Raw genomic sequence first — 144,179 nt, 5'->3', positions numbered from 1 at the left:
ATATACAGGAATACCTTAAGTTTCGTAAATCATTGCAATGGACCATACATTACTTACATGTCACAAATTTTCATAGCACTCAGCGAGTTTTGAAACGAATATGTGAGATAAAGATCTACTGCATTTGGACAAATAAAAAATATGTTAAACATCTAACTATTTTATTTTTAACAGATTCATAAGTTTTGATTTTTTAAGCCGTGCATTAATATTTTATTATTTTTATTTAAATTCCTTATATTTTACGTGTATTGATCATTCATTTGTTTAAATTGTGAAGTATATTACTTTAATAAGAATACACGCATTTATATATATAATTTTAAGTCGATAAAGTTTGAAACAAATAAACGCAAGATACATCGATGTTGTTTTGCTTGAGTGATTTACCTGTTAAAAGCTCGGGTCGCAACACGGTTTAAAACGAATTGATACCAGTTTGAAATAGTTTAACGGGGGTGTGGCCTATTTGTTTGACGTAACTTACCGCCAACTTGAATTAAATTGAACGACTGCAAGCGAAGCTATTTGACTGGCATTAAAATGATTTGATATGCATTGAAATAAATTAAAAATGATTTTTAATTTTTGTCAATCTTTATCAAATGACGATTAATCTCATTTAAACAGCGTTAATGCGTTTTTGTCCGATCAAGTTAAATTCGGGTTACTAGTGTTTATTCGTATGACATGTGAACAAATGGTTTATCGAATTTCATGTCTCGTAATCATAATTGGATATTCTATCTAAATATTCCTTTAACTGAAATAAAAGTATTGACAGAAGTTAAATTAGTATAATTTGACGTACTCTTTATGCATATTAATAATTGAAATAAACCAAGCAAAAATAAAATATCCGACAAATTCTTCAGTCAAAATAGTAAAATTCTTTACGATTTGTATGTGTGCACATCGAAACTTGACGGACGCGTTAAAGATTGGTTGATTGTGTGTTGCTTTACGTTCAGTGTGAGAAACGACAAAGAAGTAGTTAAGTTAAAAAATAAAAATCATGGCATGGTTACTGGGTTTGGTTTCTTTTTTGCAATGTGACACCTTGTTTAATATAGAAAAGTTGGGGTAAGAAGTATTCACGTGTTATTATTTAAATCGAATGCCTAAATAAAATTACTTCCACATAGAATGTCAGAACTACATCTGAGCACCTTTGTCCTTTCTCTTTTCAGAAAAATTAATAAAACTGCGAGAAAGTTTGATAACAAAATGAAATATCAGCCTAGCCTCGGATTACTTCAAAGTTATCCTAAGTAATAACCCTTATCATAACCGTAAGCGATAATGTCCAGTGGTGATAGCCCTATTGGTCTACTTATGTGTAAAGTAATATGAAAATATAAGTAAAACAAGTATGCATTTGAAACTTTTTTATTTTTTCCCCATTTGTAAATTTATACTAATAAACATTGTAACAATATCATATTCGAGTTAATTAAAATCTTTAACTATCGTGAACTGTTCAAGTATCAAAATAAAAAAAATACTAACCTTTATTTCTTTTAAGGAAGATAATGTCTTTTTTATTATCATGGATCATCTGTCTATACAAAACATTTACGTACAATTTATAATTTCCTATCGAACTGAAATCAAAATTGTATTCATTATACTGTGAAAATATATATGTGTAACATATTGTTTAGTTATTCACACGAAAGTGACAGGTGTAAATAAATTATACATTTTTTAAAAGATGTTACACATACCTATTCTTTAATACATTTTTTAAAAGATGTTACACATACCTATTCTTTAATACATTTTTATTTTTTTTCACTTATCGCTTTTTAAGTTTCAACTAAAACATTCTGAATAAGTCGCAATCCCGATCCATAGAGGACACATTCCTTCACTGGTAGATATTTTCTCGTGACATTGAGAACTACGTGATGAAGAGTTCAAAGAAAAGTGATTGCACAAGATAACGAAACTGTAAGATTCTGTCTCATTCGGGTCGTTTATGATTTCTTTTTTTACAGTATGAAATAAAGACATTACAAATTTTCAGGAATGATATTTTGTAAAGATCTTGCATTGTTGATATTTTTTCCGTTCCAATATTTACGCAATCATATCGTGAAGCAGAGACGTATATGTTAATGCAAGTTTGGGAATAACTGAATGTTGAATACAGAAAAGGGTCATGGCTTCACAAATTTAAAATAAGCTAAATAACTTGAACAATAATGTTTAGGTAAGCGTTCTGTTCTTGCAATTCTGAAATAATACACATATTCTTATTCATATTTGCAATGTTGATGTATTGTTAGATCGATTGAGTTGATATTATAGAAATCAACATGTCAACAAATAACATCCATTGGAATCATGTGTTACATAATATTTTCTAATAAACTAAATCATAGTGAAACCTTATTGTTCAACGCACCTTAAATATTACAGAAACATAGTCTTTTTTGTTACTCGGATTCATGTCCTCCTATATTAGATTAATGATATTTGAACATGCCATAGTTCACTAGGTTATGTTTGTCTCTGACTGTTTATGACGTCTCTACACTATTATATGCATTGGATGTTGAATGAATACTGATCTATAGTTTTGTCTTAGATGCATGCTTTTATATTAGTTTTTACTGGCTTTGAAATAGCCTCAGTAGCTGTGAGTACTCTCAGATCTGTACTTATTGTCTTTTTGTTAGTCTGACGAACAAGTATCTGCCCTCGTCCATTCTGTGGTTTTGTTGGATGTATTTCTATGTGTATCCGTTAGATGAGTTAAGCTCTTTTTAACTGATTTGTATAGTTCGTTCTTATATTGTACTGTTACACCACTGTCCCAAATAAGAGAAATCTCGGGATCCTTCTAACACGTTTAACCCCGCCACATTATGTATGTATGTACCAAATCAAAAGTCTGTAATGGTCTTAGTTGTTTAAGATACATTCAGACTTTCTGTTAAAAGTAATAACAAAAATGTTAATTAAATGAAATCATCCATATAGTGGTTTTTGTTCCCGGCTTAAATTTGGGATAAATTTGAAACGAGGAGTGCAGAAGTACTCTAAAGTATATGCGCTTTTTTTTAAATTTTGGTTTCAAATGTTGCTATGTGAAAAAAAACTGGAGTACCAATTTCAAATTATTGTACTGGCTGTATAGCTTCTCTGGAGCATGTCAATTCTCAGTATACATATATATATACAGATAGATAAAAGCAATTCATGAAAAAAATACTACACAAACCGATAAATGTTCTGCTAAAATGAACACTTTGCAAATTCAAACCGACCTTATCCCGATTTACTGACCACATTGCGTTGCACAAGTTGTCCATGGATCTAACTTTCACCTGGCTTGATACGTCTCTTAAATAAACTTCGATAAATACATTCTGTCAATCTTATATTTTGGCATTAAACAAGACTATGATTTCCTCATAGTGTATATGAAGTCTTTACACTAAATCCATAAAAAGTGCACCTTTTGAAATTTTTGGTGCTGTCTGCCATCTTATATTTTCAAGTTTCATGTCGAATGTTCAGGCCATTGGTTTTCTCTTTTTGAATTATCATATTATATCATAACGGGATCAATAATGGGTAACTATACATATAGGGTTTAATTCATGCTTGAAGGCCTCAATTGGATTACTTTCGCATTTGCAATCATATGTTTTTTTACAACCAATAATAACCCTGACTTTCTACCTTCATAGATAAACCATATTCGCTAGCCAATGGTTACGATCCTCTCCCGCTCTCTTCACCCTTGGCGGATTGAGCCAACATTTGTGATAACAATGTTGCGCCATCTATCGGAACATAAAAATCACGCCCATTCCGAATATATTATTCTTGACCAATGGAAGCACTTGAACTCTTCAATTTGGAGGTAAAAACACGGTAGCGTCTATAGATTCTACACACTTGGTGAAGCCGGAAATGATAATATACGTCAACATTCATGCATTTTTGCATGAAACATACACAGGAACTTCTATTGGTGGATTAAAACATTCAAGTTGTTACTTAATATAGTCGTATGTTTAGGGATGTAAAGACTTGTTGCACAATAAACACGTGGTAATTGTTTACAAATACTTTCTACATTTACACGTGATCATGTTATAGGCGCTTTTTGATGAGGTTTGACTGCAACCAATAAAAATCCTTACCTTGTGTCTCCGAAATTTTATCTCAATCCACCAAGGGTGAAGAGAGCGGAAGTGGATCGTAACCCTTGGCTAGCGAAGATGAGATAAACAAGCACCCAAATATAAATATTGATATTCGAATATCTCATTTAGAAAACAATTCCGAAATTAATAATAGGAACCATGATATACCCATTTCTAGAATAAAAAACAAACTCAAGGTACTCGCAGAGCGGTTTGTGTTCGTACCGGCAGACAAGGCAGCAAATAATGTAGTGGTGGTGTGACGCATATACTACACGAAAGTTCTTCAAAACGAAATAATAAATTCCTCTACATTCAGGTCAGTGCGCACCACAGAGAGTCAAATCGTTAACAAGCATACCACTGCCACTGCCCAGCTTAAAGCATCTTCCGAACATTTGAAAGTCCCTACCATGTACTGGTTACCGAAATTACACAAAAAACCATTTAAATTCCGTTTCATCTCCGCTTCGAGTAAGTGTTCTACTACTAATCTATCAGTGCTTCTAACCACCTCCCTTACTACTATCAAAGAACTGGTTATTAACTTTTGTAATAAAGCTTATGAAAATAATGGTATTAATTATTTTTGGAGTGTTTAAAATTCTTTAGAGGTTTTAGATAAAATACATGCTTTCAATGGTCCTTACAATTCTGTTGACAGTTATGATTTTTCTACTCTGTACACTACACTTCCACACAATCTTATAAAGAAAAAGTTTTTGTATTTGATAAAATGGTCTTTCGAAAAATCTCATTGTAATTTTATTTGCTGTAACTCGTTTAAGGCCTTTTTCTGTAACGAAAAAGGAAAGTATGCTAGATACACTTACTGGAAATGTGAGGATATGATTGAAGCTTTAAACTTTCTGCTTGATAACATTTATGTACGTTTCGGCGATAAAGTGTATCGTCAGGTAGTAGGTATTCCTATGGGCACCAACTGTGCCCCTTTAATAGCAGATTTATTTCTATATTGCTATGAATCTCAGTTTATGACCAAACTCAGTAAAGACCCATCATTGTTACATTTGGTTGATACATTCAAAAATACCTACCGTTATCTGGATGATATTTTTTCGTTGAATAATCCAGAGTTCTCTAAATATACTTCAGAAATTTACCCAAACGAACTTACTTTAACTAAATCTAACATAAACAGCAGCAGTTGTCCTTTTCTAGATTTAGACATTTCAATTTCAAACGGAAAACTTCACACTAAAATGTACGACAAAAGAGACGATTTTTCATTTCCTATTGTTAATTTTCCTTTTTTAGACGGCGATGTGCCTTTGGCTCCATCATACGGTGTTTATATATCGCAACTCGTTCGGTTTGCCCGTGTGTGTTCTGATGTCATAGATTTAAACGAACGTAATCAATGCATCACTGGTAAATTGTTGTGTCAGGGATTTCGATACCATAAATTACTTAAAACTTTTACTAAATTCTTTCATAGATACAAAGATTTGATTAGTAAATTTGGCTATACCTGTAGAAAGCTTATTAAAGATGGTATTTCTCATCCTAAATTTTATGGTAATATTGTACTTAAAGCGAGGAAATCACTATGTGATCCTTGTAAACTCATCGAACCTTTAAACAAACTTATAAGTAAGGGTTATCGTACCAATATTGTAATTAGATCTCTGAATATAGTTCACATTGGCACTAATATTGATTTTGTCATTAGCAAATTAAAACATAACTAAATTTCATTATCTTTTGAGGCGAGATGTATAGGGGACACAGCCACGTTAACTTTTATTTCTATAGAAGTCGCTCTTCACTATACTACTACCTGTCGATACATTTATTTTTGGCATTGCACAAGTCATGTCTTCTTTGACTATAAATGACGTTAAAATACTAAATCCCTGTGATGTGTTTTAGTCGATTTTAGTCTCTGATGCATGATTTTTTACTATTAATTGGTTTTGGCTTTTAACTAGCTGTCAGTAACTGCGAGTACTCTCAAATCATATTTTCTTGTTAATTCGACCTGTTGATACTGTTTATAATGCTTTTTTGTCATTTTTTTATTTATATGGATGTTGGCTGTATACCAGCTTTGATTATTTGTAATATCTTCAATTTTTCACTTATTCTTACAACATTTGTATAAACTTCAAGATTATAAAAAACCGGTTTTTTTCTAAAGTGAACATTGATTGGTTAAATATTTCTCAGTGTGTTTGAATTTGTTTGATAGCCTTTTGGTCATGACTGTTTGTCTCTAATATTTAATTAACTGTGCATTTGTATTCAGATATCGCAGATCAAATTTATTCGGTCTTTGTGTAATCATACGTTTTTTGATTGAGTTAAGTCTGCTAATTGATATTTTATCGTATGTTTTTATATGTTGTGATGTTATGCTATTGTTTCAGAAAAAGGGAGAAGGTTTGGGCCCATTAAAACGTTTAATCCCGCTGCAAATGTTTGCACCTGTCCTAAGTCAGGAATCTGATGTACAGTAGTTGTCGTTTGTTTATGTAATATATACGTGTTTCTCGTTTTGTTTATATAGATTAGACCGTTGGTTTTCCCGTTTGAATGGTTTTACACTAGTAATTTTGGGGCCCTTTATAGCTTGTTGTTCGGTGTGAGCCAAGACTCCGTGTTGAAGGCCGTACTTTAACCTATAATGGTTTAATTTTTAAATTGTTATTTGGATGGAGAGTTGTCTCATTGGCACTCACACCACATCTTCCTATATCTAACAACGAGTCAAGACGATATGGCAAGTGATTAGCTGAGTCAAAAACACAAGCATTATATGTCTCTGGCTACATATATTAAACAGTAGGTTTTTTTTTTTATTCTTTATTTCAACAATAATTTCAAATTGCGAAAAAAAGAGCCGATCACAATCAGTAGACATTCATTTGATTCCAAATGTTGAGAATTACGTCTTCCACATTTTCCACATAAATGGTGTAATATCATAATTTTTACTAGTAGTCGAGTTTGCTCAGAGTAATAAAGAGAAAGCAATAAATAAAACTGTGCGTCTCTTTATAACACAAATAGTGTTGGATTCCCTTTCATAATTTCCTTGATTAACATATGTTAACAATTGAACAAAGAAACTCAAATGGTAAAAGTAAAGCAAACTATTGAAAGTTTTACGCGGAACTCCGAACGCAACTATCATAGTGGTTTACCATTATGGAAAACCTGAGTATAAATGGCCAGGGATAAGTTTCACTTGTCGTTTTACAATCCTGTCATCTTTTCCTTCATTATAACATCACCGAATCTAAATAACATTTAGTACCAAAGATTTTCTAGTTATGACCAACGCGACAGATGTTAAAAGTGGAGGAAGAACTGTTTACACTTTGAAAGTACTTCAGTTAAATCATGAAAATAGATGTAGTTCGTGCTTCTCAATCTAATTTAGTTTACTGCTTTATGTATTTGTTTATGTTAAAAGCCGATTCTAACTTTGACCAAGGTATTGTAAAAGTAAAATCACAAAAATACTCAATGGAAAATACAAAAAGGAAAGTCTCTAATCAAATGACAAAATCAAAAGTCCAAACACATCAAATGACTGAATAACAACGGTTATATTCTTGACTTGGTACGGGCATTTTCTTATGTAGAAAAAAAGTGTATTAAACCTGGTATTAAAGCTAGATAAACCTCTCATTTATATAGTAGGGGGCGAAAGATACCAGAAGAACAGTCAAACTCAAAGATAGAATATAATCTGACAACGACATGGCTAAAAATGAAAGAAGACAAACAGACAAATAAAAGTACACATGACATAAGATAGAAAACTAAACTTAACTATTTGGAACTATTGGTTTAATAGCTTCCTTGAGAGCAGTAACCCTTTTTCAAGAAAAACCATGATACGTGCACGGGAATATCGTATCAATTGGTAGATATATGCTACGTATGCAAGCGCTGCTGGAATGTTGTTACTTAGAAATGTAAAATTCACAATTGGTTTATGACATTCGCATCCGTGAAATTTCATTATATTGGCACGGATGTGTGAACAAATCGAATATATAGACAAGATAGGTAAAACTGTAACAAATAGGGGAACAGTAGCAACACAAACCCCACCAACAACTGGGGTTGATCTCTGTCTGTTTTTATTGACACCTTTAATTTTCTTCGTCCATTTTGATACGTAGATTAGTTACAAGAATATTGATGAAGAATATAAGCACAGGTTGTTATTTGCATGTAACATTATTTACTGGTCAAGTATCTCTTATAACAAGGATTTAAACAAAATGCATGTTTCGTTACCATAGTAAATGTATTAAACAAAAATGAGCGAAAAGTGGTACAGATTCAAACATTTGTTGTTTAGCAAAACACTAGTAATCATTTCCAAAATTATTTTACGACAACGGCTGATCGTTGTTAAGGTACAATTGAAGACCTGTTTAGAAATAGCTCCTACTGCCATAAATAAAGGATTTAAGACTGACAGAGTCATCAATGTATGTACCACTTTTCAAATTGGCCTAAAAACATGCCCACTTATTGAAGTTATGGAATATTTTAGGATGTTCTTGGTAAAAAAAAATCTTTGCATGCAATTTTGTCTCATTTAAAAAAAAAGTCTAATAATTGTTGATAATAGATACCATGTTCACATAATAGGTATCATGTTGTACATTTTTACTGAAAAGGACTTATTTCATATGTCATGAAAAGTTTTTTTACATATAAATTTATAATTTTATATTTTCAAAAATACCTACAAAGGACTGGAAACTGCAATGTTAACTGATTTTGACAAATAATTTCAGTTGAGTGATAACATCTATACGAAATAAAATCATTAATTATGTGGACAGTAAAATATATATTGTTATTTGAATACAAACGTATTCAATTGAATACAAACTTATTCAATTCCGTTAGACACGTCCACCAACACACAGTCTTCAACATATTTTAGTACATTTATTTAAATATGGCAGCCGGTTAAGTGTTAATATTTTATGTAGGTATATCATATAGTCTTAATGATATCAAAACTCAGTTAGTTTAAAAGCTAGTTGATTAATACACTGTGAGTAAAAAAAAGGTATAGTGTAAATTCGTCGATTTAACGTTGTAATAAGCCATAGATGCCGCTACCTATCAAATATGTAAATGTAACAACCACTCTTATCCATCAGGTATAGTTGATTGCTGTATTCGTCAAATTCAATTCCATATACATTTTGTAGTTGGTCATTTTCACAATGTGCTTTTAAAACTAGGCTCCATTTTTGTTGGTCAATATTCACTTTGAAAACTTGATTTTGTGTGTTGGTAATCAATAACGTATGACCTCCAAAACTGGTCATACAATTTGGTACCTCTGAACCTGGTACTTCCATTGTGATCATTCTTGAAGATGATGTATTTAAAAAAATTATCGAACAACACCCCTGTTTTGCTATAGCAATAATTCTAGTATTGACTACACACAGTTCCGGTTATGTTTTCAAATGATTTTGTTACATTGCCTTTGACGTCCATCACTTTAAGTCCTTTACTCTCACAATTCACAAACAGTTTATTTTGTGTAATGTCTATCCCAAAGCAATGGTCACCGACATGTACAGTGTGCATGCAGGTTAACGTTTGTGTATTTACAAATACGATTTCCATACAGGCTGTAACGGCTATTGTGTTGTCGTCAATTATTGCAATTGAACTCGGAGGGTATTGTAGATAAATTTTGCTTTCTTTCTTACTCTCCATGTTATAAAACAACAAATACTTTTCTGACGATGTCCATACTACAAAAGACTTCTTGGAAATACTTTTGATATAATGTGCATAATTGGAATTCGCATTAATTGATGGTAGACAAATGTTTCTCTTATATTTAAACGTATAGTTAGTTGATAATGGAGATATTATAAAATCAGGTAATTTGGTAGCTCTGCCCTTTTTCTGAGATTTATCTAATGGCACTATTTCTTCTGCTTCAACGGTAGAGGAAGCTGTTTCTTCGTGTTCATCCTCCACAGGTAATGACTGCATATCAAAATCACAGTGATCTCTATCAAATTCTATTGTTTTCGTAAACTTTACACTTCCCGACTCTTTATCAATACATGATCCAACCCTACAATTCGAAGATATAATTTGAAAAGAAGAAACACTATTTTCAACGAACAATTCTTTCGAATTTAACTTGTCCTGAATGTATCGTTGTAGCAAAAATATTTCTTTATTTGATTTTATATCCGTTTCTAGCATAGTGTGGATCATTTCCTGTTCTTTGCCAAGTTCAGTTGTTTTCTTCTTGTTTTCTTTATTTTGTTTCCTAAGCTTATTCTTTTCGGCCTTAAAAGATTTATTAACTTCTTGTTGTATATTAGTTTGAATACTATCTAAAGCATGATTAATTTTCACCCGATGAATCTGCATCTGGCGAGATATGTCTTCTTTAGCTTTGTCCAATTCCGCTATATTTACATCTGTTAAACAAGTTAGTTTGCTCAGCTTTTCAGCTACGTGTTCGTACCTGTTTTTCATATGCTTGAGGTCACTCGTTAAATCAGTTTCGCTAACAATTTCTTCTATCTTCTCAACTTTTCGGCAATCTACATGCGTTTCTCGTTTACATATAATACAACAAAAACACTCATGTTCTTTACAGACATACTCCAAATCTTTCTCTGTATGATGAACACATTTGATCTCAACTGATTTTAGAATTGGTAGTATTGATTCATATTGTTTTCTCGAAATTAAGCTGTGGTCTTTTGTTGCTGTAAGAGCTTTATGATAACTACTACATTCTAAGCATAACCGTTCGTGACATGACATACACCACTGAACTGCAGAATTCTTTTTATCCAACCGATTACAAGGTTCACATTCCATTTCACACAAGTTGTCTGAAAGAGGAAAACATTCTAAATCAATAGGTTCACCCCTCTTGTATACTAGTAAATATTGACAAAAAACGCGCATGTTCTAGGACGTTATGTGACATTTTTTTGCATTATGTTTTGTTGTTGTGAATAATGCTTTGAGAAAAATCCGATTTAATTCATATAAAAGTTTCAAAATGCGAGTTTAAACTATTGCGATTATAACCTATTTTTAACCTATATAAACCTGAATTTACTGTAAACGAAAAAATATAATAAACAGTTAGAACAAAAGACTTCATCAGAAGATTATGTTCCGTTTAGAGAAATGACTGTTGCTTTAGGATTTTAGTTATGTATAAAAATTTTTGTATATATACAGGTATTGACAATTTAGAAGAAGTGGACTCGTAAATGTTCGAAGTTGATCACACATTCAAATCAACTACTTAAATTTAAGAGACGCGCAAGATACCATGAGACATTCAAAATACTTAGTTAAAAACGAATTGACAACAACATGAAAACAAACAACGAAACTCTAGCAAATAAGCAACAGTATGCAAAATCAAATAAAAGGCTGCGCTTTAGCGCATGATACGCCCGTTGCTCTTTTAACTTGTCTTTTAATGAATTTATATGATCAACTAGAAATAGTGTGAGCCCTGTCAAATACCCCCCCTAAATAATAAATAAAAATGCCAAAAAAAATTGGCCCTATTAAGGCTACCTAAAATTTAACTAAGTTTGTTGTCTTAATTTTTCATCCATACATGCTATCTTGTTCACAACACACTTTTTGAGTACCAAGTACCTTTTATATTTATAAAATGGAAAGGGAGCTTATGTGAGTTATTGTCTGAAGTGTGGACGACGGACGGACAACGGTATACCATAATATGTCCCGTCTGAAAGACGACGGGCGTATAAAAATAGCAAAAAAGACTACAATGACAATGAGGAGCAGCAAGAAGATAACAGGGAAAGTGAAGATGGTGAAAGTGACTCTACTGAAAGTTATGATCTAAATGAGGAAGTAGGTGATGAAAGTAAGGATTTCATTGATGATGAAGATAAAGATTACATTGATGATGGAGATGAGGATTTCATTGATGATGAGGATAAGGATTTCATTGATGATGAGGAGGCCTCTTCTGAGATTAAAAATGAGGATTTTTCTGATGATGAGGACAGTGATTACAGTGAAGAAGACACTGATGATTAAACCTAGTTCAGCTTTTCAATATTTAGCATAAAAAACAAATATCATTAACATTGGCATATAACATAGAAGTCTTCAATGCAATATAAGGAAAGTGATATTATGGGTTTAGTAATTCTATGGCTGATTTCCAAATTTTATAGTAGTTTGAAAGAAGGTAATTTTCTTGGGGTATATTGATTGAACCTTTTTATTGTTTAGAATATTCACAAGATGAACATTTAAGGAATATTTAGTCACATGTTAGGATTTTTATGTTGTCACTTGTTCACTTATTATGTGCTATTGTAGACTGGTTATGTTTTATAACATTTTTTATTGCGCTCAACCCTTCCACCGAAACCTATAAAAACTCTTTAAAAAAGCTGCGATGCTAAGGTATCATTTGTGATTGCAATTGCAACTAATTTTAACAAGAGTAAAACATCCTATATGCAAAAACAGTATTTGATTTTTATCCATAGCTTAGATAGTAAAAATGTTATCATAAAATGATATATGCCTCAGGGAACAGTTAGTATCTCAGGGACTGCTAATGTGCTTTCATCCTTGCAACCTTTCACTAATAGTACAAACGTATGACATTCATGGAACCTATTTTTTACAAGAAATTTAATGTTTTAACTAAAGATTTTACAAATATTATGTTTTTTTCATCAGATTTTATTCAATATTATTTGTTACATCAATAGATATAAACAATTCACCAAAGTTTCATGGACATTGGTGAAAGCCTTTTTGAGTTATTGTCCGAAGTGTTAAAAATTCCCCTTTTTTGATGAATAAAGCCCCATAAATCCAAAACTTAAAATCTGAAATTTATAAAAATTGAAAGGGAGCTTACATCAATAGATATAAACAATTCACCAAAGTTTCATGAACATTGGTGAATGCCTTTTTGAGTTATTGTCCGAAGTATTAAAAATCACCTTTTTTTATGAATAAAGTCCCATAAATCCAAAACTGAAAATCTGAAATTAAAAAAAAACGAAAGGGAGCTTACATCAATAGATATAGACAATTCACCAAAGTTTCATGGACATTGGTGAAAGCCTTTCTGAGTTTTGTCCGAAGTGTTGAAAACCCCCCTTTGTTTATGAATAAAGCCCCATAAATCCAAAACTTAAAATCTGAAATTAAAAAAAAACGAAAGGGAGCTTACGTCAATAGATATAAACAATTCACTTAAGTTTCGTGGAAATTGGTGAAAGTGTTTTTGAGTTATTGTCCGAAGTGTGGACGACGGACGGACTGACGGACGGACAGACGGACGGACAACGGTATACCATAATACGTCCTGTCCCGGGCGTATAAAAACAATTACAATCAAACATGTTTTAAGAGACCACTCAAGAGAGAGTCAAAAAGTTTTCTCTTACTACAGGTTAAATTTATATGAAATGTACTACAAAGGGATCTAAATTTGGTTGTCTTTAAGGGGGCTCGCGGGTCTAAATCATTTTTTTTAATTTAATATAGGATTTCGCTATATTTTTCTATAAATGAACTTTATCTTATACTTAATAGAAAAATGAAATAAAAAAGTGGGGTCACCGTTCATTTACGCTCACAAACTTCCATCGAAAGAAGCATACATTTTTGTCAATGTCCTTTTTTTCTTTTGAACTAATAGAGATTATAAAAATTTCATATTTTCAATAATCTGGTTTAATTCAATCAAATATTTGTGTGGGTGTGTGGGTGTTGCAGCCTGTAGCTTATTGCCATATTCGGCATGGCCATAGAGGGCGCTCGCAGCTTGAATCAGAATTTTGGAATTCCCGTATCAGCTTGAATTAGAATTTTGGAATTCCCGAATCGGGCACTTGTTAATTTGCTGTCGACTAGAAAGCAGGTGTTACACAAATTAGTTAAACTTTTAAAAGAAAAAGAAAAGATGCCAAACAAGAGAAATGCCGTAGGATCGCCATCAAGGGCCATGGGAAAGAAGAGAAGAACGGCTAACAGGACAGGCGGACAGATAATGCAGAACGAGGAAATAACCCAAAAGAAGGACGGAGCTGGCCGGAGAAGAATTGCAAAGAAAACCCAAGGGGTCGGACACGTGGTGGCAGAAGGACCGGTGGAAACTACTGATTTTTCATCAGGTAATGAGTCGGAGGAGGATGCACGAGCGTTCACCTCTTTAAGGCACGACCCGTTACACAAAAACTTTGAAATTGCAAATAATTCCATTGATTTCACTCCTTCACAATAATCTAGCATTCATGACACAGTGGGGGAACACGTGCCTTTTAAAATTAAGGAAAAAATTTGGGAGGGAAAGTTTATTGAGCTGCATTCTCTTTTGAGAACGCAAAAAGCAATGGAAGAGGTGGACGAGGGCGATTTGAAATTAAAAAGGGGAAAAATTTGCATTGAATAAAGATCGTCGAGTGTTAATTTGTCCATAAATGAATGGACTTCAGCATTCATGGTTTTTATGAGTGTCTACATTGAGAAATACTGCACACGGGCACAGGAATTGTTAAAATATATGCGCGATATAAGACTAGCGGCAACGAGGTCAGAAAACTGGGCCACCTATGACGAGCAATTTAGGCTAAAAATAGAGAAGAATCCAAATTTATCTTGGGGAAATATACACGGTGAATATTGGCTATTACACATCACATCTCCCATAGTACAAAACAGCGTGTCAGTGCAATCACAGGGTTAAAGGACAAATACACAACATCCGCTAATCTGATGATTATAAATTCCTAACTGTCAGTATTAATTATAAGCCGATTCAACTATAAATTAGTGATAACGTATAATGTAAACATAACCAGACAAGGTCGTTAAACTCTTCCATTTGTTTGTTGTTAACATAACAATCCTCCCCCTTTTAATTAAGAAGATCAAGATAAACAAGATTAATCTCTAGTGAATGAAAGCAATTAATTCACTTTGCACTCAATTGAACTAAATAGCTACATGTCAAGTTTTAATGTTCAATTATGAAATCCTAAACCTACAGTTATATCACTGCACTAACTTAACCACAATTAGTTACAGTCATATATGTTTTCAATAAGCCTCTCTCAGTCTGGTGCCTTTCTTACTCTTTATGTGCGGTGCATAACTATAGTATCATTAGCATCTACTTCAATTGTTTTCGGTTATTTTAGTTTGTTCGGATTCATTCTTATTTTCAGATTTTTCGGTATCGCAAGTGAATTACATGTTGGTTAGGTTATTAATTCAGTGTAAATATCAGATATGGTAATTTCAAGTATGTTTGGTATGTTTTTATTTTCCTGCGGTATGAAGTTACGAATCTGAAAAATATGTCACTTCTAGATAAGTTACTGTTACGAGTTTATGAACGATAGCTCCTTGTTTCCACTTGTTATTGTCTCTATAGTCTCTTTAAGATTTGAACTCCCTACTGGATGCAAAAAGAATATTTGTTTTTACCATCTCCCCATTTTATTATTATTCTCTGTGGAGCTATTGATTTGACATATTTAGAATTGACATCAAATGGTTTAATTGAAAATGAAAAAAATGGTCTACCCTACGTAACCAGGCTTTATTTAAAAAGGTTATTATAATATGGCCTTTATTGCTACAGTGCGATACTGGCATGTTGCACCCTTGAATGTGGGTGCAATAATAGAACAGAACAGAAAAAGAGTGATTTAGTGGCCAACAAAATCTTTGTTACGGAAAAGAGGGGTAAAGCTATATTACATGAGAACATTAGGGCAAGTGAAGTGTCTTTATACAAAACAAATGGAACTTATTTGTCACAAACTGGAAATCAGGTTTTTCTTGAATAATATACAAGGGTTTGTGTAGGGGGGAGTCGGTCCTACGCACAACATAATCAACTTTTCCTTAGAGTCAATAAAGAAAATTTTGTGGAGGTGAGAACCCATGTCAGATTTGGAAGCTGACTTGGGCTCTCATGTGGCGGTCCAGGGAGACTGGTAGTGATTGGGGGATTATTTCACTCGGCCCTTGCTCTGGGCCTGACAAGTTATAAAATTTGCAGGTTTGGAAAATGTGGTTAGTGGTAACGGTGTGGTCTACAGATGGGTGACTCTGGGACCTCCTCCACCTCATCTCATAGAGGGGAGGCCTACACCTGCCAACAGGTGGGGCGCTAACTGGAGCATTGGTAATACGAGTGTTTTCCCCGGTCACTCCCCATGGTAGGTGGTGGTGTAACCGTGTTTAACTACCAGGGGTTTTATGACACTATGTCAACATAGGTCAGCTGATAGCCATTGTGTGTAGGTAATCAGTAGTCACCCTGGCGCCTCAACAAAATATCATAGAATACTCTGTAGCCAAAGTATTGCCAAAAAGTAAAAAATGTATATTCTAGTCATGAAAATGTAAATACAAGTTGGTGTAATAAAATGTATGTTTAATTCAAAGGATTGTTTTTGTATAAGTTGTATATGAATTACAGAGGATGGAACCTCTACACAAATGAGTATAATATACAGAAAGTCTTTAGTTAGTATTTGGTATTTGTGAATTATAATTCACAACAGAAAAAGGGAGACAACTCTTGTTTAAGTTTTAATATGTTTAGAAAATACGTCAACAACTCTGGATCGTTGTTTTTCATCTCATTGTTATTCGTTCAGTATTGAAATAGGGTCTTCATATATGAGTATTGCAATTAATAGAGATTATAAAAATTTCATATTTTCAATAATCGGTTACGGTAAATTTCAAAATTCTAAGATAAATCAAATTAACCTCATACGTATTAAAATTCATCTACGCTATAAAAAAAATTAAAAAAAAGACTTAACACGTCACGTCTATATTTAGGTATCTTGGCTGATCTGCACAAAACCGCTTAACTTGAGATTTCAAATCGTAGCACTAATTTATCATGAAAGGACATGTAGAAAAATCCATCCGTTCGGAACAAAGCTTTACTTAAGTTTTTGGATGTTTTAGATAAATTACATGCTTTGGATGTGTTTTTTTTACTCTAGATCTGTTGACAGTTATGACTTTTCAACTCTTTACACTACAATTTCACACAATCGTATCCGCTAAAAGTTTTCGCATTTATTTGAATGGTCGTTCGGTAAATCTGAATGCAAATATATTTGCTGCTTCTCATTTAAAGCATTCTTCTCAAATATGAAAGGTAAATATTCTCGATATACTCACAGGAAGTTTGGTGAAATGATTTAAGCTATTCATTTTCTTTTTGGATTATATCAATGGATGTTTCGGCAACATAACTGACAGGTTGAAGGTTATTTAGTTTAAAACTTATCCAAGGAATAGATAACCTTAGCCGTTTTTGGCACAACTTTTTTGGAATTTTGGGTCCTCAATGTTCTTCAACTGTGTACTTGTTTGGCCTTTTAACAGTTTTGATATGAGCGTCACTGATGAGTCTTATGTAGACGAAACGCGCGTCTGGCGTATTAAATTATAATCCTGGTACCTTCGATAACTATTTTACCATCTTTACTTAATTCTTCCATAGATATAAGATTTGATTCTGGAGTTTGGTTTTACCTATTGAAAACTTGTTTCAAACGGGAGAGCATATCCTCATATTTTTGGAGACGTTGTAACCTTATCTGGAAATTCAGAAACGAACCGTGTCAACTTTTTCTAAAATGTTATCGATTCAAAACTGTAATTAGATCTATTAATATTGTTTAAGCGGTATTGATACTGATTTAGTTATCAGTAAATTAAAAGTTAACTAAATATTATTATTATACATTCATGCACTTTCATAGATCTACAATCTGTCGATACCTGCAACAAAAATATATATGTTGGCATTGCACAAGTCATGTTTTTCTCTGACGGTTTTAGCTATACACTAAATGCATTGCATATTGGATGTGTATAGATTGATGATTTATTCTAAGATGCATGACTTTTTTTATCAGTTGGGTTTTGCTCATTGTTGAAGACCGTACGCTGACCTATATATATAGGTGTTAGTTTCTGTGTCATTTTGTCTCTTGTGAAGAGTTTTCTCATTGGCAATCATACCGCATCTTCTTTTTTTTTAAATTAAGTAGCTGTATGAATAAGGGCCATGACAAATACATATAACTTGAAATTCTATACACATTGAATTTGCTATTGTTAGCTAGGATAGATTGATCAATTAAAGCTGTTGTTCATAATTTATTAACAGTATTGAGGCAATTATAAGCTATTGTACATTACTAGTTTTATCATTCAATAGATAAACTTTGATGGCCTAGAAATAAGTAAATAAGTTTTCATAATACTGACCAACGGCCGGTAGCCGTTATTATATAGGCGTTGGCAATGGACGTTATAATAACATGGATGGATGGATGGATGCATGCCATTTTCAACAATATATTTATATCGTGGTCTTAAGTTTTTAATGGAGAACCATTGACTTCAAGCAGGAAACGTCATTAAAATTGGTTTAACATCACTTACCACGTGCAGGTTTTGAAATCACAACCTCTGTGTTGAGAGGTACAGTAGATACACTAAGTGGACCACTCCACTATACAGGTCGCCGAAAATGATAAAAGGTACGGGGTTAGATTCCTACACCTGGAATGACAAAGTTGTTAATGTTCAGCTAGAGATATAAACTTTTAAATCACATAGAATATAATGTATTTTTATTTTTCACAATTTGTTTGTCTTATAAAGAAGATGTGGTATGATTGTCAATGAGACAACTCTACACAAGAGACTAAAATGACACAGAAATTAACAACTATTATAGGTCACCGTACGGCCTCCAACAATGAGCAAGGCCATACCGCATGGCCAGCTATATAAAGCCCCGAAATGACAATGTAAAATAATTCAAACGAGAAAACTAACGGCCTTATTTATATAAAAAAAATGAATGAAAAACAATTATGTAAATGTTTCACATATACAAACGACAACTATTGAATTACAGGCTTCTGACTTGGGACAGGCACATATATACATACTGTGGCGGAGTTAACTTCTAACATGATGTTTATTCAGACAAAATGATTGATAAAATGTATAATTGTGGATTCAATTATTATTTTTTTATACCATTTTCGCAGAAAATCAAATTCGTGTTATTATGTTTTGTATTACGTATATTTCGTTGAACATACAAGTTAGGGGTTAACCTTAACCCTACATTTTTTACAAAAATAATAATAAATCAACAGAATAGAAGTAAAACGGTTACCATCAGTAATTTATATATGTATGAAGAAGAAAATTGGAAGTCCCGGTACGTTACAAGTGATAGGTGTAATTGGTATATTATATTAATTTTACAGTGTATTTTATACTAGTGAAAAGATCCCCCCAACCAATGTTTAAACCTGACATCCGGAAAAAACCCACTTTTTTCATGATTTTATTTCAGAAATCTTAGCATTGATTCCTTTCGTTTAATACTTTTATAAATATTGATATCTTTTGATATTCGTTCCATATTACATGTTTTGATTGATTGTTGGTTGTCAAACGTCCAGTCGCAAATATTTCATGCATGTTCAGGACGATCTATATAATGATATTCGTTCCATTTTTTGATATGGCTATATAAGGATACTGATTAATTTGCAGTTAAACAAATAGAAGGACGTCAGAAAAATACAGCACTAAAAGTATAAAAGGTTAAATTCGTTCTAGCTTGGAATTTATTTCTTAGAGAACGTATGTGATGGGTTATTGACATACCTTCTATTCAATACTGTTACTTGCATTGCAGTAGGAATTATTTATTCTCTATTGTCTTGTCTAGATTGTGGTCACATTCGTCAATACTCCGTATTTTTACATATATGTTGTTGATTTCAATTTGATAATATATAGTATTAAAAAAACGTAAATTGCTAGAAAATGAAACTGCTCATTTTTACGGGCATAGAACGAATCAAGTCCATTATTTGTTCGCTTTGAATAACATGGAACTACTGCTAAACTTTTAGGTGGAAACAGAATTATCAGTTACATAGTATTCGGTCCGACATTCGACACCACTTAGAGATAAAAATGTGTTTAATCAAATAAACAGTAAATGTTTATGCAGAAATAGCCCTGTAATAAATAGAAAATTTACAGACTGTTTCAATTTCATATTTAACGTTAAAGTTCCAAAAATTCTCAGTATCCAATACATATACCGACTTACGTTTAATGGTGTTCTGGTGCAGACATGACAGTCCTCTTATCGACTTGACACATCACTAACGTACGTACATGGATTGTAACAGTTGGGTTTCCTAATCAATAAGCAGAGAAATGATAGATTGAAATCTTTATCAATAAAATATAACATTTAACAACAAGTAAAACATGGTTATTTTTTTCAGTTTAAAGACGTATAATTTTCCTGTACTTTACTTAAATTAAACCACATTTAAGACGATCACGTGTTTTAGCAGATGACCGGTTTTTTTTATAAAGAAACTGCGAATAAGAAGGAAGGCTCTATTTGTCTTCAAAGCTTACAATGTTAAGGTTTATGTACCCTTCTGTAGCCATTTTTGTACTAATTTTTTAAACCTCAATTGTATCAACACTACAGATATAATGAATAATAGAGATAGGTCATTTAGTACATATTCCAAGGGGAAACTTAATGCAAAGCATTATATTTTACTGTTTCATTGCATTTGATAGAAAAAGAGGACTTTGTGCCAAATAAATCAAGATATTTGTAGAAAATCTACAGCTTTTAATAACGAGATTTTTGTTTTAAAATTTGAAGCATAAATTATTCCCTTGATTTTCTATGATGTGCTAGTGTTTATTTTTCACAAAAAGTTCTAAGCAACCTGTAAATTCCAAAACACCTCGTGCTGATTCACTAAAGTCGAGCGCACCCTAAAAGGTGCACTTGATTTTGACCATATTTATATTTGTTTTAACCAATAACTACATTTATAAACTTGTTTTAAGGAAATCAATGCTAGCACTGCATGCAATAATCCTATATATATCAGTCATCAAATTGCAAAATATGAGAGTACAAGGATAAAGGCTGTGGATTTTCTATAAAAATCTTGATTTATTTGCCACAAAGTCCTCTTTTTCTATTAAATGCAATGAAACAGTACAAAATAATGCTTTGCATCAAGTTTCCCCTTGGAATATGTACAAAATGGTCTATCTCTATTATTCATTATATCTGTAGTTTTGATACAATTGAAGTTTGAAAAGTTCGTACAAAAATGGCTACAGAAAGGTACATAAACCTTAATCAATTTTGAAACTTAATCATTTTCAATATATTGTTAATGTTATGATCTGGAAATAATTTACCACAGCCTTGCAGTATTGATAAATATTAAAAAGCCCTGAAACCTTTATAAATCAATATTAAAACCGAGTACGGGGACTCATTATATTTTCAATCTTATTTATACTACTTTATAGAACTGTTTACATCACGAATAATTCCAAATGAAATCTATGTTGGTACATTTTGAACAGTCAAGATTATTCTTCAAAATTATCTCCCCATTACGCCATCTAATTTTTATAATCGCAAAAATGGATGCCGCCACTTGTAGCGATGACGCGCTGTCAATTTACCTAAACCTGTGTGGGTTGAAAAAAGTAGACTTGCAATGCGCTTCAACTTTTCGCTTGGCCGCCGATCCAAATATAAGTATAAATTACCATGTAATTTATGTAGTAAAGAACAATAACATATACAAAGGAATGATGTGTTTTTAACTTTGTATTTATTTGGCTTTTTAACTATTTTGATCTGAGCGTCACTGATGAGTCTTATGTAGACGAAACGCGCGTCTGGCGTATAAAATTATAATCCTGGTAATTTTGATAACTATTTACACCACTGGGTCGATGCCACTGCTGGTGGACGTTTCGTCCCCGAGGGTATCACCAGCCCAGTAGTCAGCACTTCGGTGTTGACATGAATATCAATTATATGGTCATGTTTTGTAAATTTTCTGTTTACTAAACTTTGAATTTTTCGAAAACTAAGGATTTTCTTACCCCAGGAGTAGATTACCTTAGCCGTATTTGGCACAACTTTTTGGAATTTTGGATCCTCAATGCTCTTCAACTTTGTATTTATTTGGTTTTTTAACTATTTTGATCTGAGCGTCACTGATGAGTCTTATGTTGACGAAACGCGCGTCTGGCGTATAAAATTATAATCCTGGTAATTTTGATAACTATTTATGAAATGTACGTGTTAGTTTAGCATCATCAAACTGGTTTCGTACTTTTTTCAAAGAATATATAGATATAAACTAAATGTTTTTATTTCTAATTTGTTGAAAGTGTATAGAGACCTAAGGCTATAGTTGTTGACTTAGATCTGTGTCATTTTGGTATATGGTGGAGAGCTGTTTAGTTGTAATCATTAGACCATTTACGAATAATGAATTAGACATTTTTTTTAAATTCCTAATAATAATTGTATCTCAATTTTCTAAATAAACAAGTCAAATCTAGATCCCTCAACTAGTCTTTTACAGCACTATTATTTGGTCAAGGAAGTATCCTTCAAAACGTGTTATGTATTAAGTAAGGTTTAAAGAACGACAAATCGTTTTGATATTTATGCATTGAAAGTTTGTAAAGTTTTCAGTCATTTCTCAACATCTGGAGTCTTCCATATTACTATGTATACCGTTGCCGTATCAACTCTGGTCTATGGTTTACAGTCATCGATATTGAAATATAAAATAATTGCACAATTTGAATTTGTTAGTAATTTGAAAATGTTTTTAAAAACTTGAAGCCTTTTTTAGTGCGTAATATTTTGTGCACTAGTATTAAATTAAGCCTCTGGACGAAAAAGAAACTGACTATATTGTACGATTTGCGAAATTTGATATTTTCATTTTAAAACGTGAAAAACTAATATGTAAATGTAAAAACTATTGCTACAAAATGTTACTACAGAATAGAATAAAGAGACAACTGCAAGCTGTTAAAAATGCTAGAATACTGGTAACATACCTAAGTGTATATATCAAGCACTTGTTACCTGGATTATTACCCTCTTCTTCCTTTTCTGTTCTAAAATGTCTTCAATTACCTGTTGTTGTTTTTTTTTTTGGGGGGGGGGGAAAATAAAACTCCTGTAACATTGGGTTGTTTCCAAACTCTTCAATATTTTATCATTATTAGGGGAGCTGGAAACAAATTTTTGACATTTTTGGTTGTTGTGGGAATCAGACTGAGGTTAAATGTCACATTGGATCTCATGTTAACGAAGATCTTCTCTTAAAAGAGTGTTTATGCAAAAATGGTTTGCATGCTAGGTAAGACAGTCGTCAAGGTAATTTTAAATTTAAATATTTAACGATTTATAATCAGGAATTTGCAGTTGCAATTGCGAAGCATTTAATTAATTTAAAGGAATCTGTTAAAATTTGCACATGGAATTGTTTTGAAGCCACGTAATGATTATGAAATTAAGGAGATATAATACCCATACAACAAATATCTACCAGAGCGATAATGACAAGACAAGACAGACAAATACTTTATTAAAGTCTCACCACTTGTTACATATAAAATATACACCTTTTTCTTTTAAACACAAATTAACAACAAGAGCAACTCTATAACGAGTTATGAGAGACTATAAAACATGACGTAGATGTTTCAAACATCTATAAGTTACAGACTTACCTTCCCCAAAAAGCAAAGCAAGTCACCGATTTTCAGCTATAATAGACTCCTACATGATAAAATGTGAAACAGTTCAAACTATATACCAGTTAGAGTATAACATACGACCAGATTTATGAATGATAAGAAAAATAAATGAAAAACAAATATGATAGATGCAATTACCAACGACAACCAATTGCTATGAAAGTATTCTTTTGACTTCAGGCTAAGACTACTATAACACATGTGTTATAGTAGTCTCAGCTTAAGGTAGCTTAAAGTAGACATATTACACCGTTAGTGCATTGTTGCAAGACAATACGTACGAGTTCATAACTATATAGCAATACATATTTAGTAATGCTGTATTAATCAAAACACAGTCAAATTTTATACAGATAAAACAGTATACAGGCATCTTATTTCTGTGTTTAATTGATGAGTTTCTTTTAAATAAAAGTACTAGGAATAATCAAATGATCAATGAGTTGACATGGATCGTATCTAAATTCAATTCAAACGCATTATTTTTCTTGTTGTTATAAACGGGAATATTAAGTGCTTTAAAAATAATTCGTGATCACATCTTATGAATAATTGTCTTAATTCAGATGAGATCAGCCTACAACTTAGTCTATTTTTATTATGTACATATTACCATACCGTTAGGTGATCAAACAAATCAAAACTTCACAAGCCTGCTGTATCTTAATCAGTTAAATTGTCAATGTTAAATATTCAATTAACTAACTCCTTAAGTATTACATGAAGGATTAGGTAAAGTTTATCTGGACTGCATAGAAAATATTTACGACCTCAATGTTTGCAGATCAAATTTTACTAAAGCGTTTTGAGTGTTATCTTATTACCTGTATTTGTCGTATTTAAGATAAAATATATTTATGATCTCTATATACTTTTGATAGTGCTCCCGTTTTGTTTTGGACGTAAAATGGCAGGGAGATATATTTAGATGACATTTAAGCTGTCGGATCATATATTTTGGTATAATGGCAGATAATAGCACAATTAAAGCCTTCAGTTCCGCTGGAGTTACAACGGTGGATTTAGTAGTTATTGTTATATATCTGTTACTGTGTCTTGCTACTGGAATATGGGTAAGATAACAATCATAAGGATATCTATTTAAAATAAAAATAAATTGTTATGTAATATTTTGTGTTAAATTTGAAAACCACTGCAGACAACTTAATTCTGTTTCAAAATTTAACTTTATTTTGCGTCAATCAGATATGATGTATAATAAATATATAAATTATCATATATTTCATATATTGTCTTTTATTAAACACGTGCCTGCTTTAATTTTTGTTAGGCGACATGGCGAACGCAGAGAGGCAGTATAAGTGGATATTTTCTGGCAGGAAGGGATATGATCTGGGTCACAGTAAGTAATATTTTGTTTTGAAATTGATAATTCAAATGTTTAATCCCTCCAATGAATAATTTTTATATTCTCACAATTTCTAGCAAATACCAAAATAAAATAATCATGAGAATCTTAATAAATAGTAAAGTGTATAGGTACTGTTAAATTCATACAAGTACATTTTGTACACAATTTTAATATATATAAGTAGGTAAAATCCAACAACTGAAATCTTTTAAAGCTTAACACACCAAAAACAGTTATTTGTTATAAATTGGAAATGTCAAAAATTGTAGATTGTCCTTACTATGTTTTTCTTTTCCTTTCCCGTTCAATTTTTTCCTGATTTTAACAAGTTTCAGCACATCATAATTTATTTTTCAAAAATACCAAGAACGTTTTACACCGATAACCAAAGAATTATCAAGTAATTTGTGGGCCACTCAAAATCAGTATTATGATCGAATATATATTTTGGTGTATTTTACTAATCAATAATTATGATTACGTCTAATAAATATGCTTAATTCAAGTTACATACAAGATTACAGATAAACGATGCAATCCTTAAAAATTAAAATAAATGTACGTGTTTAATGTGTTTGCTTTGCACAATCGGTGTCTTTTTACACACAATTGTGCGCCAATATAGATCGATGTATTATTTTCAACTATATTTACCTTTAATATTCAAATACAGACATCGGAATCGAACTTCTTTTAAACTGAATATTACTATATATAAATGCGTATTGCTGTTTGTTTCTTTATTCTTCATTGGCTAGATGTAAAGAGAAAGGATTGAGATCTAACTAAACATGTTTAATCCCGTCGAATTTTTGGCCCTGTCACAAATACAAGTAAAGAGCCTGTGACATTCGTTAGTCTTGTATGTTTTTTTTTTTAATTTTAAATTCATTTATATGATTTGAGTTTGTATGGCGTCCATTTTCACTGAACTAGTACACGTTTTAATTAAGGGGCCGGCTGTGGCAAACCTCCGGATGTGGGATTTTCTCGCTGCGTTGAAGAACTATTATAAATCAACTGTAAAAAAAACTTAGAACTTTTGAAACACTAAGGCTTTTCTACTTCAGGAATAGATTACCTTAGTCGTACTTGGCATAACTTTTATGAATTTTGGTCCTCAATGCTCTTCAACTTCGTACTTTATTTGGCCTTTTAATTATTTGTTTGATTCGAGCATCACTGATGAGTCTTTAGTAGACGAAACGCGCGTCTGGCGTAAATACAAAATTGACCTATTGAATAGTAAAAGGTTAGTTCTAACTATAATCATAAATTATTTGATCTTACAAACGTCATTGAAAAGCAGACGCGAAGAAACTTCCAATGAAATTCGTTACTTGATCCTATTTGATAATGTCCCTTTTGAAGGTACCTCCGATGTGATTTTTTATCAGTTTAGCTTAAAGGTCTGAAACATTTTGAAAAGCTAAACATAGGAATTAATAGGAAGAATTCAAAGTGTCTGTTTATTGATAGAACTTCCGTAGGTTAGTGCTGCATTATTACGTTTAAATTAGAACAGCATTTCAACGAATTTACAATCAGATGTTACATGTATCATGCAAACTCTGAAACTTGGCAAATATAAACTTTTGAACTACATTGTACTATGAAAGTTTCTAATCAGTTAAATTTACCAATACGCTTTACGAAATATACTCTATTACAAGATTGGAGCATCTTTATTTGCCAGTAACATAGGCAGTGGCAGCTTTGTTGGTTTAGCAGGAACCGGTGCGGCCAATGGTATTGCAGTGGCAAGTTATGAACTCAATGTAAGTATTTTATTCAGGGTTCTGACGTTTAGAGAAACCCACATGCTCCTTCAAGAGACTACTTAAAGATGCTAAATATATGAAAGTGCAATATCGCAATAAATATGGATTTGAAAAAATCAAACGTTCACTAGACTACTGAATTGAGACCGACAGAGAGACACACACACACACAAACTTGTGACCGGATTATTTTATTGTTTATAATTTTTGTCTAAATGTCATACATGTATATTCTGTGTATTTCAATACTGTCTTCTACAAGTAATGATACTGATCTGTATGTGTTAAAAGCAAATCCCTAAAAAATGTATTTTACTTAAAGGTTGTTTTTTGTAGGGTTTATTTTGTCTACTGTTACTAGGGTGGTTATTTGTTCCTGTTTATATAGCCAGTGGGGTAAGTATTGATAGTAAATATCTTGATTGACTGATAGTAGCATGATAAACGTCTAGTGGTAATTACTTCATATAAAAAAGATGTGGTATGATTGCCAATGAGACAACTATCCACAAAAGACCAAAATGACATAAACATTAACAACTATAGGTCACCATATTAATGAGAACAAATTAACAGTAGGCTTTGTATAGGTTGACAAATAAGATGAAGAGCGGGAAATACGGACTGTCGCTGGAAAAATGGTGCTTTAAAAAGACCAAAAAGTTAGATCATATTCGACGTGTTTAATTTATAATATTATAGATTCTAGCTTTGATATAATGTAAGCATGCCTCATAAATAGTACATACAAACTATCAAATTTGTTGTGATCCGAGCATATAATTAATAATATAAGAACAATATATATGAAACTCACCAGGGTTTATTCAGGTGATACAGCAATTATACATAAAATACAGTAATAATAGAAATAATCAATGCAATCAATAATGTTAATACATGTGGTTAGGTGAAGAGTTCGGGATCGTGTGTTCTGTGTACTACGTCACGGATACATGATAAGGCACATATGAAACATGGACTGGTTCAGTACTGTGTATTGGTGTTCAGCACCACAATCGCCCCATCTCAGTAGAACCAGACCAGGGGTAAACAAAACGACTGGAAATAACGCACTGTCTGTGAAAGTTATCCATACAGTAATTTCGGAATACACGTGGTATCATTTTACACATACAGTTGCACAAAAGTTCATGAATAAATCCACATCATAAAAGTTCCATATTCCCTTAAACATGTTAGATACCAGTTAAGTTTCATAGTTCATAAAACACACAAAATAAACGGACTTAAGAATAAGCTATGTTTTTCCTCTCTGGAAACATAATATAATACTGTATATTATATAGTTCGACAAAGTAACGCAAGATTATAAACGAAATGTCAAGATGACGAGTAAGACGCCGGAAACTATTATACTGTTATACATCCTTAGTTTGGAATCTACAAGATAGGTTATACACTGTCATTAACTGTTAACATTAACACAGAAAACGGAATATCAATAAAACAACTCAAGGTAATGGCAATCACTGGTATGTTCCACGGGTAGTTTACGTGACAGCGTACGAACGGAAATTCTTGAGGTTACAATGGGTACTTCATGAAAGTGTAAAGTTCTCTCTGTAAAATGTAATCCAAGAGAACTTCAAGAATGGAATATTCTAATAGTATTGTGCTCATTTGATGGGGTAAACCCAGCATAAGCTTGCACCAACGAAGTATAATATGGTCTGCGTCAAATACGGAACGTTCTACTCTATGTTCCATTGCATGTTGGTGGGTCAAATGACCTGTCCGAGTTTCATAGCTCCAGCAGGTCGCGTGTAGTTCAAAATACAACGACAAAGTTGTCTTTAAGACGTGGCAACCTATTTTGACCTGTGTTACTAATCCACACACAAAACACGGATGTGGTCGACTTCTAAATGAAGTGATGAATTTAAAGTCAATTGCTGCTGAAATAGATGCAGTAAAAGAGGATTCTGTGGGACCTTGGGCCCCTAAAGATCTCTGTTGGAAGACTTCCTTTCCATGTATTTTACGGTTGTCAGATGTGTGCACCAAGTCCAATACTGCAGTGCACGCTTTCAAAATATCAAGTCTAGTTTCGGTCATATATATCATACACACATCTAAATGCGTAGTGATGTCCTATTGAAATGGTAGTGTTTGTGACAAAGTTGCAACTAACTGGTTGAGGTCGAATTCCCTTAATGAGTACATGTTCACGGTTTACAGGAGTGTTTAAAATACATGATCTACTTAGTAAAGACATAGCAGCAGTGTCAATTATATTCTGGACTGGTATATAATTTACTGCAAATATCAGACCACATATACCTACAGCCTGAACAACGAGCTCTTGTAGGCTCTCTTTCTCGAGGGTCAGAAGTGAGCCTAATGACCTGACCCTGTCTTGTTTAAATATTGATCGTCTGGTGTATGCGAGGACGAGGTCCTCTGGAAAGATGGTGATATGTTGGGCTGCTCTTCATAAGGTCTTCTTTGGGGTGACGGAAAACGTGAATTCTGAGGACTCCGGAAATTTGATTGTGACAATGGTTGGGTTGTAGATATGTTACTTCTTCTATCTTTTAATAACTGACCAATTATAGACACTAAGTCTTCAGTATTAGATTTTAAAGATTCATCTTCTTTATCAAACCTCTGATTGTATTGCAAGGCCGAGGGCCTCTGCGAAGAATGATCAGAATTACCAACATCAGAAAAGGTAACTTGTCGTTGGTTATATAACTGAGAATAAGACTTCCGGGCTCCATAAATGGCTTTCTGATTAGATAATGAAGACTTGATCCATTTCAGTGATTCGTTTATAGTCCTTGGATTCTTCTCTATAACGATCCGGGCTGCCTCCTTCTCCTGACATCCACGCAGGAACGCCTCAGTACCTATTTGATCAATGATGTCATTGTTGCTTCGGTAATACCCATCCATTGTCAAGAAATGAACTCGCTCTGCGTATTCCTCTATTGTCTCTCCGTCCAACTGCCTGATGTACTGTAGCTGTCTCCTTGCTGCAGAAGCTTCCTCCTTCTTACTAAATCGCCTTTTCATATATTTCCGCAAATCGTCATATCTTGATATATGCGATCGTCGGGCATATTCAAGTGCAACTTCAGACAAACAATCTAGAAAACGACACGTTTTCTTTGCGTCATCCCAGTTACGGCGATTTGCAGTTCTTTCAAACTGGTAGACAAAAGCTTCCCAAGATAGATTACCAGAACCAGTAAAGACTGGCATCTTCGGCAGTTGTGGACTTTTGCTTCGTTCTCTAGCATGGGACTCCTTCCAACGGGATGATTTCCTGTCTATCGATTCATCACTTGATGAAGAGGATTCCCTCTGGCAGCGCTTTCTGCCCTTGCCTCTGTGCCTTTCTTGTGTAGCTTCACTTTTGGTCTGATCAGAAGTGTTGTTCACAGACAGTACATGGGAAGGCATAACTACTGGAGTATTCCAATGTACTGGGATTGGAGGAATGTTTGAAGTGTCTTTATTTGATCCTGAGTTGAAAACTGCAGTAGACGGTAAAGTCGATCCATTATGTTGTTGTACTCCCGGTGGTGGAACATTGTAAGACCAAAATGGTGGCTTGTTAGGTATCGCGGAACCTTGTACTGTGATTGGGTTATAAAATGACGATGGGGCCAAAGTCCCCTGTACAGTGTAACCCTGCGATACATTGTTATGTATTTCATGAGTTGAAATATTCGAAGTGGAGACCAAAGGCCCCTGTCCATCTTTAGACTGATTGTCCAATGGTAGTGAATGACTCACCTAAACTAGAAAGTCCACTTGGTTTACCAATTGGTGATACCTTGGAAAAGTCTTGATATGTTGCTGAACTAGCTGGGGTACTAAATGTTTTGGGTTTAGTTCCAAATTTTTCCCCAGCCTGCTGGTTTTTCTGGGCTATCAAAGTCTCAATTGTCGCGCCAAAAGCACCAAATTTCGTCTCTGATTGTTCAACCTGTTTATGATGATCGTCCTGCAACAATGGCAAAGGGTTTTTGAACTGAATGGTTGACCCCATTAATTGAGTTTGCTCCATTTTAGTCATGCGAGCACATAAATCATCAAACTTCTCCGTCATGTTGTCAATTTGGGAGGCTTTCTTTTCTACCTCATGGAGTCCTGATATGACATTAGAGAGTTCCTGCCTATTTTCTGCTATCTCATTGTGCAGTTTCTGGTACAAGAATAACATGCCAGGTTCAATGAAGTATTTCTTTAAAGTTGATTTTGGCAAACCAGTAATGCCGGACACTGCATTAAGGTCTATTAAATGTGAGGCATCTCTAACCTCAAGTATATGTATGGCCATTTCATTGTCTATCCCCTCAACTGATTGAAGTTGATCCAAGGTGGCATCCATTAGTGTAATAAGTTTTGACATTTTAAAAATTTTGTTAAATTGTATGGTCTATGCCTGTATTTGTCATCAACCACGATGCCTGTACTGTATTTTTGCACGAAACGGTGTTTGTTATTAACCACTATACCTGTACTGTAGTTGTGCACGAAAGGGTGTAAGTCGTCAACCACGTTGCCTGTACTGTAGTTGTGCACGAACGGTGTTTGTAGTAAACCACGATGCCTGTACTGTAGTTTTGTCAAAGCATGCGCAGAAATCCAACTTCCGTCCTGCTCAATTTGGACAAGATACAGCTAATGGCTATTCAAAATGGCGATCGACTCACTAAAACGAGAAACTAGCCAAGCATTAAACTTTAACAGTGAATATAATGTGTAGTATTGCCTAAAAAGGTAATAAAACTTTTCAAAATTGATAGAGATTTTATTTTAAAATATAGCGGAGGCTATATAACTTGCAGTACTTGAAAGCAAATGGTGTGAAACGTACCGTGCTGAGCGGTAGTTTCAAAATAAACAGATCGAGCTGTCGACGACGCCAATGTTGTGATCCGAGCATATAATTAATAATATAAGAACAATATATATGAAACTCACCAGGGTTTATTCAGGTGATACAGCAATTATACATAAAATACAGTAATAATAGAAATAATCAATGCAATCAATAATGTTAATACATGTGGTTAGGTGAAGAGTTCGGGATCGTGTGTTCTGTGTACTACGTCACGGATACATGATAAGGCACATATAAAACATGGACTGGTTCAGTACTGTGTATTGGTGTTCAGCACCACAAATTCATCAATTTGTACTGAAAAAAGTAAAATAACAAAATTACCGACCTCTGATGAAATTTAAAAAAGGAGTCCGTAACCAAATAACAAAATCAAAAGCCCAAACACATCAAACGGATGGAACAATTCTTATACTCATGACTCGGTAAATGTATTTTGTGATCTAGGAAATGGTAAATTAAACCTGGTTTAATAGCTAGCTAAACTTCTCGTTTGTATGATAGTCACACAAAATTCGATTATATGGACAACGTAGTGTGGACAAAACAAACAGACATGATAGGTAAAATTCTCGAAAACAGGGATACAGCAGGAAAAATTGGATTATAATGCATATCTTACACTGGAAAACACCAAACAAGCAAATACGTCAACAACGAAAAGTCATATAGACAAAACACATTAGTAACAAGAGTGCACACACTGAAATGTCTCGCCTTCTTTACTTATCATTGATATTATGTTGATAGTCCTGAGTATAAAGCTTTATTACAACTGTCACATAAACGTTACATTAACCAATATAACTAAACAGACCAATGAACCACGAACATGGGGTCAAGGTCAGATGAACCATGCCAGGCTGACATGTACAGCTAACAATGCTTCCATAAAACAAATATAGTTGACCTGATACTTTTAGTTAAATAAAAATAGACACAAACACAAAAACTTTACACTGAACTATGAAAATGAAGTCAAGGTCAAATAAAACCTGTGCGACTAATATATAGATCATAAAATATTTCCATACACTTAATATAAATGACCTATGGCGTATAGTATTTGATAAAGAGACCAAAACTGAAAAAAATAACTTTGACCACTGAACCATGAAAATGAGGTCAAGGTCAATTGACATCTGTCCGCTAGACATGTTCACCTTACAATCATTCCATACAACAAATATAGTAGACCTATTGCTTAAAGAATGAGAAAAACTGACCAAAACATAAAAACTTAACTATAACCACTGAACCATGAAAATGAGGTCAAGGTCAGATGACACCTGCCAGCTGGACATGTACACCTTCCAGTCCTTCCATACACTGAATATACTAGCCCTATTACTTATAGTATCTAAGATATGGACTTGACCAGCAAAACTTAACCTTGTTCACTGAGCCATGAAATAAGGTCGAGGTCAAGTGAAAATTGTCTGACGGGCATGAGGACCTTGCAAGGTACCCACATACCAAATAGAGTTATCCTATTACTTATAATAAGAGAGAATTCAACATTACAAAAAATCTTAACTTTTTTTCAAATGGTCACTGAACCATGAAAATGAGGTCAGGGACATTAGACATGTGACTGACGGAAACTTCGTAGCATGAGGCATCTATATACAAAGTATGAATCATCCAGGTCTTCCACCTTTTAAAATATAAAGCTTTTAAGAAGTGAGCTAACACCGCCGCCGCCGCCGGATCACTATCCCTATGTCGAGCTTTCTGCAAAAAAAGTTGCAGGCTCGACAAAAACGAAAGACATCAATACAAAACTAATAACACAATGACGGAATGTACCGAGCCACGTCAAATGGTTATTACCAAATATAGACTAATTAGCAAAAAGTAACAATATTTTAAGACAAGACAAATACGCAACTATATATTTGTTCCATATAATCTGATTGTATTTGAGACCTTCATTTTACTTATGTTGAGAAAACAGTTTACGATTTTAATTGCGGTTTTATTATATAAAAAGAAGATGTGGTATGATTGCCAATGAGACAACCGTCCACACAAGATCAACAATGAGCAAATCCCATACCGCATAGTCAGCTATAAAAGGCCACGATAAGACAATGTAAAACAATTCAAACGGGAAAATTAACGGTCTTATTTATATTAAAAAAATGAACGAAAAACAAATATGTAACACATAAACAAATGACAACCACTGAATTACTGGCTCCTGACTTGGGACAGGCACATACATAAATAATGTAGCGGGGTTTAACATGTTAGCGGGATCCCAACCCTTCCCTAACCTGGGACAGTGGTTTAACAGTACAACATAAGAACGAACTATACAAATCAGTTGAAAAAGTCTTAATTCATCAGATGGACAAAAATACAAGTGGACGTGGCCGGGTACTTATACTTCCCGACACAAAAAGACACAATGAACAGATGAACAGTACTCGCAGTTATCTGACGGCTAGTTCAAAGCCACTAACAACTAATAAAAAAACATGCATCTAAGACTAAACTATTAATCCGTACACATCCAACATCCAATGGATTTAGTGTATATACTTTTTTTTATGATTTGACACCATTGTTCCAGTATACGATAATTCTTTATGAAGTTGCAAAGATGGGATTGGTGCACGCCCCTGAAAAATCCAACACAAAGGGAAAGAGTTTTTTCCAAAATTTTCAGAACTAATCAGACATTTACACACACCTCGTGTCGATAAAGAAAAGGAACGAGAGACGAAAATTGTCATTTTACCAGGGTTTATTATCATTCATCTTCATTCTACTCCAAATAATAATAGCTTATTATTTGACAAACAAAATGTATCAAGATAGTTAAAATTTATTTTATTAACAGGTGTTTACCTTACCAGAATATTTGAAGAAACGTTTTGGAGGACAAAGACTTCAAGTGTACATGTCTGTGTTGTCTCTTATAATATACGTCTTCACAAAAATATCTGTAAGTAATCATTTCAGACCATAAAGACATTGTTACAAGTGGATTAGCCACCAAGTTTTTCTTGTTATGATCTACTAAAAAAACTGTAAACCAAAGGTTTTACATGTAGATTTTGAAAGGTACTACCAAATTCTACTACATACAATGAATATATCTGCTAAAAACGTATAGAAACTATAACAAAATAAGGACGTTTGTTTTTGAAAATTTTGTGCATCATTTTGAATTATGAAAATTTGAGTATCACATTATATCTTTGAGACCGAACACATTCAATGCAGTATAACTGACTTGTCAGCATTATATATGTTCTCATTACAGGTAGATATGTACGCAGGTTCAATATTCATACAACAAGCAGTAGGATGGGATCTTTATACCGGTGTTATAGTACTGTTGGCTATCTCAGCTATTTATACAATTTCTGGTAAGTAAGGACATATAGGCGTATAAAATTATAATCCTGGTACTTTTGATAACTATTATTATATCTTAGATTTAGTTACTTTTCTTGAGTCATCAGCAAATGAGTCATTGCTGATTGAAGTTGTCTAAACGTTATTGATAAATACAGGTTACTATTACCTTGTTCATCGTTATATGGTGTATAAAGTTATCAAAGGTACCAGGATATAATTTATCCCGTTTCTGACATTTTCTATTCCGAAGTATCCCACAATATGTTTAACTGATCTTGTTTATAAATAAACTAATAAGCATGTTCTATGACTTTTATATGATCATTTTTAGGAGGACTAAAAGCTGTTATTTATACGGATACTCTCCAGACTGTCATCATGGTTGCCGGAGCTATTGTTCTTATGGTGCTGGGTATGTACATTTGTAAAATTACTATTCTTTCTTGTAGCATGACGTTTTTAAAACAGAGTTGTAAAGTAAAAGAAATGTCCTATTGAGGTGTTTAAATGCTAAGTTTTGGTGGAGTTTATATAACTAATTTCTAAGTCTTTATGTTGTTTGATTTTGTATATTGCTGTTTTGTTTCATCGACTAATGAGATTTAATATCACTTATGAATATTCCGCCTCTTTTTTGCTCACAAGGTACAAATTTCGTGATAATTTGTATATTTCACCCAGTGGTGTCTCATTTGAGGATGAGAATAAGGCTGCATCGATTGAAGCATGTCCGTGGCCGTCTGTGACACATTTATTTCGTAACGGTAACGACCAACTCATGATGGGGTTAGATAAACTTTTGAAGGAATGGCGATTTAAAATTTTAATCCTGGTATCTATGATGAGTTTATTTATTCAAATCATTGATTCATTTTTAAACAGCAACTCTCTATCAAGAACATTATTATATGAACGCAAACTCAGAAATATCGTATCACCTTGAAGATTTATACTCCATATGTAGGTACTGTTGGAATGTTTAAACACCTCTTTTATCGTAAAGATTTAATTTTGAAACCAACTTTTATAGTAATTTTCTAGAAGTAAGTACCATATAACCTTTGACACTTTCAAGCCTTGTTTTAATCACTGTTAAACTACTGTTTATGACAGGGAGTGTTTCATCCATTGTGTAATTTTATAAACACATTTAAAAGACCACTTCACTTCTTTCGCAGCATTTATCAAGGTTGGTGGTCTGGAGAAGATCTACGTATTATATCCTGAAGCATTACCAACTCCTCTAATTGATAATTCTACCTGTGGTCATCCAACTGACGAAGCTTTTCATTTACTACGAGATGCTGTAACAGGAGACATTCCGTGGCCAGGAAATGTTTTTGGAATTTCAATACTTAGCTGTTGGTACTTTTGTTCAGACCAGGTAACACATTAAATTGAATGTTTATATGCATGTAAACATGGACAAAATCTGTTATTTCCACAATCAATATGTATAAAGTGCTACAAGTAAACATTTAGATCTTTAGTAAGACAAGTTTTCCAACACCTGGGTTAACCTCTACATCGGTTCCGTTTCATTTGCAATTTTTTTTCTAAACATCTTAGTCATTTATTTCTGTCGATCTTTCATCTTCTTACTTCTGAGTTCGTTTCTGTATTTATCGATGTAATAATTATTTTGCTGTAGTACTTTCTTTTATTATTAGCATTAAAATTTGATTATATACATTTAGGTTCTTGTACAAAGGTCCCTGGCAGCCAAAAACATGCACCATGTAAAAGGAGGTTCAATATTAGCAGCATATTTGAAAATTTTGCCACTGTTTACAACAGTGTTTCCAGGCATGATAAGTAGAATTTTGTACACAGGTATGTCATTTATGTTCTTTTTTTTTCCTTTTTAACGTAGCACTATCTTTATTGCATATTTGCTGTAACAATTTACTAAGTGTACAGCTTTAACTTAGTATCCCTCATGTAAGCTTACCTAATAGTTAAGGGAAGCACTATTTTGCAAGATATTATTTCTTCATAATATAAGTATTCATAACATAAGTCATTTTACAAAATATATTTGATAAAATATTGTGATTACATTTAATGTTATTTTGTACTAACATTTTAACTGATGCAATTGTTATTATGAATTTATTGCACTGTTTTACTTTCATAACGCAAATGTGGTTCGTGAGGAAAACTAAAATCTTCATTGCAACAAAGAAAGGAAATGTAGAATCAAATGCACCGGATGTGTTATAACATGAGCAACACGACGGGTGCCACATGTGGAGCAGGGTCTATAACCCTTCCGAAGCACCTGGCATCACCCCTTGTTTTTGGCGGGGTTGGTGCTGCTTATTCTTTAGTTTTCTATGTTGTGTCATGTGTACTACTGTTTGTCTGTTTGACTATTTTAGTTTTAGCCATGGCGTTGTCAGTTAATTTTGGATTTATGAGTTTGACTGTTCCTCTGGTATATTTCGTCCCTCTTCTTAAATTACATACGAAATTTCATGCGTAGATTCAACTGTATGTAAAACCTGATCATAGAATCATGAGATACATTTTTTGTAGATTTTACTTTTCAGTTAAGATTGCCTTGTACGTAAATGCAGATGTATATGAGATAAGTAAGTTAGATATATTGTAATATTTCAGAAAAGTTGCCTTGTAGTACAAAGATCCAGTGGTATGTTAAATATAATGTTACATTTTAGATCAGATTGCATGCGTTGATCCCGCTGTGTGTAAGATAGTTTGTGACAATGAAGCAGGCTGTACTAACATAGCTTATCCGAAACTTGTTGTTGAGTTGATGCCTGAAGGTAAACTATTTTACATTCTTCATATGATTTACCTTTATATTCCTTTCCATATAAGATATCGTAATCGTTCGAGTAGATTCATTCAAATCCATGACAGAGGGTGTATGCAATCAATAATTGATGAAAAAAAAAGTTGCTTAGTATTTTGAAATAAGTTTATTTTGAAAAGGAAATAATAAATGGGAATTAGAATTTTATTTAGAAATGCCCAATTATTACCGGAAACTTGTCATCAGTCATCAGAAAGGTCATTTACTAAACATTACAAATTAATACTAAAAGTAAAGTTAATGTAGTATAACAATTCAGATCTCATCTCCATTTTCTTATATTAAAGACATGGCATAAATACAATTACAATGACTTTCGCCAGTTATCATTTTACTTATATGGTGGTGCTCCAAGTTTTATCCCCAGGCTGCATTATAGCGGGGGAGATGACTGAAATTCAGAGATATATAGTAAATGCATAAAACAACATAACGTGTCGTATGCAATATTACCATATCTGCGTCCTGTCTTAACTTTTTTTTATTTTTTATTATGTTGAAGGACTTCGCGGACTTATGTTAGCGGCCATGATGGCTGCTTTAATGAGTTCCCTGACATCAGTGTTTAACAGTTCAAGTACCATATTTACCATGGATATATGGAAGCGTATCAGAGCAGGAGCTTCTGATGGGGAATTGCTAGTTGTTGGGAGGTAATGTATACATATCCATGATTTCACGATACATGTGTACGTGAATAGACTTCGTCGATATTTGGGGATCTGCTACACTATACTTCTTTTAAAAGATTATGCTACATTTGAACTATTGACGTCATACAACAATCACTTTTCCTTTGGGGTATCAGACACTTTCTTTTGTGACGGAAACAATTTACTGCAACTTAACTTCATAACGAAATTCTATTATTGCATACAAAGACACCTTTTTTTTTTCTTCCTCCCTATTTAGAAAAGATACTGAAATGAGCAGTACTCAATGTTTTTTTTAAACAAAAATGCCGAAACCCAAATTCCAATTCTAATCGATTATGTAATAAAATGTTTAGTTGTTTATAAAGTTTATTATGGTTTGTATAAACAGTAAATCCTCGATCACTATTATAAAACAATCACCAGTCCTGCTTAATAACCATTCTTTGTAACTGCACGGTTTGAAAGCTATAATTGAAATATAACCATTTTTAAATACCAATCATAATAAAATGAATTAATGAAGCCTATCTAAAAAAAATATAAAGGAACCAACGGTATGTATTTCTATATTTTCAGAATATTCATTATTGCTCTGGTGGTAATTAGCATAATATGGATTCCTGTCTTACAAGCATCTCAAGGGGGACAACTCTTTAATTACATCCAGTCTGTAACAGGTTATCTCGCCCCGCCAGTGTTATCGCTCTTTCTATTGGCCATGCTGTGGAAAAGAACTAACGAAAAGGTTATATTTATGAATGTCTTTGAAAGCTATTTTATATTAGTTTAACAAATTTTTTAATATGATGTTATATAATTGTCTTGTCATGCTCCTAAGGTTTTACAGTTTACAGGTTACATGTTTTGTCTTCCAAATTTCAAACCCTTTTGAGAGTGTTCACGAACAATTGCATGGTTATTCACCACTAATTACATGTTGAATGCGTATTAGAAAATATCATATAGCGATTGTCGAAAATCTTAGTTCAAGTCAGTAACCCTTTTATTGTCGAAATGCGCATCTGATGCAAGAGAATTGGTACCGTTAATTTTATTCTACAAATGCCAAAACACCAAAACAGTCGTTTCTGCCTTCTGGAGTTGAGTGATAATTTTTATATTGCTTTTAACCACTAGAATGTGTATCCTATACAAGGACATAACTCTGTAAAGTGAAAGCATGTTTAAAACAAAGATGCTCAACTTAGCCCACTATGGACATATGGATATTCCATTGGTAATATATATGTATTATATTGTAGGGAGCTTTTTGGGGATCTATATGTGGGTTGATTGTTGGATTAGTGCGCATGGGATTAGACTTTGGATATGGCTCACCAAAATGTGGAGAAGTAGATACCAGACCATCTGTCATATCAAAAGTTCATTTTCTTCATTTCACTATATTTCTGTTTTTCTTCAGTATGATTGTAACTATCGTTGTTTCCCTAGTAACGAAGCCCGTAGACGAAAAACATGTAAGTTTTGTGGAATGTCTATTTCAATAAATGATAAAGCAATTGCATTGGTTATCTTGAATTTACAAATGATATTGTTGTAAATGCTTTGCATATACGTGTATCTACGTTATAGAATAAGTGATGTAATTAAGTTGTAAATTTTGATAATGTATAATTGTGTAATACCAAACTCGATATACCGAGTCTTAATGAAATGATAAAGTCGTTCAACAGTATAAATATCATAATATAACTATCTAAATGAATGTGTTTGCAATGCTATGTCGCTATAAGAAAAAAACAGTTTTAAATGTTAAAAAAATATTTCTCTCGAAAATAATTGTCATTGCATATGTTAACACAAGAAAGGAGAAAGATATCAAAAGGATTATCTTACTCATAATTCAAAAATAAACTGACAACGTCATGCCAAAAAAGGAAAAGATCAAAAAGACAAACAACAGTATATACGAAACACAACATTGAAAACTTTAGACTGAGCATCACAAAACTATGAAAAATCTTTTTATTAGAAAATAAAGAATAAGTCTTTTGCTTGATTCCTTATGATTTTTTGGTATTCCAGCTAATCAGGTTAACTTGGTGGTCTCGTCATAGTACACTTACACGAGAACCATATCCAGAAGAGATATTATGGGAAGAAAAGTCCGAACGACTTAAAGCAAGTCAAGCATCAAAGAAAGGAACAACGGGTAACATTTTATTTGGTTCATGTTGACCTCATCATCATAACAAATACGATTTCTGATAATAACCATTTCAATTTCACAATTTGCATATAGATAGAATAATTTCATATAAGATTCAAAGAAAATTAATTTTATAGTTATCAGTAGCATTTCCATTTATATTAAATTAGTATATAAATATAGTTCAGTAAATGAAGTTATAGATGAACATACATGTATGTCTATAGTTTCAGAATTTCTTGGGCCCAACCTAATGTTTAACAGTGCATCATCACAATTGTTCAAGTACCGTTTTGAAGAATATTTCGTGTCAAATGAGAGGCTTATGTGACACTTCATATTGAGCTCAATCTATTTTTGTTCTTTGAAGTGTATGCATTACGTCTATATATAATATGACTGCTTCTACAAATACTAACTAAAGGTTTTTCTACCTCAGGCATATATTACCTTAGCTGCATTTGGCAAAACTTTTAGGAATTTTGGTCCTTAATGCTCTTCAACTTCGTACTTTATTTGGCCTTTTTTACTTTTTTTGGATTCGGTCGTCGCTGATGAGTCTTTTTTAGACAAAACGCGCGTCTGGCGTATATAGATAATTAAGTCCTGATTTCTACGATGAGTTTGTCTACAATTTTTTTTTTATAGAAATCATATTTTTTTATGTTCTTTAATGACATATGATTGAATTATTTTACATCTACCCTTGCTATCACACAATGTGTCTTGATTAGTTGCAGTAATGCGTGAACAGTAAAAAAAAACATACTCCAAAAGATACAAGACTTTGTTAGTTAGACGTTTTTTTGTCTACATAAGACGCATCAGTTATGCTTGAAGAATAATTCTAGTTACAATGGCATGACATGAGTTTTTTTTTTAAATAAATTGCAGTCAAATAATAGTAATTGTTTCTAAAATTTGTAGAAGAAATACCTACGTGGCGAAAAGTAGTTTACATGATTTGTGGATATGAGAAGCCAAAAGAAATAACAAGGACAGAAGAAGAAAAGTTAGAACAAATTAGACTGTTAACACACATTAAAGAGGACCCTAACTGGAAATTGTTTGTTAATTTAAATGCATTACTGCTCATGTGTATTGGAATATTCATGTGGTCATTTTTTGCGTAAAACAGTGTTACATGTACGAAACTCGATACAAAGGAACATGAAACTTTTATAAAGTCACTTGTCGTTTGTACGTTGCAACAATATTTCAAACCATGTTCGCTAATGACAGTGCCGAGACTGGAAACAAGCTTCGATGGAATCATGTTTGGTGATCTGAAGTGTTTGTGTATTATCCTACGCCTTTGCTATAAATGAAATATGTTACTCATACACCTACAATTGTAATCTTTCTATTACACGTATAAACTTGATTGTAGTAAATAAGTATAATTAGTATTGTCAATTGGGTTACCTTTCTTTTACTTTTTTCCTGTTTTTGTTCAGTATAGGTATATTATTGACAGTTTTCTTCTGTAAATAAAGTATATGTTGATATCGTCATAAGAGATGTAATGAGTGTAACCTTAATATTTTCTGGAATTTTTCAAATAGTATGGCATTTGTACTACTTTGATAACATAATAAAGATAGATAATTACGTACTTTACATGTTTTTTTTCTTAAATGCTAATCCAAAGGTAAATACATAATAATATATTAACGAAATGAATGTTCTATTTTTCGAACAAGCTTCTATGTATCGACATACAATCAGAAACTTGATTATTTTGTATTGAATATTCATACACTTGTATGTTTTAATTATGTGCGTGAATTGTGAATAAATGCTGATGTTATGAAAACTAGTGTATCTCTCAACGAGAAAATAAATCAACTAACCTGAATAACACAAACTGTATCATCTATATACAACAGACGAGTGTCTGTACTACTCGCCACGCTCTTACTCATCACGAATCAATAACTGTGATTAGCTTAGATAACAATAAACAATAAAAAAAAGTATTTAAAATAAAAACTAGAAAACGTGTCTAGTGACCACTTCGTTTTTTTTTATTTTATGAAAACACATTATAAAAATTCTATCTTTTATTTATCCTCCCATCATTCAAAATCAGATTCGCAATACATATTATTTACAAAAACTAATATTTTAACATAATCTAAAGCTTGAAAAAATGCACCTTAAACCATATTTGTCTTTTCATTTTCATCCCTGATCTTCCTCAATGAATATCTTAAGCATTGAAATAAGGGCTATTGATAAATTGATTTTTTATATTCACAGATCTTGATTTGAAGTGTTAGGTTAAATGATATGTGAGGGTTGTCTGCAGTTGTCTGCAGTTTACGTATATCATGTTATGTTTACAGAATGACAGAGAATACTTTATTATAAACCTTTTTCCTGATACATATAGAAGTCAAAGATTAAATGATAAATTTAGCAAAGAAGTTTTAGCTAATTAATTTGATTAATGCAGTAACATAAATTTCAAATCCAATCGACTAAACTTTAAAAACTAATATAAAGATTTCTTATGTCTATGACTTGAACATATCTACGGCTATCATGAGGTTAGAAATTGACTTGTCTTATGACATGACCTAATGACATAAATTGCATTAACAAAAACCACAAATTTAACCGCATCTTAATTTTGTCATATTTACAATGTAAGCGTTGATACGCAACACTCATTTTTCTTAATGTTGGGTAAATTATATAAAGTTATTAGAGCCTGATCCCAAAAATCATCATGCGAGATGAAGTCTGAACATGAAATCAAATTTTAATTTAAAAACAACTCTTTGGTCAATTGCATTGTAAATAACCAGGCACCTACAAAAGCACATCCTTTCCTTGTTGAAACAAGACAATAAAATCACAACATTTTCTTGTTGAAATATTTGTTTTGTTTTTGTGGTTATAAGAGAGAAGACGTTATTAAAGTCAATATATATTTTATTGGCGAAGTAAGATCATGGCTTGTGTCGGTTACCATTAACCCACAAACAAAGGGTCTTTAAGCAACCGTAAATTAGATGCAAATAAAATAGATAGATAAAATTCAAAATTCAAATAAAATCTAAAATGAAATGAAATGACATGCCGTGTAATCGAATTAAGACATGCGCGTTGCATTGACCTGTGCATGAACTCTCTTGCCTTCCTCTGATAACGCGATTTAACGGTCAAGCCCATTAAATCGAACTATTAAGATTATGACAATATTGACTGATGTACTCCTGTTTTTGTCATTTGTACCTATTGTGTCTTTTTGTTGTGTTCTCACGTTGGTTTCAATACAATGGAATTGTATGCGACTGTCATACAAATGAGAGGTATTTTCTGCATAAAACATAACAGTACCAAGTGGCAGTAAGTATCCATAAATTTGGATTGTTCGCTCTTTTTAGTTGTATTTTTCTTGTTCCTGCAATAAAACATGTCAACACATTTCCAAATTCTCTGTTTTTAGAAATCTTTTTTTTGTGTTGAACCACGGAATTTTGAATCTGTAAATCTAAAACGAGGAGGCGGAAGGTATCAAAAAAACATCCAATACTCCAATGCAGATAAGGGAGAGACAACGCAATCACAAAACACAAAAAGACAAACAACAAGCTCCAAGACACTGCATATAAAACAGAAATCAGCAACATGAAAAACCACCAATATATGGGGTATGGTGGATTTCTGTGGACTACAGTACTTAAGAGTATGAGCGCATAACTAATATATATCTGAGAAGATACAAGATTAGTCTGCTAGGCATGATTTGATTAATAAATACTTGTAGACTGAGTTTAAATAATCAGGGAAAAAAAGCATGAGGAGGTGAGATATTCATTGAAAGTAGAGAGATTGTCGCATAGAGATATTTGTATCAGTATGAAGAGATTATATTTATGCTATTGGATGTTAGAGCTATGCTCGTTCCTTTTGTGAAGACGTGTTATGCACATGTGGTTTGAAGATATGTGAATCAGTATGAAAACATTATTTTATGGACATCGAATATTAGAACAATAGTCTCTTGAAGATATGTGAAAATAATTTAAAAAGTTGTGTTTAAAGTTTAAATGACACATTAGAATATTTTATTTATGTAATTATACATTACAGAAGTCACAGTATACCTTTGAAAAAGAGAGCAATACAATAGACACACACATCACGAATGCTCGATTCCACCAAAACAAACTGATATCTAAGAAACAGAAATAAAAGTCAAAAAGCACATGCCCGAGTCACCCTAAGTAGATATTTGACCTATAGAGACTAGTGTATAGCCATTAAATACATATAATGAAAGATTTCGAACAAAGAACAACACCAATACATCAGAACCATTACCTTTTATTTAAAAAAATGTGACCCCGATTGGGAACAGTAGCACTATTTTGCGGGGTGCGGGGTGCGGGTTGCGAGTTTTTGATATATCCGATTGCTTTAAGTACGCACAGGCTGTGAAAGGTTACTTTTCGGGTGTAGTAAAAGCTGGATGGATCTGGTCCATCATACCAGCGAAAACAAATGATTTTGGAGCAAATAATAAAATTAAAATAATTCTACAACCGAGACATCGAGACAATAAATTTATTTTTTTGTTAACGATAAATGATAACGCTTTTCAAATGTTTATGATTTATGAAACATGTCTAAGATGACTAATAACGTCTCCACATTTAGCATATATCATACAACATCCAGATACAGTTTATTTGACGTCTTAAAAATCAAAATGATGATTTAAAATTGAAACATATTAATGATAGTTTGTATCGACACGATCACTGCCTGTCAAAAATAGCTTTATTTTTTGACGAATCTTTTTTCAAATATTTAAAAGAATTTTACTTTGTTTTTGTTTTGTTTTTCTGTTTTATTTCCCCGAATTTTGATATTGCATGACAGACGTGTTGTGTCAGTAAAACTTAATTAAGATGTCAACCACAAAATAGTACAAAAAGGTAATGCGCTTGATTATTTATTATTATCATTTTTAAGAAAAGTGCAGGAAAATGTAAGACACTTTATTCAAACATCCTAGTATGTACACATCGTTGGCTTTCAAATGTTTTGATGAGAGCTTTCCTAATAATGGCAAATCCAGCAAAACGTTTTGGACACATAAGATGAATAGAATATTATAATTGTGTATTTGATATACGCTTCTCATATCTTATATCTAATATAACTTTTAGAAGATTTGAGAAGGTTAGCTCTGATTTACATAGAAGTAACAAATAAAAATATTTTTTTTGTTTTGTTCTAAAAAATAACTTTAGTTTTCAGAGGATAAAAAAATTGTACAAATTTCCATATAAAGTAGCACTTTTAGAAGATAAATCGTTAAATGCGGTCTTGGTTTTTGGAAGAAATCTTATTGCGTCAAATTTTTGTGCCATAAAATTGATATCTTATCCCTAATTTTGTATGGCAATATGAATCACTGTACTGTTTTGTCTTTTATCTGGTTAAATTACCAGAACCTGGACGTTTTGCCGATTAAAGTTAACAGTTCTATGTCAATTGTTTCAGACATGTGATTTTTAATAATAGAATAGAATAGGTAAAATTCTATTTTACAATTAGAGTAAATAATTTAAACATAGAAGAAACCCAATCAACTATCTTATTAGTTATCAAAGGTACCAGGATTATAATTTGATACGCCAGACGTAATCGTCTTCATAAGAGTCATCAGTGACGCTCAGATCAAAATAGTTACAAAGCCAAACAAGTACAAAGTTGAAGAGCATTGAGGACCAAATTTCAAAAAGTTGTGCCAAATACGTCTAAGATAATGTATTCCTGGGATATAAAAATCCTTAGTTTTTCCAAAAAATCAAAGTTTTGTAACAGGAATTTTATAAAATTACCATATAATTCATATTCATGCCAACACCAAAGTGCTGACTACTAGACTGGAGATACTCTCGGGAACGAAACGTCTACCGGCAGCGGAATCGACCCACTAGTGTAAATAGTTATCAAAGGTACCAGGATTATAATTTGAATACGCCACACGCGCGTTTCGTCTACATAGGATTCATCAGTGACTCTCAGATCAAAATAGTTATAAAGCCAAATAAGTACAAAGTTGAAGAGTATTGAGGACCAAATTTACAAAAAATTGTGCCAAATACTTCTAAGATAATCTATTCCTGGGATAAGAAAATCGTTAGTTTTTGAAGAAAAAAATCAAAATGTTGAAACTTTCCAGAAAAAAATAGTAATTCACTGACAATAAAGACTGCATAACCAGTTAATCCTACAATCGACGAACACCCTGTTATATTCTGGAATTTAATTTGTATGACCATTGAAGTGTTTTATATATTGAGAATTGAAATGGGGATTGTGTTTAAGAGACAAGAACCTGACCAACCTGACCAAAGAACAGAAAACAACAGAAGACAACGAATGGGTCTTTGGTATATCGTGAAAATCCCGCGCCAGAAGGCGGGCTTCAGCTGGCCCCTAAACAAAATGTTGACTTGTTCAGTGTAAACATGGACATACCACAAATCTCAAAAACATACATGAATTTGTATTAAAAAAAACATACACCACTAGCAAAGGCCAGAGGCTCTTGACTTGGAACAGACGCAACAAATTCGGTAGGGTTAAACATGCTTTGTGATATTCAACCCTTCCCTATACCTTATGCAAATGTAGAATAAACAAGCATATCAATACGCACAGTATAACTCAATACTGAAGAAGTCCGATTCCGTTAGATATGAAAATAGGTAACAAATGATACTAATCAAAATGACAGTGATACATAAATTAACATAGAAATAGTGGCAATTACTGGTATGCCAGCTCCAGATCTCAATCAAACTGATTAAAGATTATAACTTTATCATATTTTATGTAACAATTTTCCAGTAAAACAAAAATCTTAATTTGTTTCTTTAAAGTCAAACACGCCGTCACACACACACAAGCGAACAAGTTGAGACATATAAACACCAATACATGGCGACAAGGGATGTTCACCATATATACAATATACATAGTATCAACCAAAGGAAACAAAACATCATCTCTTCTATCACTAATGTTAGTATCAAGCCTCTATAGATACAGACATCACGATCCAGGAAAAGGTATTGCCCACTATCAGCACTTTTATTTTAAGCTCATATTATTGTCATGGTCTGACTCAGAGGTTTGATAATAAAGTATTGTTTGATAATAAAGTATTGTCACATGGAAACAACAACTAATCGTTTATCCAATGTCTGAACTATGACACAATGGATATAGTACAGCAACGTACAATTCTTCATTTGCGGTAATGGACAAATAAAAGATTCCTGTACGATTCCCTGAAATGTTTTACCTTACATTAACGTGTCTATATCCTCGAAATAATGAGAAATGACGTTACGGCAATTAAAAGGTCAATCAATATAAGTAATTCTCTGTTCGTTGTGAAATAATGTTATCAAATGAAGAAGTGAAGAAGGATGTAGTTCAACAGTACTTATACTTTCAAATAATACAACAAACATACTATAAACTAAAAAGAAGGTTATTAGATGTTGTACATGATATAATGTAGCTTTCGTAAATCATAGATAAAACATGAACCAGATCAAAAAATAGCACAAACTCAATTATGATAGAAACTTATGACGCCTAGCCACATTCTTTGAGGTTGATATCATTCAAAGAATTAATAATTTTTACATTAAAATAACTAATTAGTTTTTCGTACTATTCAGTAACTGTAAAAATACATAGAAACACTATTTATATATTTTATAAGTTTATTTAAAATTGTCAATCGTTAAAAAACGGAAGTGATACAAGAATCCATGGCCAGAATTATAAGCTATAGTGTATATTATGTCCTTTTACGTTCGGCTGACAAATACAATGTGGTATTATAGTATATTGAGTAATGACTTGTACTTTTTAAGTTTTAAGAAGTCGGTCATTGGTTTAGATACTCAATGTGTGTTGCCGTCTTTCTTTCAGTTTTGTTTTAGGTTTTTATTTTCGTTTTTATGTTATTTTTCCAAAAAAGGGGCGAACGATACCAGAGGGAGAGTCAAACTCATAGATAGAAAATAAACTGACAACGCCATGACTAAAAATGAAAAGACAAACAGACAAATAATAGTACAGACGACAACATAGAAAACTTAAGACTAAGCAACACGAACCCCACAAAAAAACTTGGGGTGATCTCAGTTGATCCGAAAGAGTAAGCAGATCCTGCTCCACATGTGACACCCGTCGTGCTGCTTATGTTATTACAAATCCGGTAAATAGTCCAATTCCGTAAGTCACATTAGTGAAAAGGGAGATGATATTGTAGTTACGACATAAGGAACATATCCGATATCATCTGTGAAACTCGTCCAAGCTGCTCGCTCAAATCTTCCAATGTGTAATATTGTTCAGGTCCTTAAATTGAATAGTAATACTAACTGTTTGATATTGTTTTAAGGTGTTCAAATTTATTCAAAAGTATGTTTAAATTGTACCATTTTTTACTAGGTATCTGATACCTCATAATATGTGTTTATTGTTTCTGAACGTTCTATGCTTTAGTAAATAATACACAAAATTAATCATTAAACGTATCTTCTTTAGAATTCAGCAAAATAAAATAATGCAACTAAATACTTTATAGAAATAAGAAATTTCGCATTATACAAATGTATCCAATAAACTACAACTACGATATACTGTACAAAAAAGAATATCTTTAAAGTTGAAACAGGAACATATATATGTTAGATATACTGTTCCCAGGTTGAAAGTTGACCATGTTGATAAGATACGGATTACTCAGACTGTTTATGACATCTTTACCCTAAATTCGTTAAATGTGCTTTTATTGATACTTCAATCTGAGACTACATAATAAATGTATAATCTAGCTATCAAAACAGGTTTAATCCACCGTTTTCTACGAAAGAAAATGTCTGTACTAAGTCAGGAATAGGACATTTGTTATGCATTCTTTTTGTATGTTTGAGCTTTTGATTTTGACATTTGATAATTGGCTGTCTTTTTTTAAATGTCCTCGGTGTTCAGTAATTTTGTGATTTTAATGTTTAGTTGTTACTGGCTTCTAACTTGCTATAGTAACGTAATTGGAAGTGCCCTAATTATGGTACTTGTCTGTCTATTGGTTTATGTAAGCTGTTATTGTGCATCGAACCTATATATTGAGTTACCACAGTTTGCAACTGATATCAACTGTTTGATCTTTTGTTATGATGTTACATCCCAGCAAGTAAGGAGAGGGATGAGCTCTTACAAACATGGTTAACCCCGTCACATTCTTCATATGGAGTCTGAAGTTCATTGTTTGTCGTCGTTTTATGTTCATCATATGTACTTTTTGTAAATTATTATTTGTATAATCTAGGCCTATGGTTTTCTATACCATACTAAGTCGGTTATAAAAATATTACATGAACAATGAGTATCAATTGGAAAATATCTGTGTATAAAAATAATGAAATGTTGGTATAATTGTCAATGAAACAACAACTCATAGACAACATAAAACAAACAAGAAAGTGCCCCCAAATACACGGATGCCCCACTCGCACTATCATTTTCGATGTTCAGTTGACCGTGAAATTTGGGTAAAACTCTAACTTGGCAGTACAATTAAAAAGATGATATCGTAGGAATGTGTACTTAGTCTCAAGTTGATTGGACTTCAACTTCATCAAAACCTATCTTGACCAAACACTTTAACCTGAAGCGGGACAGACGGACGAACGAACGGACGGACGGACGGACGAACGGATTTACGATCAGACAAACGAACTGACCAACGAATGAACGCACAGACCAGAACACATAAAGCCCCTCTTCTATCGTAGGCGGGGCATAAAAAGACCAATGTGAGGTTATCGTACAGTCTTTATTAAAGTCAAAAGAAACCTCAAATAAAAAAAAATAATGCATATGTTTTGTATTACTCAATGGATAGTTTTCATTATAAAATTTATGTACATATACTTTTTTCTGAAGAAAATTCTTTAATTTATTCATATTTAGAAGAAGTTTATTTATTTGAATTGCTTCCTTCCAGCAAGCAATTCCCCCGACATATTCTCCGTATGCAAGGTGACCTCAGTGTGACCCATCTCGTAAACATCCGGTGACCACAATACGCATGCATGTCCTTAAAATAAACTATTATCTGAATTTACATGTTAAACACGTGCTTAATTTCCATGCTTTTTTTTTCGTCAATTGTTGACAAACAGGTGACAATCTTTAAACTTCGGCTTCAAAACACGAACTTCAATTACCTGCCATATTTTCACAACAACACTGACCGATTGAAAAAAAATGACGATTATACGAAATTTACACGAAAAAAATGATAAATTCGAGCACAGAAGACTAAGTTTATGATGTTTGAATGCATTGGTTCAAGAATATTGGAAGAGCATTATTTTTCATTGGTCACTCGTTTCTTATGACTTTACTGAACGAAACCATTACGCTATAAATTGTGAACCACCAAAAGAGAAAACTAACGGCTTAATGAATAGTACATATGTGTCTTCTATGACTTTGATAGCAGTAGTTCAAAATATCATATATCATAGGTTAGTAGAAATTATACATGATCCTGCTCTTTATGTCGAAATATCTAAAAAAAAAAAAAACAACAAGGAATAAACAAGCAGTGTGTTATCAGTGTTCAAGCATAATAACAAGTTTCATAGATGGATCTGGTAACTTTTACTGGCATTACTACATGTTGCATTTTGTGTGGTAGTTGAATATATTGAACAGATTTTGAATTTTTGAAATCTGAGGCGTTTATATCTTTCTATCTCAGGAATAGGTTACATTAGCTGTACTTTAAGGAATTGTTGGTCCCCAATGCTCTTCAACTTCGAACTCTATTTGGCCTTAAAACATTTTTGTATTCGAGCGTCACCGATGAGTCTTTTGTAGACGAAACGCGCGTCTGGCGTGAATATAAAATTTAATCCTTGTATCTACAATGAGTTTATTTACAACCACTGGGTCGATACCACTGCTGGTGGAGATTTATTTTCCCGAGGGTATCACCAGCCCAGTAGTCAGCACTTATGTGTTGACTTGGGTTATCATTGATATATTCATAATTAAAAAATAACTGCTAACGAATTTAGAATTTTTGAAAAATCTAAGGCTTTTCTACCTCAGGAATAGATTACCTTAGCTATATTTGGCAAAACTAGTTTTTGGTCCTCAACTTCGTACTCTATTTGGCATTTTAAACAGCGTCACTAATGAACCTTTTGTAGATGAAACGCGTGTCTGGTGTAAATATAAACTTTTAATCCTGGTATATATGATGAATTTAACTCTCGGTCTATTGAATTGATTGTCTCGAAAAGACTTCCGGTTGCATATTAGTGATTGAATAGTTATCATACGTTGTTTCCGTACCAAAACAACTTAAATATTTTTATTCAATTCAGAATAGAAAATTCTAATTTTAGAATCAATTGGTTTAGTCACCTCTTATGTCGTTTCCTTGCAACTTTCAGACAATTATATCACATGGTCATTTTCTAAAAATAAAGAAAAACAATAACGTTACTAATTTTACTGCACCATATGCAAATTTTTACCACTTTTAATTATTAATATGTTCAAGGCCAAATATGTGTAGTCATAAAATCCGAACACACCATGATTAATGACACTTTAATTTGTGTAGACTACAAAAGTATCCATTTCAAGGTTCTTTTGCATATAGTCATTTGGTAATAACAAAGAACAGCTGCATTGCATTAACATTGTGTTGTTTATTTATTTTGATTTTAATATACATAGCATGCAGTGTTTTCCATTCAAAGCAACCAAATTTTTGCATAATGAATGTTTAAATGTGTATAAGTTTTAACAAAAAGTTTTATTATTCAAATAAAATCAGTCTGTTCTCTGCATTTTTTCTCTTATAAATTTTTTTTTTTTAATATAAGATCACCTCAATTGGAGCCCAATATGTGTCGAAATATATTTTGTTTTCATCGAATTTTAATTGCATATCGACTAAATGAAAAGTTGAACACCGCAAAATCTTCAACAATCTAAATAAGTTTATATCTAAGTCTGAGTTTCACAAGTCCCAAATTGTATTCGAAACAGATGTCAGTTACTTTGTTTTAGTTATTATACATATGTATATGTAACAAAGTAAGGATATATTAGAATTGACTAATCACACAGGCAAGTTATTGATTAAAAATTATTGATGACTTGCAGAACGGACCATTACCTACATAATACCACATACAAGATAATGATTCATGAGGACAATTAATTTGTAGTGTTAACCATATCTATTCAATTTATGTGTTTGACTGTCCTTTTGGTATCTTTCGTCCCTCTTTTATGCTATTCCACTAGAAAGATATCTATTCAAAAAGACAAAACCCGTCTAATAGGGCTTATCAATACCTATATACTCAAAGACGGCAGTACTTGATGCAAACTGAAAACTAACTTCTAGTAATACCCGTTACCTATATTAAGCACAAAGGCAAGGTGGAGATTCATAATTACAACTAACTTATAGTATTAACCTTTACTTATGTCATCTAACAGGCAAGTTGTGTATTTTGAATGAAAGCTGGCTTGCAGTACTAACGGTTATATGTATTACCAAGCAGGCAAATTATTGAATCAGGACTCACTTTTACCTATATAATATCATAGGCCTGTTATTGATTCAGAATGACAACTGACTTGCATTAATAACCATCATATATATAATCGCACAGGCAAGTTGTTGAATCAGAAAGACAAATATGTTGTAGTGATTATCATCACTATATAATCGCACAAGCAAGTACTTGATTCAAACTAAAAATGACGTGTAGTACATTTGTTATACCCCTTAGCCATATAAATCACACAGGAAAAGTAGGGTTTCAAAATTACAATGACTTGCAGTAGTTAGAAGTTCCAATATAATCCATAGGCAAGATATTGATGCAGGATGACAGCTGACTTGCACTACTTACGGTAACCTATCTATTCAAACGTGCAAGTTATTGTTTTAGAATGACAACTGACCTGCATTATTAACGGTTACCTATATAACCACACAGACCAGTTATTGGTGCAAAATTGCATACTGTAACATTGAAAAAATATAGCAATAGGAACGAGAGGTTTGGAATTGAGATGTATGACAAAATTCTTAGATGTATCATTCGTCTATATGACATTACAGAACGAAAACAAAGGTTGAACTTTTCCTGACCTTGCTTTACATAGTCATGTACTTTTCCCGACTTCCGTCTATGTTTATTTGTCCTTGTCTTTATATACACTGCAGATGCTTTTTTCAATGATTTTTTATCATTTTTTAGATGTTATCTATATATGTTTTGCATCAAATATTGGCTGGCTCCTGATTTATATATTATATACATGGATTGAGGAAGAATTACAGAAAATATCGCCCTTGTTTTGAATGCAAGTAAATGACTTAATTTACAAAATATATGCAAATTAACTCCTCCGCTTCATTGTTTTAATTTCTGATTTTCATTTATTATTGTTATGAGACTTTTACATTGAATGACGATGCATTGTCAGTAAAAAATATAATGTTTGACCTTGGGTTTCATAACAATAAGTCAAGGTGAATGATCCGTGTATAAAGCAACATTGATTGCTTCTGCATGTTGCTAATTTGAATGTGTAATTCTGAATTTGGTCTTTTTAAAAGTTAAATAACAAAAATACCGACATCAAAGGAAAATATTCAAATATGAAAATCCCTTATTAAATGACAAAAGCAAAGGCTGAAACACATTAAATGAATGGAAGACAACTGTCATATTCCCCTTCCGGTCTCAATTACTAAAAGGGGGTTAGGGGTACACTTTTTTATTCACGAATATAAGGTGATCCAGTTGAAAACTAAATGGTATGATAGATCTTCAACAATTGAGTATTTCTATACAATACATCACGATATATACCGTAGAGCGGGGTGGAAATTTTCGTTTATTTTCGCGGAAAGAACAAAATCTCTAAAATAATTTCCGCCAATTTAAAAGTACACATACAAAGATATAGATTTAAGTTTTGAATACGCCAAAAAAAGAACCGCGAAAATATTTCATGTTTTTATTCAATGAAAATCGCGAAATTTTGTACCCTGCGAAATTAACCCGCCATACGGTAGTCTTTAATCTAGATAAGTTCTACCATTAGTTTAAAATTCCAAATATATCATAATACATAATTCTAACAAACAACAACCACTGCCGATACCGCTTTATTGGGACAGATACACTGACATATACAGAATAATGTAAGGAAATCAGATTTGTCTTTTGTATTGGCTTCATATCGTAATGTGTCACCATGGCTAACTGTGAAAACACAACAGTTTATAAGACACCTAACAGAACAATTTTAGCAACAATATCACAAGCAAACGGGATGTCATACGGTGATGAGGAACGGTATTTATGATCAGTTCCTGCTCCACTAGTCATACATGGTGTGTTGCTTAGGTCAGGACAACATCCGGGATAAGCCGCAATCTAGATCTCAACAAAGGCAACAAAGTGTCAATGCACCCTTACAACGCCGCAGATGTATCGTATCAATTTCTTGAAAACATTTTGTAGAGCCAAAAGGGGTTTAGTTGGTAATTTCATAGTTTACTCAATGACAATGTATATGAAGCTTAACGTGTCTGTCCTCGTGACATTTGAAATGTCGATCACAATTTCAAACAAAGTTATTTTTCAGTGTTATAGTATTGTCTGTTTGTATTGTCTGTTTGTTTAGTTCTAATATTTCTTTTTCATCAACTTTGATGCTTTGTTCTGCCTGTGCTTTGTGACAATTTGAAGAGTTGAATTATTTTTAACTGATTTTGATAGTTTGATACTGTAAATTCAAAAAATAGTGCGTGCATGTATTATTGCGATTTTGTCTTTTTATAGACTAAAGTGCGATTGTTATCTCTGCGATCCTGAGTTTAATTCATTAAAAGAATTTCAAAATGTGAGTTTTAATTATTTGCGATTAAAAGCCTGTTGCTTTTTGCGCAATAATAAAAAGATCGCAATATTTTCTAAATTTACAGTATTTTATTGTGTGGTATACCACTCTACCGGGTTTTCATAAAAATAGAGGCAGTTTTTTCTTTTCAATTCTTTTCAATTTGTGATATGTCAGAACCATTTTGAAGCTTGCAATGCGATTTTGTTGTTATTGTTGAAGGCCGTATAGTGACATAAAGTGTACACTATTTGTTTGAGTGTTGCATCATATCAATCATATTACATCTTATTTGAATATGTTCCAGACCATATGAGTATTTGGACTGTACGCGTACGGTCCGGACCTTATAGGTATACTCGTACGGTCCGACCATTCGCGTACGGTTGGACCATATGAGTATACGCGTATGGTCCAGCAGAGCTGACCAAACAAGTTATTAGATCATATGGGTTTAATTTAAACAAACATTTATCACAATCTTTACTTTTAGTTTTATGAGGGTGTGCATTTTTGAAATAGTTAAAATATAAAGTTTTTATTTCAAATACATTGTACCATTGAATTTAAAAAAATAATTTGAGAGTTAAGTTGTGTTGATCTGTTATATGCATTTGTATCTAATACATTTGACCAACTATCTAATATCAGTCAAACCGTACGCGTACGTTCCGACCGTATGAATATTTTGAAAAAGTCCACATACGGTCCAAATGCTCATACGGTCTGGAATATACATATTGTATGAGACTAAATAATTTTCATCAGATATTAACATATCACATACTAGTACATTCTTTAAAGTCTCCAGCATAACTATATATGGTTAAATATAAAGCAATAAATCTCGTAAATGACCTGTGGACATAAATTACATTGAACAGTTTTGATTTATTAAATGATTGACATTAAATTTTAGTGAGGGAGCTGAATTGACGTTCTAATTTAAATCAAATATGTTCATATATATGATTTTATATTTCAAATCTGCTTATATATATACATTTCTGGTGAATATCTTGACCTACATACTACAATAAAATGAATTTTAAGTATGCAAAGTCCATGTCGGAGGACGTAAACAACGGTTCTACTATTAGATACTAGCATGTATTTAAATTGGTAGCTCATTCCCTGAAAAAAATGTATTTTTCTTGCGGATAAAAAATGTGTTTTCTAAATGTGACGAAAAAAAATGTTTTGTTGCAATGTTTTAACTCATAGAGCAAAGCTGCTCGAGAAAGGTTGCTTTTGTTTCGTTCTGTTTAGCATTTATGTACTGAGACTTGACACTTTGAGGTAGTACTACGCTTGCGAACCTGATAAAGGTCAATCAAAAAACCGTCTTGTGAAGGCAGAAATCCGTACCTGCGTGTTTTTGTTTAAATCAATTCATTTAGTATAAAAGAAAAGTAGTCTTTTATGATTTTTAATTTTAGTTTTTTTATATATATTTCGGAGTTTAGTATGAAGTACATTATCACTGAACTTGTTCATATTTTTGTTTAGGGGCCAGCTGAAGCACAACTTCGGTGACGGGATTTTTCTCGCTGATTAAAGACCCATTGGACTTAGTGGCCTTCGGCTGTTTCCTGCTCTTCGGTCGGGTTGATATCTTTTTGACACATTCCCCATTTCCATTCTCAAATTTATAATTATACTTATTTTTTGTTTTCCACAAACATCGAACATATTTTCAAATTTTGAATCGAGGTTATCGTAACTGTGTCGTTATAAAAAGAAAATCAACATGTTTAATATTAACATCTCCACAATTGTAATTCTTAACGCAGAAGTACACGTTGTTGATATATTTTATACAAATAGATTACCTTGACTGTAATATTTTATTTGAAAAAGTAATGACAAGGCAGTCTTTTTCATTTCGTGATATAAAACAAGGCGCCGAATTGTTTTTTGTAAACACTTTATTTGAGGTTTTGCATCTGATGTTATTGTATCCTCCAAATATAATATCATAAACTATCTATAGAAACATATTTGTCATGGCATTTATAATATACTAGATATATGCCTTACAGATTTTGATTTCAGGAAATAAATTTAAAAATAACTTCAACATGACTAGAATATGTATTGGATAAAGCATACATAAAACTTCTATAACTTCATTAAAATGCATATTTACTAATTGATAAGATGAAAAGTACATGATTATGTTACTTTCGTTTATAGAAACATTTCGGTAGTAAGTCTAGTTATCTAGACCTGTACAACTGTTTCATATGTTTTATAACTTTTTCAAATGAATATCTATCATAATTGCACGAATTACGTTAAGGCTGCGATGATATTAATTCACTTAAAAACCTTTCAGTGCTAAAAATGTACCTTGAAGGATCTCAGAAGTCAAGTTTATCGTAGATTCTGTATTATAGATACCATGAATTAGAAAAGCGTAGATTCTTGAAAAAGAAACACGAGTGATATGTATTCGTCAGGCAGCAATACTCGATAATGATCTAATGTTGTATAATGAGTTTTGCCAAAGGCTTTTTCATTGTTCAAACACCATGGGCTCTTGAAAACGAACACACGCTTATTAAATATATAGATGCGGGGAAAACAAACCAATTAAGGGTTATTTGTACTTGATCAAATTGATCACATGCTCCGGAAAACAGTTCCTACTCAACAAATAGAAGTTGTCTTTTTTAGCTTATGGTAAAATTACAATCCTTAGTTATTTGCAATTAGTATGACTTTTTTGTCATTTATACGATTTGTGCCATGCTTCATACATAAGAAAACAGTATAAGAAAACCTATTCAAAATGTATGTTAGAGAAAAAACAAACCATTGTCAATTTTCTTTATTGCATGTTAAAGTTATTAGGACCATAAGTCTTTAATTCGTCATAATTTGTTTTGTAATTGGTTTTTTTAGTTGTGTTTAAAATTTGTTGTGATTTAAATTTTTATTTATGCTTTAGTTTTGGAATTTTTATTTACTCTGGTTTTTTTTGTAAAGCTTAGGTGGTCGAGTGGCCTTGCGCGTTGGGCATAGTGCAGGACATATCTTAGTATCGTGAGTTCAAATCCCGGCGTGGAAATAACAAAAAAGTTGCGAACAATGTTAGTAATATATTAGTTTATCATATACTTATACTAAATAACATATGATTTTTACCGTATGATAAAAGCATTCAATTAAAGTATATTCCATATTTTATCGAATTGGTGCTAAGCGGGCTGATATGAAAAATTTATCACATGCTTCGATTGTTATCACATGTCTCCCCGTAACGTTATCCCATGGCATTCCGGTGATGTTGTCTCGTTAATTGTCTCGGCAAATTTTGGAAAATACACCTCAATGCTACGTTTTCATTGAAAAACATTACTATGTACAAAACAATTATTTGAATGTTGGAAAGTATATTTTGTAAAATAAAAAAAAAATTTTTTTTTTATTAAATTAATGATTTTTTTCTGAAAACTAATTTTGAAAATTACTTTAAAAAAACAATGTTCATTATGTTTATTGTTATATTTTTTTTTATCGATTCATTCATTTTTTTGTCTGTTGAGGTATATGATTTCATATTGAATGTATCAAATTTTGGGTTCGACGTCCGTGAACTTTTTACTTTTTCAACTTCTTTTCGGGAACCACGTAAAAGGATCAATATCTGAATCTGTTATTTTTCTCTACTGTTGAGGCATATGATAAAAAGATCACAACATGTAATTTTTCATATCGTATGTGTTATCAGCCCTCAGTCAATATCAGCCCACGAGCCATGCGGCTCTTAGGTTGATAATGAACCTAGGGCTGATAATACCTGCGCTATTTTATATATGATACCAAATAAGGTTCAGAAGAAATTAACATAGCATATGAATTACATTCTTTAAAGACACCAGCACTACTATATATGGAAAAATATGATGCAATAAATCTTGCAAATGACCTGTGGATATAAATTATTTTGAACAATTTTGATTTATTAATGATTGACTTTTATATGAGTGAGGGAGCTAAATTGACGTTCTAATTCACATGAAATATGTTCATATTTATGATCATATATTTCAAAACTGCTTTAATATATACATTTCTGGTGAATATCTTGCCCTACATGTTAAGATTATATAAATTGTACACAAAGACCATATTGTACGACTGGTTTCAGTTATTAGAATGGTGGCACATGCACTAACAAAAATTGTCTTTTACTAGCGTTTAAAATTTGTGTTCTCTAAATGTGTAAAAGAAAAAAAAAAGAAAGGGAAACAAAACAAAACAAAACGAAACTTGCAATTCCAAGGTTTCAACTCTTAAGACAAAACTGGTCAAAGAAAATGTTGCTGTTTTCTTTCCTTCTTTACTTTAAAAGCATGTATGTACTGAGACTCTATCTTTTGAGGTAGTACTTCTCTTGCGAATCTGATGGAGGTAAATCCAGTGTGTTGTGCAGGCAGAAATCAGAACACTCGTGTTTTTGTTTTGGTCAATAAGATTAATATAATACAATATTGTTGAAAGCTGGTGACCTATAGTTGTTAATCTTTGTGTTATGTTGGTCAATTGTAATGAGTTTTCTCATTGCATGACAATCATACCGCATATACCTATATTTATAATACTTCTAGAATCCTTTCCAAAGTCTTAAACTTATTTCTAAAGTTTTGAAGTGTTGAAGATATTTAGGTTACCACAACTATCGCTATAAAAGAAAATTAAAATCTGCACACTAGTAATTAATACAAAAATGCACGTTGTCGATGTATTTTATATTAACAAATTACCTTGACTGAAACTTTCCGTTTGAAAAAGTAATGACTAAGCATTTTTATTTTAAACAAAAGGTCAGGTTGCATTTTGTCAACACTCTACTAAGTTAAGCATCTGATGTTATTGTTTTCTCTGAACTTATCATAAGAGATGGGCGAAAGAGACCAGAAGGAAATACAAGCTATCATAAACTATCTATAGAAACATATTTGTCATAGCGGCATTTATTTAATAGATATATGCCTCACAGATTTTGATTTAAGGAAACAAATACAAATATAACATAAGCATGACTAGAATATTTATTGGATGAAACATAAACAAAATTGCTATTTGTAGATATTAGAGATGAGTTATTAGTGCCAATTGCAGGAATGAATGAATGAATCTATATTGCATTAGTTACATCATTGCTTTAGCAAAATACAAAGTACATACATGTATCAAAAACATGAAAGAAGACAGAAAACAATTAGATAAATCAAATAATGCAGAGGTAACTTATAATAACACATATATGTGTACATCATATCAACTCTTAATTGCCATGCAACCTTCAAATAGTTACATACTTTCTGAGTTAAGAATTTTGACCCAGCTTGTAACAAAAAAAATCTTTCATGTATATGGCCATGAACAATAATATTTTGGCCAGTACAATTATATGAGTGTTCTATATATAGGACAAATCAAAACAAAATTATATACATCTTTATATTAATCATTTTACAGCATCTACAAATACGATTGTCTCTAGGAATATTGTCATAGCGACTGTTTATAAGTATAATTTCAAACTTTCACAATGTAGTTTGGTCAATATAGTGGTATTACATAAAGGCAACGGTAGTATACCGCTGGTCGATAAATCGATAGAAAAAACAAATCCGGGTTACAAACTAAAACTGAGGGAAACGCATTAAGAATTAGAGGAGAACAACGACATAACATTAAAATGCAACAGACATGTATTGTAAATAATTCTCAATACAAAATATGATATAAAACGTTTATATATAGATAATAATTCTCAATACAAAATATGATATAAAACGTTTATATATAGATAATAATTCTCAATACAAAATATGATATAAAACGTTTATATATAGATAATAATTCTCAATACAAAATATGATATAAAACGTTTATATATAGATAATAAGTATCAATACAAAATATGATATAAAACGTTTATATATAGATAGTTGTTCACAAGCACTTATATTTAGCAAACCAGCTTTGATAATAAATCTAACGAGACAACTTTCCATCCAAGCCATTGTGTTACTTTCGGTTATACAAAACATAAAATTTTGGAAGCAAGGCTAATTATCTAGACTTGTTAAACTATTTCTAATGTTTGATTACTACTTTTGTTTATTTCAGGTATTGTACGGAATACGTGGGAAAAGAAGTGAAATTGATCTACTTATATAAGTATATCAAAAGTTTAAGTGCTATGATATTATTTAGAAAGATCTCAGAAGTTCGGATATTTGATGTTATCCCTTTTTCCCCACCAATATAAATAATTTGTAGAATATTTATTTAGCCTATGATCTATCGATAAATGAGTTAAAATAAACCAATTAGAGACAGGTTATATGTGCTTGATGAAATTGATCAAGCGCTACGGATCGGAGAGGTATTTTAAAGTGCCAAACGTTCTGTTTGGTCATGTCAAGTAAAAATCCTTGATCCTTTGCAAAATGTCATAAATGAGTTTTTTTTTGCTGTCCTCCGTCCTTTTTAAAAAAAAAAGTACAAGAAAGGCCCTTTATAATGTTATGTCGGAGAGTGACAAATCAATGTTTCTTTAATTTTATAGTAGTTTCAGTTACTTGGATCATCATTATTTGATTCGTTGTAAACGAATTTCGTTGTTCGTATAAACGGCGAGAACTGACGAGACATTTTTTGTAATTACATTTGATAACCGAATCACTCATATCGAGTGTGAAACTCATACCACATCTTCCTTTTTATATTCTTTCAAACATTTGATCATACGTATTTTGTATTATCATCACTGTCGCTCATTGTGTCATGTAAAAGAAGTGGGGATCTTTTCCAGTGATATTCAAAGAGAACAGTTTACTCTGTGTTTCGTAATCAATTTTATCAATGGTTTTTTTCACTTGTCAAAACGAAAAAAACTGTTAAATCTATTATATATTTCCCTTTTTAATACTGCTAAATAATCGTTTCCTGATGAGTAACTTATCGAACGATCTGTTTCTTTTTCGAAGATTACGTTAACAAACTAAAAACAATAGTTATGTTCAATTTACGACAAAAAAAAAATTAGTCGGTAAAATGAGACGTGATGAAATTAATGTCAACACCACCTCCTCCAATAGTTCTACTTTCTTATTTACCTTTACTATATAAAATGTCACGGTGGTTATTGACATTGAGTTGAAGGTTATTGTTGTTCCTACTCGTAAACTATAACTTTTTCCTGTCTCGTAAATATAGTTCAAAATTGTTATGTTTTACATTTCAAAGCATATATGAAGGCAAAAATAGACAGAAAAAGAAAAAAGAAAAAAAATTGGGAAAATTGAAATCATTCGTCTATTTTTCATTATAGTTTAAACTTTTTCTGAACATACATCATATCAATATTAAAAAACTCACGTAAATTAACAGAGACATTTACTTAGTAAGTATACTTTAGTACTTAGTTTGACGTTTGTAGGAAATAATGTTAACGTCTACGATGAGTTGGTCTCATTGTGTCTAAACTAGGGGGTCCGAACATTTGAGCGCACACGTACGACTCGGGATTTGACACATCCCCTTTCATATTTAAGCATGAACATTTACCCATTTACATATTTCTTAGGAAAATGACAACTCCTTTATATATATATATATTTCCTAGCTAACATGCCATCTTCACGGTGGGTATGGTTGTCCTGCGAGAGAACGTACTGTGCTGGTGATTCGGTCCTGACGGGTGCTGGTGATAGATGAAAAATGTAAACAAAGACGAAAATGATGTTTTTGACGTTTTCACTCATAAAAAATGGAAGAAAACAGTTGAGATTTTTCAATTTCGTTTCTTATGGGTTCATATATAAACCATTAAAAAAATGACCCTCTAAACTGTTTCAGTAAGCGTAACACAAAAATGCTCATTTTCAGAAAATCTCGAACTGAAAAAATAAAACAAAAATGCTCATAGAGTCCGCTTTCTATACCGCAATCCACACGACAAAACAATTTTGTGAAAAAACATTGCAATTTATTAAAATTTAGCATTTTCTCAATTTATTCATGTCCTGATACTGTGCTGGTGGGTCCTGTCATTGTGCTGGTGGGTCCTGATACGGTGCTGGTGATTTTGAATAAGAAGTTGGTCATATTTAAAACAAATGTTACAAAATCAATAAAACTAGTCAGATAATTGTTGCCAACAGGATCTATGACTCCTATTTTAGCTCATGTGCATCCATTTGGCTGTTTAATATGTGTTTTCAAATGATCTGAACTTGTATTACATAATAACATAAAAGGGCAACATCTTTCGTCCAATATCAGATAACAATATATAGTATCTAAAATAAGTTAAAAATTCCACAATACTATATAATTCATTTTATGTGTCAATTTGTTCGAAAAAAGTCGAAAAGAAGAGACTTTTTTTAATGTCATGATTTATATGTCGCTTTCTAGATCTATGCTTAGCATTTATTTCAGATGACATGGACTCCTCACACTGATGACCCTGTTGCCTTTCATAACTTTATCCGCGTATACATATATTAATAGATAAACAAAAGGCTGCATGCAACACGAATTTTTGTATTTAAAATGATTCGTTGTAACGAGAATATTTGTGGTGAATGGAAACTGTAAGGGTCACAATCTTAAATTGCTTATAAATGTTGCTGGAACCAGTTTCGTTATCTGATCTGAATTTTCTGAAATGTGCAAGATAGATAGACATTTTGATTTTTTTTTTACTCGGTAATGAACCATTGTGTTGATCCCATGCTAAACATAACAAAAATCTCTATACAAAGGTCTGTGAATTTTCTACAAAAATAGTGATATTATTTTCACTAAATTCTCTTTTTCTACAAAATACAATAATGAACTAAAAATAATAATGCTTTGCAAGAAGTTTCCCCTTGATATATGTACAAAATTATATCTCTATTATTCATTGTCTGTGCTGTTTTGATATTATTGCAGTTTGCACATTTCGGAATTGACAGGCTACAGGAGGGGTCATAAACCGTACTCGAAAAGATAAAATATTGATATAAGTACTAAATTTGCATCTTTGAACCCCCACCCCGGCTTGTTTTTTTAGGAGCCTGGAGTGTCTAAAAATGGTCGATTACAGACAGCCGAGTACGCATTTTACTTTCCAGGCGTGTTATTGTTGATTGTTAAAGTCCTGAAAACGGATAGATGGAAACAAAAATGTTTGATATAAATGGCTTTAGATTCAGTTTTTTTTAAATATAAATCAAGGCTACATTTTAATATAATAATTCTATGAATTCACAATATAAAAAAATGCAGAAAAAAAATGAATGAAGTGAAATGTCTTAGTAAGGAGTCATTACTACAGAGATGGTGTGTTTGACACACAAAACTTAAAAGCTTAGTGATACTACCAATATTAAAATAAAAGTGTATTTTAGTTGGGTATTTTTTCCATTTACTCATTTTCAATTATAATCAAGGCACATTTTATTTTTATTCATGAAAAATATTTATATATAGAAAGGAAGGACACATTGTTCACTTCCTCCCCCGTAATTCTTTATCAAAAATATTTATTTTGAAATGAAAAAAAGCTAAGAAATCTTAATTTTATTAGTGTTCTCTAGGTTATCTCGTCTTCATTCTCTGACATATTCTAGCCTGCCCTTTCATAAAATAGTGATTTTTTTTAGTGTTCTATCGAACTTTCGAAAAAAAAATACCTGATAACCGTTTAAACAAAAAAAAATTGTATGAAAAATCTTACAGCAAGTGATTCTTAATAGCTATAAGATACATTTTTCTTTTACAATACAACTTTAAAATCTTACGGGAAACTATTCCAAGCTTTCACTGTAACCTCGCTCTTACTTATCCCCATCCCTCCCCCACCCCACCCCACCCCAAAAAAACCACACCAAACAAACAAACCCGCAATACTATTGTCATTCTTATAGTCAGCACTCAAGTGTTCACAAACAAATGTGTTTAAAGCTGCTAAATACATGATTCAAACGCTCAGAAAGTCCTTTGTTCTATATTTTTGCTCTCTATTTTTATGCAAAACCTTTTACATTTTTATTTTATGGGTTATTGTTGAAGGTCGTACGATGACGTATGGTTGTTAACAGTCACATACTTCCTTTGGTTTCTTATGGAAATTTGTCCATTGACAACAAACATACCACATCATCTACTTTATATAAGTATTGTATAAATTACAACGTATTTTGGTGATCTTGCGAAATGATCGTTATCCCGAAAATCGTAAACATATGTTCTTATCTTAAAAGAGGGCAAGAAGGGTTCCATTAACAGGCCAATAAATAAGATTACAGTTAGTTTAAAAAAAAAAATAAAAAAATAGTTGTATTGTTTCTCTCATAATAACAGTAAACAGATTCACAACAATGTCAATTTCAAGAAAGCAGACAACAGCTAATAAGTCAATAACAGTACAGCATCAATGATCTTGAATATATGCCACTTTTAACTAAAATATAAAAGCACAGAACCAGGACCGTTTTTCTTATCACCAGCACAGCGTCAGGACAATTCCGTTTAACGAACTTGCACGACTTTTGCAATATAATATTGTTGTAATATACTTTGCATGGTACTTATGACACATCAGAGAAAAATTAAGCAACAAAACAGTCGTTTTATTGCCGTTCTGATACAATGTAAACAAACCCACCAGCACAGAATCAGGACCCACCAGCACCCGTCAGGACCAAATCACCAGCACAGTACGTTCTCTCGCAGGACAACCATACCCACCGTGATCTTATTATGACGTTAACCACAGGGGTTCATTTATATTGTTAAATACAAATATCCCAGCACAGTTTTTAAGAACATCTTATCAGAAGGTGAACATGTATGACCCATTGACATATACTTCTACCCCCTGATATGTCACCTCTGAGAAATTGAACCCCATTGATATATTTGACATTCCAAAAAGGTGACCCATACATCATCACTTCTGTGTAACTTTTATATAAGGAAGAGAAACCTATACTGCATAGACAGATATTTTAGGCCCAGAAATTGGAGCGTACAACACCTTCTTTTTTTGGTTTTGAATGGGAAAATTGTTTGAAAGACCAATATCAGAACCAATTGTAAAACCAAGGTAAAAACCTGATGAAAATGCTGCGCTTATAAGATCCAAGAAAATCACATAAAACAACTAACAAAACAATTATAAAAATATAAACAAAATGTACCATTATAAGAATACTCGCCTAGGCATCCAGCATTATACCTACTTTACCAGCTTATTGAGCATACATATCTCAACTCATACTCATTATCGATATTCAAGCCATTAAAACAGCTACGTAGATTTTGTACTTTATGGCATTAGTGTCTGACCACAAACTAATGAGTCAGGGTTAAAGATTTCAATTTCTTCTGAACTTGTAAGGACGCTGGGATATTGATATGCAAAGGTGCATATTTGATATGGAAACCTGTCCATGTTGTTGAAGTACCGTATTTTGATTTATCAAATATAAAAGATAGACCAAAAGTATATATACTGCATGTAATCAAATATAATGTATTTATGATTAAAACATGCACAATAAAGTACATTGGTCGGTAAACTATCTGAAAAAGAAAACGAAATGTTTCAAAAAAATGGACAAGTTGCATAATGTACAAGCCTAGCTTTCAAAAATATAATAAAAACACAACCGATGATTTCACCCACAATATTTGTAATTAACCATTAATGGCTGTCACATTAAAGTCAAATTATGCAAATTTATGTAAAACAAGTGGTAATAAATCGATCAGACAAAGAAATATGTGTAAGAAATAAATTTGTCGTCAAAATATAGAAACTTTAAATCTATTATTAGAAATGTTTTCAATATTTCATAAATACCTTTCATATTACGAAAATACATGACATTTTACTTTCTGTGACTCTGACAAAGCGAAATGTGTCGACTATATAAACAGTGTCACTCTTTGAAATTTCAAATAAAGCCGAAATCTTACTGAGAACAGCAATTGTAGACATTTATTGTTTTGCAGTTAAACTTCAATTAAGGTATGCAATGTCTCTTTAATACTACTTTGTAAGATGCAGATGTAATGTATTGATTTATTAGATCTTCAGCTGTGTTTTCATGTCATTGTTCTTAATCTTTTCTATATCATAGTGGTTTATTTTTACAATTAGATTTTTTATGGATAGCAATCGGATTAATGAATTATATGGTCTTTTTGCGTATTTAAAAAAAAAATTCTTTCTAACTCTGGATCCGATGGATATGCACAATGAAGGTTGTATGGGAAATATTCAGTGTTACATAGTGCACATATATATCAATACATTTGTTGGCCATAAATATATTTCTTTTGATTTCAGACGAAAATATAAAACAGTCAAAGAATGTTCATTTATAACTATGGTGTCCAGAACGCACTGTATTGGATACCTGTATACATTGTAATGACTGTTACAAAGATTACCTGTCACCCTGTCGGTAAGTTTGACATTATCATTATAAAGGCATTCAAAACATGTTTCAGGGGTTGCCGTTTGTTGATGTCGTTCATAAATGTTTTCGTTTCTCGTTTTTATATAGATTAAACCGTTGGTTTTCCTGTTTGAATTAGTTTACACTACTTATTATTTGGGTCTGTTTTAGTTTGCTGTTCTGTGTGAGTAAATGCTCCGTGTTAAAGACCGTACTTTGACCTATAATTGTTTACGTTTACAAATTGTGAATTGGGTGGAGAGTTGTCTCATTGGCACTTATACCACATCTTCTTATGTCGATTCGTTACTTTACACACAGTTGTCACTGAGAAGTATGAACAATGTAAAATTAAAAGATTGCATTGCATTATTGATAATAAAATAAAAAACTGATTGTCTATCTAATATCCACTGAAACCAAAGACAGTGGCATCCCTGATGGTATAACCTGTAGGTTACTGTAAATATTTACTTATAATAGTGTATATTCAGCTTTAAAAACTCCGACACAATAAAATTCGAACAATTCAGAAGTTACTTGGGAAAATAATTATGTTATGGAGAGTTGGTACTCATACCACACACATCTTCTTATATCTACGAAGATGATATAAGTTTAGTTATTTCCATAATGATCTATGAATCTTATTTTTTGTCACTATATCAAATTAATTAATATCATAAAACATTCAGATTATTTTATGTTTTATTTCAGGTCTTAACACACACCAACAGTTCCAAAGTCGGAGTCATCATTATGAACACAGTTTTGAAAGCGTGGCAAACATAGACACAAATACTGTCAGTCCAAAGATTGCCACAATTGCCAAACGTAACCCTGCATTAATGAGAATCCTTAAGCGACAAAAATCTCCAACAAGAGATAGCTATATTTTACTGAGAACTTCCTTTAAACCATCGTCACCTTTCATGTCATTTCAAAAACACTTTTCTGGTATGAATGATATTTTCCGTACATTTAACCTTAAACAGTCGCCTTTTATTCTACCAAAAAACCTTCCGAATCAACAAATCAAAACATTTATCCGCCAAAAAAGCGTGTCTCTAATGAATAAAGGCACGCATCATTTACCAACAGACACAGCTAGTAGTGATCGGTATCAAATTAAGGACGTACATTGGTATGGTCCTAAATTAGAGAAAACCGCTAAAATGTCTCAACAAACACAAAAAGAAACGTTAAACAAATCTAGTCATCCCTTATCGACGAACAGCCAAAGTATTGGTACCAAATACTACTCAGAAGAAAAGAATAGTTCTCCTGTTGACAACCAATATTACTCTGAAGTGAAAAGTTCTCCTGTTAACAAACAATACCACAACAACGCCAATAACTCCCCTCAAGGTTTTGAAAGAAGTTTGACCAATACAAAACAGTTTGCCACACAAGGTCCATCTGTTAACAGTTATGGAAACTTCGGAATGTGGGAAAACCAAGGTACGACAGGATTTGTAGATCGTTTTACCGCCAAGAACAATAACGATGGTTATGGTCCTTCGAGGAAGCAACAACACAACAAAGGCATACACCACGCTAGTAACAACGCCGATATTAAACATAGTGGGAAAATACCAAATTATACACAGAAGAAGGAAGCTAATAACAAAAACAGTTATTCAATGTCTGTGAAGAAGACTGAAGATACTGGATATACAGAACCGACATTCAGCAAAAGTGCAAACATGGCGAATACACAAATACAATCGGATACGAAAATAAACTCATTGGACCATAACAGCAATCTAAACAACCAGTTGCATAAAAATAATAATTATAGAGACGACAGTAGATATTTTCAACACGGAAGAGAGGATGACGTAAGCATTGACCACAGGAGACAGTCAAATCAAAACAGTGACATCACTAAACGCATACAGCATCAGACAATAAGACGAAATGGAATTGAGAATGGCATGGAGAGAAGACAAATTCAACAGACGAAACAAAACATTGGTGGTGCTGAATATGAACAACAATCATTCAGAAGTAATGACCAAGGGAACGATAGAGCAGGCAAAGGTATAGCACAACAAACGATCCAATATGATGGCCAAAGACATAATTTAGCAAGCAGTGGTATACAAGAATTACTACAGGCTGAAAGTAGACTTTTTAACCATCAGTCTAACCAGAATGTGGGACTAAATAATATGGAGAAAAATGCTAACAATGAGTTCTCAAGAGCCTCTGGCAGTCAGACAAATTATATTCAGCAACACGCAAAGTCTGATGGACATTCATATGGTGCAATAAACAAACAACAGTTTAAACAAACTGGTGAACAATCAGATCACGTGCAACAAACGACCAAAACTGGTGATATTCATTATGGTTCTATTGATTTACCACAGAAAACAAATACCGTCGATGGTAGTTCAGGATACATCCATCAAAATCGTGGCAGTAACTATGGTATCACAAATGATGGCGTACAGTTATCGAACCCACAATTTTATACTGCCACCAATAACTATGGTGGCTCAAAGAAGGGCGTACAAAAGTACACAACAGACAGTGATGCAGGATATCAACACCAACCAACTCAGACTGGAGGTGCAAACAATAATTATGCTTTGACAAATTCTGAGTTTCTCCTGGCAATAGCTGGTGATACTAATGCATTGAACGCTCCACGAACTACACAAATTGACGGGAATAAGTATGGTCCGAAAAATGCAAGAATAAGCAAATCGACAGAAACTGTAACAAATATAGGTTATGCTACTTCAGTAGTTCAGTCCGCGCCCAAAAATCATCATGAAAGGAATGCTGGGCTTCCCAAATCAGAAAAATATGGCGAAAACAACTTTTTCATATCTGATACAAAGCCGTCGAATCAACATAGAGGTTCAGCGGGATATAATAATGAACACCATGTAATCATACCTAATTCACTCAATACGTTTGAAAACGTAAAAAATAAAGGAGGATATTATAACTTGAGACAATCAAAACAGCAGCTTGATAGGTACGGGTCTGATTTGAATGAAAACACCAAAACAGATAGCGCAACCATTGGAATTTCGCAGGTATCACAAAATGCCGATAACTATTCTGCTGCTAAGCATATTGGTATAGAAAATATACAACATCAATCAAGTGCTAATACTGAAAAAACTGTAAAAAATAACTTCGATTTTTCTGAAGGTATTAATAGTTACGACAGTAAACAATCAGAGGTCATCAAAAATAGAAGACAACAACAAGTACAAGTACAAGACAGTTATGGCAGCTCAGAACTCATGGGTAATGAAAATATGAATGGACAAACTAAACTGCAGTTAGTAGAAACTAGTCCGTTACAACAAACTTTAGGCCAAACAAGTCAGGAACAGGAAAGTGGTGTATTTAAAGAACACAAAGTAATGTACGCTAGTAATATGCACGCACCTATCTCAACAAAGAAACCAGGAAATGATTACATCACATCAAAACATTCTGAAAGTACTAACGGTTATGTTAACAGCAATTTCAAACATCGTATTCAATCTCCAATGAGAGCTATCAGTAAAGGTGATTCTAGTTACAAACAAATCAATGAAAAACCCCACAACGGTGCTCAGATGCCAGGAGCTGTTCTAAAAGATATTGTAGAATCACATGAGGTTAAAAGAATATATGGAAAAGCAATAGAAAAAGTTAATCCGACAGAAGTATATGGTACAAAGCGGGAAAATGTAGAGCCAACAGGTACATATAGACAGACCGAAAATGTCAACCATTCAGGAAACAAATACGGTTTTAACATAGAAAGTACAAGAGCGACAGAAGTATACAGTACTAGGATGGAAAAGTCCAACCCGACAGGAACGTATAAGGCGAAGTTGGACAAACCAAAACAGTTAGAAGTATATAGACTGAATAAAGACACTGTTAAGCCCACAGTTGCAGAGCATACTGTGATGAAACTAAGTAGCCCGTCAACTTACACAGCAGAAGAGACCAATACCAATAGATTTACAAGTACCGGTTCACTTTACCAAGGACAGGTCTTCTCTGCTCCTACTATGGCGTCTCGGTATTGATTCTGCAAACAGGCCTTTTTGTTAATTTTAATGATAATCCATATTTAAAAAGACAGTTTTCAAAGCCCAAAGTCTGTGATATTTGTTTTGTTTTGTTAATATATAAAGTTAACTCTATTTATCCGTTTCATGTATATTGTATATACTCACATGCTATGTCATATGTGTTGTCATAATGTTATTTATTATATATTGTTTTCATTGTAGTTGCATAGTTACAATTTGCTGTTAATTAAACCTATTCTAATTTATTTGTTTTCTCTTTCACCCGACCATTCAGCAATGCTGAACAGAAAACAGACACTCAAATAAAAGACATATATTAGATCCATCAATTAAATGCCTAAATAGCGTTGACATCCGAAATGCATTATCAACAATGCACATGTTATGCAACTGGAACAGACTTAACAAATGTCAATTCTAAAACCTCATTCGTTGCCTTTTATTATACGATTTTATTTCTCTATGATAAATCCACCCATAAAGGATTGAATGATTGAACGTACTCGGACCGAATTCCTATCCCGACAGGTACATGGTTAGATTAACATTTACCCTTACGTAGAATCGTGCATTTAAAGTTCTTCTAAAAAGAGCAAAGACACACAGAAGGGCATATAGACATAGCACGTACATAAGCAAAAATAAAAGACAAGAATACAAAAATTATCATTGAACAATAACACAATGCCGCAGAGCCACGTTATATATGTCTCAAATAAACACAAAGTCATATATAGGCAAATCACATGATCACAAATGAAGAGCCTCAAATGAAAGATAAGAATACAAAAATTATTTTAACAATAACACAATGACGGGATGCATGAGTGCAGAGTTACGTCAAATCGATACCATCAAAACAGAACAGTTAACGAAAAATAAAAAGATACTATAACACGTACGTTATCAAGATGGTAATTTTTAAACAACGTAAGTACGCAGAATCTATATTTCAAGACTATTGTGTGTTATTTGTGAAATTGATATGGAATATTTTGTAACAATGTTTTGGTATCGTTCAATGAACTTTTTAAAAAAAAAAGGACGATAAGTTCTTTGACATACACCTGGTTCATCAACTTTCTGATCAGACACTGGTGACGTTTTACAAAGTCTGAGTAGGGGCTGCATCTCTTGAATCAGTACCGAAAAAGTTGGGAAATATTGGACGACCCATTGATTGAACAACAAAAGTATAATCATGATTATAGAACCTAGTCCTCTATTTAAAAATACAATTAGTTTATCAATGAGATAACCATAGAATGCGAACAACTTCTTTCGATAAAATTACTGTTAATTATAAATGCATATTTGTGAATAAATTAAATCATTAAAAATAAATCAAAGTTTTGACCTTTTTCGAACGAATGAATGGCTATAAGAAGGACATCAATTGCATTAAATAGTGTTTCTTGATGTCTTCATAAAAAATAAAACCAAATGTATACCATAGTTTGTGGATATAAATCTGAATAAGAGGACACAGTTAGTCCCGTCAGACTAGTGATAACTATTAATTAAAGGTAACGTAGTTTAATCAATAATCATGCAAACATCTAGTAACTAGTTATTGCTATGAATACATGCCCAGAGAGTGTCTTCTTTTAAAGGTATTTTCTGGAGGACCTAGTCATTATTACAAACTGTCTTTTCAGGCACTGCCTATATCCGTGTACGGAATAACTTTTAGGAAAGAGATAATTAATGATAGAAACTGATTCATTTGATATCATACTCTTTGACTTTTAATGATTTAGCCTTTGTTTGCAGCAGAAAATAGCAGATGCAGATATGATAAGGATGTTGAAAGGGAACAAAAAAAGCAAAATCACAAAAATACTGAACTCCGAGGAAAATTCAATTGGAAAGTCCCTAACCACATGGCAAAATCAAATAACGAAACACATCAAAAACGAATGGAAATATAGACAACGCCGTTTAGAGTTTGACATGTTGTTTGGGGGCCAGGCGCGCCGCGGACCCATGCACCCGAAATTCGCGTCTGAATAGGTTGAAATGTATACACCGATCTTCAGTATTATAGTTATTTATATTTTATTATGTCATGCAATATAATTTAGGCACTGGCTACGATTACATGGAAATGTATCAATAATAAAATAAATATTATTACCTTGGAGGCGAATTACCTGGTTGGGTAAGGAACCGATTAATTATGAATGAAGCAATAATATTTCAATGTGTCTTTACTCACAACGGTTACATTGCGTTATTGTTAAAATAATGCACAGCCTGAAATGTACTGGAACTAGTAAGTTTATAATATTGCATGCAATTTTTACTTTTTTTACTTTTAGTTTACAAGCGATGCAGAAATGTGTACGTCTTTATAACACTATCTCTATTTGAAATTAAAGAAACTTTCAATTAATGTATGTTTTTCATTCTTGCAATGTTTATATGTCTTTCAATTGGAAGCAAGTGAGGTTGTTTCATGTTGTCTTTAGATATGATTTCCATGATTGCCGTCCATCATAATTTTATTTTATTTTTTATGTAACCGTAGGCCAAATAATCATGACGTCTTGAAAGGTTATTATATTTTTTTTCTTTGACGCCTTACGTGGAAGTAAGACGTCAACGAAAATGAATATAATAGCCTTTCAAGACGTCATATTTACGGGACTAATGTAAACGTAGCCCAGTGCTTATAAGATAAGATAAGATAAAGATATTTTATTTCCTAATCATAGGGCTCATAACAAGCATTTAATCACACAAAGTAAAAATAAAAAGCCTTTCTCTCCCACTTGCATACACTCACACATACAACTATCGTTCTGATTAAGAATGATTGATTTAACAGTACAACATGTAAATGAAAAAAATAGAATACATATAAAAATACCAATACAAATGTATTTTTTTATGAGGAGAGTCAGTTGCCTACATTGTATATATATGGAACGAAGGATAACTCTTAATTACTGCCCAGAAAAGAACAATTTAAGTATATAATGTAAATTATAATGAACTGGTGAAGACTATAAATAAGTTTGATAAGTTTCAGTTAAGCAAATACTTAGTTTCTCAATGTGTAAAATGAGGATAGCAATTCACATAATTTAGAGTTAACATGAAGGCTATCGTTTGACATAAACCAAATAAGCAGATTACTATCAGATATTTGGGAGAGATATGGGTATTTTGCAAAGAGTTCATCCAGAAAGGTTTTTCTTTCCTTATTATAAAGAGTACATTTAAATAAAAAATGTTCTTCGTCTTCAACCAAGTTCATTGAACAAAACTGGCATGTTCTCTCTGATCTTGGCAGTGTAATATTTTTTCCATGGTCATCAATTTTTCGTTCGTAACGGCCTCTCTCTATGTGGAGACAATGATTACTTATTCTAAATCTAGTTATTATGACTCTCTTGTCTCTGTTTTTAATATTGAAGTAATCTTCAAAAGTGAAATTATGTTTAAATTTAAAGTAGTTGCTCAATTTACTGTGCTCATCTTTTTTAATAAAGTCTTTTTGATGGCTCCAATATGTTAAAAAAATCAGTTTTGATACATTTTCTCTGAGCATTTTCTAAGTAAAATTTTGAATTTATTTTTACTGAGTTTTTTTTTAGAAAGTGCTAAGTTTAAACCAAGTTTTTCACTAAAAAAACTTTATGTTTGCATACCACGATTGATTAGCCACAGCTTTAACAGAGAAGCTTTCAATATAAGCATCACTTTAACTTATTTTAAGAGATCAGTGGGCGCTCGAGTTTTCAAGGCGGTGCCAATACATATAAACATTTGAATTACTATGTTAATATATAAAGGAAATCTTCCTAGCTCTGATATAAGCAGGGGCGGATGCAGGAATTTTCGAAAGGGGGGGTGCTAACCCAGGGCAAAAGGGGGGGGGGGTGCAAAACATATGTCCCGATACAAATGCATTGATCGGCAAAAATAAAGGGGGGTGCGCACCCCCGGACCCCCCCCCCCCCCCTCTGGATCCGCCACTGTATAAGTCCAATATTTGTGCAATTTTTGGAGACACCAAGTACATATTTGCAAAATTTAAGATTTAATTTATCAGGTTCACAATCTTTGAAGATTTCAAAAAGATGCATGGCTCTTCTGTTTGGAGTCAAATTTAACATACCCCATATTTCACAGCCATAGATTTTTAGTGGCGGATCCAGCCACAGACGGATGGCCAGGGGTCGGCGGGCCCTGGGCCCAGGGCTCCCCTTGCGTGGGAGAAATTTGGTTGATCATATAGGGAATCACTGAACCATGATTTGCCCCCCCCCCCCCCTTTATGAAAAGTTCTGGATCCGCCACTGCAGTTGCGGGGTTCCGGTTACGGGTATGGTTTTTTTTTTACGATCAATGAACATTAAATGGCCCGGGTCATATGGTTTAAACCCCCTTCATCCTAGGTTGGGACCCCCAACCTCTTTGAAAAAAAAGACTGGATCCCGCCCCTTGTATTTACAACAACAAAAAAGAAGAGCTCCTATAGCACGAAAATGATTCTATGAATTTAGCAACACCTGTATAACGTATTTTCCGCGGGAAAACTGGGACAAATGTACTTTTTGAAGAGGACAAAACCACGATTTTAGTTACACCTTTAATTAATTTATTAAGACACTTAAGTTATTATTTACACTGAATGATTTAGCCATAAAACTGGAAACAAAGAAATGAAAACTTCAATCAAATTAATGCATACATATGATAGTTCAACAAATTATGATTACAAATTCAGTTCTAAAAATAGAAAAAGGAAGTAAGTATTTAAAAACGAAACCGAAAGCTGGATTTCCCCTAGAAAATTTCCAGACGATCTAAGAATTCATGTAGTTTTGGTTTGATCTTTTGATTTTTTTTAACTCGATGCAATGTAAGATTTCTATATGTAAATGAAATTTGTATCTTCCAATATTATAATCAGAAACTGATTTTCAATCTCATTTATTTCATGTGACAATTAAGCTTCAAAAACCAAACACATCATGTTGACATGCAAAGGAAAAACCCAAGTATTTGTCAAATCTATGTATGTGTTCTCAACTTGTTGCTATTTAGGGCCTTATTAACCCCTATCTGTACATTGTTGAAGTGGAATTCTCATCTTGTTTAATTGGAAAGTCAGAATTAGGAAATCTACTTTCCTTATAACATGTCTAAAAATAGAGCTTTGCATCTTCTATCTGATCTGGGTCCATGTTTAAACGGATTGTCACTTATGCCTGTCATTAGAGACCAAAATGTGTCAAAATTTTATATGGCCAATACAAATATTATTACTTATCTTTCCGCTGACATGCTGTAAAAAAAATGGGTAAGCAATATTTTATTTTACAAATATTTTTTAACTGGTTAGTACTAGGGAATCAGTCTGAATTTAACAGTGCTTGCATACCTGTCAACTGACCTGTATTCTGCGGGTGTGACCTGAGATTTTCACAATTCTGAGGGATCACCCGGGACACCAGGGTCACTGAATAATGTATGTCATGACCTGCATTTTCATTGTCACAGGTTGACAGGTATGTGCTTGTTCCAAAATGGCATAAAAAATGTTAGGGTAGGCACTAAAAATTAGGATGGTAGGGTAGGTGGAAACATGTATTATTTTTCTTTGGCCTTAACTTTAAATGTATGGAAACCAGAAGTAAAAATCCTGTATTAATTATGACAAAGGTTGTGTAGTCTGCATGCATATTGTACAAGCATAAGTAATTAAGAGCTCATTTAAAAACAAAGTTTATCTGGAATGACAACAATTTTAAATAAAACAGATGTATTTTTTCTTCAGCTGTTTTTTTCATGATTTGTAAATATGCATTTAAGTGATCTGCTATTATGAAATATATTGTCTATATTTTTGTAGAAAAAGAGTTTTAAGATAAATGAAGTTTGAATATGGGAGATCAGCAATCAAAAGAGGGACTAGAAGGTAAAGTACAGGCCTCTAAAACATTGTACAAGTACTTGTTAATACAGTACAGTAATTTAACATATAGTATTAAATAACAGTGAAAATTTTAAAGTAGTAGTTAGTATTTAAGCTATTTCAAAAGTTTTTTGAAATAGAATTTAAATTTTGAATCTTTTTCTCTTACAAGTTATGTTTATGAAGTAGCTTGCAGCTGAACCATAAAAATGACAAAAACAGCTATTTGTGACTTTTGTTGCTTTTGTGTGACGTCTAAAAATTCAATAACTTGCAATTCTTCAAAATGTTTTGAAACACATTCATGGCATTAGACAATGTTAGAGTTGTTTGTTAATGACATGACATGACATGACATGACATAGACATTATATTATATTATATACCACCCCAAAACAAACAACAAACATATTGCTTACACAAATTCTTCATCCTATATTTTGATTAACATATCATATCATTACAATAAGTTTAAGATAAAGTTATTATTTATGATATTAGCAGGTTTAGTTAATTCAGAAGAGCATCCTGAAGAGAAAGTACCTTATCCACCCCAGCATAACTATAACAATGGTCATGTGTTTGACTCTGGTGGAGAATCAGATACACAAAGTAGTTCATCAAGTTCTGGAGCTAGACCAAAGTACTCAGGCCCAATGTCACCAAGGGATTCAATTACTGGTAACCATATGGGTTCACAGTCCAAAAACATGTCAGGATTTTCTGAGTCAGTACCAGACCTTTCTGAAAAGAGTGCTATAAATGACTGGAGCAGGATAAGGGATGTCAGAGAAGGGTACATGAGTAAAGATGACAATTTTACACCCCAAAGAAAAACTTTAAGATCAAATGAGAATTTTATTGGACAAAGAAGTGTAAATAACCCACACACACACATGAGTTTTATTGAATCAAATAGTCCTTCAAGAAAACAACAATATTCACAATCTCTTATGCAACAAAACATTACCTCACCAAACTCATCACAACAGGGACATACAGTGTTTCCTCACAAAAGTGTTGAAGCCAGTAAAGTAGGATTGTCTGGATCACAGCAAGTGTTTTCAAACTCTGCTTCTGTTAGAGGCAACCATAAAAGACAGTCTACGGTAGAACAGGAACCTGTTAGGGAACAGTATAGAATTAGTCAGAAACCAAAAGTTAATTCATCAAGTGTTGGTTTGAATGATATAAATGTTCAACAGGCTTGGAGTCAGGTAATGTACATAATTATACAAAAAGGAACCTGGAAACAGCAAAATAAATGAAAGTAATAGGCATGAGATTCCCTTGTGATTAAATCAAAAACTTCAAATTGAAGTAATGGGTAATCTGGGTAAACTGCTTTGCATATGTGTTGTTGTATAATTTGATAAACAGAGTTTTACATCTATATTAATATTATTAAAAAGATATAAGAAAATACTTAAAAAGGAATAACAGCACTAGACATTGCCAAAAATACCAGCACAACAGCTCACATCAACCACTATTACCTGACTTCTCCAAGAATTCAAAGGGTATACATCATTGTGACGGCCAAACCATACACAAAGTTTCCAATTGTCATCTTTAGGATTAAATGTACACTGTATGTTCTCCAAAAGACAAGTATTGTTTATTTTCTGTTTGATTCGTATTCAGGAAAGTAGTGTTAATATATAAAATCTAAAAACACAAAAGAAGATGTGGTATGATTGCCAATGACACAACTGTCCACAAGCGACCAAATGACACAGAAATTAACAACTTTAGGTCACCTTACAGCCTTCAACTATGAGCTAATCCCATACCGCATAGTCAGCTATAAAAGGCCCTGAAATGACAAAGGTAACAATTCAGACGAAAAAACTAACAGCCTTATTTTTTTCATATTTTATCTGACAATTCCTTGTTATCTACAACTGTGTACTTTGTGAATAATTGTATATTTCATATTACCAACATAATATACAATGTTATGAGGTGTAATCTTTTTATAGTTTCAGCAGATGCAACAATCACTAGAACAGTTACAACAAAGTAGTAATGAAATTCTACAGGATCTGGACAATGAAGAAAGGTATTAGTAATTAGTAATAGACCTTTTCAATATCTCTCGACACCTACAGTTGAGAACGACTAGGACAGGTAAAATGTGAGGGGTCGTCTCAAAAATTAAAAAAGGGAGATCATTATTGATTTTATTGCTTTCATTGACAATGATACAACTTTGACATAGATTTTTTAATTTATCTAAGTCACATTTCATGTTTTAAGGCAGCAACCATTTGATTTTCTGGGAGGGGGTCTATGGTTTCTTTTTCTGTGCAAACTTTTTTTTTCGCCTTTGGCGAAGAACAATCAATTTTTTTAGCGACAAATTGGAGTTAATTAGTATGTCGTTCATTATCACTGAACTAGTATATATGTTTGTTTAGGGGCTAGCTGGAGGACACCCCCGGGTGCGGGAATTTCTCGCTGAATTGAAGACCAGTAACTGTTGTTGACCTTTTGCTGTTGTCTGCTCTATGGTCGGGTTGTTGTCTATTTGGCACATTTCTCTTTTTTATTATATAACCAAAACTATTTACCGGAATTGAACATCAAAACAAAATATAGCAATGGCAGTGTATAAAAAAAATCAACACAATTTTATCAACTTCTTGTAAGAAACCAAGAGGTCATTTTCGGGAACGGGGGATGGACACTACGACGAAGGGACAAGGTATGTTGTTTTCTTGTCCAAAATGAGTTAGAAATGTTAAACAAACTCTATAGTATAAACCAGCAACTTAAAATATAAATTTAATTCCATACGCAACTATGTACCAAAAATATGCACTTCTTAAATGTTGTAACCTCGAAACGAGAAGTCAATTATATATTTTTTTCAAAATTCATCAAGGAAATCATCAAATCTGACAAGATATCTTGAAGCGGGGAAGTCCGTCGATGAAAAATAGATGTGATTTTTTCCTTCCACTTTAACAATCATTATGTGATTTTCGCTCCAGAAAATTAAATATGTACATCAACTAAGGTGAAGATCGGTGAAAAAACACCAAGTTGGTCGTGTTAACAAGTGTGATACGGACGGACGGACAGTCTTGAAAGTAATTATTTTTTACAAATTTTGAAAAAAATTATAAAACCTATTACACCAACAAATTGATCGTAACTAGCATACAGCAAATATTTGGTGAAGACTCACATAATCATTAAATTGAAGTGATGCATAATGATTGCAGTATATTTTTGTTGATCAATTCAACATGAAATTTCTTCTAAATACATACAACATAAGAAGATCATATGATAGAGATATATGTTTATTTATTTATTTATTTGGTTAATATATATTCTGAAGCTATATAGTTAAATCAGTATATAACCGCCAATCCAATATGTTACGCAATGAGAATCGTGATGTTTTTTTGTCTTTGAGACGACCCATCCATTTTACCTGTAAACTGTAGGTGTCATTAGTCGGTGTCGAGAGATATTGAAAAGGTTTAATAGTATTATAATAGATAAAAAGAAACTGAAAACTACGTTCAAACCTTTGATTGCGTTGGATAAAAACTGCAATTTTTATACGTGTGCATGTAAAACAAATTTCGTTGTAGAATTAGGGTCTAAAACAGCATAAACAACCTCACAATATAAAAAAGCAAAAAACATATTAAAGTCAACATTCAGTCCTCTAAAATAGACAAAACTGTGTCTATACAATAATTTATTTAATTGTCTGTCATACAATTTGTTTGCGTTTTCCTACTTTTGTTTGCCATAACCAAATAATATGAGACTTATTCAGATCTAATGTTTTTACCATCAAACACAAACTCTGTATCATGTTATACAATTATGTCAATTGAATATAAAAAAAGAAGATGTGGTATGATTGCCAATGAAACAACTTTCCACAAGAGACCAAATGACAGAAATTAACAACTGTAGGTCATGTACTGTGGTTTATTTTGTATGTTCAAAACCTTTTTTTTCCATTTCAGAGAAAATGAAGAATGGATATCTGTTATTAACAAGAAAGCAATAGGTAATTCAAAAGTAATGGTTATTTGTTTTGTCTTGAATTACAAACCAAATAGATTCTGAATATTTTTAAACTGTACAGATCTTTTTCACAGCCTGTATGAAATATTTTGAATGCTTAGATATATGTCTTATGAAAGTAAGGAGAAAGCCAACTGTCAGCCTCTTATGAGTATTTTCCTGTAATGAATAAGATTTATAAATGATTTAATTTTTGTTCTATTTTTAGGTATTGAAAATCGTTTACTGAGAATAGAAGAGAAGACAAAGGACGATGAATTAACACTTCAACAGCTAGCAGATCTTGTTAAAACTATTGGTGGAAAATTTGATGATATAGAAGATATTCTTAAAACACTGTCTATTCATGACGAATGTGATGATGTGAACAATGTTGAGCAGTTAAATGATGGATCAGCATCAGAGATTGAATCAGTACAGCCTGTTCCTGAAGAGGTATCCTCACTGATAGTGTCTGAACTGGTGCCTAACGGAACAGTGTCCAAACCAATGCCTGGCGAAACAGTGTCCGAACCGATAGCTGGAGGAAGTAAGGAGATACCAGGGAATGGAGAGGAAGTATTACAAGACATTAATATTGACTATACCTCTTTGCCAAATATATCCAAAGATAATAGAGGGTATAAACAAAGATGTACGGGAAGGAGTGATGACAATAGAAGACAGATAAGGAAAGATAGAAAAAATAAAAACATAAAGACAACTAGTGAAAGAGATCATGAACAGTCAGTTCAGTCTCATTCTTCTTCTTCAAATGTTAGAAAAAAAGAAACAAAGGAAGCATCTAGACCAAGTGAACAAACAAATTCACCAGCGAAACAGGCAAAGGAACAACAATCCACTACATCACATCAAACTTCTTCACCAGCAAGACAGGCGAAACAACAGCAACCAACTACATCGCATCAAAATACCTCATCAGGAAGACCTCCAGTTGTTAAAGAAAGGTATACAATATTTTTTATATCTTTTTACATTACATGTTTTATGTCAGGTACAAATATAATCTAATGACCTTTAGTAGAAAAAATAGGCAAGATGCAAAAAAACAGGAGATAAACCCAAAAGTAGAGCCTCTTTAATAATATTTTTTCCACATGTTCCAGTTACATCAATATTACCTGGCTTTGTATCCTAACAGGAGTTTTAATAAATGAAATTTATGGATACTTGAAACTGATTTTTATCTCTTATAATTAAAATTGTTAGAAACACTTTGTGGTACAAAATCATGAAAATATCAAAAATCATAACAAAACAAAATCAGATTTATAAGAAACAGAACCAAAAACATGTCAGTCCTGATTATGTAGATAAGCAAAATAACCAGTTTCTCAATACAGTACCTATGCTTCAAGTCATTTCTCCACCAGGTAAACATGGTAAATAATTATCTATACCACACGGGTACAAATCACATGTCATGAAATTAAATGGAAGTTCCTGGGGGTCATCCCCACCCCGTTCAATTTGAGAATGTACTATTATCTTGTAAACAGTCCAGATCCCCACCCCTAAACAATATAAATTCTTGTAGGGGACAATAAAACAAATGAAATGAAATAAAGGTAAGTCAGGAGGGGGTTACTCCATCCCCTCTTGCTTGAAAACTTGTAAACAGTCAACATCCCCACCCTAAATCATTTATATTCTTGTAGGGGACAATAAAACAAATGAAATGATATAAAAGGGATGTCCCTATGGGGTCACCCCACCCACTCTTGTTTGAAAACTTGTTAACGGTCAACATCCCCACCCCTAAACCATATTTATTCTTGTATGGGACAATAAAGCTAATCAAATGAAATTAAAGGGAAGTTCCTGGGGGTCGCCCCACCCCGTTCAATTTGAGAATGTGCTATTATCTTGTAAACGATCCAGATCCCCACCCCTAAACCATATATATTCTTGTAGGGGATAATAAAACAAATCAAATCAAATGAAGGTAAAGTCCCTGGGGGTCACCACACCCCTTCCTGTTTGAAAACTTGTAAATGGTGGAGATCCCTACTTGTAAGCCATATATATTCTTGTATGGGACAAAAAATCAAATCAAATGAACATGGGACCATATGAATCAGAATGGCGAGTTATGGGAGCTTTGTTTGGGAGACTTCATTACAGCATCCTGTTACAATTACTGCTTGCTATATATCTGTTAATACTGAATTAGACTAACTCTAAGCTAGAAAAGGAATGCAACTATAGAACATGTTTGATCATAAAAGTAGGCTAGGCAAAATATATTCTCAAATTGATATTTCAGAATGATCAAAGCTTGCTACATTGAAAATATTTTACTATGACCAAGATTGAAGATTTACTTCTAGGATAAAAGAGATAGGTTTCACAAATTCTGAGAATTTGCTACCTGATACATAATAATAATGAAATTGCTATATATTACAAATAGATAACTCTAGCTGATCAATATCTAGTGATTCCTTATTCTGACTCTTTGTGGAAATATTTAAAGTATCTGTCTTGATATATTGTGTAAACATCATACTCCTAAATATGGCATGTTAAAATTCTATCCTCTTCTGCTATTTAGATATACTTGTAATATAAAAATGATAAATGTCTTTGAAACGGATGTTCAAAGCAAATTATCATGATTATACTGAAATTTAAATAGGAAAGTTTTCTTTTTTTCTTTTCAGTAAACCCAGTTATAGTCTCCCTGATGATAGAGATGATTATAGAAACCTGCCTGTTCTGGCAATGGGTAAGGCAAAGAATAAAACAGTCAAATAAATGAAATATTCATTATAGAAACCTGCCTGTTCTGGCAATGGGTAAGGCAAAGAATAAAACAGTCAAATATTTATTATAGAAACTTGCCTGTTCTGGCAATGGGTAAGGCAAAGAAAATAACAGTCAAATATTCATTATAGAAATCTGCCTGTTCTGGCAATGGGTAAGGCAAAGAATAAAACAGTCAAATATTCATTATAGAAATCTGCCTGTTCTGGCAATGGGTAAGGCAAAGAATAAAACAGTCAAATATTCATTATAGAAATCTGCCTGTTCTGGCAATGGGTAAGGCAAAGAATAAAACAGTCAAATTCATTATGCATAGAAAATTGGCTGTTAGCCATTGTTTAAAGTAAAAAAACCAGTCACAAAGTCATTAAAGAGACCTTGCTTAGTCTACAGTTCTGACAAGTGGCAAGACACAGAATAAAACAAGCAAACATTTGTTATAAAAACATGGAAAAGTTAGGGTAGCGGTAAAGCAAAGACATTTAAGCAATCAAACAAATACTGAAGAAACCTAGCTAGCTTTACCATGTTTAGTATAACTTTTGCAATTATAGTCAAATCTCATTAGACTCTTCAGTTTGGAGGTCATAAGGTTTAACATTATGATGATTAAAGCGTGTTTATTGAAACTGTACACTCTTTTTTTAAGACACATCAGACTTGTTACAATTGTTTTTTAATGAAAATAGTGTGATCCCTTTTTGAAAATTATGGTTGTAAGTTTGAGTTCATGGTTATCTGATACATTTATATAAGGGAGTGAATTACTGAGATCTTCATGCCCTTTAGTAAAAATGGTGAATTGATTGAGTTATGGCAGTTTTTTGTTAATATGATCTTTATTTGTTACAGGAGAACAAGTTTTACCTTCAATGCAACAGGAGACCATTCCAAATGCTGATAAGTTTTGGATGGGATTGGTGGAAAGAGAAAAAGAAGCTGGTATTTTATTACACTTTTAATTTTAAGGGGTCCAGATATGGTTTGGAGAGTTTATGTTAGTCTATCATCCAAAAAAAAGGAGAGACAAACATTACTAACATCAACATTGAAGCATGGGGAAAATGTTTATATAGTTTGTTTGTATTGTAAAAGTTATTTCTTGCACAATTAAAGCATACCTGCCAAGTTTTCAAAATGCCCATGGCGGTTTTGCTTTCAAGATGGCTGCCATATTCCTAAAAAACCTTCAAGGGGGCTTTCAAATACAGTGTAATCTTGTTTTTTGGCTTCTTCATACTTTTATAAGCCTCAATTCATTGTTAAATTAATTGTTTTGTTAAAATTATGGACATAATTGCTCTTTAAAAATTATAATTTGGGAGTCTCCATGGGGGAAATCCCCCACAAATAGTGACAGTTGGCAGGTATGTTAAATAATTTCCTAATCTGTATTTAATTAAAAATCCAATTAAAAACTGGAGATAAAATTTCAGTTTAATGTTTTACATTGCTTCTGGTTACAAAATTACCTTCAAAATAGTCTTTTTCCATGTTGTCATGGTTGTCTGGCATATAAAGATTAATTAATATAACTAGATTGTTATGACTTCAACGTGGTCTTTGTTTTGTTTGTGAAAATGAGGCTACCCATGTCATAACTGCCGTAAGTTAACAAGACCAGATAGGTTGTTTAAAAATTAATTATAACTTTTCTTTGATGTTACCTGAAGTTTTGATTATAGTATAACTAATGGCCGTATTTGAATATAAAAAAATAAGACAACACGTGACTGAATGACGCATGGATTAAATGAGTGCGCAGCACAAGTTTAATCCATAGGGGCGTTTGTTCACAAGTTGTCTTATTTTTGATATTCAAATACGCATGTGAAATTATCGGTTTTCATCTAACTGGGAAATCCATGTCATTCATTGCAACCAATGAAATAAGTTTATTTATTGCAGCTGAGAAAGGTTCATTACCTAAAGGTGATGGAGAAGACACCTATCTTATTTTGGACACATCAGCTAGTATGGAAGGGCAGCCATTGTCAGACTTGATGAAGACTGCCAGAACATTCCTCAACGGTAATAGTAACAATGTTTTTAAGGTGGTACTCAACACTTTCACTAAAATTAATTTGGCTCGTTTAATTTTCCGAAAATTTTGACAAAGTATTTTCTTTGACCCTTTAACAAAAACATAAAAATTTTACAAATTTTGAACCAACCATTTTATCAGAAGACTTACACTGATTATATAGCAGTTTGACAAACACTTTTTTTTATCACTGAGAAGCTTAATATTCCTTGTACAACATAACATAATTAAATTGTTTAACTGACTTTACAGAGTTATCTCCCTGTAGTGTTAGGTACCACCTTAATATAAGTATTCTATGTTTGCACCTCACTTACTAAGTTGTACTCAGCAAAATAAAATATGATGTAACTAAGCATGATAATTTTATCGATTGATTGTCTTTTCTCTGTTTATTGATAGTTATATGTATTGCACATCTACCCAATATCTTTTTTTTTAAATTTTCTTAGCCATTTTTTACTGATTATGGACCTTCTTTTTATTGGTAGATATGGGAATAGTTAAGGTCACTATTGCTTTAAAATTTTATTTGGAGTACCAACAGATGTCTTTTTGAAGTAAGAAGATAATTGCGTTGTTATTATGTGTTACGTCTTCCATGTTGATACTGTTATTTGGCAGGTTATATGGCAGACATACCATTGAACTTTTTAAATGTTTTAATCGCTTTTATCATCTAACGTATGTTTGATTTCAGGACTATGCAAAAATGCTCAGCTTACACAGGAGAATGTTTGTATTGTGGAAGTTGGCAAAGCCACTAGAGTTCTCGTACATAAAACTAATAGTAGAGATAAATTACTGTCATCACTAGGTAAGAACAGCCACTAGAGTTCTGGTTCATAAAACTAATAGTAGAGATAAATTACTGTCATCACTAAGTAAGAACAGCCACTAGAGTTCTGGTTCATACAACTAATAGTAGAGATAAATTACTGTCATCACTAGGTAAGAACAGCCACTAGAGTTCTCGTACATAAAACTAATAGTAGAGATAAATTACTGTCATCACTAGGTAAGAACAGCTACCAGAGTTCTGGTTCATAAAACTAATAGTAGAGATAAATTACTGTCATCACTAGGTAAGAACAGCTACCAGAGTTCTGGTTCATAAAACTAATAGTAGAGATAAACTACTGTCATCACTAGGTAAGAGCAGCTACCAGAGTTCTGGTTCATACAACTAATAGTAGAGATAAATTACTGTCGTCACTAGGTAAGAACAGCCACTAGAGTTCTGGTTCATACAACTAATATTAGAGATAAACTACTGTCATCACTAGGTAAGAACAGCTACCAGAGTTCTGGTTCATACAACTAATAGTAGAGATAAATTACTGTCGTCACTAGGTAAGAACAGCTACCAGAGTTCTGGTTCATACAACTAATAGTAGAGATAAATTACTGTCATCATTAGGTAAGAACAGCCACTAGAGTTCTGGTTCATACAACTAATAGTAGAGATAAATTACTGTCATCATTAGGTAAGAACAGCTACCAGAGTTCTGGTTCATACAACTAATAGTAGAGATAAATTACTGTCATCATTAGGTAAGAACAGCCGCTAGAGTTCTGGTTCATACAACTAATAGTAGAGATAAATTACTGTCGTCACTAGGTAAGAACAGCTACTAGAGTTCTGTTTCATAAAACTAAAAGTAGAGATAAATTACTTTCATCACTAGGTAAGAACAGCCGCTAGAGTTCTGGTTCATAAAACTAATAGTAGAGATAAATTACTGTCATCATTAGGTAAGAACAGCTACTAGAGTTCTGGTTCATAAAACTAATAGTAGAGATAAATTACTGTCATCACTAGGTAAGAACAGCCACTAGAGTTCTGGTTCATAAAACTAATAGTAGAGATAAATTACTGTCATCATTAGGTAAGAACAGCTACTAGAGTTCTGGTTCATAAAACTAATAGTAGAGATAAATTACTGTCGTCATTAGGTAAGAACAGCCACCAGAGTTCTCGTACATAAAACTAATAGTAGAGATAAATTACTGTCATCATTAGGTAAGAACAGCTACCAGAGTTCTGGTTCATAAAACTAATAGTAGAGATAAATTACTGTCATCACTAGGTAAGAACAGCTACCAGAGTTCTGGTTCATAAAACTAATAGTAGAGATAAATTACTGTCATCACTAGGTAAGAACAGCTACCAGAGTTCTGGTTCATAAAACTAATAGTAGAGATAAATTACTGTCATCATTAGGTAAGAACAGCTACCAGAGTTCTGGTTCATACAACTAATAGTAGAGATAAATTACTGTCGTCACTAGGTAAGAACAGCTACCAGAGTTCTGGTTCATACAACTAATAGTAGAGATAAATTACTGTCATCATTAGGTAAGAACAGCTACTAGAGTTCTGGTTCATAAAACTAATAGTAGAGATAAATTACTGTCATCACTAGGTAAGAACAGCCACTAGAGTTCTGGTTCATAAAACTAATAGTAGAGATAAATTACTGTCATCATTAGGTAAGAACAGCTACTAGAGTTCTGGTTCATAAAACTAATAGTAGAGATAAATTACTGTCGTCACTAGGTAAGACTATTTACACGTTTAACTGACTTACAATAAAGTTTCATGTTATATTAGATATGTTGCGAGGGGGTTTGGGTTATATTTAAACCAGGTTTTATTGCACCAGACTTCCTACTTATATGCTGCCTTGTAATTTCACATCAGTTGAAACTACCAAAAACTGTATATTTAAATTATATTAGCAAAACAAATCAACAGAATTTATCAAACATCACATTATTATTAACAGGTCCACATATAGTAAATAGTTTTTGGGCTGTCACATTCCAAAAACCAAGGCTGTGGGAGACAGCAATTATTAAACACTTTCAACAGACTAACTACATACAGACCTGCCTTAAAGAGTTGGTGACAATGCTTTTCAATCTTAAGCGAATATAATGATATGAAAAATTATCACAATAAAAGATTAAAAATTAAATACACCAATAGAGATAAATACTTGGTTACAGACCAATATTAGAGGACTGATATTTCATAAATATTACCATTCCAAAGAAAACTTGACTTTTTAAAAAACAGTTTTTCCCTCAATTTCTGTTGTTTCTTACAGTGTTTGTTTCAGGCTCACAATAAACTCAAAAAGAAGGACAATTATCTAATTTCCTCTGAAAAAAATCTGATGTTAAATACTTTTCTTCTGTGAAAGGAAAATAATAACATGTTTTGATTAATGTTTTGTATTAACATTTGACATTAGATAGCCATAGTCCAGTAAAACGAAGTTTGAACCTCAAACTAATTGTAACAGAAAATGTGTAAGTTATAATCTATAGCAATTAGCCCCAAATATGCACAGATAAAACCTAACTTGAGAAACACTCAAAATTAGCATTTTTAATTTCCTATGGAAAGGGAGATAACTTTGCAAAAATGAGTTGTTGCTTTTTTTGGGGTCAGTTTTGATTGATTTTCTTAAAATTCATGTATAGTATGATACTTTGATGGGGTTATAAGTTCGTATTTGATTACATTATATAATCTCCTGCTCATGAAATGTACAAAACCGAAGTGTTATGGGTATTTGTATTTTTTTTTCTCACATTTTTCATTAAAGAAATCGTAAATTTAATGCTTTGAGACCATTTTGAAAAAATAATGTGAATATTTGGTATTGTTTACATCTGTATATTATATTTGTTCAGCATCTACCTTGTTTCAAGATACTTTAAACCACCAAAAGAAGAATAGATGCTTAATTATTTTTATTAAATTTGAGATTCGTCACCTTGACATGTTGAAAAATCTAATAAATGGTCAAATAATGAATAATAAAATTTAGGTTGTAGTGTGCAATTGATTAAAGATATGAAAACACATTTAGAGTTGTTTGTTATATTCTAAAGACAATCAATACGTTCTGTTGATAAAAAGCAGTAAAATTGGAATTTTTTATCAATTTTTATCAGTATTTCTGGGGGTTTTTTTTTGCAGAGTTATCTCCTATTTTAATGCAAATCTCCATAGGATTTTTGTTTTGTTTTCCTAAAGTTAGATTTTTTTGGACTTTTTACTGTGTAAAATTGGAGTATATTGCTAGAATTAAAACTTTTAAATCTCCTGTTGCAATTACTGTAAGGTTAGGGTAAAATGTATGCTAGATTGACTGGACTACCATGTTTTATAATTATAAGCTGATGATAAATATTCTTTTTTTAACTGTTTGATTTCAGGTCAGCTAAGACCAGGAGGAATGTCACCTGTAACAGGAGCCCTACTTCTTATAGAGGGAATCATAGCAAGGAGTAAGTTTAGCTCTAAAAGGGGTCATATGTTTTTAAAACTTCTTTTCATTGTTTTTAGTTTTACATGAGTATATACATGTATGTTCCATCACTTAGATTTTTTGTTTATCAGTTAAAATGAATATAACAAACAATATATACTCTGAATATCTTGTCTGATTAATATGAAGCATGCTTGAACAAACTAAACAGTAAAACCATTCAAAATTAAGACGAACTGATGTTACTTCTTAAAAAAAATCGCTTGCTAGAATTTATCTGTCATTTCAGAAGATTGTGCAGATTTTATTGTCATTTTCACTTTAAAAAAGAAATGTGGATAAAAGTAAAAAACGATCATGTTATATATTTTGAAATGTTTTGACAGACCCTGCTCCAAAAAAAGTAGTTGTGATATCAGATGGAAAGATGACACCTATCCATATTAAATCTGGGAAAGATTTACCTGACCTACATAATGAACAGGTATGACACCTAACATATACGGGAACAATCTGGCCTACATAATGAAAAGGTGTAACACCTTCTCTTATAGTTAACAATTAAGGGAAGGATTTATTTGACCTACATACTAAGCAGGTATGACACCTAAACACATAAAGAGGGGCGAAAGATACCAGTCAACTCATAGATTGAAAATAAACTGACAACCCCATGGCCAAGTAGAAAAAAAACAAAAAGCAAATAAGAGTACACAAGACACAACATAGAAAACTAAAGACTAAGCAACAGGAACCGGACCACAAACTGGGTGTGATCTCCGATGCTCCTGAAGGGTAAGCAGATCCTGGTCCACATGTTGCACCTGTAAAGACGAAACTTGCATGATAAACAGGTATGAGACCTATATATTTGGCAACAATTTCTCTTACTTAAACTTTGAGCTGTGCAGATATGACTGCAATGTGTGTTAGATAAGATTTATCTAAAATACACAGTTACAGATATATAAGACTCATGCCTACTTTAGAAATCTAGTATCATTGGTATTCCATAAATTATGATGAATTCACAGAATATAATTTAGTAAGGTAAAGACTTACCTGGTCTACATAAAAAAAGTATTAAAAAGCAGTCTAATTGAAATAATGAGGATGGTCTCACATGTATTGTTCCTGTATACTCCAATGATTAAAGCAATGAAACATTCAAACTTTAGCATATTTCAGAAATAGATTATGATGTCTTAATTCTTACAACCAAACTAAAGCTGATAGACACAAATCATTGACAGAGCAATATCCTTAAGAATCTTAATGTGGTCAAACACATTGGCTGAAAACAATACCATACATATGTATAGATAAGATATGAAAGGAGAGTTTTATTGCAATATTCAGTGGACATTGAAAAATACAGTAAATGAAAAAGGATAAAAGGATATTTATGGTGAACCCTTAACTCTGTGACTTTTTAACATGGTTCAGTTGGAAAACTAAGGATACATTTTAGATAAAATTGAGAATGAAAATGAAGAAGAGAGTAAACATTAAAAGTCAGTGATGAAAAAAAAAGCTAGAACACTGGTTTCATTTTTAGAGAATTTACAGTATACAATCACATAACTTAAGTGTCTCCTACAATATATATTTAAGGTCAAGGAACAGTAAATGGGCTATGTCACAGATTTTGCTAAAAATTTGCATACAACCTTGGCTCGTTAAACTTCAACTGAAAATCGAAAAAATAATACATTTATCTCTTTTATTATCTGAAAAATTGCAGATTGATTTCTTTTAATATGGGTGAATATTTGTATAGAAAGCACATAAAATCGGCGAAAAACCTTCTAAATTTTGTCTTAAAATCGCCAAATCTCTAATTCTACTCCATAGATTTTTCTTAAAAAACTATATATTGTTGACACATAAATTTCTGTTTTAATGATATTAAATAATCATAGGGTCACCGAATTCGTTTTTTGTCTAATAATCAATTTGATACCCTGGTTGTAGTGAAAAACGTCAAAAATCAACATTTTACGGCCTGCAACGTGATAACGTTACGATTATTTCGACGTTTTGTTGGATTTTTTCACAAAGAACGCAACTTTGAATGATGTATACCGTAAAAACGAAGTCGGTGACCCTATCTTTATTTTGCATCATTATAACGGGAATTTATCTATCAACAACATATAGTTTTTTAAGAAAAATCTATGGAGTAGAATTAGAGATTCGGCGATTTTAAGACAAATTTTAGAAGGGTTTTCGACGATTTTATGTGCTTTCTATACAAATGTTCACCCATTTTGTAAGAATTCAAACAGTAATATTTCAAATAATAATTGAGATAAATACATAATTTTTCGATTTTCAGTTGAAGTTCATCGAGCCAGAGTTGTATGCCAAATTTTACTGAAATCTGTGACATAGCCCATTTACTGTCACTTGACCTTAAGTCAATCATTGATATATTTAAGTTGATTTTATATCCTTTCAGCTTAAAATCCAGCTTAAAATCTTAGGCCACAATATGCGTGCCTTGAATGCCAGAATATTCTTTGTTCCTGTAGGACCTTATGATTCTGTAAGTAAACAATAACATATACTTAGAGAGATGGTGTCCCTTTTATCATTAAAAATCATCCATTCAAACTTGATTAAATTTTGAAGTTTAAGGCTGAGATCAAAGATTGAGAAACATATATAATTATATATATTTATAAGTACGTCTGAACGATTGACAACTCTACAACAGATTTATCCATCAGATCACCGGCAGTGATGATGATACATGGCTGTGTACATTATGTATATACAACTCATCTAAACATCAACACAACAATGTTAAATCTGTAAATTTGCTTTCGCAAATTTTTTGTTCTTCCCTTTCCGATATTCGAACCCAAGCGATCGTGTGGTCTAGCTAGATGGCTACAGTGCAGGCGATTTGGTGTCACGATATCTCAGTAGCATGGGTTCAAAGGAAAGAACAAAAAATTTGTGAAAGCAAATTTACAAATTTACAGATATATAGTATAACAATATTAATGATATTTCTAAATGGTTCATGGCTGTTCATTAACCTTTGAGTCTACTGATATCCATTTCAATTAACGAGACTTTGGATAGATTTGATTTACTAATGATATTTCATAAGTACTGTACTCTTTGTTTAATACAATGATCTTTTAGTCTTTAAAAACCCTTGACAGAGTAATGAATATGTAGAAATCCTGATGACTGTCATTTCATCTATCTGTCTGGTCTTTGTTTGCCTTCACACTATTAGTTTCCAGGTGATAAAAAGAACAGTGCTTTTTTAAATTGAATGTTATTGGATTAATGGAAAACATGTAGTCCCAGCTACGTAGCCACCAACAGTTTTTTTTATTGACTTAAAGATATGAGAACTGGACAATCAGAATGTCATGGCCTATAGCTATGTATTCATTTGGTTTATGTTGTTTTGTAGAGTTTAATGGAAGGTCTGATAAAAGATACTAGAGGAGATGAGATACTACCAGCCAACATTAGTAGACTTTACAACTGGACAAGAAATACTGTAGGTACTTTTAATGATTAGTAATAAAAAGGCACTAAAGTCTGTTAAAGTAAAACTTGCAATAATTCACCCCCTTCTTTCCCAAAATACAACATGAAAACAAAATTTCATAATAGCTATTGATAGCTCTTGTTTCTTTAATTTTCATTGAATAAAAAATCCCTGATTTATAAACCTTAACAAAATTAAATGACAAATGTCATATTTAAGATACAACTTTAATACAGGGGAGAGATACCAGAGGGACATTCAAACTCATAGATAAAAAAAAACTGACAACAACATGGCTTAAAAAAAAAGACAAACAGAAAAAAAAATATACACAAGACACAACCTAGAAAACTAGAGAATAAGCAACACAACCCCAACAGAAATATATATTTAAAAATAAAAACCAGACATTTTAAATTGAGATTCATATTTTGTTCATGTTTCATCAACTGTAGTTACAGGTGCTTTAAAGATTAGAGCTCAACTTGGCTGTCTTTGTTGTCTGAATTATAAAACGGAATCTGGAACTTTGGTTGGCTGAAATTTTTTAATTCTTGCTTCAAATTACTAAAAAATCAGAATTTTTTGCATTGGATCAATGGAAAAAATTGCAATATTTATAGCAGACAAAATATTTGAATTTAAAGTTAATAAAAGGAAACACTACATTGTGCTGATACTTTCAGATTTTGACGTTAAAACTTGCAGCAGACTGTAGAAAACAGCACCCTGGGATTTCAATAGATAACGACCAGTTCAGAGCTGTTATTGAGCGTGCAGGCTCTGAATGTCAGATTGGCCCAGAGGTAGGATATATCTGAAAAATACACAAAATCTTGTGTTTTGACAACACATTCAGAATCACTGTGTTCAGAATAAGCTGACTTTGGAGTCTGTGAATGTTCTTTCATAAAAAAAAATGTTTTTAATTACTGATTACTGGACAATAAGTCTATTGAAATAGGTCAATTTAATAAACAAACTTTAGCCTTTTTGATGTAAAATATGATGAAACTGAAATTCAAGGTCAAAAAGTATTTGGCCAAAAATCATTTGGTGATAACTTAAGGCCCATTTGGCAAGTAACATTAGAAGAACATGGGGACAAGATTCAACCTTATAATGTAACAAGAAATTCTTTTAAATTCAGCATATCATATTTTAAAAGTAATACATTTTTTTTTTCAACTACTAGCAGTTTCTTTCTGCGATCATTTACAATACATCAGAATACACATACACATGTTATTGAACGAAACTTACACATTGTAATTAAATAAGTCAGATTTGTATTTTTTGCCTACATAATGTGTCATTACAAACTAACCTATATTTTAACTAAACTAATGTTAAAACAATTAAATTAATATCAATTGTCTTAATCCTTGCATTTTTACAACATTGACCTCATTAATCAGAAAATTTCAGGACATATCCTTAGAGGTTTTGGATGGTGGCATAGGACAGATTTGCATTAAGAGTAGAAGATCTGTAGGTGATCTTGATAATTTGCAAGTGAAATCAGGTTGTTTCTTGGGCATGCTTTTTTGTTAGTGACTGAGGTTATGATAAATGATTGTCTTCAACAATAATGTTAAAAAGCTTCAGTCCAAAATTGCATGCTACTGAACTGGAAATTGACGCTTCAACCAATTACTAACAAGACTAACGTGCTTACTGACTTAAATCAGCTATTAATCATCTTTATTGTCATGGTTGAATAATATTCTTCAGTGGCCATGATTTATTTGACTCTCCTTTGAGGATATCAGTTATGTGGTTGAATGTCAGCAATACATTTCTTCGTATGAATACTATATGTGCTTTCAATGATCTGCAGTCAGAATGCTCAAATTTCTATCATTTTACCTCAGTTTGTATTGTCCATAATGAAGAGGTGACATGTGGCTGAATAACTGCTTTCCATGTTGTGTATTTACTATTGTCCAATCTGTGTGGAATTAGATATTTCTATTTACAAGCCAAGTATTAGTATAATATTCTTCAGAAATCTTTTAGTTACAGTTAATTCAAGTATTCAGATTTACTAACTATTTATTTGCCTCATTTGCACTTCAGATATTGAAAATCAGTTGCTGTATTTGGAGTTTTTTACCCTTTTTATTTCTTTTTCTGAAAAAATAGTCTCTTATAAATATTTCTGATGTAAAAAAAATGTTTCAAAAAGTTATATTAACTTACAAATAACTTTTTACAAAATGTTTGCACTTCTTACATGTCATATCAAGTTCCTTTGAATAAAAAGTGTTGGTTATCATTAAATGCCAAAACTAAAGACATTTATAGGACAACATTTAATCCAAAATCAATAGATAAGTGTTTATGCAGAAGGTCAAACTTCTCATTGGAGCTCTTGTTAAATGTATACTTGTTTTTGATTGACATTAAGGTAGTACCTAACACTACAGGGAGATAACTCTGTAAAATATGCTTAACGTTTTAATTATGTTGTGTTGTAAAGGGAATATTAAGCTTCTCAATGATCAAAATTGGTGTTTGTCAAACTGCTATATAACCAGTGTAATTTTTCTGACAAAATGGTTGGTTCAAAATTTTTGAAATTTTTATATTTTTGTTAAAAGGTCAAAGTAAATACATTGTCAAAATTTTACAAAAATTAAAAGAGCCTAATTAATTTTAGTGAAAGTGTTGGGTACCACATTAATATATCTTGTTTTCTTTTCTAGGAGGTGAATGACATGATGAAAGTTGCTGTTGAGACTGAGCAGACTGGGTGCTCCTATATAGAATGTGACGCTAACATGCCACCAATAGGTACACGTATACGGAGAGGTCCTGACTGGAGATGGGACAACCAAGATCTAGAAATGCCAGGAACTGTGGTATCCCATACTAAAACTGGTGAGTATTTGATCTACTGAGGCATAGTTGTTTACCATTTGTTGCAATTTTTTTTGTGTCTAGCCTAGACAATATTGAAATTTGTGAAAATTGGATATGGCTAGATTGCAATTCTCTTTCTCTTTATTTGATTTAAATAGTAATGATAAACTTTTCAAAGGCTTGTTTATTATTATATTAAAATTAAATATAAACTCGAGTTGATATCAAGCATCATCCAATTCTCCCTCGATATAAAACCTATATATATGTGTCATTTTATAATATTATTTATGATTAGAGTGAGGTTTTTAATATTGGAAGTTTGTGTTTTTGTAGGACAAATTTGGGTTGAGTGGGACTTTAGTAATATTTTATATTTGTGTTTTTGTAGGACAAATTTGGGTAGAGTGGGACTTTGGTAATATCAACAGATATCGTTATGGAGTAGAAGGATGTTATGATGTTGTAACGACAGAGGATCCACGACTCCTAGAAGATCAGATTATAGCCGTTGGTTGTGTTGTCAGAAGAAGTGAGTACAATGATTCTATATATGTACAGATTTTAGTTACACACTTTTCTCAGAAACTTACTGATAGATTTATAAAGGAGTAGGTCCAGTAAGACCCTTTTTGGCCTCAAAATATAGCATTTTTACAAAATTGCTATATTGTAAACTTTTAGTTATTTATTGGACAGTAGAATGTTTCTGCTACATAAATATGGGCTGTTTTTGACAATCCAATGCACATATATCGCGCAAGCACCATTAAGTCATGCTAAATTACTGAAATCTTCACAATTCTAGCATTTTAGTTAAATTTTAGACAGTTTCCGTGTAAAACCAAAGTGGCCGCATTCGGGTTTTTCCTTAATATTGAAATGTAAGTTGTCTTTGATGATAATACATAACATATATAAAGGTTGAGGATGAACAAGGATGTGGCCACTTTCATTTTTGACAAAAAACATCCGAAAAAATATTTGGTAGATTTTTCATATTTGAGCTTGAACCAAATCGTTTTTTTGCCAAGAATATGTTGTAATATTTGTAAGTAGACATTTTCCAAGTGATGAATTATGTTCATAAGGTAACTTTGATATAACTTCCAGGTGATGGATGGAAAGCTGGCCATACAGAAGATGGTGGACCAGGAAAGACTGGGTCTGTCTTTATTGTTCATGATGATGGTACAGTTCAGGTCAGTATATTGACCAGTCAATGTGGACTTTTTAATACACGATAAATAATGTTCTTTACCTATCAGATCAAAATTTCATTTTATGTAACGGTAATTGAATTGGAAGACTTAAGGTAACATGCTTGCAAAGAATTCATTAAATCATTTGTTTTATCCCCAACTGTATTGTATCAGAATTAAAAAAATGATGTTTATCCCGCTAATCTAGGTGTGTGGAAGTGGTATGGTTCTTTGATATTGAAAAACTATTGACATAATTTTGGGAGATGTTTAACAAATAAACCAAGTTGTTGCCTGATAAATATTAACTTTATAAACTATTTCCTTTTAGTAGATAATAATTAATGTATCTTTATAGGTGAGATGGTCCAATGGGAAAATGGGACGATATAAGTGTGGATTTGATGGCCAGTCTGAAGTTGAAATTTGGTAAATATCTTGTTTTTGCTTTTGCTTTTTTTTAATTTTTATATGCTTTCAAAATAATAAAACATTTCTCACATAATGTAAAGTTTAGATGACTGAGCTTCACTCTGTGAAGATTTTATCTCATTCAGAAACACTCAGTGGATGTATTGTGTTTTTGCAATTACAAAAGATAATATTACTTGAGCTGTGTGGGATAGAAAACGACCTTATACAAATGAATATCAATACATGTATCTGCTAACTTATTTTGGGTTGACAATTGACAAACTCTCTATGCAAAGTCTGTAACTATTTTAAAATTAAGTTGTTATTAAACCCTATAAAATAGGCTCAAATTCATCTTTTATTTTGTATTTAAATGTTGCAAAAGTCACCAAAGTCTTATCATGTTAATTTGTACTAATAATTGTATACGGTAGATTTCTATCCGACGCAGCTCACTTATTGTTATGAAAGTAAAACATCTAAATTGTTTACATATATTAAATGAATTATTTTCTTATGTCACTGTGTATGACTTTAGTATTTTAAAAATATTAGCTTTCTTTATTTCAAGTGATCCTTTTAATCAAAGTCAGTTAGAAAACTTGCCCTTAGCAGCTGGTGGTGAACCTGTCCCTAATGTACTCCCCAAGGAGGAGGAGGAGGAGTTGGAGGAAGATCCAATGGTAGCAGAAATGAACAGAAGGAATGCACAAAGGTCTCAGGAAGTCTCTAGTCAACCAAAAAAGATGTCTGATAATATACAGCAAGATAAACAAGCATCAGGCTCAAAACCTAAAGAACAAGCTCAGACATCTAACAAACAGCCAGTCACCAATGATCAATCATCTGATGACAATACGAGAGTTCAACAAGGTATAAAAATATGAAAATTAGAAATAGGCGTACCTGGTATTTTGACCTATAATGGTTTCTTTTACAAATTATGACTTCAATGGAGTTATCTAATTGCTCTGCTTAACTATGTACTCGATAAATTGAAAACTTATGCAAATAGTGTTTTTAAAATAAAACACCTCATAATTGAGAAGAAAATTGTAATTTTGTTTTATTCTATTAACTTTTAAAATTTTTGTCACTATAGTAAACAATACAGTTAACATTTATTGCCTTCTCTAACAAAGAGCTTCGATTCTTTTGTTCTATTTCAACCTGGTTTTCAACAGTATAGGAGAGGAGTTACTGTGGATTATTTATTTTCATTTGAACCATTTTTTGGTGGATCGAGGGAAAAGTGGATTTTGTATTTTGTATTTTATTGTTATACACATGTATTTAAAGGTCTGGATATATACAAAACTGTAGAAAATGTGCACTTTTTAAACTTAACAATTCATAGGTCACCTATAACGACAAAATCTTGGAAAATGTGTGTACCAAGAAAAATTACAAATCCACAGTTCTCTACATGTCAAATAGTTCTCTTGGAAAAGTTGTCACATTTATATTAATACTAGAGGATAAGTTTAACATGATAAGTGCAAGCAATTGCTCAATGAATAAGCAAAATTCTTGAATAGATTCAAATAATAATTGTTTAATCTTAAATATACAAACACCTATATATCAGCTGATTTATTGGCTTTGCTTTGTTTTTTTGTTTTTGTTGTAATCTCATTCCTAACTTAATGATTCATGAAGGTGTATTAATTATGGCTGGTAATACTCTATGGTTCTTGGTTGTCATTGGTTGTTAAAGCAGTACATTAACTGGTTTTAAAGGGACACTTTTTGTTAGATAGAGTACTTATGCATTCTGTGAGTTAATAACACTTTAATGTACACTTTGGGACCCAATTAACTGTTTTGGGCTGGTTTGGACCTGATAGAGTCAAATGTTAGTGCAAAACTAAAATAAAAGGCACTTTTTTTAACTAACAAGATATTTTTTTTTTCATAAATTTGTACGATTACTACAGTTGTAATAGTATTTCTCTTACAAGTTTGAAATGTGAAAATGATATACAATTTAGAGCAATTACCAGTCAGAAGTAGTAACACAAGGACAGACAGACCAAGGGATAACATAAAGTCTTCACACAGAGATAGCCAGAATCCACAAAGTGAAAGATCAAGGCCAAACTTAAGATTAGATATCCCAAAGTCTGGAAGCTCTGATAGTATTGATAACACAGGGATAGATGAAATACCAGGTAATAAAGGATACTGAACCATCATTTTGATTTGACCAGTTTCATGAGACTTTTAGGAAATTGATCAATTTTTTTTTAGTTTCATTCTACAATAACAGCCTGTGAACTCAAATTCTCTGAGACCATTTGAAAAAAAGCTTTAAATTGACAGGATAGTTTACCATCAGATGTAATTGATCCTATTGACAATCATACCAAACGTTTTCTCCTTGTAAAACTATATGGACCAAGAGAGGTAATCAACATGTTATTGTAGTTTTATGATTTTTTTTACCATTATTGGACTATCCTATCATAACATGTTAAAAAGCATGTGAAAATGTGTGACGTAGATGCAGACTTTTTAATATGAATGTGGTTATGTTCATAACTTCACATTATACAAAAGTGTATTCAACAGTAGTCTCTCATGTTGCTTTTAAAGCAACACCACTCGGCACATATTCAAATCAACTACCAGTTTCAAGTTAAGTTACATTTATTTGATAACAGCACACAATATATAAATGTATCATTGTCAAGTTCTGATCAGAATTCAGTGTAAATGTCTTTATAATTGAAAATGCTCTCCCACAGTAAGAATTGATATTTGACTGAACTTAATAAGCTTGATCAAACTATGAAAGAATGTCATAACGATTTTTTTTGGCAATGTAAAATGTCATCTATTATCTCCCATTGCTATTGCCTGGTCAAAACTGGGTAGTTCATCAGGATAAATATCTGGTACTATGAGAGCTGATCCAGCAGTTCCATGATATGTTCATCCCCATGGCTTGTGGAAATCTGTTGGCTAGAATTGAAACTGAAAAAGAAAAATGTTTTATAATTTGATTTTCCAGTCAGGATCCTACTTCGTCAAAATTATCTCCCCATTACGCTAGTTCATTTTCACAATCGTAGAAATGGAAGCCATTGTAGGGATGACGTGCTACCAATTTTGCTCTTGGAAACCGATAAATTTTTCCACATTGCACCATTACGATCTTTCTATGTCAGTTGTATTTTTAAAGACAAATGTATCAACTAGCTAATGAGCATCAGTTAATAATCTTGTCTGCATTGATTCAACTTAAAACTATTGTCTGATCGGTTGTCATGTGGAATTTTCGAAAAATTCATAAACATTTAAAAAAATTCTAATTAAATATTTTGTGAAAGGGCAGACTAGATTTTTTTAGTGTATGAAGACTATAAACTCTAGTTATCACACACACAAAAATAGTATTTTTCAAAGATATACATTTTCATCATCCAACTTGAAAGACTGTCGTCAAGTACTTTCAGTAAAAAAATAGCTATTCGAACACACCTTCTCCGTTTTTGTGACTCATTAGATAGGTATTTCACTTGACCCATATGTTTCATCTTATATAGAACTGTGAATTTTTAAAGGCAGTGCTTTAAGGCCTGACTTTCAAGTCATGAGGTTCATCTATTCATACGCAATCTATGCAGGGGGTCTTTTGGCCAGAAATAGATCCTGAAATGTTCGATTTTCTCCTCTTCTTTTTATGGTATGATATGGTTTTTGTTTCTTTCATTTACATTGGGGACTAAAGAAATGATCAGTGTGTATTGTTGGTTTATAGAACTTGTTACTAATGTGTATTTTGCATTATAAGCAGTCAACCTGACTACAAACTATCATTATTTGTATTCCGTGTGGAAAGAGGTCGGGTCAATTTCGAGTGTTATCTGACATCTAAATATTTTTTAATTAGTTCAGACATTGATATAACAATGAAAAGTCGACTGAACATGATTAATTTTGCATCTTCTATAATTCAAAGCGGAATTCGGTTTATGAATGAGAAACCGTAAAGCGTTTTCAATTTCGGTATTAGTTATGTATGTTGTCTACGTATTATCCTGGTTCCCAGTACTACGTTCCGGGTATTAGCTATTTGCTATATGTGATGTGTAACATTACGATTGGGTACCAGCCAATCTACGTGTGTATATGTATATGATTTCCCGCCAAAATGACCGACTTACAGCTATGGAAAAATAGTCCTTAAACGTTCCGTATAATGATATGCAAATTCATAATTAATCATAACTTTTTTTATCTTTATATAATAAATATAACAAAATGGATTCCACAAAATTGAAAATAGCATTATTTTACGAGGATTTCTCATGGTTTTTTTCACTTCCGGGCGCAGTAATACGTATGTTTTGAAGAAGCTGGAAGAATTTGACAAAGTGAATTGAGAAGGAAACGGATAGATATACGTCCTTGCTATCAGGTAAACCAATTTAAATGTACAGAACAAACACATTTACTTCACACAAATAGTACAGGCTTAAGCATTTTATTGTCTTATACACGACTTTAGTGTTTAAACGACGGCGACCTACAAGGTACGGGTCATACTGGGTCAAGTCTAAATATGTATACATATCCACGTGCTATTAGATAGAAAGCATCGTAATGCAATATCTACATTTTTTTTCTCCTTTATACATCATTTAAGCAGATACATTTCTCCTTTATACATCGTTTAACCAGATATATTTCTCTTTCAAATACACTTCAACACGGGTTGTATGTACGTATCTTTTCTAGTGTTTTCTTGTCCTTATTAAAGTTCATTTGTTGATGTTTAAATATTTTTGAACGACTGAACACAGGAGTGAATGAATGCAACAATTATATATACTGAAGACTTGGGCTGTACAATGATAGTGTACGTATATCATACTGATAATTATTCTAGCAGTAATTATGTTAATTTAGGATGTAATGGCAGGAATTCATGAGCTATGCCTCAGGCTTTATGAAAAAATATCAATGACATTTGTAAACAGGAACAAAACATTGACATGAATGATGCTCTCTTCTATGTTATATTTATTTAGGTATGTATGTTAAACTTAAGTTATAAAACTTTTTTCAGGGCACAAACCCACTTTACAGAGACTTGTCTACTGCCATTCCCATCCTATTTTCATGCACCATTTGCAAGCAAGAGACTGAATGGTTTGCAAAATTAATAATCAGGACGGTGTCTCATTAAACCAAAAGAACTAAACTGGATGAATATTGTAGGAGAAATCTAGAGGAAAGTTTTGATTTGTGAAATTGGTTTTCCTGAAAAGTCATTCATCCTAGCCTGCAGAAAGGAACCAAAACTGTCCACCACCAACTGACGAGCTAATGTTGAGCTTCACATATGGAATTACTCAAATACCATCAATGTCTATGTTTTCAGCACAGATTTCACAAGTTATGACACAGCTGTGCTTTTTTTATATCTGTTAAAGAGTTGTATACTAAATTTTATTTTTTTTATCAATAAATATATATTGTGTTATTTAAGAACTTGTATTTTGCAAAAAGATGCATACTAGTGAATGAAAGTGGTGCAGTTCATTTTGCTTTGGTATATATATAGAATTGAATTACAATTGTTCATGTTATTGGAATGCATATAAAAATAAGGAGATGGGGTACAATGTATATACATGATATTTAGTGAGTTTATCAAGCAAATTAAGTGAATAAGAAATAGGTATAAGCAGTTACAGGTACTACTGTACAATCTCAAACAATGAGAAAAACTCATACCCTAAAGAGAATTTCATATTTACAAGTAAGTTTTGTTTTTGCGTTGAATAATTTTCTTCTATTGTTTTAATTGCAAATATGGAAAGTGGTTTAAATGCTAATGAGACAGCTGTTATGGCCACAAAGCCTTAACTGAAAACTTCTTTTTCATTCATACCGGTAGATTTTGCCTGGAGTTAGAAACATATTTGCCAACTTTTCAAAATGCACATGGGGGTTTTACGTGAATGATGGTTCATATACATGTAGTAATACAAAACCTTCAAAAGGGCCTTCAAATGGAAGCAGGACAAGTCGCCCCACTGGCTAATCACCCCACTTTTTAAAAAAACGTTACACACTAATTTATCAAATCGCCCCACATGTGAAATTGGTAAAATCATGTTTAATATTACTCCTGCCAACTCGCCCTACTTATAAAAAAACGGTAATATTTAGATTAATAAATATATATAATTAAAAAAAAAACTCACACCACGCTAATGAAAACTAATCTACACAGAATACAAACAAATGAAAATTTATTTAATTACTGTTATTGATATACTGAAATTATAATTCTAAAAAAAAATGTATTGTTGAAGAATAACTGTAAGTTTTGAAGCTTAGTTATTTGCATAACAATTGAAAAGAAACCTGTTAATTGTATCATAATGCAATATAAGGAATTTAACTTATATTCAACGGGATAACATCTTTTTCCATATGTGGGGCGAGTTGGCATTACTAAATTCATCCTGGTTAATAATATATTTATCTAGATTTCACTGATTTCCATTAGGTGGGGCCAGTTGGCAGGAGTAATATTAACGGAATTTAACTTTAACGGGATAACATCTTTTTATACGACCCCAAAAAAATTTTGGGATCGTATAATGGTATGATGTCGTCGTCATCCAAAGACACATTGGTTACCAGATAATAACTTAAGTTTAAGTGAATAGATCTTCATGAAATTTTTTCAGAAGGTTCAATACCACAAAAGGAAGGTTGGGATTGATTTTGGGGATGATGGTCCCAACCGATTAGGAATAAAGGGGCCCAAAACAAGCATTTTTCTAGTTTATGGATAATAACTTGTGTAGAAGTATTTCAATTGCTCTGAAATCATATCGCAATGTTTAAAACCACAAGTAGAAGGTTTGGATTCATAGAAGGGGTTATGGGGCCAAAGTTTAGGAATTAAGGGTCAAAAAGGGGTCAAAACAAGCATTTTTCTAGTTTCAAGACAATAACTTAAGTGTAATTGTATGGATCTCTCTGAAATTGTACTACAAGGTTCAATACTGCAATGGAAAGCATGGGATTGAGTTTAAGTGTTATTGCTCCAAGGGGGTTTCGAAAAGTTGGGGGGGGGGGATTTTTTGTTTACGATTTTTGAAGGGCTTCCTTTTTTTTCAAAATTTTTCAAATTTCGAATTTTGAAAAGTTTCAAGAAGAAATCTTCAATTGCACAGTATTGTGCAATAGATTTGTTAGATCTTTGACCACATTAATTTTGTGACAAAAACCTAATATGTCAAAAATTTGATCACAATTCAAATTCAGACAGAATCAAGCTTGAATATTGTGACCAAATTTGCCACAACTGTTCAGGGTTCAACCACTTGGGTGGTATAAAGCTGCGCCCTGCGTTACATTTATATAAGTGGGGCGAGTTGGCATTACAAAATTCTTCCTGGTTAATAATATATTTATCTAGATAATATCGTTTTCTATTAGGTGTGGCGAGTTGGCAGGAGTAATATTAATGGGATTTAACACATTTCACAAGTGGGGCGATTTGGTAATCCAGGTTAGGCGTGGTATTTTTTCAAGTGGGGCAAGTTAGTGAAAAAGTGGGGCTATTTGCCAGTGGGGTGATTTGTCATGGATTCCCTTCAAATATATTCTAATGTGGTTTTTGGCCTCTTCGTGCATTAACAAGCTCATAGCCATTGTTGAATTAATTGTTTTCCTTAAAATAGTCGACAAAATTGCTCTTACAAAATTTCCATTTGGGAGCCTCGAGATCAATGGGGGAAATACTCTGCAAATACTGACAGACTAATGTCAGTTGGCAGGTATGGTCATCAAAAAAGTTGACATGTTACTATGTACATTTACCATTATGTTTCTTGATGTTCTTGCTATACACACAGTACAGAGACTAGTCAGTCTTTGTGAACTATTTTTTATGAAAGTCATAGAATATGCGTATACAATCAATAATTAAAAATAGTCTATTTATATTGAAAAGGAAAAGTTCTTATATGTCTAAAGAAGAGGGACGAAAGACACCAAAGGGACAGTCAAACTCATAAATTTAAAGCAAACTGACAAGGTCATGGCTAAAAATGCATTTCATGGCGAGGCACAGAAAATATACTGTAAACAGTAGACTATAGATATAGGTGAACTAGGTACAAAAGAACTCTAAATCTTAAATACTACAAACCACCTCTGTTCTATGGAAGATAATGATATAACTGGACTAGAAATACACACAACATGTAATTAACTGCCTTTACAGTGCTTTCGCGCTTTGATTTGTGTTATAACGTCAACCTGTAGCTTTAATATATAAAAATGATAGAATCTGAAGCAAGACGATGTATGAAATATTCTTACTTTGTACGATATCAAGATAAAATACTCAACTCAAACACGCCCTAACATAAAAAGATGCTCTCATTTTTTTTCTTTTCAATACAATTGTTACCAATTTTTTTGATTTTTTTCTTCAGTCACATAATGGAAGGGCAGACACGAAAATTACTTAACTAATAGATTGATATATTTTCTGTCCGTGGTATTTTTTTCAAAAAAAATCGGAGGTTATGCATTTTTGTCATCCAACTTGAAAGATACCCATGTCGTCAACTTGATATCTAATTGTTCTGCTTAACTATGAACTAGATAAATTGAAAACTTATCAAAATGCTGTTTTTAAAATAAAACAGTTTGTAATTGAGAAGAAAATTGCAATTTTGTTTGTTTCTATTACATTTTAAAAATTTTGTCACTATAGTAAACAATACAGTAATCATTTATTGCCTTCTCTAAAAAAGAGCTTCGATTCTTTTGTTCTATTTCAACCTGGTTTCCGACTGTTACATTAAATAAACATGTTAAATGCTTATTCAAATAGCTGCATTGTATTTCTTCTTTCACATGTACTGTTTATATCATTGCAACATAGAATGCACAATGCAATACTTGTTACTCAATCATTTAAACTGAAACTCAAAAATATAATTTATAAATCTTGAAACTTGGTACGTACAAATGGTTTTCGCTTAACAATGGTACAAGCCCTGAAAGCGACCTCTTTCTGTGGACATTTCCCCTATAAAGTAAATTTGAAAGAAAGTCACAAAATCCTTAAAACTAATCACAAACTACTTACCTTTTGCTGTTCGTCTATATAGAAAAATAAACAATATGGCAACCAAACAATTACTTCAAATTAACAGTATTTATCGCCAAATAAGGAAAACCACAGAATAGGGATATCACTAACGACCAAAAAATAAAAAGAAGGAAAAAGCATGTAATTGAGTGTAAAGTGGTGAAAGGGGTGCGGTTTTTCTTCTTCCAAATACAGTTTGATGGAAAATATGTAGGACTCAAATCTATGGCGGGTTCCAAATCTATGGCAGATTCCTAATCTATGGCAAATGTGACGTTACAAACGCCAAACAACTCAAATCTATGGCAGATTTTTGTTTTCTCCAAATCTATGGCAGATCTAACATATAACATCACAATTCAATAACGCCATATTACATCGTCGCCGCTGCAAACGATGGCTGAACCCATAGATTTTAACAACATTCTAGATGACAACAATTTGACGATAGTTTACATAAAGATGTGACCCATTATCCAAAAAAAGGGACACAATGTGCTGTACCGGTCGAAGCCCGCGATGAACAAGGACACCGCTTTTTTCAGAAACGGATATTTCAGAAAAGGAGTTATTATAGTAAACATTTTACTGTCTACGGTTGTCAAAGCTTATAAAGTGAAACATGAAATTAACGGATACCAATTTTATTTTGATCGTTATAAAATTAGAAAAAAGATGCCATTATGATGAATAACATATTATTTGAACATTCAAACTTTTCATTTTTACTCATCCCCCTTTTTTATTTATTAAAAATCCACCTTCTTGTTTGTTAAGGGACTTAACGTTAATTACTAGTTGGTCAAATGAATGCACAGATTAGAAAATGTTTATTTTTACGAGGCACATCATTTCAATCTTGAAGTCTGTATTTATGTTATGAATTCATCATTTACGTTTTTGCCGCCATGATTTTGTTGACCAGTATTTACTGTTTATTTCACAAATGTTTATAGACATGCTTCCGTTGTCAGAACATGTTCATTTTTTTAAATAATGCAAGTTAATGGTCGTATGTGTACTGCATTATTTTCCATTCGCAATTCATTTTCCATAGACTTGGACACAATAAAAATCCGCCAAAGATTAGGAAATTACAAAACTTGCCATAGATAAGAATTGTAAAAAATCTGCCATAGATTTGGGATGGCATGGCGTCACATTTGCCATAGATTAGGAATCTGCCATAGATTTGGAACCCACCATAGATTTGAGTCTTACATATATGTTCCTTTTCTTTGTTCTATTTAATGCACAGCCACAAATAGCGAATACATATAATTCTATGTTGATTTTAGTACTTCTTGTGTTATTCTGTACATCCAAAATATAAAATATATTTGTGTTCATAGAGGCTGATGATACAAGGAAAATAAATTACTTTCTAGAGGCTTTGCTGCTTTGAATATAATTTCAAAAAAATTTAACCTATGCATTATTGATTATTCTTTTATTCACTAGAAATAAGTATAGCATCACCTGGTGAAGGTCGTTGGCAGTACAGAGATGGGTATGGTGGATGGAAAGCCTATAGTAAAGAGCAGAATGACAAACTAGAAAAAGCATATTGTCATAACCCCAAGGGAGTCTCACTCATCTATGTGGGCAAGTCACAGTAAGTAATGATCAATTCAATTGTTTTTATTTATAGCAGTATAAATTTAAAATATTTCAAATATTAAGATATTTTGAAATTAATATAAATGAATAATTTATTAAATTTGTTAATCACTATAATATTTTCTTTTAGGTACAGAATAATGTTTGCAAAATTCAAACAAGTCAATTTAAAGACAAAGGAAATGATAGATGTTAGAAGAAATGTTTGTAAGTACACTTAGTTCAGTGTTTTTTCTGGGTATTTTGGGAAAAAGGACCTGGCCTTTATACAAATTTGTTGCTGTGATTTACGCATTACAAGTTATCATGAATAATAAAGATGAAAATAAATTTTGAGATTGTTTGGGAAGTACCCTCTGAAAATTAGGAAAAATATACACTATAAAATCTGCCATTTGGAGTAGGTCTGAATATCCGAGCCTGTGGAATGCTAGAAAAATCCATGAAGTGTTGTGTTAAAGAGATGACGGGAATTGATACAGTTCTGCATTCTCATTTTTGTGATATTTTGATTTATTATAGTAAAGTTGACATCTTTTTTAAAATCACAAATAACATACTGGCTAATTTTAGGAATTGTGCTTATTTCTAAGACAAATTATTCTACCAAAGATAATTTCGAAAAAAAATGGATTTTTTGTTTAAAAATGACAAACAACTTATTTTTGAATTTTATTTATGTGCATTCAAAAAAAACATACTAAAATACAGTCAATTGATCCCCTTATGCATAGAGTTTGGGTATTGTAATTTTTACAATATTTTGAAACAAGTTTTTACTAGTTTTCGCTCATTGCACATTTTAAATGAATTTCAGAAAATAATAAAAAAAAAAAAAACTTTAATAGAATAGAGAGGGAATTGGGAATACATCTATGTCACAAATCAGAACCTACTCAGCGCTTTAATTGCTTTTTTTATGCCCCACCTAGGATAGTAGAGGGGCATTATGTTTTCTGGTCTGTGCGTCCGTTCGTCCCTTCGTCCGTCCGTTCGTCTGTCCATCTGTCCCGCTTCAGGTTAAAGTTTTTGGTCCAGGTAGTTTTTGATGAAGTTGAAGTCCAATTGACTTCAAACTTGGTACACATGTTCCTTATGATATGATCTTTCTAATTTTAATGCCAAATTAAAGATTTAACCTGAATTTTACTGTCCACTGAACATAGAAAATGATAGTGCGAGTGGGGCATTCGCGTACTGAGGACACATTCTTGTTTTATCTAGAAGTCACAGTGAGGTCTTCAACACATAGCAATAACTCTCACATAATTGCAAGTGTAAGACTTCTCCTAGTACATATTTTATAGCAACTTCAAATATTAATCTTCATATAGTGTTTTCCAGTTGTTGCCAAATGTTTTATAGAAACTTCAAGTTTAGCCGTCAGAAAAGAGAATAATGTGCTATCTGGTGTATGCAGAGCTCAGTGGAAACAAAGCACAAACTCTAAACAAAATACATAAACTAATCATTTATGTCTTTACAAAACAAGGAAACATTCTATTCTTTAACTAATTGCATTTCATTGAATGGTCATTGTCACATACAGGAACATTTTTCACTAATGCCAAACATGAAAAACTACAGTTATTTAGAATAGGAACATGTGGAATCAAATATGTATATGTTAAGTTTAAATGCATTTGTTCTACTATATCTTTAATACTAATATTATATTTATTTTTAGAGTATTTTTTTTTTAATTACAGCTACAATTTGATGAAACAAGAAGAACCTAATTATATCCAATGGAACAAATATTGACTAAATATAAATTGAAGCCTTGTCAAATGAAATGCTTGAGCTGTTGTCATGTAGCTATAGTGATGAGGGAAAGAACAGAAATTAACCAATCCTTTAAAATAATTTATATTATATCAACATTTGACATTTTCAAGATTCCTTTGATTGAGAGAATAAACTTTTTCATTTGGTTTTAAATTAATGGTACTAAATGTGACCATGTCGAAACAAAAAGAACCATATGGGAGATTAATGTATATATGACAATGGTGATTGTTTTAACTTGTTGAATATTTATTATTTGTTTTTTTAAGGGGCAACACCGTTATGTAAATATTGTGTTATTCATCATCTGAATACATGCCAACTTGATGAAGGGTTTCAAGGGGACCTAATGCATGTGTTTTCCATCTAAATATTTTTAGTCTATCTATACATTTAAGTCTTGAAAGAGTTGATGTATATGTTAAATGCTATTTGAACTCACTAGAATGCCTGTTTTGAAGTAAATAGTTAAATTTATGGAGGATTTTAAGATTCAGTTTATATATATAGCTTCCCGTGGGGAAAATTCCCCATAAATCAGAAAAATTGATTGGCAAAATAACATCTGTCTTTGGGATATCTTTTAAAGTTATTTTTCTCTAATTCCGTGGCAATTTAACCCTTTCTGAATCTATTGTGTAAAAAGATTTAATTAATGTGTGGTTGCCAATGATCTCAGAAGATGATTGAATGAAGGTAGGGGTCATAACCTTTGTCAGCCTAATGGATGAATCAAAATATGAAACAAGTACGTGTTAATGAAATTACCATCATCGTGAAATGTGGAAGGCACAATAGAGGGCATATTCATTTTACAAAAGATTTTTTTTTTATTCATTACAGAAACAAGATTTTACATAGTTACTCGTTGATTATCATCTCTGATTTTAAAAAAGATAATTCAACTGTCTGGATTGGATAAATCCCATAATCCACTGGTATCAATGTAAGAATCTCTATTTATTTTTGTTTGTATCCATCAAAAAAACTAAAGCTTTTTCCTATAGCTATATAGGAGACCATGTACGTGGTTTTACTATTTGCTTTAGTGTCGTAGTTGTATTTATTTGTTGACATTAAGTACGTTAACTCATAATTCCTTCCTCTCTTCACACAACAACAGGGATCATATTAATACTAATGAATCTACAGTATTTCATACATTGTAGTTTAGAACAAGGTAACAAACCAAGAAGGAAATTTTGAAAAAATGGATGTCTTTTCTTTTGAATCCGAATAGATTGAATCTGTAAAATAGGATTGGACAATATTTTATTTTATTTCAATTGAGAATGGCTTTGGTTGTTAATAGACCAATGTTTAAGTTGGCTTTCTGTTCAATAAATATATAAGTTTAAGCATCACTGAATGTTAACATGAGTCATATTGTAATTTCCTATCCAGTTCATTTTTTCATCAGAGATTACAACCTTATGACCATATTGGTTTGGATGGCTGAGCTAGTTTTCTTTCAAAATGTTCGTAGGACTATATGAAAGCAGTGGCAAGAAGGTGTTGATAAACTTTCAGTATTAATGTGAAATAAATTAGTAGAAAAGGAGCATGAGACATGAAAGCTTAGTTATTTTGTTAATCATGTACAAGGTGTATGCATTGTGATAAAGAATAGTGACTAAGTTATTGTTTTGTTCACGTTATGATAGTGTACAATGTATTAATAGTGTGATAAAGTTATTGATTCTTGTCTGTTAAACAGATAAAATTTTAAGACAATAAAAATATAGTAATATAACTTAATGTGTTACACAAAAAGCACCTTATACATATATGTGCTTTTGTAAATGTGTATTTATGTATAAAAACAATTGAATAAAAATTTTTTCCCATGCACATTTCAATAACATTTTTCTGTCAGTAAAATTGATGGGTGTTTTGTTTTTGAAGCGATATGTTATTTAATTACTATTTTATTGTAATGAAACAAAAGCTGAGGATGTCAAAGAGTAGACATGTTTTAAATAGAATCACATTTTATTTTTTTTTCAGTAGAAATGTCGAAATTCAAATAAATTACCATAGATGCACACATGTTTTGGATAAATATAGAGAAAGAATAATTTTCTGTGAATTAACATGATGGTGAATCAATGTAAAGAAATAAATAAAATATCATTAATGAGGACAAAGGCAGATAATTACTAGAACGAAAATGATGGCAACTGTTCATGTTTTTTAAATGAAATGTTTAAAAAGTAAAATTTGCAAGTATTTTTACACAACTGTAAACATGTAAATAACGGAAGAAAATTTGCCACTGTGGTTATTTAGTCTATGTTTAGAACTGTGTTGTTTTCCAGATTAATTTCACATTGATCATGATGATTATATTGGTTTTCACCTGTTTCATCATTTTTACATTTTCGGGTTTAAAATGTTTGGCTGTGAGCGTTCTTGATGAAGTTTAATACAGAAAGACGCTTTGGATAAATCAAATTAATAGAGAGATATTTTCAGATTCCTGCAGGAGTTCTATTCTAAACAGTTTTCTGTTTTTGTGTGCACCTGCGACAAAAAGGCAAGGGCATATTAATTTACCCCTTTTATTCTGTTAGTCTGTCCTTCTGTCCAGATTAGAATACATTGTTTCTCCGGCGGTCTCCTCCTACAATTTTGGAGGTACTGGAGGTACAACTTTAAGTGTTTTAGGATGCCCATACACATAAAATAAAAGTGCATGGACAAAGGATTTAGATTTTTATGCCCCCACCGTAGCGGAGGAGGTATTAAGTTTTACCCTTGTCTGTCTGTACGTCCAAAATTGGCAAATATAAAAAAGTAGATGTGGTATGATTGCCAATGAGACAACTATCCACAAAAGACCAAAATGACACAGACATTAACAACTATTGGGCACCGTACGGCCTTCAACAATGAGCAAAGCCCATACCGCATGGCCAGCTATAAGACAATGTATAACAATTCAAAAGAGAACACTAACGGCCTTATTTGTGTAAAAAAATGAAAAGTTGGTTCCTGTTCTCTATCTTATGTTTGCCTCAAACAAATGGTATGCAACTTATACACAATACGTATTACCACAAAATACTGATCAAGGTTGAATTTTTGGGGCTTCACTTTTAAAAACGTTTTAGAGTTATGCCCTGTAACAATCTGACAAACTGCTAAATTTTTCGTTTATGTTCTCTTACTTTAGTTTCTCTCAACCAAATGGTATGAAATTTATATACAATGCTTATTACCAAAAAAAAACAGATCAAGTTTTAATTTTGGTTGTGTCACTCTGACCGTTATGCCCCTCTACAAATTTGCTGATTTTTTTGTTTCCGTTCTCTAATGCATGATATATGATACTTATACACAATTGTTATTATCACAAAATTCAAATCAAGTACAAATTTGGATATCTTCACTTTAACCATTTTTAGTTATGTCACTTTTAACCTTATGTGATATGCAAGCGGGGGCATGGGACACATTCCCTATTTATTTTACAAATTTTCTGATTTTGATTTTTTTTCTTCAAAAACATTGTATTCTTAAAATGACAGTCACTATTTTGTTACTAGCTGCATAAATAGATCATGGATTGTCTGGTTTTCTCCTTTTAGAGCGGTTACACCATCATGCATAGTGTAAAATTTATAATTTCCCATGGTTAGGCGGGGGCATCATTTGTGTCTTACAAACAGCGTAACAATTTCAATTTGTGAGTTAAAATCAGTTTGTCAAATCTAAAATATGTGGAACTATATTCAAGCATATGACAGAGAAGAATAAAGGGCCATATCTAGTTTTCTCAAAGTGAGTGGACACAGATAAACTGTTCGTATAAAGCTTATCATTTCAGAAGGTATATGACCTGGTTGCTTCATATCTTTTATGCACATAACTTGTGTTACGAAGTTTTCATCTGTCATATGTCCATTCTCCTTGGCAGCATATGCATTGTTCAGTAAAATTGAGAATGGAAATGGGGAATGTGTCAAAGAGACAACAACCCGACCAAAATAAAAAAACAACAGCAGAAGGTCACCAACAGGTCTTCAATGTAGCGAGAAATTCCCGCACCCGGAGGCGTCCTTCAGCTGGCCCCTAAACAAATATATACTAGTTCAGTGATAATGAACGCCATACTAATTTCCAAATTGTACACAAGAAACTAACCGCTTTAAAAAAGTTTTTATGTCAAGTGAAATACTCTTGGGTTTCTCAATTGCAACGTCTGTAAAATGTTAGACACGGTTCATCTGAGATGGGTCATTTCATGGGTCGAGAGAAAGGATAAATATACGTGTTCAAGACCTATCTTGAATGCAATAAGCTATATTTCAACTTTTTTTTAGGAATGATTATTAGGTGTACTTCTAATAGTTTTCATCTGACCTTGACCTCAATTTCATGTTTCATCAGACCATGTTATGTCTGTGTTTGGTCTATTTCTCAGATACTATACTCATTAAGCTAATTATCTTTTATGTATGAAATGATTCAAAGGGGAGCATATCTGTCTGGCAGGTTTCACATGACCTTGACCTCATATTGTAGCATATTAATCTTTTGCAATAAAAATTCATAATTTCAAATAAAATTTGTAGATTTAGCTAACTAAGTCCTTATATTTGTATAAAATAACATTCGTTTATAGTGGAACATTGTTTAAACAATGAATTAGCTGCAATCAATATTTGCTTGCTAGTCCCTCTCTGCGATCACAAAAAGATAACTCTGGCTCATTTCCCAATCTTTTTATCATTAATACGGCTCATTTCCCAATCTTTTTATCATTAATACGGCTCATTTCCCAATCTTTTTATCATTAATACGGCTCATTTCCCAATCAATCTATCATGAAGGGAAATAATTTCATGCTATTTTTATTCATAGTCTATTTCAAAAATAATAAAAAGTTCTTTATATTGGTATGTAAAAAATTTAAACGTTTCAAATTTATGAAATTATATTCGTACATCAATTGTTTTGATTCATCAATAACAAAAACTGAAATTTATTGCATTGATTCATTTTGTAATTATTCAAAATTATATCAGAAACCTAAACATAATTATAAAAAAAAATGAACCTGTTAAGGGGAAACAATTCTCGTATAACTTTTCCGAATTGGCACATAATACCACGGAATGTCACTCATCATACAAATGGCACAACCATATAATTAATTAACTGCGCAATCGCGCTCCACCTTCAATGATGATTCTGAATTATAAATATAACCAAAAGTTGTTAATCTATAGATAGTGAAGACTAATAAAAGCTAACCCACTGTAAAAAATTTTGTTTGCACTTTTTCAAAACTTCCTCAGGAAAAATTCTCTAGCCACTTGACTTTCATAACTCAAAATTAACGTTTTTACAGAATATTTGAATACAGTAGTTACAGATTATTCGCTTCTCAAAGTGTAAGACGCAATACAAGTCGTATGCTTGCACAATCTTGCCGAAATACGGATTTAATTAAGTCCTAAACATTTTGACATTTCTTCGTACATTTTTATCGAAAACCGGTTTAAATAAATCACACGTACGTGTTAAGATCCGACTAAATACCTATTTCCCGATATGTTCAGGTAAAATTGCTACATATTGGATGTAGTTGTTCAAAATCAGATTAATATATTTTAAAAGATGTAGACTAATCATCAAAATGAAAGAAAAAATAATAAAATGGCAACATAATACATGTGTATAGTATGTTATTTCATATAATGTATACTGTTTAACAGATCTGATTCTTAGGAATTAAAAGTTTTTTGTATTAGAAGACGATCGCTAACTCCGTTCTGATTTTTGAAAAATCAGTACTGCTATTCTTTTTCTTATCTTAACCAGTATTAATGTGCTAGGACTTCTCGTAGTTTTTCCCAAAACACCGTGTTGCCATATTCATCATTCGGATACTCAATGTAAGACTGATCTTGTACAAGCTGAAGAATATGTAGTGGTAGTTGCCCAGGTCGGATTTGTTCCAAGAAAATCATAAATAAAATATTCTCTTTATCTCTGGAATAAATACTTTCCATTCTTGCCATGTTGTATTCGAACATACACCAGTACGATTCTAGAAAATGACATGACATAACAATGATTACTTTACGACTAACATGATTGAATAGATGACGTAATATTAGCCGCGATGTCGTTACCTGGAACAAAGTCCCTTTTATGGATGCATAGTTTGAGTCCTCCATCTCTTTCAAGTTGATGTAGAAGATTATTGTGGACAAAATCTGAGTCATTTTCGTCGTAGGAAATGAATGCATCGTATTTGTATTCGCGAGTATCTGTGCTGGTTGGTGTTTTTATTGTTCCATGGTATTTACTTTTGATTATATAATATAGATAACGTATTTTCCACCTGTGTCTATATATCATACCCCAAAGAACTATTGAACCACAGAAGGCGATTAGTATAGCAATTCCTATGACCAGAGCAGTATATGATGAACACTCCTTTCTAAGCATATCATATATATGTTGAGCTTCCTTCAGGTCAAGTGTGGTTCTGTCCTTAAGCTGGCAGCTTGTTAAATGTAAGTTGTCAAGATATGGATGATATATTGAAACCCATTGAACGAAATCGACATTGTCACAAATGCATTGAAAATTATTCCCGCTTATATCAACTTTCAGTTCTTCATTCTGTTTGAATTTTTCTTGCAGCTGGTCACGAAAACTTTGAGAAAGAGATGACAGTCTGTTTTTTGAAATATCAAGGTACAACAAGTAATCCATATGACTTAAATCAAATGTGATATTTTCTAACATGTTATTACTTATAGTCAACTTTCGGAGCAATCTCTGCTGTTTGAAAAACATCCATGGAAGCTGTTGAATTCGATTTAAAGACAAGTCAATTTCTTCAAGTTTTTTAACGTCTCGTAGTATTTCGCCATCTACATCTTTTGGCAAAACAAAGCCAAGTAAGTTATTTTGAATGTAAAGGTATTTTAGATTTCGAATTCCTATGAAAAAGTTCTTAGATATGTTGGAACAGAAATTATTCGATATATTTACGTATTCAAGGTTGTCTAAAGATTTCAGAGGTCCAGTCCAAGAAAAAAATATGTTTGAGCTGGCGTCAATATATTTTAGCTTATTGCTTGTTAAAAAAACAAGAGGAATTTCATATCGTAGATTACAACCTCTACAAATAAGCGTAGTTAAATTTGGAGGAACCGATACGGGTATAAAAGCTGGATAAGTCTTATTTACTACCAACTGTGGATGCATGTAAAGTTGTGATAATATTTGGCTGTCTTTTGATCTTATACAGCTGTCTTCAACAAAATCACATGTTTCTGGTACTTCGGTTGGGTTATGTACTGCAAACAAATTTGATATATTTGCAAACTGTCCCGGAACCTTTGTGATATCATCAATAAAGCCACTATAAAATGTATAAGAAAATTCATTTTCTGCTGCAAACAAATTCCGCATCGTTTTAGGTAAGTGCAAAAGCGCTCCTGGTTCAATCAGTTGGATTCTATTGCCATCAATGTGTAAAGTTTCTAGTGTTGTATTTCTAAGACTCTGAAAATTTGTAATAGTGATTTGTGTATTTAGTTCGAAATTTTGATGCACTCTGTTAATATTCAATGTTTTAATTGATGTATACGGCAGATCGTAGGTTATATTTTCGACACCTGTAAACTTTAAACATCGATTTACAGACACATCAAGATTGGTCAAGTAGCTTAATTTACGAAATGTTCCTTTGTAAATATAATTGATAGAACATTTCGACACATTTATTGTTTCGATTTTTGGTAACAGTCGAAACACTTGCGCTGTTAAAGTTTTCACATTACATGCACCAGAAAAACCAGATACATCCAAGTGTCTGAGATTCGGCATTCTCCAAAACATTCTAGACATATTGTTCGGTTGTCGAAAGTCTAATTTGGCCGTAACAAGTGAAAATCCCGTTAAGTTCAAATCCAATGAGTCATAAGGGTTCCTTTTAAAGTTTAATTCTATCAAACTCTTTAAGACAGTCAAAGCATATTTATGTACAGCTATTATGTTGTTGTTATTTAGAAGTAGTCTTTTAAGACTCGTTAGTCCTGAGAAGGATCTCTGCCGTAATTTAGAAATTATATTGTAGGATAGGTCTAAGGATTCAAGTTGATCGTTGTTTTGAAATACATCGTCAGGAATTTCCGTGATCAAATTTCCATTTAAGTTTATTTCACTTAAATTTTTTGGTAATGGGGGAATTTCTGTAAGATTTCTACTAGAACAATCGATCTTTTCCGTCTTCTGTGTACATTTACATGGCGGATCTAATTGACATTTCTTGCCAGAAACAATAAATATTACAGAACTTAAAACAAGCCATACAACTGTTAATGTTTTCCTCCTGTCCATATTATCTGTAAAATATTAACAATAATATAGAATTATAATTACAAATGGCTTCTGCTTCTGCTGATCTTTAGAGAGCATACGGTGTATCTGATTTTAAACATATAAAGCTTCGTACATGATATATAAGTCATGAAGATGGAGTATTATAAGTTTGACTGTCCCTCTGGTATTTTTCGCCCCTCTTTTACAGATCAGCTGAATTATCTATCGTTGAAAACAATTAGTGTGTCATTATATTTCAGTTGAAGCCAACATTTGCATGTTTTTTGGCTGATTATTAACCACGCAAACTTTTTATCACAAATGATTAATACAATACACTTTAATTCTAACTGAATATATATTTCAATTTGTAAATAAGGATAAGATACATGCCGTTTTTCCCCATTCTATCCAATTTTGATTCCAATGATTCTCGGGGCGGAGGGTTGTCGAATTTGGTATACCAAATTCAATTTAAGAAAATGAAAGACTTACTCAATGTTTGTAAGTTTAAACTATAATGAGTAGACAAAAAAGTCATTTTTGAAATTGGGTCATCTTAGGTGTATAATGTTGAATAACAGTGAAAAATATACTGAAACAATTGTCATATACAGGAAAAGTTTCAAATGACTGCACAAGTGTAATAATAGAATTGAATAGAAGGTTTGTTAAAATGAGAGATACATAAGTTTCCATTGATAAAAAACAAAACTACAGTTTACTTTTTTTATTCCATATATGGCAAAACATTGTACTTCACTATTTTTGTTTTCTTATCGAAAGCGGTAGTTGTAACACGTTTCAATCTATATTTGAACTATTAATTATCACGGAATATGTAGATAAAGGCAACAGTAATACATCGCTGTTCTATAGTCTTTGTTCAATTAAGCGAAAACAAATCAGAGTGACGGATTAAAACGGATCGATTTATACTAGCTACTAGCTGTTGCTTTTATTTTAAAGGAAATATATGAAAATATAATGAAATCTTTCTTTTGTTCACAGTATGATAGATAGTACACCATTCATAAACTCTTGAGCTCTAGGGAACAAATACAACATACAAAAAAGTTGTTTGTACTGAATTCGGGTGGTATTAACCCGTTTAACTGTATATGGAAGTGTTTGTTTTGAATTGATTATAATCGTTGTTCTTAAAGTTTTGTTGAAATATTTGCTACTAATGTTGGTGGTGCTCGTGGAAAAAAAATCATTCTTAAATTAAGTCAACATATATTTGTTATAACTTTATTAGTGAATCGGTAAATTTTGTAGAATGGTTTGCTCTATAACATTAACATTGTTAATTTTGTACGCGTCTTATAGGTAAGATTTAAAATAAAAATCGTTCTGGGTGTCTTATGTCATAGAATTGAAATAATTATATCATGTCATGCTTTATGCATATCCTAGCATCCATACTAACTGTATTTATAAACCTGGATATATATATTTGGTCGTGTGGTCTAGCGCACCGGATACAGTGCAGGCGATTTTGTGTCACGATCTCTCAGTAGCATGGGTTCGAATCCCGGCGAGGGGAGAACAAAAAAAAAATATGCGAAAGCAAATTTATAGATCTAACATTGTTCGGTTGATGTTTAGACGAGTTGTATATACATAATGTACACAGCCATGTATCACCATCATTGCTGGTGATCCGATGGATAAATCTGTTGTAGAGTTGTCACCGACTCAGACGTACTTATATATATATTAAATGACTGAATAAATAGTCAACGATTAACCTTACAGGGCGATGGATCATGTAATAAGATTCTGTACACTACAAAATATAATATATAACAAATCAAAAAGGGTACAACATCACCATTAAATAAGTATAAAATGAACAACTATTAGATATTTTGGATAACAGAAGGATATCTGTTATCCGAAAAATCTAATATTTGTTCATGTAATAGTTATTTAATGGTGATGTTTTACCCTTCTTGACTTGTTATATATTATATATATAACTAGTTTAAACATCAACCTAACAATGTTAGATCTCTAAATAAGCTTTCGCAAATTTTTGGTTCTTCTCTCGCCGGGATTCGAACCCATGCTACTGAGATATCGTGACACCAAATCGCCTGCACTGTAACCGGTGCGCTAGACCACACGACCACCTGGGCTTCATAAAAATTGAAGCTGCCGGTGGCCGGGTGTTACCTTTCCACGTCAGTTTTAATCAGTTTTAATCTAGTCGTACTACAGTACATGATATATAAGGCATGAAGATTTTATTTTTACAGATCAGCTAAATTATCTATAGTAAAGGATCCTACAAATTATTGTAGTATACAGTCACAGAAAATAATTATATTTATAAGTACGTCTGAGGCAGTGACAACTCTACAACAGATTTATCCATCGGATCACCAGCAGTGATGGTGATACATGGCTGTGTTCATTATGTATATATAACTCGTCTAAACATCAACCCAACAATGTTAGATCTGTAAATTTGCTTTCGCAAATTTTTGGTTCTTCCTCGCCGGTATTCGAACCCATGCTACTGAGATATCGTGAAATATATAAACGTTGGCGGCGTCCACATAAATATTCACTCTCTAATTAAAGCGTTTGAAATTTCAATAACTTTTTTAAACTATCCTGGATTTCTACTAAACTTAGATAGACGCTTGTTTATAATCTTAAGATAGTATCAAGAAAAACATTTTGTTAATAAAATCCTCTTATAAAAGTGACTTAGTATTTCTGCGAGTTAAAAATACATTCCCTCTGTTGTTCAATTTTTTAGAATTTTAGTAACTAGCCTGGATTTGTACCAAACTTGAAAAGAAGCTGCTTTAAGATAAAACGCTAGCATCTAGAAGTAATTTGGCAAAAATGCATTTCCTGTTTTTTCAGTATATTACTTTTGGATTTAGTTTTCTTCAAGTTAACATTGCTTACAGTCTGCAGTTAAAGTTTTTAAAACATTAATAAACCATCCAGGATGTTTACCAAACTTGGACTGAAGCTTCTTACAATTAAAAGATATTATCATTTTTATCATTTGTTCATTCAATATATTTATTTTTCAAATCTTTTATAAATCTATAGATTTGATTGAATACTGTATTAAATTTTTTACAAGCATTTTTTTTCAAACATTTCAAAGTTTTATTTCATTAACTGTAAATCTGTTATGTGCATTCCCGTAACACACTGAAAACATAGACAACAGCAAAATTAGACAAGTCACTGGGTTCCACGGCACCTTACGAATATTTGTTATTATTAGCTGCTTTTTGTATGAAGTACAGATCTGATGAGACAAGCTCTTACCGGTGACAACTTGTTATTTTTTGTACTGCTTTGTCGCTGTTCCTTAGTTAAGGAGTCGTATTATTGCAGACATGTTTAACTTTACAATGTTCTTTGTGTGTCTTACCTAATAGTTCTGTTTTAGTATAAGTAAGTACGATGTTTTTTGTCGTGGTTGTGTCTTAAATAGCATACTGTCAGGTGTAGATTGTCCTATTGTTGACAGCTATACGGTGACCTTCATTTCACATCCTTGTCCTTTGTCTTTGGTGAATAGTAAGTTTTACAGATTTAGGAGAATGATAATTCTTATCTTCATTGACAAATATTGGCAACTTCTCGTCGAATGAAATTGTTTGATTTTACATTTTAAGTTGCATCATGTAATTTTTCCGTATACTAATTATATAAGTAAATACGTATGAATAACCGGATAGGTGAAATTTCGTTGTATCGTAATCATTATATATTAAGAACAATAAGTGCAACCTGCTATTACGGAATAACATGTTGTTACACAAAGTTAAACAATGTAACTATGATTGTTTTTCAAACATAGTTTTCGATTTGAAGATACCTTTATTTGTTTTTCTTTCAAATTCTGTTCTTTATACCTTGTTCGCAGTACAACACAATGAAATAGAATTGTGCTTACCCATGCAGTTACCTGGTAAACACACGCGTGTGTAATATGAAGCTTTGTTGCGTAAAATTTTAGCATTTTGATTTGACGAGGAATTCTAAATACAATCAAAAGAAACAAGGAATATAATGTCACACAAATGATGATAGCGATCATTTTGTGAATGTTCTCGAGGAAGCTGATCACCATGAATTGAATCACTGTGAAACTGTATGGGTATTGATTGACTGTGTTTTCCTTCTCGCTGCCCCAGTAAAACAAGGCTAGATCGAGGTGAATATTTGAAGAAAATAAATCAGCTATGTCTCTGTTTAATACATTAAATAAAATTGAGAATGGAAATGGGGAATGTGTCAAAGAGACAACAACTCGAACAATGAAATTAAAAAAAAAGTGTCCAAAACATGAACACTTATATTTGATCTATTGATAGTTGATTTTATTACCTAGATGCTAGATTATCACCAGACCACAAATATCTACATTTATATTATTTTGTAAAATGATCATACTTTAGTTTCACTGTGATTTTTATTTAAATAATGTAGAACGCACACTACCTCTTATCTATAAATGCCTGCTTTTGGTCAATTCATCTGGTCATTTTTACATATATATTAAATTGAAACATTTTTATCTCAATACAAATATATTTTAACCTAAAGGTTGCATTTCTGTAAATATTCACAATGCAATTTCCCATAGGAACTCCTTTTACGGCTAAAACTGTACCACTTTCACTATGAAGCTTAGAAAAAAATCTTATCCTAGAATTGAAAGTTCATATGCACTACAATTTTTTTCAAAGGTCAAAATATAGGGCTGTGCGGCATATTTTCAACGTTTATATGCCTCGAACATTTGAGAGTTTAAACTAACACTAATTTTCTTAACTACCCCTACCTCGAATGAAGGGTTACCACAGATTTCAATGTAAACAATATGCACATGTATATTTACTGGTAACATTCCCAAGTTATGTCTCTATGAGATGGAACACAGAGAGCATAACTGGGAACCAGTATGTAAACAAAATTAATTTTCTATGACTAATCTAAATCTCCCCAAAAGAGGCGTGGTTTGCAAAACAGCTGTATTTACAAAGTGCAACCTTTAAACTAAATTTAGTCCTGGTATCTATGATGAGTTTATTTACAACCACTGGGTCGATGCCAATGCTGGTGGAGATTTATTTCCCCGAGGGTATCACAAGCCCTGTAGTCAGCACTTTTTGTCATTGATATGGTTATATTTATAAATTTACTGTTTACAAATTTTTGAATTTTTTGAAATTCCAAGGCTTTTCTACCACAGGCATAGATTACCTTAGCTGTATTTGGCAAAGCTTTTGGGAATTTTGGTCCTCAATGCTCTTCAACTTCGTAATTTATTTGGCCTTTTTAACTTTTTTGGATTCGAGCGTCACTGCTGAGTCTTTTGTAGACGAAACGCGCATTTGGCGTATATACTAAATTTAGTCCTGGTATCTATGATGAGTTTATTTTAAAGGCCAAGCAATAACGAATATATAAATATACATACAAAAATACAAAAGATAAACAATTAACTTTAAAACACAAGTGTCAGTTTAAATTTCTACAATAATTATGAATCTGATACAAGTTGCCATCAAAACTGAAAAAGTAATAGACAATTTATTATATTGTTGTGAATGTGTTCTAAGTTGGATAGTATACGGAAATGCAAATAGTAAAATTTAATTAAATGTAAATTAAATTCGTTTCTTGAATTAAAGTCATAAGAAACGAGTGACCGGTGAAAAATAATGTTCTTCCAATTCTTGAACCAATGCATACAAACATCATAAACTTAGTCTTCTGTGCACGAATTTATCTTTTTTTTCGCATAAATTTCCTATTATCGTCAATTTTTTTTCAATCGGTCAGTGTTGTTGTGAAAATATGGCAGGTAATTAAAGTTCGTGTTTTGAAGCCAAAGTTTAACGATTGTCACCTGTTTGTCAACAACCAACAAAAAATCAACAAAAAAGCATGGGAATTGAGCACGTGTTATATGTAAATTCAGATAATAGTTTATTTTAAGGACATCCATGCGACTATTGCGATCACCGGATTTTTACGAGATGGGTCACACTGAGGTCACTTTGCATACGGAAAATATGTCGGGGGAATTGCTTCCTAAATATAGTAAACTTTTATATTAAAGAATTTTCTTCAGAAAAAAGTATATGTACATAAGTTTAATAAGTAAAACTATCCATTGAGTTATAAAAAAACACATGCAGTATTTTTTTTGATTTGAGATTTCTTATGACTTTAACATATAAGTGTACTGAGACTCGACAAATCGAGTCGTCTTTTACTCTTATTGAAATGCTTATTTGAGCATGTGATAGTTGAGTAGTAAAAGTCCGTGCAATTTAACGGTCACTTTTACCTTGAAAACCAAACGGAGAGGATGTTGAAAATTTAGACCCGTCCTCTCCCACCCTTATGAATTGAACTTTGTTTGCTGCTGGATTTATTCATTTTTCATACAAATATCCGTCTTGGTTACATGCTGAAACACAGTCACACAACCGGAGCGGAATTTACCTCATTGTATGCAGACTATGGATAGCCCAGCTGCTAATTCGGAAATATTTCTAAAATTGACCGCCCTTCAGTCCACTAACTTTGGTTCGCCAAGCTGTGTTACAATGAATAATTCAATCGTCATCAAGATTTTATTGATTGGCAAATATTTTGGTTGTGTACTGTTGTTGTACCAGTTGTTGTTGTTGTTTGAATGAATGTTTATTAAATGTTGCCATGACAGTTCAATTTCAAAACAAAATCACTGTTTGTTCTTTGTTGTAGTGAAATTCAAACCAAGGCATCAATTTTGATAGTTGAGAAATTGACATCAAGTGATTACTTTGATCAAATGATATATTCAATACTAGTAATATGAAATTATCAAAGATAGGTTATGCAAGTCTAGTTTATCTATTTTTATGATAAAATATGTTTAAGACATTAGGCACAACACAGTACGATGAAATATTTTATGATCTTAGTGTATGCAAAAGAGAGGCGAAACATGCCAAAGAAATTTTCAAATAGAAATGAGAATGTGGTATGAGTAGCATTAAAACAACTCTTAATCCAAGTTGCAATGTGTAAAGAGTAAACCATTATCGGTCCAAGTACTGCCTTCAACACGGAGAGTTGGCTCACATCGAACAGCAAGCTATAAAGGGCCCCAAAATGACTGTTATTAATCAATTCAAACAGGAAAAACTAACGGTTGAAACGAGTAACACTCACAAAACACATCAACAAACGACAAGACTAGGCCGTCCGGTCCTTAACGAGTTTAAGGACCTGCTTACCCTTCTGGAGCAACTGAAATCGACCCAAGTTTTGTAGGATTCGTGTTGGTCAGAATTTAGTTTTCTATGTTGTGCTTTCTAAGATATTGTTATCTGGTGATAATTTTCTTTTTTTAGCCATGGCGTTGTCAGTTGATTTTCGACTTACATGTATCAGTTTGAATGCCTCTCTAGTATATTTCGCCTCTTTTTAACTTTTGATCAAAATACTTTCCTATAATAAGTTTTATTTTATGTGGTCTAGACACACAGTTTTGTAAGTAGTATATATAATACACAACGAACATGCAAACCAAACGGACTTCAAACTATCCAATTGTTTTTTTCCTTTTCTAATAGCGACAAATCATGCATATTCCCCCATCTTCATATGTCTATATATAATAAGAATTATTATTTAGCTGTTGCTGCTATCAACAAATACAGATGCACTCACAATAGTTTAAATTCTTATAGTATATTTCAAAACGTAACGTCAAACACTAGAAAAATCATATGACGTCAGTGGCAAGCCAAAATGACTGAGCATTTAATACCATAGTAGCTATAATAGCCTTTATGTCTTAGATTGATGTCAATGTTGACTGACATGCTACGTAGACCTTCGTAGCAAGCTCGCTTTAAAAATGCGTCGATGTTAAATCATTCTACTGAATGGTCATAGTCCCTTTTCTGCTAGAACATTGTGCCAATCTTTGGTCAAATTGTATACGCTTGAATAAAATATATAAATATCTGTATCATATGTCTTCATTTACTTAGATATATATATATATATATAATACGTCATCTTAGATTCTCTAACGTTAAAAAATGAATTGTTTGTGCTATCTTAATCTATGTAGCGACTAAGCTAACTTTACGTTCATAGGTGAAAATCTGAAAGCTCTACGTAGCAGCGACGACATTGACCGCGCCTATGGTCAGCTGTTGAAAAGGTGGTTCTATATAGATTCAAAAATATAAGAATAAATCGATTACAATCTTTTTCAGACAAGATCCAGATTGAATTATCTATAAAAAAAAAGGTGTCCCAAATAATTCTGCAATACTGAGCGTGATTAAGAAATGTTCAAATGATTTAAAAAAAAACATTTCCGGAAATAATGTCCTCAACAACTCAAACAACAAATCTCGTTGATCAAGTGCTATAAATGATTTGTTAAAATCGTCTGCGTTATATAAACTCTTGTAACCCCCATGAAACGAGGTGGATAGAATTATATGGTTATATCCCTACGGCTCTCAGCAAAAAATCACTTTTTTTCTGTCTTGTTAAAGTTTCCAATTTCCGTATAGCTATAAAGCGTTAAACACTTCTATATACATGGTATTGAACAAACAAATTCATTTTCATTCTGGATTAGCACGACAGAACTTCTTTAATTTTTTCCCAAAACACTGTGTTGCCATATTCATCATTTGGATACTCAATATAAGACTGATCTTGTACAAGCTCAAGAATATGTAGTGGTAGCTTCGCTGGTCGGATTTGTTCCAAGAAAATCATAAATAAAATATTCTCTTTATCTCTGGAATAAATACTTTCCAGTCTTGCCATTTTGTATTCGAACATGCACCAGTCCGACTTTAGAAAGTGACATGACATAACAATGATTACTTTACGGCTGACATGAATAGATGACGTAATATTAGCCGCGATGTCGTTTCCTGGAATAAAGTCTCTTTTATGGATGCATAGTGTCAGTCCTCCATCTCTTTCAAGTTGATGTAAAAGATTATTGTGGACGAAATCTGAGTCATTTTCGGCGTAGGAAACGAATGCATCGTATCTATATTTGCGAGTATCGGTGTTGCTTGGTGTTTTTATTGTTCCATGGTACTTACTTTTGATTATATAGTATAGATAACGTATCTTCCACCTATGTCTATATATTAAACCCCAAAGAACTATTGAACCAAAGAAGGCGATTAGTATTACAATTCCTATGATCAGAGCAGTATATGATGAACACTCCTTTTTTAGTACAGCGTATAAAAATTGTGCTTCTCCCATGTTAACTATGGTTCTATTTTTAAGATAGCAATTAGTTAAATGTAAATTGACAAGATGAGTATGATATGTTGAAACCCATTGAACGAAGTCTACGTTGTCACAAGCGCATCGAAAAGCATTTTCACTAATGTCAACTTTTAGTTTCCCATTCTGATGATTGAATTTTTGTTTCAGCTGATCACGGAAACTTTTAGGTAGAGATGACAGTCTGTTATTTGAAATATCAAGATATATCAAGTGATCCATATGACTTATATCAAATGTGATATTATCTAACATATTGTTACTTATATTCAACTTGCGTAGTAATCTTTGTTGTTTGAAAAACATCCATGGAAGATGCTGGATTCTATTAAACGCTAAGTTTATAACCTCCAGCTTCTCAACAGTCCTTAGTATTGCACCATTTGTATCTTTTGGCAAGACAAATCCCAGTAGATTATTTTGAACGTAAAGATATTTTAAATGTGGAGCTCTTAGGAAAAAATAATTTGATACGTTTGCACAAAAATTGTTCGACATATCTAAATACTCAAGAAGGTTAAACGATACCACTGGTCCATTCCAAGAGTGAAATATATTAAAACTAGCGTCAATATACTTTACTTTATTGCTTGAAACAATAACAAGAGGAATTTCATATCGCAAATTACAACCTCTGTAAATGAATTTTGTCATATTCGGAGGGACTGATATATAAGGTTGAATTGTGTTGTGTTCTTCTGCAGGCGAATGCACATATCGTTCGTAAAATCGATTTTGCCAGTCGCATGATCGAATACACCTTTCTTCGACAATATCACATATTTCTGGTTTTTCGATAGGATTATGTGCTGTAAACAAATTTGATAAATTTGCCAAGTGTATCGGAGTCTTGACGACATCCTTAATATAGCCTCCGTAGGAAAACTGATTGTCTGCTGCGAAAACGTTTCGGATCGTTTTTGGTAGATACAAAAGTGCTCCAGGTTCAATTAGTTGAATTCTATTACCTTCAATGTATAAAGTTTCTAGGGTTGTATTTTTGAGATTCTGAAATTGTTTAATCGTTATTTCCGTATTTAATACGAAAGCTTGATGAATTTTGTTGATGTTTAATGTTTTAATTGAAGTATAAGGCAGATCGTTGGTAATATTTTCTAAGCCTGAAAACTTCAAACAGCGATTTAACGACACATCTAGATAGATTAGATTGCTTAATTCGCGAAATGTCCCTTTATGAATATAATTAATAGAGCACGCCGACACATTGATTGTTTCAAGATTTGGTAAATGTTTGAACACATCTGCTGTTAACGTTTTAACATTACAAATACCAGTCAAACCAGATACATCCATATTCCTGAGAGTAGGCATGCTCCAAAAATTTCTAGTCATACTGGTCGGTTGTCGAAAGTCTAATTTGGCTGTTATAAGCGACATTCCAATTAAGTTCAAACCAAACGAGTCATAAGGGTTCATTTTGAAGTTAAGTTCAATCAAGCTCTTCAATGCAGTCAAAGCATAATCATGTACATATGATATAACATTGTTATTTATAAGTAGTCTCTTAATACTCACTAGTCCATACAATGATCTTCGATGTAAACTAGAAATAAGGTTGTTTGATAAGTCCAATATTTCAAGCATACCGTTGTTATAGAAAACGTCATCCGGGACTTCTTTGATCGTATTTCCACTGAAGTTTATTTCAGTTAAATTCTTTGGTAACGCAGGAATTTCTGTTATATTCCTATTAGAACAATCCAATTTTTGTTTGAAGTGTGTACATTTACATAGTGGGTCATTTAGACATAATTGGCCAGAAACCACTACCGCATAACTTTGAACAAGCCATATAATTGTAATGGTGTTCATCTGTCTGGATCTTTCTGAAAAATAATAATAGTTGGAAAACATGAAAATAAGCTATACATATCAGTAGATGCTTGAATGTGCCAGCGTATACGACCATTTTTTCTAGTTGGATAGTAAAAGAAATTTTTGACGACGGTGCAACTAAAAATAATTTCGAGGGAATTCAAAATTGAAAGTCCCTAATTATATGAAAAAAATCAAAAGTCCACAAAAAATCAAACCTATGAATAACAACTCTCGCATATCTGACTGAGTACGTGCATTTACAATATGTAGAAATGGTGAATTGAACCTGGTTTTAAAATTTATAGCTTGCATAATCTTCCACTATTATGATAGTCGCATACAATTGCTTATTATTTAGACTACAATGTGTGAACTAAACAAACAGACATAATAAGTAAAAATGTAAAAAAACAGAGTACAGCAATCAACATTGTATTATTCTCTTAAAGTAATCAATATGAAACAAACATATATCAACAAAGATAAACTTAAAGGCATACAGACAAAGCACATTTGCAAAAACCGAAAGACAAGAAAACAAATATTTACTATTATAATAGCACACCGTGCCAACGGCCAATTGGAAATTACAACAAATAGACTAAACAGGTAACGTAATAAAACAAGGACAAATAAAAGAACACTATAATACGTAATTAAGATAAGCAACGTAAGTACCTAGAATCTATATTTCATGACCATCGTGTATAATTTTAATCAATAACCATGGTTCATAAACTTTCTGCTAAGACGCTGGTGATGTTTTACAAAGTCAAAAAAGTAGCAACTGAAAGTTCTTGAATACCGAATGAGTTCGTAAATGTATATTTCATATGCAGGTGACATTGTTATATTGGTACTAAGGTGGGGAAATTGATAATTTCAAAAATCAAACTCGTCACGTTTGTCATCGATTCTGGTACTGAGCTGACCGTTTTTGTCAAATTGAAGGTATAAGTCTAAACATGAGTCAGACGAAGCTTTGTCAGATGTTTAATTTATGTCTAATGATAAAGCATATATTAATGGAACCCATTCAGATAAGTTTAAATGTTTAATGGAAAAAAAACCATCTTTATTTTACATTCATTTGAAAATTGTGTGACTTATGTGATCTTGCCGTTTATAATAAGTGTTCAAAGAAACTCAGACTCATGAAAATAGGAAAAGGTCGGCCAGGAGAGGCACATACTTTGTTCCCATAAGCAATTTGCGAAAAATGTCTATCTCAAAATTTATCAAATATGTTATCAATAAGAAACTCATTTATACGGACCACTTGTTCCTCTGTGTAGTATACGTGATGGCATATTAAGTAAGCTAGTAGGTGTAATTTCACTACACTGACATATCTGATTATTATGTAAGACTATGTATCTCTTATGGCAAAAGTAAATCCATTAAAGCGCTATGGACGCATGCATTTAATAAAAAAAAAATCATTTTTTGTGCTGCGAAAATCAATTATATCCGCAAAGGGGTCAAACTTGCAGTATATATTCATCGAGGAAAATGTCGTGTTGCTCGTGTTATCACAAACCCGGTAAATAGTCTAATTCGATAGGTCACATTCTTGAAAGGGAAAGGTGATTGTAATAACGACGTAAAAAACATATTCGATATCATCTGTGAACCGGTTAATCCATAACGGTCAACCAACTTGTGATGGTATCCATAAAATTCACGACTTCAACTTAACCACTTGGAACTCTTCCTAGTGAACAGCAACCCGCTATCACTTACATCTAGAAATTTACAATGATGGTCGGCTGAACACAAAACCTTACGACAAAAGAGATGATTTCAGCTTGCCAATTTTTAACTCTCCATTTTTGTTTGTAGCAATCTCCAAGTTGATACAATACTCCAGGGTTTGCATTTACCTTTAGGATTTTTGTGATAGAGTGGTTGCTCACAAAAAAAGTTAATATTACCAAATGATCCAAGTGGTTATGTTGAAATCAGCCCTTCTCAAATTTTACAGATGTTATTATGAGTTGGTTCACTGTTATGAAATATCCGTTTCATGGATGTAACCGGATTTGTTCCTGGTGCCTTTTCTACATTCCTGTCCCCTCCCACGAATTTCACCTGCCGAAATAAATTTATTTCAAATGTTTGTACTAATATGAGTAACATGACAGTTGCCTAATGTCTCGCAGGATCGTCTTAGCCTTCCGTACCACTTAGATCATTTCCGTTGTTTGGTGGGGTTCGGGTTGCTCAGTCTTTAGGTTTTAACAGACTAGTAGGTTTTTTTTCTATATACTAGTAGTGTTTCGTGTATATTTGTTTGTGTATTGGTCTTATTTTAAGCCATGTCGTTGTCAGTTAATTTCGACTTGTGAGTTTGACATTCGTTTTTGGTATTGTTTGTCTTTCTTTTCTTAAGTTAGAATCCAGATCCTTATTATATGCTAAAACGTCTTTTTGAAGGACTATATTGGTGTATAAACCTGACCAATTCCCTCATAAACAACTAATGAAAGACAGACTTGGTCCATTGTATACATATCAAATTCCGTTTAAAAGGCGTCTAATCCTTATAATTCGTCCAAATTGGAGATAATGAATGTAATTGCCCACCTCACAACCTCTATACCACTTAAATATTATATATGTGTTTCATTGAATTTGTCTTGTGAATTAATCTAGGTTCATGCAAAAGCGATGTACTCTATGAAAGAAACTCAGACTCATGAAAATAGGAAAAGGTCGGCCAGGAGAGGCACATACTTTGTTCCCATAAGCAATTTGCGAAAAATGTCTATCTCAAAATTTATCAAATATGTTATCAATAAGAAACTCATTTATACGGACCACTTGTTCCTCTGTGTAGTATACGTGATGGCATATTAAGTAAGCTAGTAGGTGTAATTTCACTACACTGACATATCTGATTATTATGTAAGACTATGTATCTCTTATGGCAAAAGTAAATCCATTAAAGCGCTATGGACGCATGCATTTAATAAAAAAAAAATCATTTTTTGTGCTGCGAAAATCAATTATATCCGCAAAGGGGTCAAACTTGCAGTATATATTCATCGAGGAAAATGTCGTGTTGCTCGTGTTATCACAAACCCGGTAAATAGTCTAATTCGATAGGTCACATTCTTGAAAGGGAAAGGTGATTGTAATAACGACGTAAAAAACATATTCGATATCATCTGTGAACCGGTTAATCCATAACGGTCAACCAACTTGTGATGGTATCCATAAAATTCACGACTTCAACTTAACCACTTGGAACTCTTCCTAGTGAACAGCAACCCTCTATCACTTACATCTAGAAATTTACAATGATGGTCGGCTGAACACAAAACCTTACGACAAAAGAGATGATTTCAGCTTGCCAATTTTTAACTCTCCATTTTTGTTTGTAGCAATCTCCAAGTTGATACAATACTCCAGGGTTTGCATTTACCTTTAGGATTTTTGTGATAGAGTGGTTGCTCACAAAAAAAGTTAATATTACCAAATGATCCAAGTGGTTATGTTGAAATCAGCCCTTCTCAAATTTTACAGATGTTATTATGAGTTGGTTCACTGTTATGAAATATCCGTTTCATGGATGTAACCGGATTTGTTCCTGGTGCCTTTTCTACATTCCTGTCCCCTCCCACGAATTTCACCTGCCGAAATAAATTTATTTCAAATGTTTGTACTAATATGAGTAATATGACAGTTGCCTAATGTCTCGCAGGATCGTCTTAGCCTTCCGTACCACTTAGATCATTTCCGTTGTTTGGTGGGGTTCGGGTTGCTCAGTCTTTAGGTTTTAACAGACTAGTAGGTTTTTTTTCTATATACTAGTAGTGTTTCGTGTATATTTGTTTGTGTATTGGTCTTATTTTAAGCCATGTCGTTGTCAGTTAATTTCGACTTGTGAGTTTGACATTCGTTTTTGGTATTGTTTGTCTTTCTTTTCTTAAGTTAGAATCCAGATCCTTATTATATGCTAAAACGTCTTTTTGAAGGACTATATTGGTGTATAAACCTGACCAATTCCCTCATAAACAACTAATGAAAGACAGACTTGGTCCATTGTATACATATCAAATTCCGTTTAAAAGGCGTCTAATCCTTATAATTCGTCCAAATTGGAGATAATGAATGTAATTGCCCACCTCACAACCTCTATACCACTTAAATATTATATATGTGTTTCATTGAATTTGTCTTGTGAATTAATCTAGGTTCATGCAAAAGCGATGTACTCTATGAAATTTTCTATCTGATTACAAATATATTGTATTATCATTCAAAGACTTTCTTTATTATGTTTATCCGTGTTGAAGGCCGTGCATTGACCTTTAATGGTTTACTTTTATAAATTGTTATTTGGATGGAGAGTTGTGTCATTGACACTCACACCACATCTTCATATATCTATTTATGTTTACTATTTAGTGTAACGATCAATGAAAAATGAAGAAAAAATATCAACGTCGTGACAGTTTATGTTATTATCGCCACCATCTTGTTTATATCATTTACAGGAAGTATTTCTGGTGTTACACAACAACATGACTCGCTCCAATTTACCACATATGAAAAAGTAGTCCTACTTGAACACAAAATAGTGCTCATTGCTACTTTAACTAACCAACACATTTGCAGAAATGAAACTTTTAGTGAAGAGAAATAGATATAGACTATATTTACTATTCTCGACCAATCATATGAATGCACGTATTCCATATAGGTATTCTATTTTTACATAAATAAGGCCATTAGTTTTCTCGCTTGAATTGTTTTACATTGTCTTATCGAGGCCTTTTATAGCTGACTATATGCGGTATGGGCTTTGCTCATTGTTGAAGGCCGTACGGTGACCTATAAATGTTAATGTTTGTGTCATTTTGGTCTTTTGTGGATAGTTGTCTCATTGGCAATCATACCACATCTTCTTTTTTATATTGATATATTAATTCAACAGATCACCAGAACTCCTTTGTTAAACACATAGGCTAATCTTTTCTGTCGATTTGTTTCTATTCGTGCGTCAGAAGGTGTTCAACATAGCATTTTTTACGTCCCGTTAAATTCAGGTTGTCATCCATATGAACAAGGCAGTTAATTTAATAGTATTCTGAACCTATCATATTCAGTTGAAATCAATCATAAAAAATATACGAATGAAACGAAGTATATATTTGTTACTAGCCCTGTCACGGCTGGTAATCTGCACACGCAGAACATTTGGTTCTGCAATGAAAACCGTGAGAGGATCTTCCGGGTGTGCTTGGGTGGAGTAATTTTCACCGCTTCAAAAGGTATATACATTTCTAAATCGTAATTTTCAACTGATCAAAATATTGAAAATCGGTGAATGCTATGCTGTGGTGAATACTTTAACGAAGAGATACATGTATAATTCATGTTTGTACGTGGAGCTAAACTCCTACAAAATTAGTTGCCGCATGAGAAATTGCATTAAAAAGTGACATGTGTATATATATTCTGAAATGGTTATATTAATAGACTTACAGGATCAATTTTCGTTTCTTTTTCGGACAATGGGTATGAATTACGTTTTTGGCGGCGTGTACGTTGTCCGGTGTTGATTGACGTTTTAATAAATATAAAAGGTACATTTTTTTTCATTATTTTCTGCGTGAGGGGATCGGTTCTGATTGAGGACATCGTGAATGCGTGAGGGGACGTGAAATTATATATTTATATCCAAGCTATGAGTTGTTAAAAGTTACATAAATTTGGTTAGATTGTTAAAAAAACAGATTTGAGCGCATAAATAAAATATGAGATAGAATTTTGAAACAAATTTTGGGAAGATAATTGTCATAATATGTGTTACGAAGAATAAAAAGAAAAAAATATGGGTCAACGATTTTGTTTTCTACATTGTAGCTACAAGTGAAAATTAAAATTTTCGCTATCAGCCCAATATATATACTGTACGAAAACAGTGTTTCCCCTAGAATTGCTTATTCGAAAAAAAAGATTAAGAAAACCAAAATATTGATATTCGTTTAAATATATATTGGGATTGAATCAATTAACCACCAAGTTTTCTTTATACAAATAAACAGTCTAACTAATGAATTGCAAATCTGTCTTCAAATTTGCAGATTTGGGAAAATAATCTGCCTAGTTAGTTGCATAAATCTGAAAATTTTGAGACAGATTTAAAATTTTATAGCTTGACTGCCAATTCATATAGGAAAATTGGTGAATTATTGGGCGTATGACATTTGTGCCAATTTTAAAATTTCATCTTTCAATTGCGCCGCACTTTTCTTTATATAAATAGACAGTCTAACCAATAAATTGTAAATTTACCTCAATATTTGCAGATTTGGGCAAATAACTAAACCGATTATTTGCCCAAATCTGCCCCAATAAAGACTTGGTGGTTTATTGTAAAAATCAAAATGTTAACACATCTACTTTTGCATAGGTACTTTTTCTGTTCTAAAAAGTTGTAGTACTGGAAATCTACTTTTAATATTCAGTACTATTTTTTTACTCTAAAATCATTGTAATATTTAGGTACCTGTATTTTACAGAACTTTATTTGTACTTGAAATTTAGGTACTACAGATTTTAGGTTACTACCGTTACACTTTCAGCATTTTGAAAGTTTTTCTATTTCAAATCTCTGAAAGTTATGATTTTCAAACATGAAATATTATATTATTTTTGTACCAAAATAATTAGTACAAATCAAGTACTGTTAAATACAAGTACCTAAAAATAACAATAGTTTTAAGGTAAAGAAAAAGTACTAAATATTAAAAGTGAATTTCCCGTACTGCATTTTTTTAGTACAGAAATAGTACCTATGCATACATGTAAGTAGCTGTGTTAACAAACATCAAAATTTGTATTTTCACAATCATTTTTTTTTAAACAATAAAGAGGAGAAAACTGTTTTCGTAAAACATATATATTGGGTTGAAAGGGATTTTTTTTCTTAAATCAAGAAAATAAACAGGCTTATACATTTTCTTTTTTCTATTCCTCTTAAAAGATATCATAAAACCTATCTTCCCACAATTTATTTCAAAATTCTATCTCATATTTTATTTATGCACTCAAATGAGTTTTTTTCATGAACAATCTACCCAAATTTAGGTAACTTTTAACAAATCATAGCTTGGATATAAAGATATGATTTCACGTCCCCTCACGCATTCACGACGTCCTCAATCAGAACCGATCTCCTCACGCATAAAATAATGAAAACATGTACTTTTTAGATTTAATAAGACGTCTTTTAACACCGGACAGCGTACACGCCTCCCAAAACGACATGCATACCAATTGACCGGAAAAACACGAAATTTGAACTTGTATGTCTGTTAAAATAACCATTTCAGAATACAAATGTCACTTTTTAATGCAATTTCTAGTGCGGCAGCTAATTTTGTAGGAGTTTTGCTACACGTACATCAATAAATTATACATGTTTCTCTTCGTTAAAGTATTCACCACAGCATAGCATTCTCCGATTTTCAATATTTTGATCAGTTGAATAAGAAAATTACGATTTAGAAATGTATATACCTTTTGAAGCGGTGAAAATTACTCCACTCAAGCACAACCGGAAGATCCTCTCACGGTTTTTATTGCAGAACCAAATGTTCTGCGTGTGTAGATTACCAGCCGTGCTGTATTACCACCGATTAACCGATTAAGAACGTCAGTAAAGTTGTCACATGTTTAGAAGTATATATGTAAAATGCAATTTAATGTATACGTAACGGTATTGGAAGTAAGATTATTATCATTTACGACGACCAACCATAGCTTATCGTACACCATCTACTTTCTCCTAAACATCATGTGCTGTGTAAAAAAACTAGATATAGTCATTGGGGAGAGACATTATACCTTCATATGATGTGCACAAACACCAGTATATGATGTGCAAATATCCTGATACAATGTGCAAATACAAATATCATTATAAGATACGCAAACATCCTTCTATTATAGATATTAAAATCTTCCTTTGACTTCATGAGATGAAGCCCGGTGTTATATAGTCATTCTTCCCCCATGCCAGTCAATCTTTCCCCCGGGGAAATTTTGGATCGTTGTGATTCTTCCCCTGCGGAAAGTTGACAATACGTATACATATAGTAACTTTTCCCCCATGCCAATCTTTCCCCCATCATAGATTTCACTATGTTTATATAGAGTCTGGAAATTAAACCGAACAGTGCTAGAATTAGATTTATTTATAAATATACAAATTTGTTGTTCATTTACATTTACACAAATCTTTCTACAGCCAATGAATCAACTATCCACAAAAGACAAAAAATGACACAAATATTAACAACTATAGGTCACAGTACGGCCTGTCTATGAGTCAACAAGTCTGTCTCTCTATTCAATAATCTTTATATGTGACCTCTAGAGTCTTTTTACATTTTTAAATGACTGTCTATATGTCCACATGCAAGGAAAAAACTACTGACTGGTCAGAAGTGGTTAAAGTACTAGTAATTGTATTTATTTGGTCAATGATACCAAGGGTCCACTAAAGAGAATGGATGTGATCAAAATGTGCTTCGTGTGAATAAATATATATATATATATATATATATACAACTCGTCTAAACATCAACCCAACAATGTTAGATCTGTAAATTTGCTTTCGCAAATTTTTGGTTCTTCCCTCGCCGGGATTCGAACCCATGCTACTGTGATATCGTGACACCAAATCGCCTGCACTGCAGCCGTCCCTATATATTATATAGATATACGAAAATGTGATATGAGTGACAATGAGACAACTCTCCATCCAAATAACAATTTATAAAAGTAAACCACAATAGGCCTTCAATACGGAGCCCTGGCTCACACCGAACAAAAAGCTATAAAGGGCCCCAAAATTACTAGTGTAAAACCATTCAAACGGGAAAAACAACTGTCTATTAAAGTTATATAAAAAACGAGAAACGAGAAACACGTATTTTAAAATTACATAAACAAACGACAACTACTGTTCATAAGATTCGTGACTTAGAACAGGTGCATACATTTGCAGAGGGCCGTTAAAAGTTTTAATGGTGCCAAACCTTCTCCCTTTTTCTGAAACAATGTTATACATCACAACATAGAAAAACACATATAAATACATATCAAATGTATATTCAAACGATGAAGCTTTGGTAACTATAAACTGAGAAAAAAGTTACTATCATTTAAAAAATCTTATCGTGACGTCGCCGACGTTATATTACAAGGCGGAAAATTTAGCTTATCATGCTACTCACGGGGGAAAAATTGGCATGATCCTAGTTTTCCCCTTACAACGCTGAAGGGGAAAAGTTGGATCATGCCAATTTTTCCGGGGGGAAATATTGGATCGATCCAGTTTTTCCCCCCGGAAATTTTGGCATGGGGGAAGAATGGCTATAGGACACCGGTAATAATAATGAATGAATTAAAAGTAAGTCAAACATTTACAAATTGATAACTGTAAAAAAAATTAGGTGGTTCCAGAGGTTCAAAGGAATAAATATTTGTGAAAAAAGATGAACACTGTACATTGCATTGGCTATTTGTTTTAGCTAGAACTGACCTATACATCCTTTATAAATTCTGAAGAAGTTTAACGTTATAGTAAGAAGTGAAACGATATTGATATAGCCGGGTAAAATGGCTATTCGACTATATGTAAATCAAGAAGGAAGATTTCGCTCCTTAAACTTTTATTTTAGCAGTCCGGAAACACCGAACAACAAACTCCAAACTAAATATAAAGTAACATACAAACAATAGCAATATATATATAAGCACAAGCAATTTAAGGATTAAGAAGATTAACATATGACAAATTAGAAATAGCAAAAGATTAAAATAGTAATTAGTGTCCGACACGTATTTGTAAATTATAGTCAAAACTGTCACAGAGAATAAATAATGAGATAAATAGAGTAAATGCATTTAGACCTTTGTCAAAGATTATGACACATAATCCGTGTAAAACACTTATGCCGAAATTTACGACAAAGTCTAGAATATTAAATAAATACAAAACCTAAATATACATTGAATTACTAAAATAATGTTCAATTTCATTGCAAAGTCCAAATTGTCCGGTCATATTTATATAATTTATATGCTCTGCTCTATAGATTTTCATAAATGCAGTCTAAAATTTGTAGTTTATTCACCGTAACTGTTGCGTGCAATGTGGTGCAACATAAATCCAAGTTAAAAGACAAAATAAAAAAGATTTGTTTCAAAAGTTTTCTTTAACAAATTGTATGCAACTTCATAACAACAATTATTTTTGAAGTGATTGCTACTGAGATGGTGATACACTCGAGGACTTCAATGCCGTAAACTTTCTTTAAGCCATTGATTACAAATGACTTTTGTTCACAATCACTTTTCTTTTAAAAAAAAAATCAACAATCTTCAATAACATAAATGAGAAAATGTGGTACTAGTGCCAATGCGAAAACTCTCCATTCAAGTCGCAATGTGATAACACTGAGACAAGGCTCATACAGAACAGCAAGCTATACATGATTAATGCCATTAGTTTTGTGGTTTAAATTGTTTTACATTGTCCTTTCGGAGCCTTCTTATAGCTGACTATGCGGTATGGGCTTTGCTCATTGTTGAAGGCCGTACGATAACCAATAGTTGTTAATATCTGTGTCATTTTGGTCTCTTATGGACAGTTGTTTCATTGACAATCATACCACATCTTTTTTTTTTAAATATAAAGGAACCCCAAAATTACTAGTGGTAAACAATTCAAACAGGAAAGCAAACTGTCTAATGTAGATACATTGTAACATACAATACACGAGAAACACCTTTGAACCACACCAAAAAACGACCATCACTGACTAACAGACTAAAGTAGAGATTTGGTTACTTAATTTAGAAAATATAATGTCGATATTTTGAAATATATGAAAGGAATGTACCACATGCTGGAGGATGATCAAAACAATTCCCCATTGAATTTAAATCGAACAAAACAGGTGTAGAAAAATATGAAGCAATTTGTCATACATGTGGAAATGATTTTTTTTTAGATTTTTTTAGAATTTGATATTCACTGCATGCTAAAAAAAACATTAAATCACTAGAGCCCTTCAGTTTTTAAAGATAGCGAAAAGTAAACGGTCATGATACAATATACATGTTCAAAGTTATTTTTGAATAATAAAGAATCTAGGCAGTGTTAGAAAGTGATGAAAGTTCTAAAGATGCTATCATTATCTCTATTGGCTAAAATAGAACCGTGCCACCATAAAGCGTATAATTAAAAATTCCTCTTAGCGCTGACCACAATATAAAACAAATAATGAGCTCATTTAACAAATTTTAAATGGTACAAAGAAACAAAAAGAAAGAGGCAAAAATATTTTTTCAAAGAGTTACATGAATGCAATAATGTTAAACTGTAATAAAAAGAAATAAGACAACAAATATCTTTTACTTACCAGGCAATCTCCAAAGTGATTTTGATAATTGTTTGTGGTCATGCATTACTTCTTGTGAAAACCAACTTGCTCAAAAGACTGTAAATGCGAAGGGACAATAAAATCAAGTTTCTGCCCTTTATGACAGACTGGAATGTATAATAATTAACCAGGAACATTCGCCTTTCAACATACATGAATATTTAGATATGTTTCGTTACTATCATGCTAATGCTTCATTTCTAATAATGTAAAAACAATAAAAATCGATTTTAATAGGAAATATCTAGTTATTGCATTTTTTTATTATTCATTATTTTCCATTTCCTTGTGTTTCCCCATTTTTGTTTTATTATTAATTTCCGGTATAAATATAGATAGAGTTTGTACGAACACTTCAACCAAGTGCATTATTATACATAGTTCAAGTACTGAACTGTCACAAATCATCATCAATTGTAAGTGTTTGCCTAACCTTGAATTGTTTGATGATTGCATAAGTTGTGGCTTTTTTTTTTTATTTCATACAACATTCGGGTTTTTAAACATGATATTTTTATAAGTTCTTAGTTGTCTTGAACTAGTTTTCCGTAACTGTGTGTACACTCAAATCATTTCTTTGTGTATCAAGTTAATAAGTTCGTTGCTATCCTTTTTTTTTCTTTTTTTATTTTCCGTGATGTTTGTCTGTTCTTATTCGAGTCTTTTTCATTCGATGGTTTTAGTTTTTTTCTTATGTTGTACTGTTAACAACTGCCCCTTATGTAAGGGGTCGGTAAAGCGCCCATCAACATATATTATCCAACGTATTATGTCGTGGTTTTTTATCTATTGTATTGTTATATTAAAAAGGTATTTTAATATCTGACTTTCTGGTATTGGTTTTGCTATTGTTGATGGCCGTACGATCACATATATTTACTCATATCTTCGTCACATAAACTCTGGTGGATATTTTTCTCATTTGAGATTTATACCAGTTCTTATTTTATAACAGTTAAAAATGGTTACTGCAACTCTGCTTTGCTCCTTTTAATGTTCTCAATTTTTGTATATAATTACTTAGTCTTCTAAGATACTTAATTAATCAAGATTATTCCTGGTGTATGTTTGATGGCATCTTGTTTT

General features: G+C 32.3%; 3 protein-coding genes, 2 long non-coding RNA genes and 1 pseudogene across 5 annotated transcripts; 3 read left to right on the top strand and 3 right to left on the bottom strand.

Moving 5' to 3' along the window:
- Window positions 1-10,663: 10,663 nt before the first annotated feature.
- On the bottom strand, window positions 10,664-20,425 carry LOC134713823 (uncharacterized). Its single transcript, XR_010106396.1, has 3 exons — window positions 20,365-20,425; window positions 18,663-18,782; window positions 10,664-11,041 (listed from the first exon to the last, which is right to left on the bottom strand). It is a non-coding gene; the product is annotated as an uncharacterized LOC134713823 (long non-coding RNA).
- A 4,114-nt stretch (window positions 20,426-24,539) lies between these two features.
- LOC134714927 (sodium/glucose cotransporter 4-like) lies at window positions 24,540-42,568 on the top strand. The gene is made up of 15 exons (XM_063576639.1): window positions 24,540-24,952; window positions 25,171-25,242; window positions 26,925-27,029; window positions 27,369-27,428; window positions 34,760-34,864; window positions 35,186-35,291; window positions 35,615-35,695; window positions 36,462-36,667; window positions 36,981-37,116; window positions 37,965-38,072; window positions 38,625-38,775; window positions 39,355-39,523; window positions 40,041-40,256; window positions 40,825-40,951; window positions 41,876-42,568. The coding sequence occupies exons 1-15, from the start codon at window positions 24,845-24,847 to the stop codon at window positions 42,079-42,081; spliced, it is 1,956 nt and encodes a 651-aa protein (XP_063432709.1). The 5' UTR covers window positions 24,540-24,844; the 3' UTR covers window positions 42,082-42,568.
- A 34,710-nt stretch (window positions 42,569-77,278) lies between these two features.
- Window positions 77,279-79,004, top strand: LOC134714926 (uncharacterized). Its single transcript, XR_010106592.1, has 3 exons — window positions 77,279-77,367; window positions 78,361-78,426; window positions 78,925-79,004. It is a non-coding gene; the product is annotated as an uncharacterized LOC134714926 (long non-coding RNA).
- On the top strand, window positions 78,999-115,014 carry LOC134714925 (uncharacterized). The gene is made up of 22 exons (XM_063576637.1): window positions 78,999-79,640; window positions 80,406-80,485; window positions 82,419-82,462; window positions 82,688-83,426; window positions 85,143-85,207; window positions 86,098-86,187; window positions 87,154-87,276; window positions 87,990-88,106; window positions 91,522-91,593; window positions 91,961-92,058; window positions 94,036-94,122; window positions 95,011-95,100; window positions 95,778-95,897; window positions 97,800-97,974; window positions 98,348-98,488; window positions 99,070-99,158; window positions 99,517-99,587; window positions 100,144-100,445; window positions 101,564-101,743; window positions 110,170-110,323; window positions 110,459-110,535; window positions 112,038-115,014. The coding sequence occupies exons 1-22, from the start codon at window positions 79,080-79,082 to the stop codon at window positions 112,046-112,048; spliced, it is 3,486 nt and encodes a 1,161-aa protein (XP_063432707.1). The 5' UTR covers window positions 78,999-79,079; the 3' UTR covers window positions 112,049-115,014.
- A 1,961-nt stretch (window positions 115,015-116,975) lies between these two features.
- Window positions 116,976-123,912, bottom strand: LOC134714920 (toll-like receptor 4; annotated as a pseudogene).
- Window positions 123,913-125,915: 2,003 nt separating this feature from the next.
- On the bottom strand, window positions 125,916-143,461 carry LOC134714919 (toll-like receptor 4). Its single transcript, XM_063576628.1, has 2 exons — window positions 143,073-143,461; window positions 125,916-131,633 (listed from the first exon to the last, which is right to left on the bottom strand). Exons 1-2 carry the CDS (start codon window positions 143,116-143,118, stop codon window positions 129,109-129,111), a joined length of 2,571 nt encoding a protein of 856 aa, XP_063432698.1. The 5' UTR covers window positions 143,119-143,461; the 3' UTR covers window positions 125,916-129,108.
- Window positions 143,462-144,179: the final 718 nt, after the last annotated feature.

The sequence above is a fragment of the Mytilus trossulus genome, chromosome 4, assembly GCF_036588685.1.
Source record: "Mytilus trossulus isolate FHL-02 chromosome 4, PNRI_Mtr1.1.1.hap1, whole genome shotgun sequence".
NCBI classification, from domain to species: domain Eukaryota; kingdom Metazoa; phylum Mollusca; class Bivalvia; order Mytilida; family Mytilidae; genus Mytilus; species Mytilus trossulus.
Note: the sequence above shows the minus strand (reverse complement) of the source record. Positions and strands in the feature narration are given on the sequence as shown.

Bases quoted from the DNA above. Each gene is read 5' to 3' on its own strand.
- LOC134714927 (XM_063576639.1), top strand. From the start codon at position 24,845: ATGGCAGATAATAGCACAATTAAAGCCTTCAGTTCCGCTGGAGTTACA. The intron at 35,292-35,614 runs GTAAGTAAGGAC...GATCATTTTTAG, and splicing joins AGCTATTTATACAATTTCTG to GAGGACTAAAAGCTGTTATT. The intron at 39,524-40,040 runs GTTATATTTATG...ATTATATTGTAG, and splicing joins GGAAAAGAACTAACGAAAAG to GGAGCTTTTTGGGGATCTAT.
- LOC134714919 (XM_063576628.1), bottom strand. From the start codon at position 143,118: ATGCATGACCACAAACAATTATCAAAATCACTTTGGAGATTGCCTG. The intron at 131,634-143,072 runs GTAAGTAAAAGA...ATTATTTTTCAG, and splicing joins ATCACTTTGGAGATTGCCTG to AAAGATCCAGACAGATGAAC.
- LOC134714925 (XM_063576637.1), top strand. From the start codon at position 79,080: ATGTCACCAAGGGATTCAATTACTGGTAACCATATGGGTTCACAGTCC. The intron at 92,059-94,035 runs GTATGACACCTA...ATATCCTTTCAG, and splicing joins CTGACCTACATAATGAACAG to CTTAAAATCCAGCTTAAAAT. The intron at 99,588-100,143 runs GTAAATATCTTG...CTTTATTTCAAG, and splicing joins CAGTCTGAAGTTGAAATTTG to TGATCCTTTTAATCAAAGTC.